Source organism: Hermetia illucens, chromosome 2 (assembly GCF_905115235.1).
Source record: "Hermetia illucens chromosome 2, iHerIll2.2.curated.20191125, whole genome shotgun sequence".
Classification (NCBI taxonomy): Eukaryota; Metazoa; Arthropoda; class Insecta; order Diptera; family Stratiomyidae; genus Hermetia; species Hermetia illucens.
The window spans coordinates 111,623,272-111,767,450 of record NC_051850.1 but is presented as its reverse complement, the minus strand read 5'-3'; the positions used below and the strand labels follow the sequence as shown (position 1 = coordinate 111,767,450).

General features: G+C 42.4%; 4 protein-coding genes across 6 annotated transcripts; 2 read left to right on the top strand and 2 right to left on the bottom strand.

Annotated features, from left to right (window-relative positions):
• Positions 1-5,532: 5,532 nt before the first annotated feature.
• On the top strand, positions 5,533-6,213 carry LOC119648773. Its single transcript, XM_038050606.1, has 2 exons — positions 5,533-5,688; positions 5,761-6,213. Exons 1-2 carry the CDS (start codon positions 5,676-5,678, stop codon positions 6,123-6,125), a joined length of 378 nt encoding a protein of 125 aa, XP_037906534.1. The 5' UTR covers positions 5,533-5,675; the 3' UTR covers positions 6,126-6,213.
• Positions 6,214-14,483: 8,270 nt separating this feature from the next.
• LOC119650144 lies at positions 14,484-15,358 on the bottom strand. Its single transcript, XM_038052680.1, has 2 exons — positions 15,200-15,358; positions 14,484-15,144 (listed from the first exon to the last, which is right to left on the bottom strand). Exons 1-2 carry the CDS (start codon positions 15,207-15,209, stop codon positions 14,741-14,743), a joined length of 414 nt encoding a protein of 137 aa, XP_037908608.1. The 5' UTR covers positions 15,210-15,358; the 3' UTR covers positions 14,484-14,740.
• Positions 15,359-32,220: 16,862 nt separating this feature from the next.
• Positions 32,221-99,133, bottom strand: LOC119650325 (opsin Rh3). 3 transcript variants are annotated; one of them, XM_038052981.1, is made up of 5 exons: positions 98,849-99,133; positions 33,621-33,806; positions 33,380-33,577; positions 33,198-33,328; positions 32,221-33,139 (listed from the first exon to the last, which is right to left on the bottom strand). In XM_038052981.1, the coding sequence occupies exons 2-5, from the start codon at positions 33,758-33,760 to the stop codon at positions 32,295-32,297; spliced, it is 1,314 nt and encodes a 437-aa protein (XP_037908909.1). In that variant the 5' UTR covers positions 33,761-33,806; positions 98,849-99,133; the 3' UTR covers positions 32,221-32,294. The 3 variants fall into 3 exon arrangements, with proteins under 3 accessions (XP_037908909.1, XP_037908910.1, XP_037908911.1); XM_038052982.1 differs by having other exon boundaries at positions 33,380-33,565; XM_038052983.1 differs by lacking the exon at positions 98,849-99,133 and having other exon boundaries at positions 33,380-33,561; positions 33,621-33,755.
• A 35,033-nt stretch (positions 99,134-134,166) lies between these two features.
• Positions 134,167-134,714, top strand: LOC119648650. The gene is made up of 2 exons (XM_038050423.1): positions 134,167-134,278; positions 134,339-134,714. Exons 1-2 carry the CDS (start codon positions 134,269-134,271, stop codon positions 134,620-134,622), a joined length of 294 nt encoding a protein of 97 aa, XP_037906351.1. The 5' UTR covers positions 134,167-134,268; the 3' UTR covers positions 134,623-134,714.
• Positions 134,715-144,179: the final 9,465 nt, after the last annotated feature.

Below are 144,179 nucleotides of genomic sequence, written 5' to 3'. Positions count from 1 at the left end.
TGCAAGCCTCATTAACGTTCACGCCCCTACAGAGGAGACAGTCGAGTCGGAGAAGGATAACTTCTAGGAGGCAGTTGAACGAACCCTCGAAGCCTGCCTCAGATATGATATTAAAATCGTACTTGGGGACTTTAACAGCCAAGTAGGCAAGGAGCCCGTATTCAGGCGATACGTTGACTTCCATAGCTTACACGAAAAAACAAATGATAACGGGCTGCGGATTATTCAATTAGCAGTGTCACACGAAATGGTTGTTGGAAGCACCTGGTTTGCGCGGAAAGTGGTCTACAAACATACATGGGCCTCTCCAGACGGGACCACTTTCAACCAAATTGACCACGTGTTGATCGAACGCCGCCACCTCTCAGCCTTGATGAATGTCAGAGCATATAGGGGGGGCCAATATAGACTCGGATCACTATCTCGTTGGCATGGTGCTCCGAACTCGAATAACAATACTACCTAGAATCCCCTCTGACAATCAGGTGAGAATGAACACTGAAGCCATCCACAGCACAACCCTCCGCGACAGCTATAAGAGGAAAATGGATGACGCAATAACCGCAGTCAACAGAGGACCTGGAGATGAAGCATCAACAAATGATCTTCACAACCACTTGAAGAACGTCATCATGGATACGGGCACAAGCATACTTGGCCCCAGTCGCAAAAAGAGTCGGAACGGCTGGTTTGACGATGAATGTAAGCTAGCAACAGAACGGAAGAATGCCGCATACCGAGTAATGTTGCATTCTCAAAGAACGCGGGCACGCGCAGAGACTTATCACGAACTCCGTCGAGCAGAGAAGCGACTTCACAGACGGAAAAAGGAAGCCTGGGAGAACCAACAAGTCTGTGAGCTAGAAAAGTACAGGGAGCAACCGCACCGGACGTGGAAGTTTTACCAACAAGTCAGCAGGATGAAGCCTTATACACCTCGATGCTCATCCTGCCGAGACAAAGAGGAAAATCTGATTTCCGTCAGAATGGGCATATTGGAGCGATGGGTTGAGTACTTTGATGAGCTACTGAACAACCAGAACCTCGGTGAGTTGGAGGTCCCGCCAACTGAAGACGACGGACAAATACCGCCACCACCAAGTTTAGGAGAAACAGTCCGTGCAATTCATCGGCTAAAAAATCATAAGTCACCAGGAGCCGATGGAATTACAGCCGAATTGGTTAAATATGGAGGCGACCAGTTACACCAAGTGGTCCATCAACTTGTGCTCAAGGTATGGGACTGCGAATCAATGCCTGACGATTGGCAACGAGGCATTATCTGTCTCATACATAAAAAGGGAGATATCACACAGTGCGCAATTATAGAGGTATCACGTTGCTGAGTACCATCTATAAGATATTCTGCGCTATTTTACTAGGCCGGATAGTCCCATACGCCCAGAACATCATTGGCCCATACCAAAGAGGCTTCACTCCAGGCAAATCAGCAACAGATCAGATTTTCTCTGTGCTGCAAGCGATGAAAAAACTGTTTGGAATATGGACAACAGTTGCACCATCTATTCATCGACTTTAAAGCCGCCTATGATAGTATAGCCAGGGTAATTCGGTATCCCCACGAAATTAATAAGACCGACTAGGCTGACCCTGACCAATGTGCGAGGCCAGATAAAAGCAGCAGGATCACTCTCAAGATCTTTCGACATCAACAACGGTTTACGACAAGGGGATGCCCTATCATGCGTCCTCTTTAACCTGGCTCTCGAGAAAGTGATCCGTGATGCTCGGGTAAATGCAAGAGGTACGATCCTCTTTAAGTCCACCCAACTACTGGCCTATGCGTACGATATCGACATCATGGGAAGAACGATCCGAGACGTACAAACTGCCTTCATCCAGATCGAGCAGGCGGCGCGAGATCTTGGGCTGCACATCAATGAAGGCAAGACAAAATACATGGTGGCAACGTCAGCACCGAAGACGAATCAACCAACAACATCAAACCACACTGGTCAAACACGAAGAAGAATAAGGATAGGAGAATACAACTTTGAGACCGTTGACAATTTCTCCTATACAGGGTCGAAAATCACAACCGATAACAGCTACGATGATGAAATCAGCGCACGGTTGTTGTCAGCCAACAGAGCCTACTTCAGCATACAAAAACTATTCCGCTCGAAACGTCTCACCATAGGGTCAAAGCTCTTATTGTACAAGGCCATGATCTTGCCAGTCCTCATGTATTCCTAGGACACTTGAATTCATAGCAAGAAAAATTGCGAACTCTTGGCCGCGTTCGAGAGAAGAATCCTCCGAAGAATTTTTGGCCCCCTACATGAGGATGGACGATTCCGTAGCCTAGACAATGACGAAATCTATGAGCGATATCGTGACCGTTCGGTTGTGGATAAAATCCGACTCAATAGGTTACGGTGGGCCGGTCACTTAATCCGTATGGATGAGGATGATCCCGACCGGCTGCCAAAAGGTTATGTAGTCAAAAAAAAAACAAGTCGGAATACCGGAAGCTCGCGCTTCGGATATAAAGGTTTTGTGTTCGTCTTATGTAAGAAATTTCAACGCACATTTTTCTACCCCTATATAGCTACAAATCCAACATAATCCTTCATATTTTTCCAAACTACGAGACATACGTACATATTACAGCCATAGATATTACGCTCATCCTAAACAAAAAACTGTCTATTTCCGAATACTGTACACATATATGCACCTATATAAATTGATCGTAACCATATTTTCGATTTATTTTGTGCACAAAAGCATTCATATGTACCTATATATAATAGTACGTATATTAAATACCGCTGGTTTAATGTACAAATATCAGAATTAGATACTACCCGCAAACTCCATTAGCACGCATATACTATATACTTACATACATACATCTCTGTTTGAAGTAATTGTGACTAAAAAACTAAAACAAAATAATTCTTTGCGACCCCATTCATAAGATGAAATGATATGTAATGATGACGTCATAGAGGTTGTAGAGTGCACGAAATTCACCAAAAATGGCACAGTTTCACACCCTACAACTTTGTTAATAATAGTTTGATTTTCTTCAAACTTGACGAACTTGTGCATTATGGTCTTCGTTATACTCATGCTAAATTTTGTAATTCTAAGATGAACATAAGGGGGGTTGCCGAGTAAATTTCTAAAATGAAGAAATATACTATTATTATCTTTATTTGTGCAGATATCGGAACCGGATATATTTTGGGGCCATGATTTTGTGGAGATGCGCCACTGTGATTTTTTTCAGATTTTTCGGTTGGATAGGTTCTGAGAACGAGACCTGTTTCACTTTTCGGGGGTCATATTTTGAACCCTCACTCCCCAATGTTTCGCCTAATATCAAATATGGGACCAGTTTCGAAAAGTACTAATTGAGCCCTTTAATTTGATACCGCACATGCCCATATTTTATGAAAAAAAATTTTGCACCCTCCATTCACATCTATGGGGAGCCCCCCTTAAACTAAACACAAAATAGCGCCAGTTGCTGCATGCAAAAGGAACAACAGATTACACACACTTACTAATTTTCGTGATAATCGATCTAGCCGTTTCCGAATAAATTGGCTGTGACAGACAGACAGACAGGCGGACAGACAGACAGACAGATAGACAAACTGTGGAAAACTAGGAATGGCGTATCGACTAAGTGCACTCCGGGTATGCAGTGCTTATCGAACGACATCAGGAGAAGCAGCATATGTACTGGCAGGGACAATCCCCATAGACATCTTGGCGGATGAAGGTCGGCGTCTCTACGACAATATGTATGCAATCGGTGAGTCTATTGTATTTCGACGGCAACTAGCACGGCGAGAATCCATAGCAAAATGGCAAAAGAGATGGAACGAGGCACAAACTGGCCGTTGGACCTACCGTATCATTCCACACATTCGAAGATGGATGGAGAGGAATCACTGGGAACTAAGCTACGAGCTAACGCAATTTTTAAGTGGACATGGAGGTTATCGGGCTTATCTTTATCGATTTGGTAACGTGGCTGAGAATGCGGAGCATATTGTGTTTGAGTGCCCAAGGTTCACAGCACACCGAACTAGGCTTGAGGCGATCGCAGACAGGCGCTTAACACCTGGAAATATAGTGGAGTTTATTTTGGAATCAACGGAGGCTTGGAATCAAGTGGTAATTGAGCTGAAAATGATTCATGAACAGCTAAGGCATGAAGAACTGCGAATAAAGCAAGAAAGAGAGCGAACAATAATGCGCCGCAGTTAAGAACTGATCCAGCCCCACGATGCAATGCTTATAGCAGTCCCGTGGGGAGAGTGGAAGAAGAAGGAGGTGGTTTTAGTGGGTGGAAGTCTCACATAACTGTTTGGCAGGAGCCAGCAGTAGGTTTTGAACCTTTCCAGGTTCCAACGATGAAAAAAAAAAAGACAGATAGACAGACAGACGGACAGACAGACATCGAATCGATTCTAATAAGGTTTTGTTTCACAAAAAACCTTAAAAATCAGGGAATATTTTCGGTTAGAATTGCATAAGGAATCGTCTGGCATCCAGTTTGTATACGTGAAGGATATAAACGCAAATTGTCAAAGTATTTTTTAATATGCAAATTTTACGTGTTTTTTGCAACTTTGCAAATTTAAGTTTATATTCCACCTTGCCGTCCGACAATATTTGTTCTGTATTTGTGGGTATATGTGTGGTAAAAGAGTCAGTTTGTTTTGATGACAATTTGACAGGTTTGACGGCTTGCTCTCGCTTTAGTCTTCCAGTAGTTCTTCTGACTGTTTAAGAGTTGTACACTGACAACAATTCCAGCACTTCCAGGTAAAATTTGTCGTGCAACGAATCATGTAAATTTTGAGCCAGCTCTTAGACTATTAGCATCGAGAGGATGTTATTTCACTAAAAGCGGCTCATGCGAATAGCATCATTTATCTCTAGCCAAATTACGAGGCTACCGACAAATACCTGTTGCTGAAGATTTCTGAAGTAAGTTGGTTCTTCAGCGAGCTCTGCAAGCAAAATATAACAATCGATAAAGGGTAATTAGCAATATGCGAAAGTTATAATGGCAATGAGAATGCGAATGAACCTAAGAATGAAAGCTGCAGCTAAAATAAACTCATCGGCCTGCATTTTAAGTAACACGACAGCAGTCTTATATGCTTATCCAAGTATATCTTTCGGAAGTAGATTTAATGCTTCTCGGCTTTCAATATAAAGGTAGATTTCCTCAAATTTACAGCATCCCAAACTGGAGCATTCGCTTGTAGAATGTTTCAAACCTGATCACAAAAGACAATGCAGATAATTTAGTAATTACTGAGGACACATGTGTACGCTTGCGGCAAACACTTTCTTTTTCTTCCAATCCAATCATTCTAAGTTGACACAGCGTACATTTGTACCGTCCTCATGTTTCCGCAGGCTGTTCTGCTCGTTATCAGTGACATCTGAATAGGAAAGCAGCTACGCTTTCAAGGTTCCAGTGTTCTATCAGCATGTTCAGAACCAATTGACATCCAACCAACTTTCTTTTTCGAAGAGCTGATTACCCGCGACATGTGTCTGTTGATCTTATCTGCACAGTCTCTACCGCCCACGAGTTTCCTGGCGAATTGGTATAAAAGGTGCATCTGGCGGCAGTTGAAGTCATTCTGAACCTGATTCAAATTCATTTCAGTGCAAACATGAAGATAATCAGTAAGAACACTTTCAAACGCAGTCCTTTTAAGTGAGTTAATTGACTAATATGTTATTTTTTGTCCACTTCAGTTGCCTCTGCCGTGATCCTGTGCTTGGTTGCAGTCGTAAGAGGCGCTTGTACTTGCTCGAGTGGATGTGAAAAACCAGCAGCTTATACACCTGGAAGTAGCGGTCGCCCTGATTGCTCTAAATATGCGGAGGGCAAACAATTCCCTAACAACAACGACCCAACCAAATACTGGAAATGTCAAAGTAAGGAGGCCGTTTCCCTATCATGCGAAACTAGCTATTTATACCAGAGTTCTACTGGAGAGTGCGTATGCTATGCTAATTGGGTATGGGAACCACTATCCGATCCAGAGTACCTACTTCCCGAACCAGAAGGATGCGACGAAACTGCTGGAAACTGCAACTGCGCTTGCAATAGCAAATAAGATGCAATGCACCAACATCATCAGCCACCTCCTGTAGGGCAATGATTTTTCAATAAATAATGCATTAGCTTGAGCATGAGCAAAAAAATGTGTTTCCATTTTCAATTGCGGTTTCTATCAGTGCACGTACTCGGAAAGAAATTGCTAGGCAAGGAGGTTTATACTCGACTAGATTTTAGTCTCCAGGAACCGATGTGAATCTGGGGAAAGGCATTTTTTTCGAAGCTCCCGATTTGTTAGTTTTCAAAATTAGCTAACTGAAAAATTCTTACTTGTGAATCCAAGATGGTCGCAACAGGAATCCCCTTTAAAAGAATTCGTTATTCAGAAGACTAACATCATCATTTTCAAAGTCTTGAAAGTGATTTCCGCACAGGCAACTGACCTTATTCTGAAATTTTCACGTCCTTCATTCTTTTCGTTTTGCTTCCACCGTAAATTGTTTAGATTGCTTAAGATTAAACAATTAGTTTTCTGCTGCCTGCATATACCCTTCGCTGGACTTCATTGTGCTCCTAAAGATTCCCCTCTTATCGATTTATGAGGTAGGGACCGGACTGCCAATAGTCTGTATATCGCTGAGCAGGATGAAATCGTATGTAGCTGCCGAGACAAAAGGGGAAATCTGATTTCCGACAGCATGGAGAAATTGGAACGGTGGGTTGAACCTTTTGATGAATTGCCCTTTTTGAAATTCAAACAAGACGACGGATAAATCCTGTCAGGGTCAAGCATGCAAAAACTGTTCATGTAATTTAGACTTAAGATTCAGAAGTTGCCAGGAATCGAAATATTATAATTATAGCCGAATTGGGGAATATGATGATAGCCAACTACAAAAGGGTTCATAAACTTATGCCCAAGGCTAGGGACAGGAATTCAATGCAACAAGATATTATGTATCTGCCCCATCCATAAATGTTGCGAGCGAGAGCGAGAATGCGATATGCTTGGGAGTGACAATAGCGGAATGCATGCGCTTGTATTCGCACTTGATTGAGCATAGGTCGTGTCTACCTAAATTGGTATGTATGGTGAGGCGTGTGATAATGTGTGAATGGGGGCTAAGAATATATGTAGAACTCTTTCTTGCAAGTTTTGCGTGCATGGCTTCCTCTATTTTGAACGGTTTCGACCGATGGCATGTAGGTAAGTATTGTTGGGTGTTCTTCCACTCGATCTAGAGGTAGTTCGATGTGTCAGATTTCGCCGTTTGCCGTGTCGGGCTGATTCCAGTCTAGCTGTTGAGTTGCGCCCTCCACACGTGCTTGAGGAGGGCGACCAGACCCGAGTCTGCCAGGGGCTCACCTGGTGGGGGACACCGGGATGACCCCCTGAGCCCATATCCTCCAGAAGAATTTCTCTGCAAAGTATTCCCGACCCAGTAGGGGTGTTAGTTGACTGTGTCAGTCACGTGGGAGGACCATAGGATCATACCTACACGACAGGTATTCAGTTTCAAAGCTCCGGGAAATTCATATTTCATGCATAAAAAGGGGGATATTCCTCAGTGCAATAATTATATATGTATCACGTTGCAGAGTGTGATCTAGAAGATATTTTCTACTGTTTTGTTACACCGAAGAACCCCATGCGCTCAGAACATCATTAGCCCATACCAAAGAGGATTCACTCCTGGCAAATCCGCAGCAGATTAGATTTTCGCTGTGCGGCTAGCGATAGAAAAACCCTTGGAATATGGCCATCTATTTATTTACTTCAAGGCTGCCCATGATAGCATAGCCAGAGTAAAACAGTACAGAGCCATGAGAGAATTCGGTATCTTGACTATCTTAGGATGAGCAAAGTTCGAGGTCGTATAAAAGAAACAAAGTCATTAATGTGACATTTGGCATATCTACAACGGTCTTAGACACGAGGATGTCATATCATGAATCCTTTTTAGATTGACCTTGGAAAAGTGATCCGCGATGCTGCTCTAAATGCGAGACTCATCATTCTCTTCTACCAAACTGCCCAAGTCGCCTATGCTGACGATATTGACATAAAAGGAAGAACAATCAGAGATAAACAATCCGCCTTCATCCAGATCGAGCAGGCGGCTATTGGTACGAGATTTTGGGCTACCTATTAATGAAAACAAGATGGTGGCCAAAGGGTTGTATAGGTCCCAGGGCGAAACGCGAATTGGGACACACGATGGAGCATAAAACCTGGGAAATGCCCGCTGAACCAACACCAACAGCTCTACGACCAAACCCTATCTCCACCTCCACGTGGTGACCGCTGGGAGCTCTTTCTTAACGAAAAGTTGCAGACGGAGAAGGATGAAGGGGAGTCTCCCGCGCCTAAAAACAGGACAAACTGTACCAACTGGTCCTTCAAGTTGGGGGTTGGGTAGAGCTGACGGAACAGACCCTGCCTAAGATGGAGCGATGGCGTTGGTCAGGACGCCAGACAGCTTTTAGGGATATCGAATTGGTTGACTTCGGCGCAAAACCGGGATGCCTGGAGTTTCTTATAAGTCAGGCCTAGATCGGACACCGGTTATTGCGCCGTTGATGATGATGATGAAGACGAAATATGTCTCATTCTTCGCTCTCACCGCTCCAAGAAACTAAACCTGAAACCAATGTTTATTTTAGCACCTTCAACGATTTTCTCTCTTCGGAGGGCTTTTGACTCTCAATGCTTATCTACTTATTATCTCCCCAGGTATCGCTTGGTATTTCACGAAGATAGAGCCAGTATCCGAGATTAGATGCACAAAACATGCTTATGTTGTGCAATCGTCGTCAGGCTGTATAGCCCCTTTTAAGCCATATTCGCCCTCTACTCATTTCGGTCTTTCGACATCGTTTCCTATTTCCTCAACCCGACCAATTATGTGTTGTTTGCGTCGATTAAATCTGTCCAATGTTTTGTGATGTGTGTGCAAATTATATCCAACTTAAAACTGCCAGTACTTTGAGCCCAAGCAAGCCCAAAGCTAAATTTGAAGAACGTCACCGATAACAAAAAGAACTAATATCAGTGGCAGGGTGCCACCCTGGCGGACTTCGCTTTGGACCTCAGATTCCTCCGAGATTTTACCTCAGTGCAGTACGTGACATTTTCCGTCATCAAATAGCCCGGATAACTGATTGATTAGAGCACAAGGCTGTCGTACGGAAGACCGCATTTTAAATTTTACTTGTGGCAGTGGGATTTGTATTGGGATTTGACGTCGGATACCAGTCGAATCAGCTACGAATGAGTATCTGAGTCAAATCAGGGTAATTATCTCGGGGCGGACGCAATGCTGACCACATTGCCTCCTATACGGGACTGTAATTCTGTAGTGTACCGTTACGGTCTTGAATGAAGTGCTGTAACATGCTTCAAGGCTCTGATCAATTGGATTGTTGCGTCAACGATTACGCTCCTGCGTAGAGCACTCCAGATACACTCCCTGTTCACGATATCGAAAGCTTTCTTGGAATTGATGAAGAGCATGTGCAGCGAAGATCCAAACTCTGTCCATTGTTACAAAATGATCCGTAGGGTGTTGATGTGGTCAATACAGGTGGATCCGGAGCGGAAACCAGTCTGCTTTCTGTCGATGAGACTTTCGAAATGTTCTTTGATGCGTTCCAGGGTTATTTTAATTATCTTCTTTCCGAAGGCAGGATGCACGCAGATACCACTCCAATTGCCACAAACGAACTGGTGTCCTTCATTCATTCCCTTCTTCAGATCTTCCAGAAAAGTCATGGATTCCCTAGATTCTCGTACGAGTGGAGGCAGCAAAACTGCAGTAACCGCAGATGTAGCGGTAAATAACTCTGCCGGGAGACCGTCAAGCCCAACAGCTTTAGTCCGTTTGAATGCATTGATGGTTGAAATGATTTCTCTTCTGCTTGGAGGAGTAATCCGTATCCGCATGTTACAGTGACAAGCTATTTCATCTACAAGAGCAGGAACTTCACCGGATGTGATACGGTTGAGAAGCGTGGTGAAGTGTTCTTTCCACCTCTCCAGTTGTTCATGCTCGTGGAAGAGAATTCGAACATTGACGTCTATAACAGGACCATCGAAAGATTCGCGATGCGATATACATTCTTGAAATCATTGCGATCTGCGGCAACTTCCGCTAACCGGGCCAGCGCGATAGCAAAGTCTCTCCTGTCACGGCGTACATTACACTGAACTCCTTGGGTTTCCTTTGATATCGGAGTTCGAGTGCGTCACGTTCGTTTCCACTGACAGCGGTTAGTAGAGCCTTCAACTCCTTCCGTTATTCGATCCGCTTCAATGATTCTCCGTCAGCATGACGCCCTTTCGACGTGGGATGACCTGTGTAGCATCTGAGAAAAGAGCATTTTTGATGGCGGCCTACTGTTTATCGATATTCTCAGGCGGGTTACTGAGTAAATCTGCCGTCTGATCAGCGAAATAACTCTCCCATTGTCGAGCGATAGGTTAGTCATTCAAGCGATCAATGTTGTAGTTAGGGGGTAGTAGCTCCGCAACACTGCGAGAAGTGGCGGATGCAACACGCAAGCAAACATAAGCGATGCTCGATCTGATTGCTCGTACAATGTCGGTCAGTTGAAACCCAACTGAGCATATGGCAGGCTCTGTGTTCGAACGATGTGCCAGCAATGACGAAGTGGTGGAAGTTGCAGAAATCTACGAACCTCCTTCTATAACCGCTGCGGTCACCCAGACCTCGGACGTTTCCTCCACATGTCCGAGCAAGGTTTTCAGATCATCCATCACGATCACAACATCACTTTTAGGAAGCCTACCCTGGACTGCATTTAATTGCTCGAAGAGAGCATTATATCGGAAGTCTCCTTTGGTGCGTGGCATTACGCAATTGTGATACTTCTTAGCCTGGATCGAGACCTTTCACTTAGAAATCTGCCAGAAACCATCCCCTAGTTCTAGAGAGCGCGCCTTGCGGTAGCCATCAGAAGCAACCCGATACCATATTCGCGTCTGCTCCCATTTGGCTTTCCAGAGCACAAAAGCATATTGCTGAGGGAGAAAAATACTCTCCAAAGTCTCACCATCTTACTTCACCTATGTCCAGAATGTCCAGTTTATATCGCTGGAATTCTTGCTCAAGTTGGAGAAAGCGAGCATTCTGAGGACCCTCGCTACCGTTATCGAGGAGTGTGCACACATTCCAGAAAACAACCATAGTCATCAATCATCAAGGTCATTACCATTAGGTTGCCCCCTATCCGAGGCGTTGATGATGATTGGGTAGCAGTGAAGTTTCAAAATGCGCAGATTGCTATCCCACAAATTTGTATCCCTTTTAGTCGCCTCTTACGGATACTTTGAGTGTATCTCAAGCCCCAAATCACAGGGCTAACTTCAAAATTATAATTAGCGTCAGGTCATCCGCAATATCAGTCAATGTTGTCTCCCACGGTATCATACATGACGTTCCACAGCAAGGCCCCCAATACGGAACCTTGAATAACACTGTAACAATGTATTCTTTCGACTCGTCGCCGATAAGTAGAAAGGAGCACACAACGTTACCACAACGTGCAGCACTTACCAATGGCTATCGTATCTACGACCATTGCCATTGCATTCCATACTAATAGACCACTAGTTAGCTCGATGGATGGAAGCAGTAACATCTGCCCAATAATGTCTAAATAACAATGAGGAAGACATACTACGATATAACATAGACCACGAAGCTGGGGTATTGGGGGCTTTGGTGGCAACCAACTTCTGCCTCTTACAGTGGGCGGGAAACATTCCGTGCATAATTTACCAATCAAATGTGCTTATGCTCCACTGGCATCTGAGGTTAGCAGCAAATTTGAGTGTTTTGTTTGGAATCCAATAATAATTGGAAAAGAAGACGAGGCAGACCCTGCCTAAGATGGAGCGATGGCGTAGGTCAGGACGCCAGACAACTTTTAGGGACATTGAATTGGTGGACCTTGGCGCAAAACCGAAATGTCTGGAGTTCCTTATTAAGGCAGGCCTAGACCGGATACCGGTTGTTGCGTCGTTGATGATGATGATGATGAATGCAAACATTGTTATCTACAACATTTCGAGAAATGTCTCGTAAATCCTACTTGTTTGTCCCGGCTGTTTTCAATACCTATGTCCTATTGCAATAATTTTGTCTGCCTTTTCAGTTAGAATTTTAAGCCCTTGGTGTATCGTAAGCATCTCGGAAATCACGGTACTGTTCTTCCAGTTTCGACCTTCCCCTTGCCCTTTAGCAAAGTCTCCTCCCTCACAAATAAGACAATTTGCCACAGGGATTAGGTGGTTATATCAGTAGTTTAATTACCGGCTGTCCATTGAGCTTACATTATGATTAGGCTATGGTGTTCCAGTTGTACATAGTTGAAAATTCAATTGTAGTTTACGCGCTGTACCATGTTTGCACACGACGCGTGCGAGTACCAGCACTTATTAGGAAATACACCCCAGTCATGGAGCAGCCTTGCCCCAGGAAAATATCAGTAAAGACGTGAAAAATGGGCTTATGAAATTGGAAGATCTCCTGAATGGCATTTGTTCTTCAGGCGCAAACGCCAAATGGACCACAGACAGTGCGTTGTAGGGCGATCTGGAAAAAAATCGGGAAGAGGAGCACATGTATGAAAGAGACGTCATCCAAGTAGTCTCCAGGGCTCAACAAGAACAAATGGAAAAAAAGCTCCGTGTCGTTACAAAATCGTCTGCCTAAACGGCAAAGCGGATACGAATGGTGAAACACAAAAGGAAAAGATGATGAAACAAAGGACGAGTTGATCGTCAGCTTTGCTCATTTAATCGATCCAAGGCAAGACATTTGCAGAAGTTCTCAGCGCGATTCGCTATAAGTCCAAAGACAATGGAGCCGAAATATCTTCGATACAGAAATGAGAGGGTGACGAAGTCCTCGTTGAATTGGGCCTGAAGACAGAGTACATTTTGCGAAATAGTCAAGGGATTACTTTGAGAGGAGGCTAGAGCCTATGCGCTCTTTGGAAAGCCGAGATCTTGAGGAAGCCTTCAAGTGTAAATGTCCAGAGGTAACGAATGCCCTGGTAGATACCACCTCTGCGAATTCTGGAGGTCAAAGGCTATGGTAGATGTTGGCAAGCAATACCTCGTTAAGAGCGGAACAATTAGAGCACGAATGCAGACAGGCTAAGTGTTACAGGCGCTTACACAATGAACAACGTTTTCATTCTGACTGGAACCTGACAGGAGAACAGTGAGCCACAGATGCGGTCAGGATGGTTACACTAACGAAAAAAAGTTGCATTCTCTACAAGGACCGTGGCGCATCTGGTGGGAGCGTTTTGCATACTGCGGGCTTAGGAAAGTGTCCTGTTTTCTTCGTGCACCAAAGTACAACCACTGACTTATTGCTGCTTGTCCTGCGAACAGCGAACAGCTTTATGGCATCGGGTACCTCTGCCGTTTGCTTCTGGAAAAGGACCCGATTTTAGATTGTTGAGCAAGGCCTGGGGATGGCTCACCGAATGAGATAATGTCAGCCTTTTGATTGAGGATTGATAAGATTGATAATCAACGACGGCCCGGATAGGTGACTGCTTATGAAACCATACCTTATGCTGGTGAAAACCGAAGTGCTTATCTTGGAGAAAGAACCCCTACTCTACGTCAATATCTGTGAGCGTGTTGATTATAGAGTCAAAACTAATGGTCAAGTACTTTGGGTTATCGTTAGAATAGAAGATGAGTTTTTTTGACGAAATTAAAATAGCAGCGGACAAGGCTGCAGTCTGAGGTTTGGCCTTAACTTAGCTAATTACGAATGTTGGGGGTCCAACATCTACCAGGAGAAGCCTTCCTATGAGTGCAATGCGGTCTATTCTGCTACTACCAGTCCTTGACTCTTGTAAAGGTGTGTCGTAAGCGCCTTGAACAAGGATATCATCGCACGGGGTTCCTTGAACTATTAATTCCCTTCCTCTGTATTAGACAGTAAAATGCGCGGCTTCGCGGGATGTTTGTGTGGTGTCTCTTACAGGCAAGCTAAGAATTGACCCAAACGCGAGAAGGTTCTTAACTCCTTTGGTTTTGAGTCGAAAACTTTGGAAACCACTCCATGATTTTTTGTTTATTTATTTAATTTATTTAATGACGACAATATAAAGAAATTCCTTGTTATATATTGTCCCCAGAGAGAGGAGCAAGTAAATGTCTTGCCTTACGCTTAAAACTAAAGAAAGTTGTTATGTTGATATGCTGTTAGAGGTATATTGTTGATATGTTCTGCCTCACTAGTACCTTTGCTTTGCCACTATAACAATACCCTCAGTCGCATAAAACGTTGTATCAGTCATAGGTATAGCAGCAATGGTTCAATACGACCCCACTGTTATTCGATGTATCCCAATGAAAGAAAGTGCGTTGGTTTAGTCTCTTACACGTTATATTTGGTTCTAATTTTTGAAGAAGGGAAGAAGTAAAGTATGGAGAAAATTTTTTATCAGGAAGTTATTTGCACTCGATACTTTTGGAGAAACTATAAGTTGGATATTGGCTCCATTGGGGGAAACTTTAAATTAAAACTCATGTTTACTGTAGATGCGATTTAATTACGATTAGGCGAAGTCATTTACTGTGTAGAATTTCTGGTAAGATAAGGGTAGTTTTTAGAGTAGCAATCAATTATTACAAGAAGTACAGGAAGCACAACCTGCTCCGCCGCTGGTGGCGCTGCCGTCGGAGCCACTGCCCCCGCAGGAAGTATCATCGAGGACCATGTGTTCTGGATCGCATTCAGGCGTCCAGAACCATTCGTTGTAGCAGACGCAGTCTTTTTTGCTCTCTAGGTACAAGAATCCATTTGGACACCTTACAGAAACAGCCGTATTTTCGTTACATTCCCAGTAGTGAACTGGGTCGTTTAAATTCCTGAATTTTCCTTCGCCGTTGTATTTGGAGCAATCTGGCTTTCCACTTTGGCCGTCCTTTCGGCCAAATTTACATGGGTTTTCGCAGCCACCGGCACAGGAGGCGGCCAAAACGACTGAAATGCAGCCCAAGAAGGCAAGGAGAAGGACTAAAACTGGAAGAAGCCACCATTAGAAACTTTCAACTTACCAAAAAATAGGGAAACTCACCAGTTTTCATCTTTAAGCTGAAGTGAAATCGGATTTGATTTGGATGGTATCCAGAGGCAGCTTATATAGCTGCCGCAGGAAAAATCGAGCCTTAGCGCTTCACTGATAAGATTACCATACGCTGGTCTAATCAATTCGCTGGAAAATTCAGTAGAATTCAGAAGGCAGTAGAATAGTAATTAAGTCGGGACGTGTAAAATCATATCCGGCGAACTGATTATTCCTCCAAACAATAGTCAAGTGTGTCCATTCCACATACATTTTTTTTAATTATTGTCGTTTTAGTTTTTAGCTCTGGGTAACAGCTATTTTTGGGAGCGAAACGCTTTTTGATTAAAAGTGATTTGCTGGTCTGTGTTTAGTTAACATGGCCTTATTTTACCTATGTAAATCCGATTATGGGGACAACTTTTAATCTTGCTTATTTTGAAGTTTGATTAACATGACCTAGACTCTAGTAATCTTATCAGAAATGACAAAATATCTGGGGAATAAGCCCAACTATTGAAGAACTGGTTTAAATCAGCATTTAGGTATAAACCAGTTACGTAGTTTCCGAAAGGTTAAATGATGATTGTCAGGGAGTGGATTGTTTCGACTGGCGATCTTGGAACAGCCTTTTGATATGTCGAGTAATACCGTGTCTTACGAGAACTTTTCCCAGCTCAAATGTTCTGAGGTACTATAGATAGCTGAATTAGACAGTAAAATACTTGCAATCTGGACTAAGCCTTTGTAGCAGTTAAGCTAAATACATACACTATGCAAAATCCGTATTTGTACACTACATATTTTACGAATTTTTCGGATATTATTCGAAATTGTCAAATTAAATACACAAATTTTATTGCTTACAGAATCTGCAATTGTCTAATAATGCGAAATATTAGCTGCGATCACTATTGCATTAACAGGAATTGCATTGTTGGCTTAAGGGGGTCATCCCGTGTGAAGGCCGTTTTTTTCGCTTTTTTTAGAATTTTTTTGTGAAGAGGTGCATAAAGATACAAATACGAATTTTTCACCATAGATTTATGAATATCTTGAGCGTGCATAGTAATTTTTTCAGTCCGATCGCATAGTTCGTTATTGAAATACAGATCAATTTATACACCCATCTCCAAAAAAAAGGTGTTTTCTGCTGCCACGCTAGAGGGCGCTGTGACCATCTTAAAGAAAAAAGTAAACGGTGTTTTAATGTACAGACTTAACTACAGTCTGCAAACTACGATTATTAAAAAATATTAAAAGCTCAATTTTTGGCGCCTTGTTAAACTTTTTTTTTGTGAATTTTGGTGTTTTTTTACGGTTTCTTCACTGAAAAAAAAACTGCTGAATGAATCGCAATTATCCTAGTTTGCGGACCGTAGACATATGTTCTGAATAAGTCGTGAAAATTTTAAAGAATTTCGTTGGATAGAGTTTGGGCTATGGTGACAGCCGATTTTCAACATGCTGTTTCGAGGTGGTCAAAGGGTAGTATAGGTCCCGGGGCGAAACGTGGATTGGTACCCACGATGGAGCATAAAACCTGGGAAATGCCTGCTGAACCAACACCAACAGCTCTACTACCAAACCCTATCTCCACCTCCACGTGGTGACCGCTGGGAGCTCTTTCTTGACGAAAAGCTGCAGACGGAGAAGGATGAAGGCGAGTCTCCCGCGCCTAAAAACGGGACAAATTGTACCAACTGGTCCTCCAGGTTGGGGGTTGGGTAGGGCTGACAACCCTACACGGAAAACAACCGTTACGAAGCCACAACAGGAGCCTCGGATAGGACGGATATTAAAACGACGGACCCGGCAACGACAAAGGAACAACGATTTGCGCATTTTCTCATGGAACGTGCGCTCCCTGTACAGAGATGAAGCTGATAAGCAGCTAGCCGATACCCTGTCCCAATATAGGGCTGATGTAACAGCGTTGAAAGAGATGCGATGGACAGGGACCGGTTTCCTGGAGAAGAGCCACTACACCCTATATTATAGCGGCCATCCAGTAAACCATGTGCTCGGAGTAGGTTTCTTAGTCAGCCAAAAAATGAAACCTGTTGTTATCAGCTTTGAAAGTATAAGCGAACGGCTATGCACCCTGCGCTTGCGAGGCAAGTTTAGAAATATAAGCCTCATAAACGTTCACGCCCCTACAGAGGAGACTGCAGAGTCGGAGAAGGATACCTTCTACGAGGCAGTAGAAAGAACCCTCGCAGCCTGTCCCAGATATGATATCAAAATCATACTTGGGGATTTTAACAGCCAAGTAGGGAAGGAGCCCGTATTCAGGCGATACGTTGGCCCCCATAGCTTACACGAAAAAACAAATTATAACGGACTGCGGACTATTCAATTAGCAGGGTCACACGAAATGGTTGTTGGAAGTACCTGGTTTGCGCGGAAAGCGGTCCACAAACATACGTGGGCCTCTCCAGACGGGACCACTTTCAACCAAATTGACCACGTGTTGATCGAACGCCGCCACCTCTCAGCCTTGATGAATGTCAGAACATATAGGGGGGCCAATATAGACTCGGATCACTATCTCGTTGGCATGGTGCTCCGAGCTCGAATAACAATACCACCTAGAATCCCCTCTGACAATCAGGTGAGAGTGAACACTGAAGCCATCCACAACACAACCCTCCGCGACACCTATAAGAGGGAAATGGATGCCGCAATAACCGCAGTCAATAGAGGACCTGGAGATGAAGCAACAACTAATGATCTTCACAACCACCTGAAGAACGTTATCATGGATACGGCCACAAATATACTTGGCCCCAGCCGCAAAAGGAGTCGGAACGGCTGGTTTGACGATGAATGTAAGCTAGCAACGGAACGGAAGAATGCCGCATACCGAGTAATGTTGCATTCTCAAAGAACGCGGGCATGCGCAGAGACTTATCACGAACTCCGTCGAGCAGAGAAGCGACTTCACAGACGGAAAAAGGAAGCCTGGGAGAACCAACAAGTCTGTGAACTAGAAAAGTACAGGGAGCAACCGCACCAGGCGCGGAAGTTTTACCAACAAGTCAGCAGGATGAAGCCTTATACACCTCGATGCTCATCCTGCCGAGACAAAGAGGGAAATATGATTTCCGACAGAATGGGCATATTGGAGCGATGGGTTGAGTACTTTGATGAGCTACTGAACAACCAGAACATCGGCGAGTTGGAGGTCCCGCCAACTGAAGACGACGGACAAATACTGCCACCACCAAGTTTAGGAGAAACAGTCCGTGCAATTCATCGGCTAAAAAATCATAAGTCACCAGGAGCCGATGGAATTACAGCCGAATTGGTTAAATATGGAGGCGACCAGTTACACCAAGTGGTTCATCAACTTGTGCTCAAGATATGGGACAGCGAATCAATGCCTGACGATTGGCAGCGAAGCATAATCTGTCTCATACATAAAAAGGGAGATATCACACAGTGCAGCAATTATAGAGGTATCACGTTGCTGAGTACCATCTATAAGATATTCTCCACTATCTTGCTAGGCCGGATAGCCCCATACGCCCAGAACATCATTGGCCCATACCAAAGAGGCTTCACTCCAGGCAAATCAGCAACAGATCAGATTTTCTCTGTGCGGCAGGCGATGAAAAAACTGTTGGAATATGGACAACAGTTGCACCATCTGTTCATCGACTTTAAAGCCGCCTATGATAGCATAGCCAGGGTGAAACTGTACACGGCCATGAGGGAATTCGGTATCCCGACGAAATTAATAAGACTGACTAGGCTGACCCTGACCAATGTGCGAGGCCAGATAAAAGCAGCGGGATCACTCTCAAGACCATTCGACATCAACAACGGTCTACGACAAGGGGATGCGCTCTCATGCGTCCTCTTTAACCTGGCCCTCGAGAAGGTGATCCGTGATGCTGAGGTGAATGCAAGAGGTACGATCCTCTTCAAGTCCACCCAACTACTGGCCTATGCTGACGATATCGACATCATGGGAAGAACCACCCGAGACGTTCAAACTGCCTTCATCCAGATCGAGCAGGCGGCGCGAAATCTTGGTGCTGCACATCAATGAAGGCAAGACAAAATACATGGTGGCAACGTCAGCACCGAAGACGAATCAACCAACAACATCAAACCGCACTGGTCAAACACAAACACGAACAAGAATAAAGATAGGGGCATACAACTTTGAGACCGTTGACAATTTCTCCTATCTAGGGTCGAAAATCACAACCGATAACAACTACGATGATGAAATCCGCGCACGGTTGTTGTCAGCCAACAGAGCCTACTTCAGCTTACAAAGACTGTTCCGCTCGAAACGTCTCACCATAGGGTCAAAGCTCTTACTGTACAAGACTATGATCTTGCCAGTCCTCATGTATTCCTCGGAAACTTGGGTTCTTAGCAAGAAAAATTACGAACTCTTGGCCGCGTTCGAGAGAAGAATCCTCCGAAGAATTTTTGGCCCCCTACATGAGGATGGACGATTCCGTAGCCTACACAATGACGAAATCTATGAGCGATACCATGACCGTCAGGTTATGGATAAAATCCGGCTCAATAGGTTACGGTGGGCGGGTCACTTAATCCGTATGGATGAAGATGATCCCACCCGGAAAGTCTATAAGGGCAATATCTATGGCAGGAAAAGAAGACGAGGCAGACCCTGCCTAAGATGGAGCGATGGCGTGGGCGAGGACGCCTGACAGCTTTTAGGGATATCGAATTGGTGGACCTCGGCGCAAAACCGGGATGTCTGGAGTTCCTTATTAAGGCAGGCCTAGACCGGATACCGGTTGTTGCGCCGTTGATGATTATGATGATGTTTCGAGAAAAACGCATTTAAAAAGGAGAATGCGATTTTAACTATAAAAACTTAACTGGCCATTAATCTGCTATACCTAGTCAATAAAACTGAGGTCTCTTCAATTAACACATGTACAGCCTTGGCTTCAATTCTTGTCCTTTAGAGAAGTCATTCGAACGTCATTCGGACCGATAAATTCGAGCTTTATTACGGCGACCAACATAAATCTGGCATGTGACTTGTTACGTGTTTAACACTATAATTTCCGAACGACTCCGAATATCAAAAAATCACTTTGCCCATATATTCTACACTATATCTAGATACAATTGATGCCAGAACAAAAATTCGATTCCCCGGATCCGACACTCGGGATGACCCCCTTAAGTCAAAACAAAATTCGTATTTGTACACCCTGGCGATCGGTTAAAATCTGCTTTTAGTACGATACTTGTGCCACACTGTAAAATTGTAGTTGTTAACTTCAAGTAAAGTGTGATAAGCAATTTCGAGCAAAGCATAGTTAAAAAGCGCCCGGCAAATCCTTAAGGGAAATAGGAAAAATTTTCCGTAGAAGTCATTCTACTATCCAAAGTGTCGCTGCGATTTACAAGAGACCCTCAGAATCCAAAAGACAATACGAAACCGAAATAGACTGGTTTTAACAAGACGACAGCAATCCTTTATTTGACGCATAATTGTACAAGATAACACTGTTATTGGAGTGAAATTAGCGGCACTTATCGACGATCGATTCGGGATCAAATTACCTCCTCAGAGTGTTCGGAATTGCTTGCGGAAACTTGGCTTCCCCAGTTGCATTGCTGCTCGCAAACCATTTTTTAGTAACGTCAATAGAAAACAAGTCGGAATACCGGAAGCTCGCGCTTCTGGTATAAAGGTTTTGTGTTCATCTTATATAAGACACTTCAGCGCACATTTTTCTATCCGTATATAGCTACAAATCCAACCCATTCCTTCATATTTCTCCAAACTACAAAAGATACGTACATATTACAGCCATAAATAAACAAACTGCAGATTTCTGAATACTGTACATTTATATGCACGTATATAAACTCGTACCCATATTTCCGATTTACTTCGTGCACAAAAGCATACATATGTACATATATAGTACGTATATTAAATACGGGTGGTTTAATGTACAAATATATCTATCTGAATTAGACCCTACCCGCAAACTTCATTAGCACGCGAATACAATATACTTACATACATACATGTATGTAAAAGAAAATAATTATTTACGACCCCATTCATAAGAACTGTTCCGCTCGAAACGTCTCACCATAGGGTCAAAGCTCTTTCTGTACAAAACTATGATCACGGCAGTCATCATGTATTCCTCGGAGACTTGGGTTCTTAGCAAAAAAAAAAACCTGCGAACTCTGGGCCGCGTTCGAGAAAAGATGGACGATTCCGTAGCCTACATAACGAAATCTATGAGCGATATCATGACCGTCCGGTTGTGGATAAAATCCGGCTCAATAGGTTAGGGTGGGCGACTCACTTAGTCAGTATGGATGAGGATGATCTAGCCCGGAAGGTCTATAAGGGATATTTATGGTAGAAAAGAAGACGAGGCAGACCCTGTCTAAGATGGCGTAGGTCAAGATGGTAGACAGGTTTTAGGGATATCGAATTGGTGGACCTCGGCGCAAAACCGGGATGTATGGAGTTCCTTATTAAGGCAGGCCTAGACCGGATACTGGTTGTTGCGCCGTTGATGATGATGATGATGATTCATAAGAACTCATTTCGTTGTGGTATTGACAAATTGATATGTGATGATGACGTCATACAGGTTGTAGCTACATACTATTATTAACTTTATTTGTACAGATATCCGAACCGGATGTATTTTGATACCTAGATTTCCTAGAGATGCACCACTGTGATTTTTTTCAGATTTTTCGGTTGGGTAAGTTCTGAGAATGAGACCTGTTACACTTTTTTGCACCCTCCATTCACATGCATGGGAAGCCCCCCTTAAACTTAAGACAAAATGGCGCATGTAAAGGGAACAGCAGATCACACACACCAATTTTCGTGACAGTCGGTCTAACCGTTTCCGAATAAATCGGGTGTGACAGATAGACATCCTGTGAGGAGTGGCCATATCTCCCATCGGGCGCGACCCTAGCTGGCGGATTGGGGCATACCTATTGCTGTGTGTTCATGCATTTTTCGTTTCTGACTGTGCATGGGCTAGTGTTTGCTTATTTCTGGTGCGTGGACCAAAATGGCTATGGGACGGATACCCAGGACATAAAACCACAATAGAAGACGAGAGAAGGAGGAAACTTACGGTGTAGGGGCTCGGAACCCCAGTACCGGCGGCTTTTGGGAGTGAGAAAGTGGGCTCCCGATCGTCGATATCCCTCGACCGCAGTGCCTCGGTGGTGGGCAACTTGGCCACCTTGGCATATAATGTTCTCCAGGAACAAGGAAGAGATCCATTCAAAAGAAGCTCGTCAACTTTGAGATCTCCACCAATGCCAAAGACGATGAAGGATACAGTACAGGCAAGGTCAATAAATGCCAAAAGTGAAGGAGCGTATAAAAAGAGTAACCCTGCCGGGGCTTATAGGGAGCAGAGTCCTGATCCGGAGGAAAAACCCTTCACCCAGCTTGGGGAAAAAATAGTTGAGCTCTCCGAGTTTATCAAGGACAAGCACAACGTGTACCAAGCCATAAAGAATATGGTTAGGGCTATCAGAGTCCTCTATAATAGATCGCAGATTCAGGAAAAGAATATTAAGGATACGCCAAACCCCGCTGTGTGAACAGTATTACAAGTGATCCAAGTGACGCGTAACCGCACTATTATCGAATCACCGCGAAATAAACGAGTATGTGAAAAAGAGGGGGATCCTATAAATAATCAACAGGCGCCTGAGAGAAAAAAAAGCGGGCAGGACATTCGGAAAACCAGCACGAATAGCTCAGAAGGAGGAAAGCGTACAGCGAATGTAGGAAGCACGACCAGCGTTGCGAAGCCCAAGACAAACGAAAACGATGGATGGACTAAAGTTACCAACAAAAAAGCGAAACGAATAGCAAAAGTGCGAACTCGTCCAGATGCGATTATTATCTCCAGTAAGGGCAATCTGTCCTACGCGGAGATACTCAAAAAGGTCAAAGCTGATTCCGACGTAAACCGACGTGAACAGATTCCGAAGAAACCAGAAAGGGGATCTCATGTTCGAGCTGGAAAGATCCAGCGTGGGCAAAACTGATGACTTTCGCACTCAAGTGAAAACTCACTTAGGGAGAATGTCGCAGTGCATGCCCAAAAGCATGAGATCTATATACAATGTAAGGATTTCGATAAAGTGACATGGAAAGGAGAAATTTGTACTGCCCTGAAGGAGCAATTCAAGTATGGTGGCACTCAAACGGCCACAATACTAGTACCAGCAGAGGCAGCGCAGATGTTGTTAGCTGCCGGAAAGGTTCGGATTGGATGGGTTGTCTGCCGTTTAAGAGAACAAACTTCACTAAAACGGTGCTTTAAATGCCTCATGCTTGGACACTTCGTGAAGCAGCATTGATCGATCCGATCGATACAGAAGGTGTGGGGAGAAAGGCCATATTGCTAGAGAGTGCAATAGGAACCCCAAATGCCTATTGTGTGAAGTAAAATAGGGACGGGATAACCGGCACATTGCCGGAAGTAGCAAATGTCCGGAATTTAGGAAGGCGCTCACTGCAATGAGAAAATGAGGTTTATTCAAATATACCTGAATCATTGCAGGGTCGCTCAGGATTTACTTGAGCAGACCATGTTTGAATCTGAGATGGAAATTGCCATCATAAGTGAACCGTATAGAAACCGTCACGGTGGCATATGGGTCACAGATTCGACTGGTGGAGCAGCGATATGGGCTTGTGGTCGACGGGCCATACAATGTACTGCAAGTCAGGTAGCCAGTGACTTTGTTTGGGCGAGAATAAGTGGTGTATATGTAGACAGCTGCTGCGCCCCACCAAGTTTGAAACTGTCTGAATTCGAGCAATTACTTGATAATCTTGTTCTTGACGCAAGGAGAGGAAGTCCGAAGATGATTGCTGGTGATTTTAAGGCTTGGGCCCTAGAGTGGGGTAGCAGAGAATCAAATACCGGGGGGCGCAGTTTATTAGAAGCTTTTCCGCAGATGGACTTATTTTTGGCTAACGGAGGTGCTGTAAACACCTTTCAGAAAGGGGGGTCATGTTCGGTTGTAGACCTGACCCTTGTCAGCCCTACACTGGCGCGTGGTATGTGCTGGTGCGTCAGCGAACGCTACACCCACAGCGATCAACAGGCAATCTTCTTTGAGACACGTATCCAGCCACAGGGCAAAGAGCTATCATGCCCGCAACCGAAAAAGATTTCAGGCAGGTCTGCAAAATCTTTGGATGAGCAGACCTTCATAGAGGTGTGGTTAGATCAACCTGATAAAGCAGGCGTCTCTACAGAAAGAGCCATCCATCTGGCTCAATGCATCGCCAAAGTATGTGACGCGTCCATTCCTAGGAGGTGCGCATCCTCTAGTAGAAGACCAAACTACTGGTGGAATGATGAACTGACCGGCCTTCAATCAGCCTGCCATCGAGCCAAAAGAGCGGCTCAGAGGGCGGTAGGTAGAGTCAATCAGGAGCAAAAAAAGTGCGTCTTTAAAACTCTCACGCCAGCAATCCAGCGAGCAAGAGGAAATGCGTTAAGGAGGTCTGCTCCGCAACGGACGTAAACCCGTGGGGGAGTGCTTATAGAATCGTGATTGGACGATTCAGAGGCCGTTCATCTCCGCAGATCACGTGTTCCACCCTCTTGCTGAAAATCATGCAGGAGTTATTCCCACAGCAAGAGGAAAGCACCAACACATTCCAACCACCTGTGAATGTGACGGCAATTCCCCTAGTCACCAGAGACGAGCTGCTGGTGATCTGCGGCAGAATAGGAGACAATAAAACACCGGGCCTGGACGGGGTACCGAATAAGGCCCTTGAACTTGCAGTGAAATCCAGGCCGGACATGTTCGCTGAGTTGTTTGAAGCGTGCATGTCCGAAGGAATATTTCCAGCGGCATGGAAGCGACAGAAGTCGGTACTTTTGCCTAAGCCTAGTAAACCTCTAGGTGAACCATACCGACCCATGTCTTCTGGACACGGTGGGGAAAATGTTAGAGGGGGTAATTTATAATAGATTACTCGCGGTTTTTGAGAGCCAAGGCGGCCTATCAGATCGGCAGTATGGGTTCCGTAAAGCCAGATCAACCATTGATACCATCAAATTGGTTACTGATTTGGCCGAAGATGCAATTCACGAAAAGGGTAGTACCAGCAAATATTGCGTGGTTGTAACCCTGGAAGTGAAAAATACTGTGGAACATCATATACGACGATGTACTTAATCTTCCCCTTCCGGAGGAAGCCACAGTGGTGGGTTACGCTGACGACATAGCACTGGTTATTGTCGCAAAGCATCTCGAAGATGTTGAGCTATACTCAAGCGAGGCAATCAGTGCTGTTCAAAGTTGGCTGCAGAGCTCTGTTCTGACACTGGAGGAAAAAACAGACGCGGTCCCCATCACTAAGCGCTGGAAGAAAAATTACGTCTGTATTAGAGTTGGGAATCATATCGTCACTTCCAAGCCGACTAGCAAATACTTAGGGGTGGTGACACACAGGAAGCTCAGCTATAAGCAACACATACAGTATGTCTGCAATAAATAATCCACTGCTAGTATGGCCCTGGCGGGGATGATGCCAAACGTGGGAGGGCCACGGTATACCTCAAGGTTGCTTACAGCCAGGGTGGTGACGTCAATCATGCTCTATGCGACTCCAGTTTTGAGCGAGGCGTTGCGGATCTCAGCTAATACTAACAAACTGAGTGCAGTCTATAGGAGGACAGCCCCCTTGGTATGCTTTGCCTTCAGGACTGCCTCAGATGATGCAATATTCGTCATCTCTGAAATAATGCGGATTGACATCTTGGCAGATGAGAGAAGCCAATCTCTTCCTTATTGCAGACGAAGAACGCTGAGAGGGAGAGATCCATAAATAGATGGCAAGAGCGTTGGGAATGCTCGGGAAAGGGTCGGAGGACTCACAGGCTCATTTCTGCCATGAAGGAGTGGTTGGAGAGATGACACGGTGAGATTAATTATAATCGGCGATTTTAAACCTCCGTGGAGCTGGACATCGCACTACGCAACGTTGGATGCGTACGCACCTTCCGAGGCAAAGGGCTAGGGTCGATCGTTAATCTGACGTAGCTCGTTGATGAGAGAGATGTTTTGGCAATAGTCACCAGCAAGCCACGTTTCGTGACATCAGAAACGAGAAGGCGGTTATCGAATGAGCAACAGAAGTGGAAAAACCAGGATAGCTGGCTTTCCCATTGGAGCATTTGAGGGAGAGACATTCCTGGCGGATTTGGAAGGAGGTTACGATCCGAAGGAAATGGTGCTAGAAAAAGTAAGCCAGCTATGTCTGCCGTGGCGGGGGTTCCACCACAGTAGGAAACCAAACTACTCACTGTTGAGAGCATCGTGTTTGCGAACGGGGAACGTTTGCCAAAATAGAAGAGGGAAGCCACAACATCGGTAGTAGGAAAAAGAATGACGTGATTTTCGAAGTGGCATTAAGAAGACTATACAGACAAGAAAGCGGAATTCCTATAAGCAGTTGAGTCTTGAGGCAAATGCGAACCTGTGGATTGCTGCTTACAAGATTGGAATGAACAAGACTCGTGGACAACCCCAAGCGATGTGCCCACGACTCTTGTTCAAAATATTCACAAACCTTCTCCCACCACAGGGCGAAAGTGGACCTCAGCCAGCGATTCAACAAGACGTCTTCTCAATCCTCGAAGTGACCGAGGGAAAACTATGAGAGGCCTGTGGGCGAATTGGGGATAACAAGGCTCCAGGAGTAGACGGGATTCCGAACAACGTCCTGAAGTTGAAAGAGTACATGATTGAAGGAGTGTTTCCTGTCCAACGGAATAGGCAGAGGTTGTTTCTACTACCGAAGCCCCGAAAACCATCTGGCACACCCTCTTCATATCGCCCTATCTGTCTTTCTAGGGGTGATATACAACAGGCTGCTTCCGTGACATACAACAGGCTGCTTCCGTTATATACAACAAACTGCTTCCGTCCGTCGAGTTACCGGATGGTCTATTGGAGCGGCGGTATGGGATAATCCAATCTGACCTCGGAGGTAGTTAACCAACCAGGGTTGCGAGTAGTGAGATATCCTAAAGTTATGCTATTTCTGCGGTGCTCTGGTTGATAGTGATGGATGAAATGTATGCATATGTGTATTTGGCATAACAAACTACTCACTTTTGTGTGGTATTCATATTTAGTATTTTGGGTTGAAGTAAATTTACACGGAGAAGACAATTTTGAACTACTGCTACTTTATTAGCAATTGTGCGAATTTGATTGGATATATCCTACTTCACATTATACTACAAATGTATATACATAAGTCTATGATAAACTTTAGGGGGTTTCTAGTCAATTTATTAATTTATAATTATTAAATTGATTTTTGGTAGATTTCAGTATGAGAGAATTTTAAAGTCTGGAGACCATATAGAGGCAGGCATGATTTTTTTTTAATTTTTCGATTGGGTAGTTTCTGAAAATGGGTCCATTAAAAAAGTGATCAATTTCTAGCCGTCGCATTCCCAGGCTTTCCAACTAACATCAAAACTAAAATCGGCTTCCGAAAATGCTGGTCGAGACCTTTCATTTGATACCAAACATGACTATACTCCGTGAGAAAAGATGTTACACCTCCTTTTGCATGTATGTAGTTCACTGCCTGCGTGGGCGTTCACAGTTCCCACCTTCTCACCAAATGTAAAATTACTCTCTGATTGAACGGAGCTCTGGATGAGGAATTTAAAGTATTTTTAGGACATTTTCTATTACTTATTATTGGCTCATTTGTAATGATCTTCATTTATTTTATTTTTATTTATGGTTGTCTTTTCAGTATTATGAATTATTTTTTTGTTTCCTTTCATTCATTTTCTCCATTATAGTTAATATTTTTCTTATTTCATATTATTTCTGTTATTTCCACTTTATTTTATTTCATAGGATTTCTATTATTTTGATTTTTCGAGTTCTCACAATCTCGGCAGATGCCGGATTTTACCTAATATTAGCACTAAGTGCCAAGTATTTAGGCTCGAACGATCCTACCTACTTAAAAACTAAACGGGCGCTGGTGGTGGTGACCGGTGGTACGTTAGTGGGGGAATCCGTCGAGAACTCCTGACAACATCGAGCACGTATGCAGAATGGTATATTTCTGCACGATTTGAACCAGACTGTGTGAGAGTCCCAGGATATCAAAGGAAGCCGTGAGGGATTTAGGTACAATGCCTGTAGTCGACAATATTATGGGAAACACAAGCACCCGCCTGAGATGCTAAATTTCTTTGATTTCTCCGTTCAATATTGCTGTTATGGGGAATAGCAACATCAATAATATACGCGGAGCGACCCGTCTTGTCAACTAACAGTACGTCAAGCTTGTTGTGCGGTATGTGGCGATCAGTTAGAACTTGCCGGTCCCAATACATGCTGTAAGCAGAACTATCAAGTACTGCTTGCGGCTCATATCAATAAACTGGACATGGTCCCGTGATTAGCCAATGCTTGTATGCAAGGCTTTGATGGATCACCTTACATACAGCATTATGCCTGGTGATGTATTGCACCGGTGACATAACAGTACAGCCAGAAATGAGATGGTCCAAAGTTTCTAACGCTGACCCACACATTCTGCATTGGTCGTTTTTCACCCGTTGATTCATAATGAGTTTCTTATAAGTTCGGGTGGCGACCACCCCGTCCTGAATGGCACACACGAAGAACTTCATCTCAGCAAAAAGCTCCACAGTACACACCCATCTGTTCGACAAATGCAAATCGACAAACGGCTGTCAAAGACAATTCACGTGTCTACCGTGCATTGCTTTCGCCTTTCATTCATCGATCCGTTCTTGGTCCGATTTCACTCCACTCACAGTCAGTTAGCTCATAGTCTGCCTTACAGACAGCCGCATGCAAGGGGCTCGTCTGCTTTTTGCTGTAAAAATAAGCGCGCAGCGAGTCGACTTGGCGATGATGTTGTGCCGTCACGTCAATTACGCCCCTACCTCCGATGTCACGGGCAGGTTCATCCGCCCCACGGCAGAGTTTGGATGATGCATTTGGAATTTAGACATAGTAGTCGGTATCCGCCGCTGGACATTTTCCAAATCGGTTTTCGTCTATGACTATTTTCCGAATGCATAAGCCAGTGAAGGGATAGCGTATACATTCAATGTACTTATTTTATTCTTCCCCGAGAGATGTGATTTTAGCACCAGCTTTAGCAGAGCATCTTTCAGATCACCAATTCGAGCATGGGTTCCTTGCAGAATTCCTAGGTATTTGTAGAAGCTTGTCTCGGTCATAGCTTCGATGTGGAGGTCACCAATGTTATGTCGGGCATGCGGCTCGTGATGACCATTGCAGATGGCTTGGATTCTGCACTTGTCTAATCCAGACTCCATCCGAATATCACGCAATTCACAACAAACTTCAAGTTGGCCGTCATATTTAATTTCAAAACGATGCCCTCTAGCATCATTCAGTAGCTATCAAAGAGGTCAAATTCCCCTGGAATGGATGCGTCTCCGTATACGGATGGGCTCTGAGATAATAGTGCCCTCAGATGTACGCCTTCCACGACTGTTGCCAAAAACTTGATTATTTTCGGATCAATGCGATTCAGATGTGGGACATCGATTAGGTATGTGGGACGCTGTCGAAAGCCTTGGCATAATCGATATAGCAACTAAAGAGGTTTCCTTTACCTCTAATTGTTTGTCCTACAACTACCGAGTCGATAATGAGTTGCTCTTTGCAACCCCTTGAACCAACTCGGCGCCCTTTCTGCTCCTGTCCTTCTTTCTTATGGATAAGGTAGGTAACCCCGTAGTGAGGAAGGGTGGAATTCATGCCAGATGTTGTGGTATGGCGGGTGCCTTCGGCGGTGATCCACTCAGTATGCTGGGCATACCGTCGTAACCGACTGCATACTACAGAAGGTGTCTGCTTTAGTGTGTTCCGAATTTCAACTATGCGTGTCTCATTGGGAATGGCATAGTTTCTGTAAAACCTCTGCACTTAATTTCTCACCCGTCTGCTGGCATTGCCAGTGCTGATCTGAATCAGTCTAGCAATGTCCTGCCTTAGTGAAGTGAAGAAGCCGAAGTTCCAGACGTCATTTATTATTAGTTCATTTTCATTTCACTCCATTTGATGTTATTTATGTTTTATTTCAAATAATTTTCATTTTAATTTTCATTTATCCTCTTGAATTTTAGTTACACCGTTTTAATTTGATGGCTTCCTTTTTCCGCCGCAAAAGTTTCTTTAGAAAGGGACATCCTCCTATAGAATGGCCTTTAAGGCCGTCTGAGGCAGGAGGAATGATCCATATGATTCATCGGGGATCCTCCCTTTCAATTGCGGCACTCTGGACTGGAGTTTTACCGCTTCACGCTCGCGGTCTAGGCATTCTTTTTTTAATTTACATTCCAGTTTAGCTCGCATCATATTGTTTCGGTAGGCTAGTGCGAATCCCCCTCTTTGTTTATTTCCTAGGATCTGGTGCGGATTACGATAGTTCTTCACTCAAATATACTTACATAGAAACAAACAAAGCCTGTCATACCTGAAGCGCCGAGCTTCCGGTTTCCCACTTGTTGGTACTTTTCCTCCCAGGCAAATCTAAAGACGAGCGACTAAGGTCGGTAGCTCAGTGTAAGAGCAAGCAACTATTATCTTCGGCCAAAGCAACTGAGTTGCTGATTTGCATAACAAATATTGGACACTTAATGCTTCAGTTAGCAATCCCTTTATTTAATTAATAAAATTTTAATGACTTTGTATGGATTTGATGAATGAATTATTTTATTATTATTTCAAATAAATAAATCCTCAATTAACTATTTTCTTAGAAAATTTTATAAAAACAAAATAATTATCAAGTTTCAGTCCAAGTTTCCTTGCAAGAGAATTTCAACCATTGCGTTAGTGAAGGTACGCTGAGGGTAGGCTCTTCGTCTACAATGATGAGCAATTGGCAAGGTGGGACGACCACCTCACCATGATTCTAGGTCGTAAAATCCCGGTGCATTTTTACCTTTTGCGAATGAAACCATCATATGTGAATATGTAGCATTTCTCCAAGTAAAGGCGAAATTATATTTATTAGCAACGCGCTTAAACGGGGTAAAGCCGCCGATCCTGACAATTTCAGTGAGTGCAGCGCCTACAGCTTTTGCAGAGGTGCTACTTCTACCCTTTCGTAAATGCTGGTAATCTGAGATCCTCCTCAATCTTCTTCTTCTTCAACCTTTGTCCCGTTCAGAGGCGGGGTCGACTCGTCTTGATTGCCATTTTACGCGGTTGAAGACCTGACGCGGATAGATTTGCGAAGCTTTCAAATCACCCGGCATATCAGGCCGACATTGGTTTGGTCAGCCTTTTCTTCGATGTTCAGACCAATCTTGCTAAATGAATTTTCATCAGTGCGAATTACATGCCTACATTATCGAAGACGCCTCCCTCGCAATTTCTCTATGGATTTGAGACGTTCGTTGATATACCGATCACAAGCAATTAAATAACGCAGGTCACCATTGGCTGATAGCATTGATCCGAGATATTTAAATCACCCAGTTCTCGGCAGATCATTACCACCCAGTGATAGAGCCTATTTCATTAGGGTCGGTGGTCAAAAATTTTAAACATCGATTTGAACCCATTGAATCGCAAGTTCAAGATTGCACCTGTGCGTCCGTATCCTTGATTAATTTTCTAGCCGCTTATATAATATTTGGCTTCGAAGTCTATGTTTATTCTTTTTTATGTTACTTTTCTTCAAGTCCCTCATATTGCAAGTTAGGTTAATTACGTGTTTACTATTGATACTTTCACGGACGCATTACATTTCCTGCCTGACTGCAATTTATACTACACCACCATTAATTGCATCTAGCGGGTTTGACATGGGTCATGCCTATATTCAGCCCCCCCTGCCTAATATGAAACCTTTTTATATCTGAACCCAAAACTGATAACACGTAGAATGAAATGCAAATTTTCGATGATATGCAAGTGCATCTACTACCGTAAATTGATCACAATAAATGTGCTTTATTTTTTCGAAACACCAATTTGGTACAAGTACAATGTGGTCGTGGACATTGAAAGCTCTACTTTATGTCAAAGTAGTTTTTATAGTTCCTTCTATGGTACTGCTTCGCTCCAGTGCATCTCCTGAAAATGAGGACATTTCTTCCCCTTGGCCCAACACTCGAGGTTCATCTTTCACATCAGGAGCGATACGTCGCCGAGTTGAAGTCTTTGTATAAACCGACGACTGATATGTCGAAGCCCTTTTTAATGTTGATGGTACTCGTCCGCAGAATATCCTGCCCAACTCCATACGAAACCGGGGATGTGTTACCGCATATACGTAAGGATCAATAGCTGCAGCCGATTTACAAAAGAGTGCTGGTATCATTGACCCCAGTGGCGTAATAGCAGTCTCATTCCCTGATATGCCTAGCAGGGCTACAACGGAGTACGGCGTCCAAGCAAGGAACCACAGTCCAATAATTCCAATGATTACAATAGCTAACTTGAATTCCGTTTTGTTTTTATCCTTGCTTGACTGGATACTATTCGCCGATATCACCACTCGAAGAATATACACGTAGCAATATGTTATTATGGAGAAAGGAATGCACCAGGCTGCAATCCAGTAGGCAAACATGAAAATCCTCGCATCACGAGATTTGGAGAGATAGTCGAAACTGCATGTAGTCAGGTACCCCTCAGGAACATAGTGACTTAGGCCAATATCTAACGCGGGAATTATGGCGAAAATAAATGAATAACACCAAACGAAAAGCACCATGAGTCGTGATCGTCGTTTCGTGGTAGACTTCAGTGGATCCAATGGGTACACCACCACATGATATCGGTCAATAGATATTGCAGTAAGTGTAGTTATGGATAAGGTTCCGGTTAGACCGCCAGCAAATCCGTAGAATTTACACCCTGAAAAGAAACAAATCTCTGATTATTTGGGAATCTAGTTGTTGGCTATTCGACCTACATGAATCGCCCAGAGCTGGCCCGCAGTGAAAGCAATTATAAATAGCAATCGGGATTTTGGACATCATGAGGAAGTCACTCACAGCTAAATTTAACACGAGAGTATTCGCGGGAGTTCGAAGAGATTTGCATCTAGCACAAATGAAAAATTATGCAGCCATAAAAAGCCAACTTCTCACTTACCTTAAAAACATGAAAATTACAAATGCATTCCCAGAAAATCCTATTACAAGAAGCAATATGTAAAGTGCGCCTAGAGTATAGTGGGCCCGTTGGCTAGGTGGGTCGAATTTCAGCCAAAAAGGATTGATGAGTTTGATGTATTCCATATCTAAATCGCCTTGAAAGTCCCGAAGGGCTGGATACTGACTATTGAAAAAACTACAACTTTTTCATGAATTTTCTAAAAGAAAAGGTGGGTTACCTAAAGTTAAGGCCTATTGGATCGTCGATTGAAGTGTTGTTAGTGATTATCGGTGTTGACACATTGTCCATTAACGGAATTGTAGCTGTAGGTGTTAGATTTGTCCAGTGATCCATTGTTACTCGTTCATTGTCATGCATTTTACCTGGATATTCCTCCGATTATTTCCAGGACTTTATTTAATGTCTGGAAATAAAACTTCAGTTAATGTCTGGGAATAAAACATGAAAACTATATTTCAATAAGTTTGAGTTCTGTCTAGATAAAGTTATTGCTAATAAGCTAAACGTCACTTCGTTCATTGGACCATTCTGTACATTCTCCATTGCGGAGAAGACTTGAAGTTTCTAACTTTAGCATTTCCTCAACTACATTCTGTAGACACAAGTTCACCTTAATCACATGGCTCAGACCAACTTTTCCTTGAATGTCGGAGTGTCCTGGCGGTCTGTCTTTTCAAATCTGACAGTCATAGTATCACAGTAATGAGAGGTTTTGCAAGAGATCATAGATCATAGGGCTGTGGGCCCATGTCATATCCATTTATGAGTAACTATGTTTATGAGGTCACCATTGATATCGTGCGGGAGTTTCGGCCTTAGAGTTGGAACCGAAGCATAGCGGCGTTTCTTTTTTTTGGCCGAGCTCATTGCATATGTGTTTGTTTGAGGTAAGGGAGAGCAGCAAACGGTCAATCGAATTTAGTTCCTTCGGTTCTACGAGCTCATCAGTACTTCTGGCTGCAGTAACACAAATGGTAGCGCTTCGCTATGTGAAAATTTCGTTGAAAGTGTGTATTTTAAGGCCTTAAAATTTGCCATAGCTAATTCCCTCTACTATTTGCTGGTAGTTTTTCGTCTAAATGGATATAACATATATTTATGCCTTCAATATGTACATTTATCTGAAAGTTAGGAAACACCTATTTGTAGGAATATTTTGAAACGCGCATAGGAAGTTCCACACATAAAATGATCACAAAGCCTTTATACCTGGAGCGCCTAGCTTCCCGTATTCCGACTTATTTCTATGATAACATGGTGTACATTAAACCGCTCTAAGGTTGAGGTTGAACCTCAGAAACAATTAATTTATCTTCCTCTTCCACTAACAATTCGTTGTTTCCAAACTCACTTGGCCTTGCAGAACGTAGTTGTTTTTCGGTCTGTCTTTAGACACACTCATTCGGTTACAGCAATGTCGCCGTAAACAGTACACAAAATTTCGAATTTCGAGCAAGATTAGCATTGTTTCTAGGGAGTACCCCAAACTGCTGGTACAAAGAGACAGCATGGCAATGAAGTTTCATTGCGACAAGTTTTTCACAATGAGAAAGCGGGCGTAGGAATCATTGGTTTAAGGAAAACGTGTTTTCAACCAATGGGTAAGCATATTAGCTTATTCAACCCCCAAAGGAGTTGTGGGGCAGAATATTGCGATTCTAACTGAGGCAAGTGAGCTACACGAACCAGAACCTTTCTGTGTGATTGAAAAGGGGTTTGTGGCTACTACGCTAACGAATGAAGAGGAACGGCTGAGAGAGCTATACTGGGGAATGCGAACTCAAGCGCTCAAAGGATTCCTTAGACGTCACCAATAGAAACCTCAGGATTATAGCATAAATGGTCGTTAGTTATTGAAGGTTAAATTATCGCCTGGCGAATCTAGCGATATTTAGGGACACTGTCTGTAGACTCTGTTTGGAGTGCCATGAAACCTCCATACCTTTCTGGTCTAGTCTCGTCTTCCTAGCGTTCATAGTGAATCCTTTATACCAACTGTTGATCAGTTGCCGCATACTCTGTTGGTAAATTTACCGATAATCGTTTACAAGAACACACTGTCCTCCAAGAATGATGTCAAGGGAAGTTACACTGCGCAGGCTGCATGAAGAATGTCACCGGTAACAACGCGCTTTAAATCTCAAATTTTCGCGTTCCAGCTTAGAGCACGCGAAATACACGCCTTGTTCACCCTGTCGACAGACCTGTCGGAATTGACGAAGCGAAGATAAAGCAAAAATCTAAACTCTGCGCGCTGTCTCACAATGATCCGTAGGGTGTGAATGTATTCAACGCAGGAAGATTCAAAGCGGAAAGTAGCCTGTTGAACAAGTTTCTTGTGTTCTTTGATACGATCCAGGATTATTTTAGCTATTATCTTTAAGACGGAAGAAAGCACACAAATACCCCTCCAAGTGCCACACTCAAGACAGGTGCCTTTCCGATAACAATCATTCTCTTCTTCCGTTACCTGGGAAATATCTTGGATTCTCAGGATTTCCGTACGAATGGAATTAGCAGATCTGCAGAAGCTACAGGTGTAGCGATAACTTACTCCATCTGCATACTCGCCAGTTCAGCGTCTTTGCTGCAGTAGATGGCCGGGATTGTTCCGAACTAGTCATTTCATCCACAAGGGACAGAACTTCACCGTGTGCAATACGGTCCATAACGTGGTGAAGTGTTTTTTATTCGCCTGTTGCTACAAATAGGGAAGACCTTAAGTGTAGTTTTAAGTCCAAATTCACAGGGCACAAGTGCCAGAAACTGTCTCAGAAGATGAATGGCGAATTAGTCACTCTGCCCACAGTATTTGTAGACAGTATGCATATACCACTAGTTTCCGCAAGTAATAATTGACCTTGCAATGACGGGTAAGTATTCTACTATGATCCTAAGATTTTCTCGATAAGGTTTAATTCATCCAGCGAGTGCTTCAATTTATACTTCCTTAAGCCTTCTGAATTGATCCATTCTTGGTGAGTTCACCCATTATAGTTTTCCCAATTGTTTGCCTCCATTATTTATGGCCATAAACCCCTTTCGATTTCACAAAGGAGCTCTGGTCTGTTTAACGCGTTTTTGCTTCTTTGCTGTCCAGCTCATTAGCTGCCTTATTGCGTTATAACCAAAGCGTGCACAGCTTATTGTCTGCCTCTCTGTCTGTCTATTTGTCTTTAACACACATTTTTTCCAAAACGGGTAAAAAGATTCCATTGAAATTTGGTGAACATGAAATTGCACGCATACAGTGGGTTTCATAAATTTACGAGTGGGGCTCCCCAAACATGCAAAGGGGGCATGTAACAATTTTCTTTATCTAATGTCATGTAGGGTATCAAATCAAAGGACTTGATTAGTACTTTCAGAAACTGATATAAGTTTTAACATCAATTACAAAATGCGCGAGTAAGGAGTCAAAATGTGCACACTTAAAGTGAGACAGGATTCAGTTTCGAAAACTTCCCAACCCAAAAATCTCGCAAAATTCAAGGTTGAGGCGGCTATATGAAATCTAGGCCTCAAAATGTGTCCCATTCCAATATCTGCTTAAATAAACTTACTAACAGTATATTATCAACATTTTGAAATTGACTGAAAACCTCCTTAAGTGCATCCTAGAAGTTCCATTGTAGTCGCATAGAGGACAATATTGCGCATAATACTGCCAAGTTCAGTGAGAATCCAGCTGTTTGTATCAAAGTTATAGCAATTCAAACTTATCAATTTCGCGCAAATATATATTTGTGTGTCTGTCACACCCGGTTTATTCGAAAACGGCTGAACCGATTGTCATGAAATTTGATGAGAATGTGTGGTTTGTGAATCTCTTTACATATAGCTAGTTGTGCCGTATTGGGTTGAATTTAAGGGGGGTTCCCAATACACGAGAAGGTACAACACTTTTTTTCACAGTATATAGTCATGTGTGGAATCGAATGAAAGGGTTCAATTAGTACTTTTCTGCAAGAGTCGACGTGACAGTGGGTGGCCGGATTCTAAAAGCTGGTTCTGGCCCCACCATTGTAGATCCAGACCCTTGCCGAGCCAGTCTGTCAGCCTCCTCGTTACCAGCGATGCTTGAGTGCCTCGGCACCCACATCATGAATGTTTCCTTTAGTCGAGTAAGTTTCAGCAGCACCTAATGACAACTCCACACCAACTTGCTTGATATGTCGTTGCCGTTTAGTGCTGATAATGTCGCCTGACTGTCGGAACAGATTCGAATGGTGCGACCCCTCCATTTTTTTCGGAGACATTGTTCTGCTGCCAATGAAATGGTATCTCCGCCTGTAATATATAGTCGTAATTTTTCAAAATTGACAACGTGTTGATCAAGCTCCACCAGCTCCACCTACGGGGAAGGATCACTATCTCGTTAGCATGGTGCTCCGGGCTCGAATAACAACACCGCCCAAAATCCCCTCTGACAATCAGGAGAAAGTTAACACTGAAGCCATCCACAACACAGCAGTCAACAGACATCCTGGAGATGAAGCATCAACAAATGATCTTCACAATCACCTGGAGAACGTTATCATAAATATGGCCACAAACATACTTGAGCATAATGTTGCATTCTCAAAGGACGAGGCACGCGCGGAGACTTATCACGAACCACGCCAAGCGGAGAAGCAACTTCACAGACAGAAAAAGGAAGCCTGGGAGAACATACAGATCTGTGAACTGAAAAGTACAGGGAGCAAAGGCTCTAGGCGCAGAAGTTTTACCAACAAGTCAGCATGATGTAGCCTTACACATCTCGATGCTCATCCTGCCAAAACAAAGAAAGGAATCTGATTTCCGACAGAATGGGCACATTGGAGCGATGAACTTCTCAACAACCAGGACCGGCGAGTTGGAGTTCCGGCCAACTGATCACGATGGATAACATAGTCAGGGTAACACTGTACACGGCCATGGAAGAATTCGGTATCCTGTCGAAATTGATAAGAGTGACTAGACTATTTTGATATGGTAACATAGGGACGCTGCATGTCCTTGTTCGTGGTTCCTGGGTGTACAAAGCAACCGATGAGACCGGTTCTGACTGCTAAATGATTTTTAAAAAAGAATTAAAGAAATATTATTGTACTTCTTTTCCTTCTCAACCCACGCCATTGGTCTAGCTTTCCGTTTTCCGGCTTGTATAAGTAACCAAATCAGTTTTCGGCATTTCTCTCAAAACCATCGTTTTCATTACATATTCACTTATTTCATCAATTTTCATGCTAATATCATATATATGTATATAAACCCAAAACAAATTTAATAAGTCTGGAAATCGGAAGCTGGGCGCTTTAGGTATTAAAGGTTTTCCTATGTGAGGAACGATGAATGCATGGCAGTTCCTCTTGGACATAGTTCAAAATTCAATTGGGCTATATTTTTTTGAAGAACTATTTGTACAAACAATTTGATCTGGAAACCACTGTACTGATAACAGTCAATCTCATTTGCTTCACGTTCGGACTACAGATACAAAGAAGCCGGAATACCGGCGCAGTAAACTCTAGAAATTTGAATTGCAATAATTTTGACGTTAATAACCGGATTTCTATGAAACTAGGCAGTATTATGCGCGATACTGTTCTCTACGCTGCTGCAAAGTTTAGTACTCGTACGGAGGGGGGTTTCAGTCAATTTCCAAAAGTTGATAATATACTATTAGTAAATTTGCTTGAAGCATGAAACGTATTATGAGGCCTAATTTTTTTGAGATTTTCGAGTTGGGTAGTTTCCGAAAATGACTCCTGTCTCATTTTAAGTCTGCACATTTTGACTCTATTGTCACACATTTTGTAATTTACGTCGAAGCACATATCAGTTCCTGAAAATCGGGACTATATTAGGTCAAGAGACATTTTACAGTTCTCCTGGCATATATAGGGAGGTCTGTGACCTCGAAAAGTACAGGAAGCAACCGCACCAGGCGCGGAAGTTTTACCACCAAGTCAGCAGGATGAAGCCTGACAAACTTCAATGCTCATCCTGCCAAGATAAATAGGGAAATCTGATTTCCGACAGAATGGGAGCAATGGGTTGAGTCCTTTGATAAACTGCTTAACAGCCAGAACATCGGCGAGTTGTAGGTCCCGCCAACCGAAGACGACGGACAAATACTGCCACCACCAGGTATAGAAGAAACAGTCTGTGTAATTCATCGGCTTAAAAATCATAAGTCGCCAGAAGCCGATGGAATTACAGCCGAATTGGTTAAATATGGAGGCGGCCAATTACACCAAGTGGTTCATCAACTTGTGCTCAAAGTGTGGGACAGCGAATCAACACCTGACAACTGGCAACGAGGCATTATCTGTCTCATACATAAAAAGGGAGATATCACACAGTCCAGCAATTATAGAGGTGTCACGTTACTGAGTACCATCTAGAAGACATACTGCGCTATCTTGCTAGGCCGGATAGGCCCGTATGCTCAGAACATCATCGGCCCATACCAAAGAGGCTTCATTCCAGGCAAATCAACAACTGATCAGATTTTCTCTTTGCGGCAAGCGATGCAAAATCTGTTGGAATATGGACAACAGTTGCACCATCTATTCATCGACTTTAAAGCCGCCTATGATAGCATAGCCAGGGTAAAACTGTACACGACCATGAGAGAATTCGGTATTCCGATGAAATTGATAAGACTGACAAGGCTGACCCTGACCAATGTGCCAGATAAAAGCAGCAGGGTCACTCTCAAGACCATTCGACATCAAAAACGGTCTGCGACAAGGGGATGCTCTATCATGCGTCCTCTTTAATCTGGCCCTCGAGAAAGTGATCCGTGATGCTGAGGTAAATGCAAGAGGTACGATCCTCTTTAAGTCCACCAAACTACTGGCCTATGCTGATGATATCGACATCATCGGAAGAACCACCCGAGATGTACAAACTGCCTTCATCCAGATCGAGTAGGCGGCAATTGAGGCGAAATCTTGGGCTGCACATCAATGAAGGCAAGACAAAATATATGGTGGCAACGTCAGCACCGAAAACCAACTAATCAACAGCACCTAAGGGGAAGAATAAATATAGGAGACTACAACTTTGAGACCGTTGATAATTTCTCTTATCTAGGGTTGAAAATCACAACCTACATACAGCCTACATAAGGACGAAATCTATGAGCGATACCATGACCGTCAAGTTGTGGATAAAATCCGACTCAATAGGTTGCGGTGGGAGGGTCACTTAATCCGTATGGGTGAGGATAATCCAGCCCGGAAAGTCTATAAGGGCAATATCTATGGTAGAAAAAGAAGACGAGGCAGACCCTGCCTAAAATGGAGCGATGGCGTAAGTCAGGACGCCAGACAGCTTTTAGGGATATCGAATTGGTGGACCTCGGCGCAAAACCGGGATACCTGGAGTTCCTTATTAAGGCAGGTCTAGACCGGATACCGGTTGTTGCGCCGTTGATGATGATGATGATAAGCAAGAAGCGACAATTAACGAAGGATTCTACTCTTCTTTACCCTATGCATACGAGCACATATTTCTTACGCTTCGACTTTAACGCACTTTCTGGAACCGATTAACGTGATAAGTCGAGGTATGCTTGTAATTATATGTAAAGTTCTGTTATCAGGTGTAAAGACAACATTTTTATCTTATGAGAGAGTAAACAAAACAAACAGATCAATTCACAATATCCAGATGCAATAAATTGATGAACTAGTTAACAATCATTTTTTATATTTTATATTCAATTTCCTCCGGATGCCATTGATAGGATTTCAACTATTCTCCAGTAAACGTCGCAAATATAAATTTATTATATTCTTTACTTCGCAAACCTCTTTCAGGGATAACAAATTTAATATAAATTCTCAAGTCATCAGCCCCATGTTTGTTAGCTTGACATATGTTCCAGCAATATGGACGTGGATGCTATAATATTTCACTTCGTAAAAGCCTGCATATATCAGGGTGAAACATTCTGAAGCCGATCCCCCCTCCGAGTTTTTAAACGCGAAAATCCCCGCATTTTTCAGTTGCAGTAGATTGACCCGCATTCAACCGTATGAAATCCTCATGAAGCATAGCATGCCATGAATGAATCTTTGTATCTTCATGTAGGAGGGAAGCATTCAGGACTACCGGAAACTCTTATCATAACAAGTTCAAATCTTATTGAGGAAATTTAGCACAAATAACACAATAGCCAGGAAGGATGAAACTTTTGATTAACGGATGGTAGGGTGGGAAAGTATTGAATATAATGTCTGAGTTAGAAATGGAGGGTGTTTTATGAATTATACATTTATACGTTTTGGTTCCCTGGGAATGTGCACATGTGAATAGCATTGGTACGTCTTATTCTCGTGAATTTTGCAACACTTTTCTAAAGACTTACAATCCTGCTTGCTACGAAAAGGTAATTCTTATCTGACAATATTATGAACGGAATTTTCATGCTGCGTTAACATTCTTCAAAAAATATTCGGGAGTTCTCTTTAGGAGGCTGGAATCTTGGGGGTGCCAGATTCCTTGCTAATTACAGCTGTTTCTTGACATGAATAATAATCATGTTTAGAAGTGTCCAAAAAATAAACGAGGAACCTTGATTCATCTGGAAAACTTTAGGCGACCGTGACAGCTTGTGGTAATTGAAAGTACATACAACATCGAAATCGCAATTCGTAAGGAAACTTGACGAGCATTGCTCCGCTTACTGCGACCATCTACTTTGTTGGAATCTAGGGAGACCATTTATGCAGGTTTGCGCAGGCAACGCATTAAGAAAGTAAATCGCTAAGTCACTCCTTCGGAGGAGTCGGCAGGTGGAATATCGTACCACCCCTGGTTGAACTCTATTCATCGAGTGTTTCCCATATATGTAGGAGTACGTGACTGTATAGTGTGCAGCGCACGTAACAAAATCGCGTCACACTGCAAGCAACAGGTTGGGCACAATAGTTCTTTAAGGACGCGGTGCGACTTTCCTTTAACAGAGCAACAGGTTCAATACTCTTCACTGACAGGCTGAATCCCCCAATGAGACTTGGAATGAATTCCAAAACGCATTTGTGGAATTTTCAAAAATCTGCCCTTTGCCTAGATCGGCTATTCCCCGATTTTATAAATTTTAATGAATCGTGGAATCTGAGAATAGCTCGTATGGCCATCCCGATTGACTATGACTAATCACGAAAGTTTCTGTTTTTGTTGTAAAATTCTACATCTCTTAGATGTTACATAATTCAGGTATAGATTAACCTTACAAGTTGAAGTAACATCGAAAAATGACTTCATAAAAATGTCGTCTGCATTGTCAAACGAAGGTCAATAAAGGAACAAGTCGGAATACCAAAAGCTGGTCCTTCGGGTATGAAGGTTTTGTGTTCATCTTGTGTGAGAAAATTTCTGCGCACATTGTTCCATTCATATATGGTTAAAAATAGATATTATGCGCACCCTAAACAAAGTAACATTGCCTTTTACCGAATACTGTACATATACATGCATTTATATAAATTAATCATTTCCATGTTTCCGATATACTTCGTACGCAAAAGCATTCATATGTATGTACATATTAATTACGAATATTCAATATCGCTCCTTGATTGTACAAATATATTTATCTAAATTAGACACTATGCCGAAGCTTCATTAGCATATATATATAAAGATATACATATGCATGTTTCGAGTAATTGATATTGAAATATAAGTGATTAGGAAACTAAAACGAAATGTTTGCCTGAGACCCCTTATTCGTATGAGTTCATTTTGCTTTGGAATTAACCTATACCCTCTATAACTTTGTTAAGAATAGTTGGATTTCCTCCAAACTTCTCAAATGCTAGCCTTTATGTGCTAAATTTTGTACTTCTAGTATGATCTTAAGCGGGGTTTCCGGCTAAATTTGTAAAGTATGGAAATATACGATTATTAATTTTATTTGTGTCCGGATAGCTGGTGCGGTTAGAGCACAAGGCTGCCGTATGGATGCGGTTCAAATCTCACTGGTGGCAGTGGGGTTTGTATCGTGATTTGACGTTGGATACCAGTCGACTCAGCTATGAATGAGTACCTGAGTCAAATCAGGGTAATTATCTTGGGTGCAATGCTGACCACGTTGCCTTCTATAGGGTACTGTAATCATATGGTGTACTGTTACGGTCTTGAATGAAGTGCTCTAAAATACGCCAATGATTATTATTTCCGAGTTATCACAATCTCGGCAGATGCCGGATTTTACCTAACACTAGCACTAAGTGCCAAGCATTTAGGCTCGGACGATCCTACCTACTTAAAAACTAAAGGGGCACTGGTGGTGGTGGCCGGTGGTAGGTCAGTGGGAGAATCCGTCGAGTACTCCCCGCAACATCGAGCACGTATGCAGAATGGTGTACTTCTGCAAGGTTTGAACCAGACTGTGCGAAAGTCCCAGGACATCAAGGGAAGCCGTGAGGGATTTAGGTACAATACCTGTAGCTGACAATATTATGGGAACTACAACCACCCGCTCGAGACGCCAAATTTCTTTGATTTCCCGAGCCATTGGCTCATAGTGCACCTTCTTCTCCACGTATTTCCTTTCAATGTTGCTATTATGGGGGATAGCAACATCAATAATATACGCGGAGCGACCCGTCTTGTCAACTAACAGTACGTCAGGCTTGTTGTGTGCTGTATGGCGATCAGTCAGAACTTGCCGGTCCCAATACATGCTGTAAGCAGAACTATCAAGTACTGCTTGCGGCTCATATCGGTAAACCGGACATGTCCCCGTGATCAGCCCATGCTTATATGCAAGGTTTTGATGGATAACCTTACATACAGCATTATGCCTGGTGATGTATTGCACCGGTGCCATAACAGTACAGCCAGAAATGAGATGGTCCAACGTCTCTAACGCCGAACCACACATTCTGCACTGGTCGTTCTCCACCCGTTCTTTCATGATGAGCTTTTTATAAGCTCGGGTGGCGACCACGCCCTCCTGAATGGCACACATGAACCCCTCCGTCTCAGCAAAGAGCTCCCCAGCACACAGCCATCTGTTCGACAGATGCAAATCGACAAATGGCTGCCAAAGACAATTCAGGTGTTTACCGTGCATTGCCTTCGACTTCCATTCCTCGATCCGCTCCTGGTCCGACTTCACCCCACTCAGAGGATTGAAGGATCGATCCTTCAAGTTAAGTGGAGTCAGTCCACAGTCTGCCTTACAGACAGCCGCATGCAAGGGACTCGCCTGCTCTTTGCTGTAAAAATAAGCGCGCAGCGAGTCGACTTGGCGATGATGTTGTGCCGCCACGTCAACCACGCCTCTACCTCCGATGTCACGAGGCAGGTTCATCCGCTCCACGGCAGACTTTGGGTGATGCATTCGGAATTTGGACATAGTTGTCCGTATCCGCCGCTGGACGTTTTCCAGGTCGGTCTTCGTCCACGGCAATATTCCGAATGCATAAGCCAGTGAAGGGATGGCGAATACATTCAACGCGCTTATTTTATTCTTCCCCGAGAGATGCGATTTCAGCACCAGCTTTACACGTCGCAGGAATTCGGACAGCAGAGCTTCCTTCAGATCACCAACTCGAGCATGGGTTCCTTGCAGAATTCCTAGGTACTTGTAGAAGTCTGTCTCGGTCATAGCTTCGATGTGGAGGTCACCAATGCTATGTCCGGCATGCGGCTCGTGATGACCTTTGCGAACGGCTTGGATTCGACATTTGTCTAATCCAAACTCCATCCGAATATCACGGCTGAACATGTCTATTATTCGCAACAGACTTCTAAGATGGTTGTCAGTACCAGCATACAGCTTGATGTCATCTAGGTACATCAAGTGTGTCAGTTCGCACTTAGCACGTAGGCCATATTTTATTGCAAAACCATGCCCTCTAGCATCATTCAGTAGCCATGAAAGGGGGTTCAGTGCCATACAAAACCAAAGAGGACTCAATGAATCCCCCTGGAAGATGCCCCTCCGAATACGGATGGGCTCTGAGGTATTAGCACCCTCAGATGTACGGACTGACAAGGTGGTATGCCACCCTTCCATGACTGTCGCCAAAAACTTTATTAGTTTCGGATCAGTGCGATACAGATGTAGGATGTCGATTAGCCAGGTATGCGGAACGCTATCAAAAGCCTTGGCATAATCGATATAGCAACTGAAGAGGTTTCTTTGGCCTCTAGTTGCTTGTCCTACAACTACCGAGTCGATAATGAGTTGCTCTTTGCAACCTCTTGACCCAACTCGGCAGCCCTTCTGCTCCTCGGACAGAATGTTGTTGGTCTCGAGGTGCGCATTGATCCTTCCACTAATAATGGACGTGATGAATTTGTAGAGGGTTGGTAAGCAAGTGATCGGTCTTGTGTCTGCGGGGTCCTGCACCGTGTCCTTCTTAGGGATAAGGTAGGTAATCCCCGCAGTGAGGAAAGGTGGAAATTCCTCCGGCCGACTCATGACCTCATTTATACTGCGTGCCAACCGACTGTGTACGCTGGTAAATTTCTTATACCAGAAATTCTGCACCCGATCCAGACCTGGGCCCCTCCAGTTCTTCGAGCTGTTTATGGCTCGTCGAACTTCCTCTTCGGTAACATCCGCGAAATTCATGCCAGGTGTATTGACATGGCGGGTGCCTTCGGCGGTGATCCACTCAGCATGCTCAGCATGCTGGGCAGGTAACCCCCAAAGTCCACCCCAATACTCTTTCGCTTCCGTCACCGAGAACTGTATTGTCTGGGCGCTCTGTTGGGATTCGTTGAGAGATCTGAAAAAGCTCCGCTGGTTCCTCGCGTATGTTGCATTCTGGACACGTCTGGAATAACTTTCGCCATACCGCCGTAACCGACTGCATATGACAGAAAGTTTCTGTTTTAGTGTGTCCAGAATTTCAACAACGGGTGTCTCACAGGGGATGGCATAGTTCCGGTAAACCCTCTGCACTTTGTTTCTCACCCGTCGGCTGGCACTGCCAGTGCTGATCTGAATCAGTCTAGCAATGTCCTGCCTTAGTGAGTCCCGCCGACGTTCCAGACGAATTTTCCATGGTGGATCTCTTTTGTCACTCAAACCAATAACACGAAAGCGAATCTTCTGACCGTGCAATCTGATAGCCGCAACTGCACCACAATACACAAGTGATTGTAGTTGCAGCAGCGACATATCAGCACACAGTCGAGATGCAATCTCATCATTGATTTGAGATAGAATTCCCGGAGTTGCTGGAGATGCATAGAGCCTGGGAATGCCTGGTCTATGCAAAGGATCCATATCCGAGAATTCTATACACGCTCTTTGGAATTCGTCCCGAACCTCAGCGGAAACCTCAGCTGGACGGTGGAGAAGAGTGCTTCGGCGAGTACTGAACCTGTTGCCAGCAGTGCGGCGTGGTGTTGTTGATGCCGCCCCCTCTGCCCCCATCGACTCTCGGTCACCAGTTTCCCCGATGACTTCAAGTCGAACACGTTCCCTGATGGTGGCCGGGATTGTGTCGCTGCGAGTGATGAAGCGGTACTGGTCTGCGACTCGCTGCACAGTCACGTGCGCGAATTGCGGGAAACGCTCGACGAATCTCTGGTGCAAAAAGGGGCGGTAAGATGTTGTACCCGCCCCCGCCGTTATTTCGTAGTAGGAGCGGATGATGAAGAGGTTCATTTCTTCAGTCCATTTCATCCGCTTCCTACGCGAACCTGCTGAAGTGGTCGCCACAGGTTGTGGCGAAACAGCTGCAGCAGGCGGAACTGTGCTCCTGGTCGTCGTGGCGCCTAGACGTCGAACCGCCCCACGACTAGCGGTTTCGACGCCGTGCTGTCCATTACGAGAGCCCGACCCAGTCACCAAGTCAGACGACTCCCGCCGGTTATCCGTACCGGACCTTAAATTTCTCCTTCTTCTCATTTTTGGTGGTGCATTTTATCCCTAGCTGCCAGGTGTGTAGATAGCTTCCTTAGTGAGTAATCTGCAAGACTGCAAAGTTCCTGCACTTTCCTCACCTACCCCCTGAGACGCTGCGGTGGCGTACAGCCATTCAGACTGAAGCTATCCATCCCTGCTCCTTTCACAACCGGGCTTGGGACCGGCTTCGGCGGCGCCAATGATTATTATTATTATAATTTTGTTTGTGCACATTTCGGAACAGGATGTATTTTGAGACCTAGATTTCGTTTAGATACACCACAACGATTTTTTTTGTTGATATTTTGAGCCCTCACTCCTCTACGTTTCACTCGATATCAAATATGGGACCACTTTCGAAAAGTATTATACTAATTGAGCCCTTTCATTGGATACCCCACATGGCCATATTCCATGAAAAAAAATGTACACCCCTCTTTCGCATATATGGGGAGTCTCCCTCCTTGAACTCAGCACACAATGGCGTCACTAACTATATCTTCTTCTTCTTTTTCTTCGCCTTTGTCCCGTTAACAAGTGCGGTCGACTCAGTGCCACTATATGTAAAAGGGTTCACAGACTACACGATCTCACCAAATTTAGTAACAATCCGTCTAGCTGTTTCCGAATAAATTGGGTGTAACAGACAGACAGACGAATGCCGAATCGATTCTAATAAGGTTTTGTTTCGCACAAAACCTTAAAAATGCAGTGATTTGCCATGTCACAAAACTTCAAGTCTCTGTATGCAAGGCTATATAGGAACCCACTCAGTGCGTATTTGGCGAACTCGAAACTATTCAAAAACATCATCGGGAGAAAGGGAGGCATGAAATTAACAGAAGAGAAATAAGAAAAAGAAGCAGCTTAAAAGAGAAGAATTAGAGGCTCTCAGGAGTTCACTATGGGACAAAGACTTTATGTAGAAATTTTTAAATTGGACTTGAAGAAAGGAAACATTTATCAAAAAATGAATACCAAAAAAATGTCAGTAAATATGAAAGTAGGTATGAATAATAGAAAGGCTTGAGTTGTTAACGCTATTCAAAGAAAGGAACAAAGGACTAAATAAGTTGATCGGTTTATAGCTAATCTCTGGAGTGTGTTCACATTCACACATAGAATGCGCGCTTTCTTAAACTTGAGCCTAAGTAAAGTGAATCCCACTTTAAGGAGAAATTCTCTGTCTTCCCCTTTTTTGCACTTCGGGGCGTAACTTTTATCGGACTGTTACTGGCAGTTACAGCAAGCCACAACCTTATGAGCTGAGAGCCGGTTTCTGTTCGAATTTTGACTGGCAAATTCTAGTTCAGGCTTAGGAGTGCGGATTGCTGCATACTAACACAACTTACAGAAATAGAAGAGAAGAAGGCAGTTGTGGACTTTCTTCCTTAGATGGCATTATGATCGTGATGGATGATCTGAAAGCTAAGAAAGTTTGTGCCGACACCGGCTCGGGCATGTACTGGGGAGGCATGATTTGGGAACATTATCATCAGTGTTACAACTTTCGGCCACACGTGAAGAATATCCAATCAGATCAACCATACCAGAATCAACAAGGCATTTTGAGCGTAACGAAAAAGTGTTGATGTCGGCCTCAAATCCGATCACCGTCTGATGGTCGCGTATATTTGCCTGTACCCCACACCGCACTGTTTCCGTGGCTTGGCTATCGAAAGCTTTCTTACTGCGCAGACGACACTACCTCTAAACATCTTTACATCTGGTGCGGATGAAGTTGTCGGCCATATTCCGAGGGGACGCCCCAAGGCCTGGCTGATTACAGGCGAATCGATGAACGTAAGGGGCTGAGAGTTGTGCTGATCATTATGAGCGGTGGTAAAAATAATGGTGAATATAAATGAAAAACGCATCTAAGCGTAAGCCGTGACAGCAGAAAGCTGCGCAAAACAGTAACTATGTCGAAAACGTTTATCGAATAATGAAAGAGTGTGAGTGGTTGAAATATATATGGCTGCCACTTACCCCTGGTGGGGTACAACGCGTCATCCACACCTACGCGCCATCATTCGAGGTTACCTAAAATGCTCTCCAGGTCCTCCACGGCATCCCGAGATTGCCCCATTTCTCCTCCATTGTTCTGCGTCAAGTGCTCTTAGGACGACCCAACTGCTGGAGATCGGATTTGACTAAATGGCGTAACCAGCAATGCAATTGTCCCTCCTGCATCTCTCCTTAAAGTGTGACCTTTGCACTGCGTATCAGTGCCAAGCCTGTGCACTGATCGAGTTCTACGATAGATGATAGTACCAGGTCAGGGGAACGCCGATGGTATAATGCAGACAGGTATTGACGAAGGCTTGTAGATTTTGAGTAACAGTGGATTTCACTTTCCACGTGCTACTCCGATACAGCAACACACAAAAAACGCAAACACCGAAAAGTCTCAACTTGCTCTTGATGAGGTAACTGCATTTTCAAATTTCAGACAAAGCAGCGCATCGAGCAACATCCCGTTCGGTGCCACCATGGGCAGAAACCAGGCTTCCCAGATAGACAAATTGATCAACGCTTTACATGCTCTACCCTATAATGCATATAGGCAGGGTGCGAGACCCGTTAAACTGAGAACCTCGCTTTTGTTGGTGTTTATCCTCAGTTCAACCCTACTTGCCTCTCTTTTTAAATCCAGAGCCATTTAGCCAAGGTCCATGACCGAGTGACAAGAGTGAAAAAGCGAACAGATGTCATCAGCGTACTCGAGGTGTTTGAGGAAATATGTTATCGCAGCGCGTGACGTTTTCATCATCATATGTCGCAATAATAATAGCTTTAGTTTCTCCGGAATGCCCCCTGAACAGAGCACCGCAGATACACTCCCTGTTCACCCTATTGAAAGCTTTCTCGAAATCGATGAAGAGTAGGTACCATGCAAAAATGAGTGTTGATGTGGGATTCCCAAGATTTCCGTACACGTGGAAGCAGCAGATTTGCAATAACTGCATTTGCAGAGATAAACAACTTCGCGGGGAGACCGTCAAGCCCAGTCGCTATACTTTGTTTGAGTGCGTTGATGGCCGAAATGATCTCTCTTCTGCTTGGAGGATGGTCCGTATCCACATGTTACGGTGACTAGTTATTAAATTCACTTCATTGGATGTGATACGATTAAGAGCCATGTTGAAGTGTCCTTTTCCCCTCTTCGGTTGCTCGTCATCGTGAATGAGAAGTCAACCGTTAACGTCCTTCACAGAACCATCGAAAGCTTTGCGGTCACATGCAAGTTCATTTCGATTTGCGCCATATTCTGCTTCTCTAATCAGCGCGATAGCAAACTCGCTCTTGTCCCTTGTCGGGATTTCGAACGGTACCAGATTTCGAACGCGCCCTGCTCGCTATCACTTGGAGTGGCCAACAGAGCCTTCAACCCATTTTGTTCATCGATCCGTTTCCACGATTCCGCGGTCAGCCAGATCTTATGACTCCCTTTGGGACGTGGCCGACGACCTGTGTAGCGCCCGGGAAAAGAACATTTTTTATGGTGGCCCAATGCTCTTCTATATTCTCAAGTGGGTTACTCAGTATGTCTGCCATCCGTCAAAAAATTGCTCTGTCACTCTGGAACTACAGCTGAATCATATAACCGGCCGATGTTGAACTTATAGGGAGGCACCTTCCCAACCCTGCGAGAAGTGGCGAACGCAACACGCAAGCGAAGGTAGGCGACCATCAGATGGTAATCCTTTCGAGACCAATCTTAGCGCCGCTGTTATTACGCACACCCAGAAGACAACTCTTAAATCTACTGCTGATCGCGAAGTGGTCGATTTGATTGCTCATACGGCGTGGGTCAGTTTAAATCCAACTAATTTTGTAGTAGAATTTGTGTTAAGCGGTGGAAGTTGCAACCTACCATTATCAGTACGGTCGCCAAGACCGTGTTTCCCCATCACATGTCCAAATATGATTTTGTCAAAGCAAAACTGGGCATTTACGACCTCACCTTTAGGAAACCTCTCCTGAATTGCATATAATTGCTCGTATATCGGAAGTTTCCGTTGATGCTTAGCACGGTACAATTGCGATGCTCTTTAACCTCGACCGAAAAATTTCATTGAGACATCTGTTAACCGGTTTCCATGTCAAGAGAGCGCGCTTTGCGGTAGCAGTCGGAAGCAGTGGATTCATGTCTGTTACCACTTCACTTTGCACGGTAAAAAAGCGCATTGCCGCAAATGGGAGTAGAGTATTTTCCAGAGTCTCACCATCTCACTTCGCTTAGGCCCAAAATGTCCAGCTCCAGGAGGCTCAAGTTGGAGAAAGCGAGCATTATAAAGACTTTTTTCCATTCTCTATCCGAGTTGTTGACATTTCGGTAGCAATGAAGCTTCAAAATTTGCAGATTGTTAACTCACAAATTTCTTTCACTTTTAGTCGCCTCTGACTAGAAGCAAGGAAGACTTTGAGTGTATTCATAAGCCCCAACTCACAGGGCATAAAGCGTTCGAAAGTTTCGAAAGTCTTTCAATGATTCTGAAAATCACGTTAATGTTAGGCTTCTCATCGATGATGACATACAGCTGAGTAGGTGGAAGTAGCGCACCACTACGTTCCTCAATCGTATAATAACCGGTGATCCGGTCATCTATCTTCGAACCGCTTGATAATGCTAATGATATCTCTTTACTCTTTCACAGGGGAATAGCCCTTGGCCATTAACAAATAAAGTCCATCCGTGAAAGGACGGGCTACAACCCATCGCCGTGGGTATAGGGAAGTGACAGTGGATAGGTTACACATTGAGAAAGGAAATTCATCCCGGGTTTTGCCATACAGTGAAAGCCACTTTCTCAATATGGTGGACGAATGAGTCACTCTAGAATAGGCATAGAATAATGGAGGAGTGCAAGCTTCGTGGAAAGTTAGGTGGGGACAGTTATGAGGCGCTTTTCAAGAACGGACTGCAATGTCGCCCAGCATGTCAACTACTATATACCACCTAACGCAAAACCGAAGAGTTTATGGCAACTGTATATACTCAAATCTGTTCGACACTTTCTACCCATAGTAGACGAAATCCACTGGTCATCGAGATAACGTTAAGTTGAAAGCCGTAAGTTCAGTGTTTCAGGTAGGAAAGGTTTCTTCTTATATAAGAATATTTGATGTTACAAACTCAATGTCTTTGTCTGCAGTAACTTTACATGAAAGAGACATTTATAACTTTGTCAGTGATGGTGGAATTTTAACCCATCTTCTTATTATTATACCATGACTTATTATAGTCTATATTACTTTTACGATTTTAGGAAGAACTTAAGGGTCTAAGTTCTAGACATGGTTTAGATATAGTTTTGTGATTTTCTTTCAGCAGATGTTAAAACTAATACCGTCTTCGGGAACTACTAATCAAGACCTTTCATTTGATATACTACAAAAACCTATATTCAAATAAAATAAAATGTTCACCCCCAGTGGGCACCCTCCTTAAGCTTCACGTAGAACAATGCTGTTGGCTGCATCCGTGTGGAGTTCCTCACAGTTACAATCTTCCGACCAAATTTCCTGTCAATAGCAATAACCTTTTCTGAGAAAAGTACATACGACACACAGTCAAGTAATGAACCGATTTGAATAAGATTTTGTTTTACACAAAACGGGAAAAAGCGATAAAATGCATATTCTATATCCCACAAAATGGTGAAGAGAAAATTAAGAATTTTGAATGCAGGATTAGGTTAAAAAGTCCTCATTGAATGAATTTTCATTACAAAAGGCGGCTGTTTTTCACTTTTTTTAATATTATTTTGTGGGATTTCAAATATTCCAAATTTCCAATTTAGGTAAGTACGGTTGGCATTCATTTATAGACAATACATTTAGCCAACTATAAAACCTTATTTAGTCGAATACATAACTTTGAATTTCAATGAAGATGCTCGATATAAACCAAACTGAATGCCATCAAATTTCTATAAGATGTTTCCACGTGGATCTGTAGATTATCTCAAAAATAGAAATAAATTGACTCAGGAACGAAGCAGAACCATCGATGGTAAAGGACACATTTTTATGGACTGGAAGTCGTAAAAACATTCTCGTGTCCATTAATACAAATGTCTCAATTCACTAGTGATGGATATCCTTGTCTGATAAATATGCAATTGTGGTAGTTATTCCTTGAATGGCTGGAGCACTCTGATTGAATTAATCACTGTATAATCCAGAGATGAATGCACAAATATACTTTCTGAAATATATAAGATTATTTAAATCAATTTCTTTTTTCTCATTATAAAAATATCATTTTTTAAGGTTTTGTGTAAACACAAAACCTTATTAAAATCGGTTTACTGTCTCTCTGTCTGTCTGTCCGTCTGTGTCTCTCTGTCTGTCTATCTGCCCTTCACACGCATTTTTCTCGGAGATGGTTGCAACGATTGACACCAACTTTGGTAGAAAGCTGGGAACTGTGAACGCTCACGCATATAGTGAGTTACATCCTGTTACGACGAATTTAAGGTGGGGGTTCCCATACATGCAAAAGGGGGTGTACATTTTTTTTGCATCAAATATAGTCATGTGGGGTATCAAATTAAAGGTCTCGGTTAGTACTTCGAAGACGGTCTTAGTTTTGACATTTGTTGGAAAGATGAGGAATGCGGGGGGTTGAGAGTGATCATTTCTCTAAGGGGGCCATTCTCAGAAACTACCCAACCGAAAAATCTAAAGAAAATCAGAAGCCTACCACTATATGGTGCCTCGGCTCCGAAATACCTTCCACACTGATATCTGTACAAATAAAGTTAATAATAGTATATTACTATTATATAATTTTTAGTAATTGGCTGCAAAACCCCCTTAAGTTCATGCTAAATTTCGTAACAATATAGGGTATAACATAGAGCATGATCTCACCAAGTTTGGTGAAAATTGCACTGTTACTAACAAAGTTATAATACGCCAAAGTTGTCGCTTCTTTGCAAATTCAAGGCTATGAATGTCAATATTATCCGAAAGTGGATATTATATGCATATATAATGTGCTATGTACTAAGAAATACACAAAACCTTTCGTACCTGAAGCGTCCAGTTTCCGGTTTCCCGACTTGTTTATCATTTCTCACGTTTATGGACTCCTAACTTTGAATTTAGAAAACCTGAACATATTCGCTAACAAATATCGAACTGCAAAGAGGTTTTCTGTACATTTATTCTTTTGAAAAAATATTGTAAATTTAAACAGGCAGCTCTTGCAAATGGATTAAAAGGGTTTTGCACCGCGCCCTACGGCCGACTATATATGTATGTATACATACAATAAAGGAGGAAATTAAAAAGGCTTTCCATCTCTTTGTAGCACGGACAGATAATTGCACGTAGTAAATCTATGCAATGTTCGAAAATTTTCTTTCTAAAGGGACTTTGCGATGATGTTCTTAAAGATAAAGGATAGAAATTTAAATACACGACAGGAGCCTACAGAAAAATTTTGTGGTTATATCAAACGCGAAAACTTCTTGGGCTTTAATACCATCTAAGTTCATTATCAATAGCGCATATTCTGGTACTCATCAGAATATTCTACTTCTGCCTGTAACTTTTCCAACAAGGAATTTAAAAATATTAAATTAGAGACGCTGTTTCCGCCGCAGGTAAAATTTTACGTTACAGCAATAAGTTAAAAATATATATTATATGGGGAATACTATACCACCCTTGACCAGCCCTAAACACAAGGGATTAAACACAACTCTTGCAAATACCCTGATGAACGGGCCGGTCAAGAAGGGGAAGAGAGGGTGTCAGAGGAGCCCTCTAGGTCCAATCACAGGATAATCAGATTTGACATTGAGGGCAAATCCGGAATAAACAGAATACTAAGAAATCCCAGGTGCCCTACATTGAGATTCCTATGTATGGCACCTGAGCAACAACATCGCTCATCTCCAAAGAGGCGGTAATGTCAAGAGCAAACTCGAACTGGAAACAGTCTTGGAAGACCTGAACAAAGTCGTCATTGAGATCAGCTGTGGGGCTGAAACGGTAAAGTCACCAAGTGATATACCATGGTGGAGTAGAATCCTAGCCAGAATAAGATCTGAAGTCGGAAAACTCTTCAATCGGGCATAATAAACCAGAGACTGGCCGAGGTACAAAAATGCACTGACAGTGTATAGCAACGCGATCAGGGTTAGGAAATGAACCAGCTTCAGGAAGTTCTGTGAAGAGATAGAACAAACCATAAAAGCAACCAATTTATAGAAAGCTATTGCTAAGGATAGGGCAATATCTTCTGTCTGTCTGAAGAAGGCAGATGGGACAATTACCGAGATTAGAGGGGAAAAAGTACTTCTGCTTATCAGAGCTCATCTTCCGGCATCCTATTCCAGAGGGGAAGACGATAATATTCTGCCAGACGCCACCTCAACGAATAGAAGGGGGAAAAGGGAATTGTAAACTAGCAAAAGAGTATGCTCGGAACCTGGGCAGTGGGAACTTTTAAGCCACTGAAATCACCCGGAGTAAATGGAATCTTGCCTCCCTCCATAGAAGCCTAGAAATAATCTTAGCATTTCTTCTAAAGGCGGTAAGAGACACCATAGCCTTGGGATATATACTAAGGGCATGGAGGCGGGTAAAAGTACTCTTTATTTTGAAAGCGGGTAAAATGAATTGTTTTTACTCTAAATCTTTCAAACTAATTTTTCTATTATCGCTTGTACTTAAAATGGTGGAGAAGGTCATAGACGACTATATTAGAACTAATGTGCTAATGCACAATCCTCTACGCCAGTGTCAACACGCTTACCGGTCAGGATGGTCAACCAAAACTGCCCTGTACCAGTTGATGGATCTATAATGGAAATACCAACAACCAAAGAAATAGCACAGTGAGCGTTTTTGAACATGGAAGGCCGTTCGATAACACATCGTACACAGAGGTACAGGGCATCTTGTACCGCATCGGCAAGAGAGTGAGAAACACACTACCTTTCTGGATAAGCAGAATGTTAGAGAAAAGGCGAATAGAAGTTCCGACAGATGAAAATTCCATTGTCGTGAACACTACTCAAGATTGTCCACAGGGTTGGGTACAATCACCGCTTATGTGGAATATGGTAGTGGATGAACTCCTAGGAGGGTTTCACAAACTTGACAGACTGGCTTGCATGAGCATCAGTGGGACAATGAGGACATACCTGAGATTAGCTTCTCTCGATTTGCAAATACAGATGCAGACAAGGTGGGCGATCTTCAGAATAGTCGAGAGTATCAGTGAGGCGGAAAGGGAGCAGACAACGCAGTCATTTTTCCAGGGGGAACGTACTTGGAGCCAATGGGTAAGCACACAAGAATATTCCAAACGGAAATATACATTATAGACAGAAAACTATATGGGGCAGAATATTGTTATTCTGGCTGACAGTCAAGAGGAGATCAAGGCGCTTTCGTCCAACCAGGTACTTTTCTGATTAATGGGTTCGAAATACTAGTTTGGCAATAATTTAAATTCGTACATTTAAAACACAAAAAATTAACTTTATTTAACTTTATCACAAGATGCGCGTACAGTACTTGATCACTCTCCGAATTTGGGCATTCCAACTGGATCTTTGCACATTCGTGTGAACACCACCGCGGTTGGAAACAGAAGAGACCGGCTTATTTCCATGCGGTCCTTACTGTCCCAACCAACGGCATTTTTCCACCGCTAATTCTCCACTCCCTTGGCGCGTTCTAAAATGAGTGAGTAGAGAGTTCCGCGCCATCCATCCGTCCGCATCCGCAACATTCGAAATAAATTTCGAATGCTGCAGATCCTGCCGCGCCACACTAGTATGGTTGCGATGTACTGCTGTATGCTAAAGGTGTTGTCTATGCAAAATAAAAACCTTTCAGTGAAAAAATGGGAAGCATTTTTTTTATTATATCTAAACCTCCGAAAAGCTCGGAAACAAATGAAAAGGTGTTATGGCCGATCTGCGATCTGTTTCACATGGCGAGAACCCTTGGTTTTCGTTTATTTAATTTACCCAAATGATAGGTATTTCGAGAAAACTATCACGGCAGGCTTCATTCCTCCAGAAGCGTTCGTGTATGTTGACAGGAATGGTCTAATTCTTGATTCTGCCGGTGATCCGGTTATGTATACATAGGCGGGCCACGGACAAAAGGATAGAATATCTCCCGAACTTGACTGTGGGGGCTCCGGAATTCGACTGGAGATAATCCAGAGCGAGAGCAATTGATATTAAGCGGGATGAAAAAGAGAAATTCTGGTACTGGTGGTTGCGGGATGCCGGTTAGCGGCGGTCGTGCTCAGTTCTGTCATTTGTTTCTTGGTGAGGCTTTGTAAATATGTGCATACTGAAGGGGTGCTGCTTTTCCCTCCAGTTATAAATACATATGTTATTATTCTTTGTCTCTTTGTAAATATTAGAACTGTTATTATTACTTTTTCTCCCCAAGGATGTTATTGTAAAAAAAGAAAAAAACATAAACCGAAAAGTAGTAGTTTTATTATTACTTTCATATTTCTTTATTTGCCACTAAGGCCAAGAGAATTCTGTGGGGTTTTTTGACCATTGCCCGACAACTTATTGTAAATTAGATTTTTTTCTTACTGTTTCAATTCTCTGCCTGTAAATCGCTATCTAAAAATTTTGAGAGCCCACAGTGGCCATTAGATTTAAATTTCTTTTGTTAGTTTCAAAGATTGTTTTTTTGTTCATTTTTCCAATTTATATATTATTGTTACCTATTCCTTAAAAATAAAAAATGATTTAAAAATAAATGTCAGATAAAAGGCTGGGACACTATGTTGACTTGTATATGGAATTTAAAGATGAAAGAAACAACGCATATTTGTGTTCGGAAAGACAAAACTTGGGACAGTTGATGTAGAATACTCTTCAAGCTTTTCAAATATGTTAATATGAAGGCAAGAATCTGATGACACATGAAATATTAAGGGATCTCTTTCTACCGAATTACGTCTTTACCTTCCCAACAACACTTTTATGAAATTCGTCTTTGAGGAATGTGTCTTCAGTTACATAACAAAGTATCACCTCCTCTCTTGTAGCCAAGTCACGTTAGATGAACTCACTTCGAGAATTTCATGGTCGAAAAGTTGGGGTATTCCTAGTTATTATCAGAACAAAGCAAACTTCAACAAGAATAAGTGCTTTTCCATTTGAAGTGAAGATAATATAAATTGCTACCGTTCAGCTCCTTTATGTTGCGTGAGCTTCCTTCTTCCCAGGGACAAGGAAATATGAAATTATGACTAAATTGAAAGAAAGAAATGTAGGCCTGAAGGCTAGAAAAGATATTTTTAGGAAGGGTATAAGCTATGCTTTTTTAACATTCGACCCCAAGCGTGCGTATTTTTTAGGGTGTCCTGCACAATCAAACCCACTTGGACAGATACGTGGGAGCCGAATCCTGTAGTACTCTAATGAAATCAGAAGAAAAAACAGCTGCTCTATAAATGTGGGAAGTGATAAAACACAGAACAGAACACTTTTTCTCGACGATAGTTATTAACAACGTGATTGTATTGGAGATTGTCAGAAATTATTACTCTAGGGTTTCTAAATGATGTTCAATCCAGGTTAACGTTTGGATATATCGGTTCGGACCTGCACTTTTTTCAGAATCTTTGTACTGCAACCCCTATTAATTTATAAGCTACTATTTATTTATTACATTACTTATGTTGTTATGTTGCTATTTATCGCTGCTCATGAAATATCCTTCAAGTTATCCTTTTTAGGGAAGTTTGGAGTGATGCAAGCAGTAGCATTCCTCCGAAGCTCATTGTTACTCAATTCGATCATTTTGTTTTTAACGACATTGAATACATTTTCCTGGTTAGCCTGTCGTCGGACCTGTCTCCAAGAGAGGTCAGGTAGGATTTACGACAGTGGAATAACTATAACTATACTTTATTTATCTCTTTTCCTGATCTCTGCACTTTATTTTTGTTTGGCTGAGAATAGTACAAAGTACGTTACTCAAACCGTCCTCCTTCGCCTGGGCTTGGGACCAGCATGCTCTGTAAATAACGTGGCAGAGTCAGTGAGTAGTCTAACGTAATAAATGCATATGAACTACGAGCTACCGTGATGCACTCAAATACTTTTAACTAACTACACAAAATTTTTCCACTTATATAAGTGGAGGGGAAAATCTTAAAAAGACTCTGATTCAGTGTGTCAAGTTCTCACCCACTAAAACTACCTCCACTTTCTCCCCCTGTCTTCTGCTCAGAACCGTCGCGGAGAATTACTTTGCACTTCAAACATCGAAACTTTCGGCTCCTTGTGCTTCCTTTGTGAGCTCCACCCTCCCAAAAGTCGCTAGAATCCACCTCATTAAGAAGTTCTCCGCCCAGCACTTTCTTTGTAGGTAAGCATCTCCCTGATGTGGACGGATAGCTGAGTGGTGAGAGCACAAGGCTGCCATACGGAAGGTCGCGGTTCAAATCTCACTGGCGGCAGTGGGATTTGTATCGTGATTTGACGTCGGATACCAGTCGACTCAGCTGTGAATGCGTACCTGAGTCAAATTAAGGTAATAATTTCGGGCGACCGCTAGTACAAATGTTAGTATAGGTCCCAGGACGAAATGTGGATTGGTACCCACGATGAAGCATAAAACCTGGGAAACGTCCGCTAAACCAATACCAACTCTACTACCAAACCCTATCTTCACCTCCACGTGGTGATCGCTGGGATTTCTTTCTTCATAAAAAACTGCAGATTGAGAAGGGTGAAGGCGAGTCTCACGCGCTTAAAAACGGAACAAAATGTACCAACTCCCAACTCCAGGTTGGGGGTTGGGTAGAGCTGACAACCCTACACGGGAAACAACTTGTTACGAGGCCACAACAGGAGCTTCGGACTGGACTGATAACACAACGACGAACCCAGCAACGACAACGGATTAACGATTTACGCATTTTCTCATAGAACATGCGCTCCCTGTACAGACCGAATGCTGCTGAGCAACTAACCGATACCCTGTTCCAACAGGGTTGCAAGAGATGCGATGTACAGGGACCGGTTTCCTGGAGATGAGGCGCTACACCATATCTTATAGCGGCCATGTGCTCGGAGCAAGTTTCTGTTATCGTCTTTGAAAATTTAAGCGAAAGATTATGCACTCTGCGTTTGCGAGGCAAGTTTACAAATATAAGCCTCATAAACGTTCACGCCCCTACAGAGGAGATTGCAGAGTCGGAGAAGGATACCTTCTACGAGGCAGTTGAGCGAACCCTCGAAGCCTGTCCCGAGTATGATATCAAAATCATACTTGGAGATTTCAACAGTCAAGTAGGGACGGAGCCCGTATTCAGGCGACACGTTGGCTCCCACAGCTTACATAAGGATACCACTGGACTGGACCGGGGATTATTAAATTAGCAGTATCGCAGGAAATGGTTGTTGGAAGTACCCCGCCACTTCCCAGCCTTGATGTCAGAACCTATAGGGAACCAATATAGACTCGGACCACTATCTGGTTTTCATAGTGTTCCGAGCTCGAATTACGACACCACCCACAATCTCCTCTGACAATCAGGTGAGAGTGAATACCGGAATCATCCACAGAACAGCCCTCCGCAACAATTATAAGGAGGAAATGGATGCCGCAATAACCGCAGTCAACAGAGATCCTGAAGATGAAGCATCAACAAATGATTTTCACAACCATCTGAAGAACGTTATCATTGATACGGCCACAAAGATACTTGGCCCCAACCGCAAGAAAAGTCGCAACGGCTGGTTTGACGATGAATGTAAGCTAGCAACAGAGCGGAAGAATGCTGCATACCGAGTAATGTTGCATTCTCCAAGAACGCGGGCACGCACAAAGACTTATCACGAACTCCATCGAGCGGAGAAGCAACTTCACAGACGGAAAAAGGAAGCCTGGGAGAACCAACAAGTTTGTGAACTCGAAAAGTACGGCGAGCAACCGCGCCAGGCGCGAAAGTTTTACCAACAAGTCAGCAGAATGAAGCCTTATACGATGTTCATCCTGCCGAGACAAAGATAGAAATTTGATTTGTGACAGAATGGGCATATTGTAACGATGGGTTGAGTATTTTAATGAATTGCTCAACATCCAAAATATCGACGAATTGGAAGTACCGCCAACTGAAGATGAAGGACAAATGCTGCCACCACCAAGAATAGAAGAAATAGTCCGTGCAATTCATGGGCTTAAAAACCAGAAGTCGCCAGGAGCCAATGGAATTACAGCCGAATTGGTAAAATTGTGGAGGTGATCAGTTACACCAAGTGGTTCATCAACTGATGCTTAAGGTATGGGACAGGGAATCAATCCGTGACGGCTGGTAACGAGGCGTTATCCATTTCGTACATAAAAAGGGGGATATCACGCATTGCCGAAATTTTAGAGGTATCACGTTGCTGAGTACTATCTATAAGATATTCTCCTCTATCTTGCTAGGCCAGATAGTCCCATACGCCCAGAACGTCATTGGCTCATACCAAAGAGGCTTCACTCCAGGCAAATCAAGAAGAGATTAGATTTTCTCTGTGTGGCAAGCGACGGAAGAACTGTTGGAATATGGACATCAGTCGCACCATCTTTTCATCGACTTTAAAGTCAAGCCAAATCACAACCGATAACAGCTATGACGATGAAATCCGTACACGGTTGTTGGCAGCCAACAGAGCCATTTTTAGCTAACAAAAACTGCTCCGCTCGAAACGTCATACCATAGGGTCAAAGCTCTCACTGTACAATACTATGATCATGGCAGTCATCATGTATTCCTCGGAGACTTGGGTTCTTAGCAAAAAAAAACCTGCGAACTCTTGGCCGCGTTCGAGAAAAGAATCCCCCGAAGAATTTTTGGTCCCTTACATGAGGATGGACGATTCCGTAGTCTACATAACGACGAAATCTATGAGCGATACTAAGACCGTCAGGTTGTGGATAAAATCCGGCTCAATAGGTTACGGTGGGCGACTCACTTAGTCAGTATGGATGAGGATGATCTAGCCCGGAAGGTCTATAAGGGTAATATTTATGGTAGAAAAAGAAGACGAGGCAGACCCTGTCTCAGATGGCGTAGGTCAGGATGGTAGACAGGTTTTAGGGATATCGAATTGGTGGACCTCGGCGCAAAACCGGGATGTTTGGAGTTCCTTATTAAGCAGGCCTAGACCGGATACCGGTTGTTGCGCCGTTGATGATGATGGTGACTTAAGTACAAGAGCTAACTAGCTATCAAAAACTGTAAATAAGCTACCCAAAAGACATGTGGCAGACCGTTAATTGCTAAACCCACCAAACTCTATCTGATTGAATTGAGCAGACTCCTGTCGAAACGCAGAAAAATTGTGGTCATATCAACTGATCGAAATTCACTAAAATAGGGATTTTGTAAAATGATAAGGGGCCATCATGTAGTGGGAAAAAGAAATCCATTGAACATTCTCTATGTGATATTCCATTGGAAGAGGGGATACCATAGACCACCAGGTTCCGATTGCTCAGAGGCTTTGCCTCTTCCAGATCTCGTACACAGACCCACAGAAGACTCTACAAAATATATGTTTCTTAGTCACATAAGAAAACCTTATAAAAATCGGTTTACTGTCGGTCTATCCGTCTGTCAGTCACATCAATTTCCTCTGAAACGATCACTTCTGTTGATATGAAATTTGATGAATAGATGGGAACTGTGAATCCCTTCGTATGCAGTCAGTAACGATGTTATACGTTGGGAAAAGGGGGTTGCAAATTTGCACCGAATGTAGTCAGGCGGAGTATCAAATGAAAGCTTTGACATTGGTTGGAAAGCGAAGGTAGGTCAATTACTTCAAAGACCCTTTCTTAGAAACTATTTAAATCATAGTGATCCAGGCACATGGTACCTAAGTCAAATTTGTTGCTCTTGTGCAAATTTGCTGCAATGTAAGACATTGAATGTTAATATGACACTAAAATGAATGGTACTAAACGCTTAAACATTACCTGCTATGTATAAATGTCCACTAAAATATTCTTACATAAGAAGAAAAACCGTCCATACTTAAGGAGGATCGTTTGCCTTAGGTCTCTGAAAATGTGTCCTTTTTTAAAGTTTCGTTTGTAAAACAAAACCTTACTAAATGGAGAAAAATTTCCAATTCGAGCCTCTGGGGATCTTCCTTCCTATTCAAAATTTTATTGTACGCTACTCTTCTAGACCCATCCAGCAATTATGTAAGTGTGTACAGCTTTGATCGTATTACCATCTAGTTTCAACTTGATAATGGAGCATTATCCAGTAGCAGTTTACTGAAAATATTTACGATGTATTTTTTATTTTGGAGCAAATATGCTGGCATTCCCGCAAGAGTCATCGGGGACGAGGAATCATAAAATACTGTCATACTTGTGGTACCACATATTGAGAATACACGCTTCCTCTCCTCTGCCCTAGAAGCTACATGAACGAAACGATTCCCAGTGATCAAAACTCCCTGATATACATTCGAAAGCACGATGTTAGTGCTAAGCTAGGCCGATGCTACACTTTGATTGAGGAATCCGAAAATTCGGATCTTCTTGATATTACCCTGGACCGATCGGAGAGCTACCACTTTTCTTTGGGCTTAGCACCGAAGTATTTAAGAAAACATGCAGATGGCTTATGATTTTGCGCAGGGCAGAGGATATTGTGTTAATTTATGATCCTTGGCTGATGGATCGGAGAGTACTAGACTTGGGGAGGTTGGAAGTAAGTTTATATATGACATATTATAAAACATTATGTTATACGTACTTATTTTCAAGAATAATAACAACATAATATCTACTACATAAAAGGAGAATAGGTGAGCGGGAAGAACACAATTGAACACTCACTCAGTACTATAAAGAGGTCTGCAAAATAAAGGGAGAGGACATTAAAGAACAAATGAAGATATTGTCCCTTTGGGTGACACTAGCTAAATATTGAGTCAATAATGTAGTGGCGCTGCAGAAACACAGGTCACTCACAAAAGCCAGGGAAGAAACTGTGGGAAACCTTTTAGAAGCCCACCTCACTGGTTTTGAAAAAAAGAGTGATAAAATCCAGTTGAATGAATCGCCTGGTTTAAATGGAGTCTTCCCTGTTCTGTTATTACAAAGAGCAGTAACTACTGAACATATATGGTATAAGGTCAGTATTGAATATGGTTACATACAGATGGAATTGAGGCAGGTTAGGGTGGCCTTCCTAGCAATGCCAAGGACCAGGCCAAAGAATGCAAGCCGATGAATCTGACTTCCTACCTTGTCAAAAGATTAACAAAGTTATCTGAAGAACACATGAGGGAAAGCCTTTCCAACCATCATGCTTATCAACGGGGAAATCTTGTCAAACAATTTTTCATCATGGATATATTTGCTTAGTAACCGACATCAGCAGGTGACTAGCCTTCCTATCTGACAGGAATATTACACCTACCAATCTTATGTGTAAAGAGTGCTTCCATTAAACCCAAACCTAAAGCAAATTATTCCACTCATTACTTGCAAGAAGTTTCGCATGCCCCATAATACCATTAAGTTTCATAATACCTGATTCAGCCAGTTCCGGGGAAATAGCATGTGACAAACAGACAATCAATCAGATTTGGTTTTACGATTAAAGTGAATTTATTTCCAATGCGAAGTAAAATAGAACCTCAAATTATTGGAAACCAATCACTTCTTCGTCCTTGTTGATGATTCCCTTTGCGTTTATTTTGGGTCTCTTTCCGCAATACGAACAATGGGTGGTCATACATACATACCTATGTATCTGGCTGTGCGTATGTGGATATGTTGTATGTACATATGTTTATAAGAGTTAAACTCTGAAGGCAAAGTTAACCATTTGAAAAATAGATTGTACGGTTAGGTGAATATGAGATATTCTCGTGATGAAATTATTCGTAGACAAGATAGTTTCAGGATAAATCATAATGATTCGAATTTCTTCGCTTCCTTGAAGTCTTTGGAGATAAAATTGAAGAATTTCTGAAACTATTTTAATTTAAAACCGACAAATTGTTTTTCATTATCCCATTAACATATATATATAGCCCAACATAAGTGTTGCATTTAAAGAAAGCGATAGTTTGCTAGGCGTGCGGCGGAATTAACACGGGCTATATATGTGTGTCCCCATACATTTCACCGAGTACAGCCATATAGGGTATCAAATAAAAGACTTCGACTAGTACTTTCCAAAGCACCTCAGTTTTGATATTTGTTCCAAATGGGGGAGGCGGGGGACTGCAAAATTATCATTTCTTTCATTGATTAATTCACCGAAACTACTCAACCCAATAATCTGAAAAAATCACGAAACTGCCACCATATGATGTCTATGTCCTTCATATAGATATCTGTTTAAATAAAATTAATAGTGCTGTACATATTATTACTGTATTTATAAATATGATAAATATGATTGCAAATTCCCCTTAGTGAATGAATGAAAGCTATAGTATAGAGCATGAGACTACCAAGCGGTGGAAATCGCTCAATTACTACCAAGTTATAAACGGTTAAAATTACCTCTTTTGTCTAAATTTACTCCAATCTAAATCCTTGAACGTCAGTATTAAACTGAAGTAGTCTGACACATTAAGTGCGCAAGGATTACGAGCTAGGTGCAAATAGTGCAAATATACATTCAAGTATTCTTACATAAGAAATACTCAAAACCTTCCATACCTGAACCGCATCTCAGGCGAAATCTCCTGATCATCCACTTTCAAGTGTTCCCATTTCCTCGTCAAAATTTTCTTTGCTTGTTTGCCTTAGTTTATTAAAAGTGATCTGGGAAAATGCGGCGAAAGGAAAAAAAGAAAAGCGACAGTTTCAGCGGAGAATTTTTCGAGAGAAGAATTTAGGTGTTTACTGGTCTCGTTTTCAACCAGCGTGGAGTTCAGCTTGAGTGCTGGACAATTGCCACCCGAAAGTATAATAAAATACGGAGCCGGATTCTTCCACGTCCTCAGAGGTTGCCTCACTTCCACCCTGGGAGCGACGTGATCGACGATGGTTACAGGTGAAAGTCGCTCGATTTTATATAATTGGAGACACGACATGAGTCTGGTTTATACTTCAAGATTCCAGAGAAGGGCACAAGTCTTCGATAAGAGGGGTATTTGCTCCACAAGTCGAATATCGGCGAGTTAGGTATCCCGTAGAATTACAGCCGAATTGGTTAAATATGGAGGTGACCGATTACACCAAATGGTTCATCAACTTATGCTCAAAGTATGGGATAGCGAATCAATGCCTGATGACTGGCAAAGAGGCATTATCTGCCTCATACATAAAATGGGAGGTATCACACAGTGCAGCAATTATAGAGGTATCACGTTGCTGAGTACCATCTATAAGGTATACTCCGCTATCTTGCTAAGTTGGATAACCCCATACGCCCAAAACATCTTTGGTCCATACCAAAGAGTCTTCATTCCAGGCAAATCAACAACAGATCAGATTTTCTCTCTGTGGCAAGCGACGGCAAAACTGTTAGAATATGGACATCAGTTGCACTATTTTTTCATCGACTTTAAAACTGCCTATGATAGCATAGTGTCCGGATAGCTCAGTGGTTAGAGCACAAGGCTGTCGTACGGAAGGTCGGGGTTCAAATCTCGCTGGTGGCAGAGGGATTTGTATCGTGATTTGACGTCGGATACCAGTCGACTCAGCTGTGAATGAGTACCTGAATCAAATCAGGGTAATAATCTCGGACGAGCGCAATGCTGACCACATTGTCTCCTACAGTCTACTGTAGTGTACCGTTACGGTCTTGAATGAAGTGCTCTAACACACTTCAAGGCCCTGATCCAATATGGATTGTTGTGCCAACGATTATTATTATTATGATAGCATAGCCAGGGCAAAACTATACACGAATTCGGTATCCCGACGAAATTCATAAGACTGACTAGGCTAACCCTGACCAATATGCGGGGCCAGATAAAAGCAGGAGGATTACTCTCAAGACCATTCGACATTAACAATGGTCTTCGACACGGGGATGCCGTGATGCTGAGGTAAATGCAAGGGGTACGATTCTCTTTAAGCCCACCCAACTACTGGCTTATGCAGACGATATCGATATCATGGCAAGAACGACCCGAGACTTACAAATAGCGTTCGTCCAAATCGAGCAGGCGGCGCGAGATGCTAGGCTGCACATCCATGAGCGCAGAACAAAGTATATGGTGCCAACGTCAACACCGAAAAACAACCAATCAACAACATCAAACCGCACTAGTCAAACGGAAACAATAAAGATAGGAGATTACAGCCTTGCGACCGTTGATAATTTCTCCTGTCTAGGGTCGAAAATCACAACCGATAACAGCTACAGCAACAAAGCCTAAACAATGATCTTGCCAGAAGAAATCGACTGAATCGACTGAAAACATTTCATCCTAGGAATATAAAGTTGCAAAAACATAGTGGACAATATGGAAATTTGAACATTAGCGGCAAGGTTATAGTAGTTCCAATTTAGCGATACAAATAAGATGCTGACGTTATAATTAATAATTAATTGACATTCGTACGAACTATTAAAGTCGCATTTGTGAGAAATCTGCTTCTCCCCAGCCCTCTTCAAGGTATTGTGTAAAAGACTTATATGAAATCTAAGGGTCGAAAGATACCCCATTCTGCCCCATTGCGCAAATAAACATACTAATAGTAAATTACTAACTTTTATAAGTTGACTGAAAACCCCCCTTAAGTTCATCCTAGGAGTACTAAATTTTGGACCGGCGTAGAGGACAGTATCGTGCATACGCATGTCACTCAGTTTCTTGAGAATCCGGTTATTAGTGTCAAAGTTATAGCAGTTCAAATTTATCAATTTTGTGCGAATTAACTGCATCCTAAGCCATGCAAATAAGATGCTGACATCATAATTAACATTCCATTGAAATATTAAAATTTCATTCCTGAAGAATCCGTTTATATGCAGCAGTGGCGCCATTTTATGTTAAGTTTAAATGTGAATGGAGGGTGCAACATTTTTTTTCATAAAATGTGTCCATGTGGAGTATCAAATGAAACAGCTCAATTAGTACTTTTCGAAACTAATTTCATATTTGATATCGGGTGAAAGGTAGGGAATTGACGGCTCAAAATATGACCATCAAAAACGTACAGATCTCGTTTCCAGAACCTATCCAACCGAAAAATCTGAGAAAAATCATAGTAGTGTACCTCTATGAAATCTAGGCCTCAAAATGCATTTCGTTCCGATATCTGCACAAATAAAGTTAATAACAGTATATTTCCACATATTGGAAATTTACCCGGCAACCCCCCATCCCAGAAGTACAAAATTTGGCATGGGGTTTAAGGGATAACATAAGGCAAATGTTGAAGAAAATTCAACTAAACAAAGTTATGGAGGGTGAAACTTTGCCTTTTTTGTGAATTTCGTACGTTCTGCAACGTGTATGATGTCATCACCGCACATCACAACGAAGTGAGTTCATATGAATGGGGTTGCAAAGAATTATTTTGTTTTAGTTTTTTAGTTATTTGCATATGAATATCAATTGCTCCAAACAGACATGTGTGTATGTAGGTATATAGTATATGCGTTCTAATGAAGTTTGCGGCTAGTCTCTAATTCAGAGAGATATATGTATTTGTACATTAAACCAGCCGTATTTAATATACACACTATATATGTACATATGTGTGCTTTTGTGCACGAAGCAAATCGGAAATATGGGTACGATCTATTTATATATATGCATAATATGTACAGTTTTCGGTAATGGACAGTTGGTTTGTTTAAGGTGAGTAATATCTATGGCTGTAATATGTACGTATGTCTTGTAGTTTGGAAGAAATTTAAATCGCTCAGTTCTGGGCTGGTCACTACCGCTGACAGAACCGAGTGATTTAAATATCTCGAGACAATGACTTTTTTTAAAATAAGAAAAATTTTTTGTCAAATTGTTTCATAATTGGAAACATTTAATCGGAATTGGGAGTCTCTGTACTCCGGAATACGCTGCAAAAAGTTCAAAGCGAAATATGTGTTTCTATAGATTTCATGAGCGTAGAACCGAGCGATTATCGCTTTATGTTCTAACGTAATCTTTTAGCATAAATGGCATATTTAAAAAATCCCTTTTTTCACATTTGCGGGAATGCTTACTCAAAAACCTGCGAGATGGCATTTTTTAAGGGTCCTTTTTAGAATAATTAGTAAAAGTAAACGGTGAAAATTGAAATATTTTTTTCCAGCAACTGCAAAATTTGATTATTTTCACCTGCACAACGCAGGTGGTGAACTCAACGTTCATATTCCTAGAAAATATGCTATTAATGTGATATTAAAACTTTTCCGGTTTAAAACCTTTAACGGATTAACGCCGGGTAACGTTGTTATTTTTGGCTTAAATTATTAAAAAAGCATCTCAGATGTTGTCTGAGATATAACTGACATACGAGTAATTTGATTGCATTCAAATTAATTACTCCAACTAAAAAAATCTCGAAATAGTTTCTGAAAATAAGGTTTCTAATGTGGGTTCCTCCCTTCCCTCCCCTCCTCTTGTAGAGATGTTGAAATCAGCGACACTTAGCCGCAAACGCGGTTGTCATTAAAAAGTACAAATCCATACTTCACAGTGTTCCTCTGAAGTATAACCAAGGGAATGAGAGTAGTTCTGCCCGCGTGAATTTAAAACAACACTGCAATTTGAGTATATCCATCTTTCAAAAAATACAGATTTAAGGGTGAAGATTAACTCAATAAAATACAAAATTCAGAAGTTTCAACTTTTATGTAAGCTATGTATGGCATTAGATTTCTATTGTGATATCAAACAATTTCATTCAACGCATATAACAATAACGTCAATTTAGAATCTATTCAAAAATTCGCAAGGCCCAAGCCCATCATTTAAATATATTACAAAAGGGATAATCGATAATTTCGTATATGCAAACCATTCTATCCTATTCAGTGATACAGTTCAATGATAAAGTCACAATAAAAGATGAAGGTGAGTTATGTATCTAAGCAGAATCCCGATAAGACGATATATACATATATATGGTATAAATGCTCTGCTTTTTTCGCTACATTTGGATACCAAATTACATATTGATGGAGCAAATTTATGACTAGGGGAGTCGAGTACAATGGACCAATACCGTGTGACTCCTCATGGGCTTTGCTTTTCTACAACTTGTTACTAATGTTCGCATACATTCCCGCTCCAAAAACCTTTAGCATTCAAACCAATTTTACATTTCTGCGAAATATTTACACAGCTTCAACAATTTTTCCCTCTACATCTTCAAATTCCTTCGACCTATCTACAAGCATACACGGAAGCCATAGTTACCGACATGAGAATGTTCTGTAATTTCACCCACTAAGCAAAGTTTATTCAAGTCTGTATACAACTAGGGATACACTGTGTAAAGTAAAATAATGCTCGCACGTACAGGATCAAAGAGATGCGATGGTCCGCTTGGTGGACACCATCTTGCACCCCAAATTAAATTGCCGTCTTTTCATGCACACATATGTTAGCTTCATATTGGCATTCATGCTTCTGCAAATATCATTGCTACAACGGACGAAGTTATACTGATTAAGCGAAGTTCAGATTTCAACGAATACCAAACTAAAAGCATAATATCTACGTACTATCATATTATAGAATATGTTATATATAATTGCATGGTAGGTTCTTATCTGTGGCTTCTCTGGTCCTATTCCAACTGGTCCCGAGCCACTGATTTCATCTTTGAGTATTTTCAAGTCGCTCATTCGTTGAACCGCATATATATCGCACAGTTCCCTAATAAACCTCATCTATCATGCATCATCTTCTGGAACTGTTCGAAGGACTTTTCCTAACACCTTCCTTCCAAAAGCAGTTACCAGTTTTTCAGAAGCCGGGAGCCAAAGTCTTAGTTCCGGATCCATAAATAACGCAGGAATAAGAGTTGTTGTGCAGACACCGAAGTACGTCGTCCAGTGTATGTATTTCAACTTTATGATAAGGAGAACTGTGTGTGTGCATGAGGTGAGGGATAGGCAAAGCCGTTCAGCACTCAGACCCCAGTGGCCCATTGTACATAATTCCCCCTGTCTGACGGAACATCCCGGATTCTTTTATGTATCGCAGGATTTCCGTTTGTGGAGGTAGCACCAAACATCAGATATGTGATATGGCCATAGGCGGGGCACTTACATAGAAAATTTTGCGTGGATTAAATTAGGATGGGAACATATCACCTTGGAGAATTCCTGTTTTGCACATATGCCCAGATAGTGAATTACGACCTGTTAGAATGCCAAAAGTACTTCTTTTTATTTCTGCCTGCTTTTTGAAAGGATATTCTTTTCAGTACGTTTGTTTGGTTCCGGCAGGAAAATTTTGAACATTAAGAAGTACCCAGATTAGTTCCACCGTATTGAATCTTGAAACATAGTTCAGGTTTTTACATTCCTCAATGCAGCTTGATTATTGCTACAGATTCCGCTGTGTCTGCCTTTTAACCGCTCGTCAATCATCCAGGTTGTTACCCTCAGAATGCATACACTTCAATCTGAAAGACCGTTGTACATTGTCCCATAGGAAAGGCCTACTTCTCGTTTTTATTCAAGAAGTACATTCCAGCTCCAGAACCCGGTTCCGAGTTCCCGGTTTTGAGCTATCAGTTTTTCAGTTGGCCGAACTCGCAACTCGAAGAAATCATGACCGATTGGCTTGAAATTTTAATGATAATCCTACAGTGTACCATTGAGGCTTTGAATGAAGTGCTCTAGCACACTTCAAGACCTAGATCCAATTGGGTGTCGCGCAAACAATTACCATTTCTATTCTTTGTAAAGGGAATTTCTGTTCATGATTGTTTTGAAGCATAGAAAGGCATACAAATAAGTGACCTGCATGTACACTTTTCACTTTTCAAAACAATACTTTCAAGCGAACCGCCTCTGGGCAAATAGCTTTCGAATTGTGCCGGTATTGACTAAAAGGGTCATCCGAGGTATAAGCGGCTATGTACAAACCAAAGTATCAGTGGTCTTCTCACGATCACAACTCTTCACCAACAACTAAGCCTTCATTTGTAGCTCAAGATATCAATGCCGTTTGGATTTGTATGGTAATAACAGACCATCTGGTTCCGATACCAAGCACTGCGAACAACTTAGGAGACAACTCTTCCCAGTTGTAAGGACTACATCCTCACAAGGCATTAACCTTCGATTTGAGTTGGCATATACCATAAAATGTTGCGGCTAAATTTTGCCATCAAAAGCAAAAATTAGCCGTTCAACAATGTGTGGGACTCAGGCCCTGAAAAGGTTTTCCGAGCTGCTTTAAAAAGTGCTTTCTCTGGCTTCCAGAACCGAAAAAACTCATTGTTCAGAATAACCTCAACACCTCTACCTCCAGATTGGGAGCGTCCCTTCACCGATAGACTGGGAATTTTCCTCATTATCGGCGTTCCTAAACTGGATATTTAGAAGGTTCGGGAAGAAACGGGATGCGGGCTTGAGACCATCACATGATAAGTGTCGGCTTCTAAAGACATTGAAGGGGGCCTAGAGCCCACGCATCTTAATCTGAAGCGTGGATGAGGTGCCATATTTCTCAAATAAATTTGTAGCGTTGTGTAGGGTCGACTATACTTATCAGTTGACGGATCAATATGTGCAATATATTTATGTAGCTCATACAAGAACCATTCACCAAAACTATCCAACATGCCAAAAATTAAAGGCATGTGGAACATGAACGAAAGAAAATGGCACATATTACAGTATCTGGAATGAACCAATCTGCAAATTCTCTATTTGGGTAATGAACCCACTTTCTTCAACGTGGTCAGGCAAGAAGCCATCGACAACACGATGGAATCCCTTGATATTGTAGCTCTTGTCAGAGAGTGGACAGTATCCCATAATATCAGGCTCAAGCGTATTGATTTCGTAAGGGGCGTTGATTCACCTTCAACCACTCTATTTCGGGCAGATTGGGCGACGTAAAAAAAGTAGGACTGAGCGTCCGAATTATGGACCCCGAAAGATGCATCAAATCCACTGCTGGAATTGAAAAAACAACAATCCTGATGATCATAACTAATATGAGAGACGCTTTCGAAGACACTTGGCTACTCGAGATGACAAAGGAGGGAAAACCACCATAGTGGAACTCGGATTTAATAAAACGAAGGAGCACAACAAGAATGTTGTTCAAGCATAATTGAATTAAACAACTTGAAAAGACCCGCTTGAATTATCATCCAACAAATTGGTTCAAGAAATATGCGGGGAGTGCCAAAAAAAGGCCGTTACGCTAGAGCAATGCAGCAGTAATGGTCCCAAAATCGCTCATCGACATGATTGCCAAGTTGTTTCCGTAAACAATGCGAGCGTTCTGCCGCACATGTAAAATGCGATATACGCAATTTAGGGCAAAATAATAATAATCGTTGGCGCAACAATTCATATTGGATCAGGGCCTTGAAGTGTGTTAGAGCATTTCATTCAAGACCATAACGGTACACCACAGTACATTGTAGGAGGCAATGTGGTCAGCATTGCGCTCGCACGAGATTTGACTAAGGTACTCATTCACAGCTGAGTCGACTGGTATCCGACGTCAAGTCACGATACAAATCCCACTACCACCAGCGAGATTTGAACCGCGGCCTTTCGTATTATAACCCAGTGCTCTTACTACTGAGATATTCGGACACCTCTAGGTTCTAGGATATAATAACACGCACAATCTAAGGCATAAGAATTAGCTCAAGTCCAATATAAGAAGGTGTTGAGCACGTTAGCAGCCGGTTGATCTGAAAGGTGAAGGCAGCATGGGAAGTCACGACGTCGAAGAAGAAGTTGAAACAGTATCAGGTGTAAAAGGTTAAGCTGGTAGCAGTACAGCAGCAGCTCGAGCGCCGAGTACGTTCTGGTGAGGCAATCAATTAAGCTAAGGAACTTACTAATATGTAAAATATATAAATATAAAAACATTATACTTAAATTAAATCTAGAGCCGTAGTTTTATTCCTCCCCCAAGTCTTTAGGAACCTTTCAGCCACCCTTTAAAAGAAGTTCCGTCGAAACGTCACAAGTGACCTGCAACAAGCAAGCCGGAGTAACATTTCGGTGGGTGTATCCGGGAATCGCCACGTCGGTGACGAGTCTTTCAAATATCGGATCGCTCCGTCGGTGACGAATCTTTTAAACAGTGTTTCTCACACCAGCTCTAAAGTTTGATTCGGAATCAGTACAAAGAAATTCCGAAAGGTCTAAAGAAAACCATATGTCGCCCAAACGATAATCATGGAAACGCTCTTGCGAAGAAACTAACTCTCTGGAATCAACCTAAAGGCTGAACCGGATCCTTGTCAAAGAACGAATGTTATCTACATTTACAAAACAGGAGATACACAGAAAGCGATGAAGAAACGGTAAATGCTTCAAAGTTCACTTGCCAGGTAACACTTAGAACCTCATCTCAGAGCCAGCAAGTTCATAGAGCTCTCAACCGAAAGACTGGATTCTGACATGCAAAGTAGTATTAATCGAAAGAGTAAAAAAAGCCTGTAACCTGTTTTATAGATACAAGTTTTTGGACCCGAATGGCATTCAACGTGAAATCATTTGCTGCTACAACCAGCCAAATATTGAGGAGTACATTTCGACTCCAAGCAACCGCGGAAGCACAATATCTAGGAACAATATCAGGAATTCTTGCTCTAGTGTTATAGGTAAGACCTGAAGACTTCATTAAAATGGATTTATTAGATGTATACATCCATAATAAAACTCATTTCAATGCATTCGCGTATCTAGTGGCCGAGACTAAACTTTGCTAACAACAGGAAACTGTTGGCGCAGATTCAGAAGTTCATTTGCCTAAGTATTACTGGTGCAATGAGTACTACGTCGACCGCGCACTCGAAGCTATCCTGAATCTACCCCCTAATATGTGAAACGTAAAGCTGACGAAGCATACAGGGTTGATATCAATGGCGCGGTCATGTGTCCATCTGGGAATTCCTTGACAAAGGTGATCCTGATGTCTGTCAATTAATTGGGTTTTCAAATTCGTCTTTGAAAAGACATACTTCGTCGTAATTACTTGAAAGAAAAAGGGGCAAAGCCAACAGCACTGTCAAGTACTTCAAAGTACTTTAAAGGGTGAAATTGCAAAAATTCACACAGCCGAATGAAGAAATTTGAACTGCTGCCAGCAGGTGAAATTTTTTGTGAAAGAACCTGGGGCTGCTAAAGTGGGATTTTTGTTGTCTCTTAAGAAATAGGACATGCGAAATCTAGTAGGGACTTGAAAAAATTGCTGCAGTGATCTCGGTTGTATGCAGCTAATGTGAGAACGGGGATTAGACGGCCCTGTACATCATATGAGACCTTACTGCCTGTAGCCGCAGGTCCCCCACTAAACTAAACTAACTAAATTAGTTCTCATAAGCCTAGCGGAAGTGTATCGGGAAACAGACCCGTCAGTCACTCTTGAACAGTCCAAAGTCCATCCGGCCACCGATTGGATTGAAAACACCATATACGCACCAGTAAGCCGAACGCCACCATTACTTCAACTCTGGCCGCATTCGACGTCGAGCTACAAAGTTGAGATATTTTTGTAAGTGAGCATTTAGAACAGAACTCTCACTGCCTAGATGGCCTGTCTGATAACCGTCGCCTGGGCACCTCAACCCGCATATATACTGGATGGTCGAATCCAATCCAATCGAATCGATTCGGTTCGATGGTTTAATGGTTGCCCATACAGTCCAAACTAAGAGGCCAGGCGGATGTCACACGCAATCCGGCGCCCGGTTAAAGCCCGTTACAGGCTGGTGTCCGTTTTGCATCTTCCTCTTTTGACCACATGAAAATCCTTTAGAACATTGTGTAGCAATGCATTAAGTTCAGCTTACTGCCTATAAGGTTTTGTGTAAACAAAACCGTATTAAAGTCGATTCAATGTGTGTTTGTCTGTTTATCATAGCCACTTTACTCGGAAACGGTTAAACCTATTGCTACGAATTTTTTTGGAAAGGCGTGGTCTATGATTTCCTTTACAGATAGCAAGTGGTGCTATTTTCCGTTGAATTTAAGGGGGCTCCCCATACATGCGAAAGAGGGGTGCATTGTTTTTTACTGACACAATACACGCCGCGCGGTTACTCATGGAGAAACACCGTGAGAAGCATCGCCATCTTTCGATTGCCTTTCTGGATCTAGAGAAAGCGTTTGACCGTGTACCACACGAACTCATCTGGTATGCTTTACGACAACACTTCGTGCCAGAAGAACGCGTGCGCTGGGTTCAATTGCTCTACCACGATCCGAAATGTAAAGTTCGAAGTATGGCGGGTTTATCAAACCTACTTTGTTCATCAAGGAAGCGCCCTCTCACCACTCCTCCTTGTTCTTGTTATGGACACCGTCACACGGGATATCCAACGTCCAGCGCCCTACACACTGCTTTATGCAGATGATGTTTCCTAGCATCTGATAGCAAAAATGATCTCGAGCAATTTGTTCAAAAATGGAATGATCGCCTCATGCATGCAACACGGCCTCAGATTGAATTTAAACAAAACTGAATTTTTGACGACCGATCCCCATGAAACAGGCACAATGACTGTCAGCGGCAGTGATCTGCCCAGAAATGAGCAATTTAAATACCTCGGGTCAACGCTATCAGTCAATGGAGAACTGCGTTATGAAATTGCTTCACACATTAACGCAACCTGGATGAAGTGGCGTTCCACAACTGGTGTTCTTTGTGATCGACGTATCAACGAACATCTCAAATCTAAAATTTACCGCAATGTCGTCCGTCCAGTCGCTCTCTATGGTTCTGAGTGTTGGCCGAATATAAAAGACAATGAACGTCGTCTTGCGGTAATGGAGACGAAGATGCTACGTTGGACTAGTGGCGTCACACGTTTAGATCACATCCGAAATGAGGATATTCGTGATCGTTATGGGGTTGCACCGATCGTGGAAAAGTTGCGAGAGAGGAGCCTTCGATGGCATGGTCACGCAATTCGTGCAAACGAGAATTCACTTGCCAAGATTGGTCTGAACATCGAAATCGGTGGTAAACGACCAAAAGGCAGACCTAAACAACGGTGACTTGATACGCTAGATGGGGATTTGAAAGCCTCGAGATTGCACCCAGATCAGGCATTCGATAGAGCCAAATGGCGAAGCCGATCACGACGAGCCGACGCCGCTTGTGAACGGGACAAAGGCTGAAGAAAAAAAAGAAGATGTGGGGGGACAAATAAAAGAGCTTGATTAATAATTTTTTAAACTGACCTTATTTCTAATAATGGGTGAAACACAAGGGAGGCCTCGAAAAGTGCAACGAGTCATCCAAGCAAGAAATTTTACAAAATTCACAATAGTGCACCCATACACAATTTCGGCGTCACAATACATCCCATTGCGATACCTATTCAAATAAAGATAATAATAGTACATTACCACATTTTATAATTTTTTAAGAATAAGGGGAAGTCCTGAGTTCGCCATCTACTTTATGGCGGACCGGACCATATTGTAATAAAGAAGTAATTAGTAATAGTGTCGTCTAAAAAAATTAGTAGGATTTTAGGACTTATTGTAGGCCGTAGAAAAATGGTGAAAGGAAAATTTCGAAAAAAAAGGATAAGATATTACTCAATCTACATTTGTTAATTGGTAATTAATGACCCAATCCCCCAATCAAGTGGTAATATACATGCAATGCGAAAATATACGCAAAACCAGCCTAACTTTGAGTTTAATTTGCGATTAATTTTGTACCTGGCGCGTTTATTACAGATTAACAAAGTCTAACAATCGCCATTTTCATAAAAAACATTTAGAATTGTTAGTGGAAATCAGAGAACTTGACGTTAATACTCGTTCCATTATTCATAAGAAAATTTTCTTTTACCTCTGGAAAGCATTTAATCAAAAAGCTGGACGAGGGAGTTCCTTTTATGACTGAATCCACACTATAATAGAAGCTATAACAATTCATTTTGCCCAGTTCACAAAACGCAGCTTAATAAAAGATTGTTACCGTAGGACGGTGGCAAAAGTGGATTCACCTTTTACAGTTTCTTGCAAAATATACTTAAGAGTTTGTGATGTGAATTTATACGACCATATTAGATTCTAACAAAAATTATTCAAATAAATTTTTAAAATTAAGGCTTTTGGCTATCAGGGGATGATATAAGTGTTCAAAAATAACTCAGAAAGTATATTACAAATACAAATGCTCATTTTCAAACCCTTTGGATGGTTAGTGGCTGAATACAAGACTTGTGCTACGCCATAACGAATTCCCCTTTCCCGGGATCCCAACCTGCAACCGTACTCGTACCCGTACAATTCCAGGATAAAATGGAAAATCGACATTCTACTGGGCGAGATAATTGTAATTTAACTTATCGATGTATGTAAAGTGTCATATGCCAAGAACCGCTGAACCTTAAGCTTTTTCGTAAATTTATTTCTGTTACGTGCTTTCGTGTAAATTCCCTAATAGCACCCCTAATTGCTCACTCTAGAAATGCTATACATACGTGCATATATTCAATATATGTATTAACTTCAAAACACAGATGTCTTCGCCTTGAGTAGAATTCAAAAGAAAGTAAGACGATTTTCTTGTGAATTGAGGAAATCACCCATACAAGGCGAAAATCAACCAGCAGAAAATTGATTGCTAACATGAAAGCCTTGAAATCTGTGTCGAATCAGTGCAGATGATGGGGGATGTATATTTTTTCGCATATAAAAGGCAGAATCTCATATCGGACCCCAGTCTAGTTACAGCAATGCAATTAAAACATAATATCGTAAAAAGAAGATTTTAGTCTGTATTTTGGGGGTAGGAGAAAGGTGTCAGACGTTGTACTTGTTAGAATTAAGCCAAGTAATTAACGCAGGTCGTCCTATCGGCAGCACTTTTATTCAAAAGGGTAATTGGTGTGGAAATGATTAGAAGCACATCTTTTGACTATTGTATATTAGAGCTAAAGAGTAGATTACAGATGTAGCACTATAGTCCCTCATAAAAGCCTGATTGTGGTCAAATTTTTATAACTAAGAAAGAGAAAGCGAATCGTTTAGCAAGTACATTTGCTAAAAATTTTAGCGAAAATGAGGAACTGCATGATGCAGCAACAGAAGTCGAGGTTGAACGGACAATTAGAGAGTGGAACACACTTTCCATGACCGGAAGCTTCCCAACGATTAAACCAAAGATTATATGGGATATAATCAAATCGTCTAAACCGAAGTTATACACGGGCTTTGATAATATCCCCAACATTTGCTTAATGAAGTTGCCAAGGAAAGCAATCGTATTTCTTATGCACATTTTCAATGCATGCATCAAATGTGGTTATTATCCAACTGTTTGGAAATCCGCAAAAATCATCCCGATTTTGAAGCCACAAAAACCTGCTCATGTAGCTAGCAGTTATAGACCTATAAGTCTTCTGAGCAATCTTGCAAAAGTGTTTGAGAAGATCATCAAACAACATCTTTCTGTCCACGTGGAATGTCAAAAAATGATACCGGACGAGCAATTTGGATTTAGGAAAAGGCATTCAACAAACCATCAGTTAATGCGTGTAAAAAATGCTGTTGAATTAGCTTTCAGTTCAAAACAATCTATGGCCTTAGTGTCCCTAGATATAGAAAAAGCTTTTGATAGAGTTTGGCACAATGGTTTACTCTACAAGCTCATAAAGGCGAACTTTCCGGCTTACCTTATTAATCTGGTGAATAGTTTCCTTAGTGGCAGGTCATTTAAGGTGCACATTTATAATAACCTTTCGGAGCCCCAGAATATTAGGGCAGGAGTTCCACAAGGCTCAGTGCTGGCCCCACTATTGTACCTTATTTACACACATGATTTTCCTCAGGCAGACAGTGTACAAATTGCAATATTTGCAGACGATACTGCAATTTATACAGCAGACACTCTCTATTCTAAAATCCAAACAACAGTGGAACATGCAATAGGTGTTATATTAGAATATTTCCAAAAATGGAAAATTAAAATTAACGAACAAAAAACTCAAGCCATATTTTTTACTAAACGTAGATCAATTCCTTACATACCTACCTCAGATTTATCCATAAATGGATGTAAAGTAAAGTGGACTAAGCAGCTTAAGTATTTGGGGTTTACGTTCGACAAATCTTTAATTTATAAAGATCACATTACTCAGACGATAAATAGGGTTAATAGTCTGATTAAAGTTCTGTACCCACTAATTAATAGAAAGTCCCAACTAAGCATAGAAAATAAGCTGTTAATTTTTAAAATGATTTTCCAGCCTGTAATGTCCTATGCAGCTCCAATCTTCGCTACTTGTGCTAAATCACATACCACAAAACTTCAAATTGCACAAAATAAAGTGCTGAAAATAATCTTAAATCGTTCGAAATTTTTCAGAACGAAAGCACTGCACTCTTTAGCTAAAGTTGACTTAATTGATTCAGTAATTAGTGTATTGAATAAGAAATTTTATGATAGGATTGCACTTGTGGATAATCCGTTAATAAATTCTTTAACGTAAAAAAAAATTAGCTTATAAAGTTTAATTAGGTTAAGTTAGAATAAGTTTTAGTTTTACTTCAAGTTCTAGAGGTTTTTAATTTCCATTTTCCTCTAAATAACGCATAATGTATAAAGTACAAATTGCGCGCATGCAACACTTGTATCATAATTGTAAGATGTAAAGTTAGTTTAACTGGACTCTGAATTTCAAATTTTGTTATATAAAAAAAACAACTTTGTAACACATTATTGGCAATAAATTATATATATTTATATATATATATATATATAAAAGCCTGAACGAAGCGCGTGGATTTCATAGTTAGATTAACAAATCCTACTTACCCTCTACGCGATTGGTAATTTCTAAGCAATGTAAATTTCAGCTTGGAAGGTGCGTTCTTTGTTCAAGATTGAGGGTCTCAGAGATCTTATCGAACATGTTGAAGAATACAACATCTATGTAGATCAATATCTTAGCCATCTAGGTAGAGCATAACAGTTGGGGGAACATTATCTACCCTCCGATATTTGATAACAGGTTACTCGAACGTTTCCATATATTTCTGATACAAAAGTGATAAGTTCGTTTTAATAAAATCGGTGCTATTGGATCAATAACGGGAGCTAGGATCTGCTTCGCAAGCACCCTGATGTCAAGATTGTTAGAGGCAACAATGCTGAGGCATTACCTTAGTTAGTTAGTTAGTTTAGTTGGGGGGGGGGGCGCAGCTCCAAGCACTCAGGCCATTGTTAGGTTCATTGTACTATCCCCATAGATCGCTTTAGCGATTCTGAGAATATTCTCCAGAAGTCGAGAGTGTGCAGATTCTTCATTGAAGAAAACCTTACCCGGTGTCTTCGTTTGACATCTGAGGAGGCCGGGAAACTGCATTAAAAGTGCAGGGCAGTCGCCTCCTCCACCTCACATTGGCTGCACATGACCGAAACCACGATCCCAATCTTTCCCATATGGTAGTTTAAGGAATAGTGTCCCGATAAAAGCCCTATTAGGGTTCTCATGTCCCGCTTCTTATGGGACAATAAAAATGCGGCTTGGCGACCCCAGGCTCTTTCACAATGATTTTCGCCTGCGGGCAGGAATTCAAATTACTCCACTCGGCTGCGCGAATCCTTACAATTTTACTCTTCAGAGTGGCCATCCACTATCAAGGATGGCCGGATTCCAAAGGCTGGTTCTGGCCCCACCATTGTGAATCCAGACCCTCGCGAGCCACTCTGTCAGCCTCCTCATTACCAGCGAAGTTTCAATGCTCCGGCACTCACATGATGAATGTTTTGTTCAGTTGGCCAAGTTTCAGCAGCACCTGATGACAACTCAACACCAACTCGCTTGATATGTCGTTGTTATTTAGTGCTGATAATGCTGCCCGACTGCCGGAACAGATTCGAATGATGCCCCTAAGAGTGTGCTCGGCATTCAGGACTGTCTCAGATGATACAGCATACGTCATTTCTGGAATGATGCCCATTGACATCTTGGCAGATGAGATGACGAATATATATAATGCGAAGTCTATCTCTCCTTTATCGCAGACGAAGAACGCCGAAAGGGAGAGATCGCTAAATAGATGGCAAGAGCGTTGGGAGCGCTCGGGAAAGGGTCGGTAGGCACACAGGCTCACCCCTTCCATCAAGGAGTGGTTGGAGAGACGGCACGGTGAGATTAATTATAATCTCACCCAGTTTCTCACGGGACATGAGGATATCGCCAGTACCTGTTCAGGTTTAAACTGGATACCTCACCCGACTGTCCAAACTGCGATGGAGTCCCAGAGGACCCAGAGCATGTATTCTTCCACTGTCCAAGGTTTGTGAAGGAAAGGAAGAACCTAGATGAGACTCTAGGAGAGGTGCTTGTACCAGAGAGAAGTGGGTAAGAATCCCACACGCTGGCGTGTCCAGGCCAGTGTCTTTTGAAGATTTCCACCTCCTCAACAAAAAAAAACACAAAGATTCGAATGATGCGACCCCTCTATTTTTGTCATAGACATTCTTCTGCTGCCAATGAAATGGCATATATCTCCGCCTGGAATATAGTCGTTATTTTTCCAAGGGGTCGAGCCAGTTCCCCGAGAACACCCGTGCGCCCGATCCGCCTTCCATGATTGAGCCGTCGGTGAAGGCTATTAAGTCTGTAATCTGAATTGACACATTGCCATTTATCGACCATTCTTCTCTTTTCGTGATTACGACAACGTATGTCTTTTCAAAGGCGAATCTGGAAACCATATGATCGGCTGGCATCAGAGCTACCGGATGTTTATCGAGAAATTTCCAGATAGAAGATATGATATGATATCGAGTCTACATGCGTCATTGGTTGCTTTCCGTTTCACCTCCAAGCGAAAGGGGGTAAATTTAGGATAATTTCAAATGCCACAGTCGGCGGAGTACTCATTGCCCTAGTAATAGTTCAGTCTTGGCCACCGTACGATGCATGCATACATCAAAATGGGTTTTATTAGGGATGTATACATCCAATCCATCCGTTTTGGTGAAAGTCCCCAGGTCTTACTTATCGCATTCCTACAGCAACGGAGCAATCTGCCAGATTTCTGATATTGTTCCTGGATATGGTTCTTCCACGTTAACTTGGAGCTGAAATGTAGTCCTAAATACTTGCCTGTTTGTGCCAGCTGGATTTTCGCCCCTACGTTCCTAGCGAATATAACTAGTTCAGTCTCCCTAGCGTTCACCGTGAGTCGATTGTGGAGGCACCAACTGTGGACTTCATGCAGAGTTGCATTCAAGCAGTCACATGCTGTGTCCGCAAATTTGCTGCTAATTATTACGGCTAGATCGTCCGCAAATGCTTGCCCGAAAACTTGTTTGTCCTCCGAGAGTCATAGCAAGGTATCCATTACCAGGAGCCATAAAAGCGGAGAGAGAATCCCTAAGACATCCTGCTTCAATAGGCTTCTTGCCGACCAATATGTGGTTTTGCTCCACTCTAGCATGTGAAGGATCCAACTGTTTAACAGGAATTCGATTCTATGCTGTCTTGTCGGATAACAAATTGCCGCGAATGAGGCATAATTGAAGGCACCTTCGATGACCATGAATACGTCTAAGGCGTATTTTTTTTTTCGGAAATCGCCTTTTCAATTGTTGTTGTGAGTTTATGGAGTGCTGCCTCCGTGAATTTGCCTTTCAGGTAGGCGTATTGCCAATAGTAAACCCAGGGGATCAATTTCCTCTATTTCTAGTGCAGGGATGATACCATCTGGATCTGCAGACTTGTATCTATGGAACGAGTTAAATGCCCATTTCACTCGCTCCAGTGATACTCTCTCTCTCTGCATGTCACACTCCAGTCCAGGATGCTGCCTCGGAAGTGCACTTCAAGCAAATGGTTTGCCGTTTCGTCATCGCTTTCGGTGTACCTCCCCTTTAGTAAACGTGAATAACCCAGCTTCTGGCTACGTTCTTTAACAAGAATGCGCTTCAGTTTTGAGGTTTCCTCAAGAGAGTTAGTCTCTTCGAAAAAGCATCTCCATGATGATCATTTAGCCGATCTTGTGTTGAGCAGAAGGCTCTAATTATGTGCCTCTTTATAGCCGTTCTAGTCAGCGGCTGAATCATGCTTCGAAGCACGATTGAGGAGCAACCTTGTCGTTCTCCTCTGTTTTGCCAAATTCGAGTTTCCCCATGGTGTTTTACCCTTCTTAGCATCTTGAGTAGACAACTTCCTTTGAAAGCTTTTCTCATGCTAGGTATGATCACCCGGGTTGTCTTCTCAGTTTCAGCAATGTTTTTTAATGCGCTTCCCAGGGATAGTGACTCGGGCGCTCAGTTGTATTTTATAGAATGCCCAATCTGTCTTCCGCGGATTCTGAAATGAAGTGAGTGGAGGTGCATCTGTGCCCACTACGACATCAATGTGTCTGTGATCTGAGAGTATGATATCGTTTGATACTCTCCACTCTCTGACCAGAGCCGCCTATTACCTAGTTGGGGTCAACTTTTAATACCAGATTAATGGCAAAAAGGGAAACGTCATAGTTGCCACCGCCTAGTTACCCTATGATTCTGACGCAAGAACTAAAAGTTCTGGTGGTGTATGCAGAATCAAATGGGCTTAAACGAACGAAGGGTGCACCCCTAAGTTCGTGGGACCAAGAAAAAATGAAGTAATTGAACTAACAATTTATACTGCAGTTAAAGTTGATTAGAGACTGGCAAGTGCGAGATGAAGTCTCACTCTCAGGTCATCGTTGCTTAGAATTTAGGCTGACTATTGCAAGCGAGCAGTCTGCAACAAAAAAAAATAAAATCCTTAAAAAACGGATTGGACAAATTTAAATGAACTTTTTGGCAACAAAAAGCAGCTCCCTAGGCAACTAATGACCCTTTAACGAGAACTGCGAAGACTCATCTAACCAATGATACGAATTTTCAATCGTGCTTTTTGAAGCAACAGACTGACATGAAAACTGTTTAAACTGGCGGAGTTCACAGGGTGAATACAAGAGGCTCGAAAAACCTTCGTCAACGTCAAAAACGAGGTGCTACATTCATAATCCGAAAGAATTTAACAGTTTGAACATCAAAAGGGATATGGACGTGAAAGCAGTTTCTTTTCGATTATCTACTTTGTACGCCAGAATTCGTCTATATTTGAGAGAATATTGCATAGAAACTCACAGTGGAAGGTAATATCTGCTAATGCCAACATTATTATGTATCTGTGGCATTCTGTGACACCTACGATGCCCCGGATTCTTTTTTTGCCGATGGAAGACGGAAAGCTTCAAAAACTACTGCAGGCTTCTATCACACGGTTATGTGGGACTCTTACCCACGAAAACCACTTCCTTCTCCTTCCCCATTTGGTATTACGTCGTGGGCTTGGATCAGAATTTATTTTGCGCTCATGTTAATATTCCTGTTTCTCTCCGGTTTATTCTTTCGGATGCCTGAGCTTCTTTCCGATGGCTGCAATCACTTTTTCGACTTCGGTCCGTATCCCCTTTGCGTCCACCTTAAGTTCCATTATATTTTCGGGTGTAAAGTGCTCCCCGGTTGTAGCTTCTAATGTAGCCCTTTGGGCTTTAAATCTGGGGCAATGAAAAAAGACGTGTTCGGCGTCCTCTGCAATATTTGGGCACTTTGGGCGATATGGCGAATCATCACGTTCAAATTGATACAGATAGTCTCCGTGTCCGCCCAAGAATTGAGTTAGGTCGAAACCTACTTCGCCGTGGGGTCGCTCGATCCATTTCCGGATATTTTGTGAGTCCAGCGGCCTTTTTCTGATCCGTCCCATTTCTCTTGCCATTTCACAACAGTTTCAGTTCGTGCGAACTGTCGCCGACGGGAGGAGATTCTCCGGTCAGATACGTTCGATCGTAAAGTCGTTGTATTTCTTTCGTCAGAATCTCAATCAGAACCATTTCTGCTATCACGAAAGCTGCTTGATTTGATATTGTTCTGTAGGCGCAACATGTTCGGAGTACACTTATGCGATACGCAACTTCAATCTTTCTCTTATTTTCTATATTTTTCAGTGCGTCTGCCCATACTGGGGCTGCATGCAGTAGGATCAAACTGACCACCTTCGATATAAGGAGTCGACGGCTCGGCGTTGGGCTACATGTATTTAGTAGCATTGTCGCAACTAGTGCTCCGATGTTATATGCCTTGGTTTCTGCACCCACCACATGCGATCTGAAATTTAACCTCTGGTCAATCATTATACCTAGGTACTTAAGTGCAGGCTTGGAATGAATTGTTTGCGTTCCAACTTTGATCTTCATGGAAGTGCACTTTCTCCGCTTGGTAATAAGTACTATTTCCGTCTTATGCTCTGCGAGCATTCTCTAACCAGGGTTTAATCTCATAGACTGCTTAATTTTGCATTAAGCTCGACTTCTTCGAGAAAGCGTGCAACAACCGTCTCACCAAAATCGTCCGCGAAACCAATGAAAGCCACACCAGTAGGAAGATCTAGGGTCAGTACTTCGTTATAAATAATAATCCACAAGAGTGGCCCTAGGACAGACCCTTGTGGAAATCCGCATGTCGTTTGGTATGATTTCATTTCTTCATCTGATTCGCAGCACAGAATCGTATCGCTTAGGAAGTCGGCAACGATACGCACCAGGTGCTTCGCCACGCCTAAGTTGATTAGGAACACAATTATCTTGCTCCATCTAGCGGAATTGAAGGCATTTTTCACATCAAATGTAATCACTGTACAACATTTGCCCTCGTCAAGTGCGGTCTTAACTGTATAGCTACTAGGGCAAGTGCATCCATTGTAGACCTCCTCTTTCGAAAACCGAACTGATTTTCGGTGAGACCGCCGTCCTTTTGGCATATCCAATTAATCTATTATAGATTACTCTTTCGAATTTGCCAGTATTATTTAGAAGGCATATTGGCCTGTAGGACGAAGCTTCACCCAAAGGCTTGGGGCTTGGGGACTAGTATTAATTTCTGCTTCTTCCACAGATTCTAGCGCATGGTGCGACTATCTTAGATAAGACATTGTTACCGATTGGGCATTGGCACTATCGGAAGAAGCCGTTTACGCACGAAAGAATCATCTTCGATCCTACAGGCAGAATTTCGCAAGAAAAATTATCAAGGGCTAAGTATAATATGGATATTATTAATACGTTAAGCTTTTATTGATTATTACATGAGACCAACTCCTAAAAAACACACGGCCATTTACGATGGATGCATTTGATTTCATGATTCCCGTTGTACTTGACTCGGAAAGTGATTTCGATTTGGAAGAGGCCTTTGGAGACACAAATAGTGATTAGGGCCATGAGCAGCCATCGCACTCATCATCATCTCAAAGCACATCGACTCTATTTCGGAGAAGTCATAGAAGTGTAATTTTATTACATTTTCTTAGCAACATTGTAAGTCATTATTCATTGAAAAACAATTTCATCGATATAGTAAATCAAGGAGTTGTCGGAAGTAATATAAACTAATTAAATAATTTTGTTTGGCTAAATTGGCAAAGTACTCCTATGTGCGACGTAGCGTGCCCTAATGGAAAGCGGCTCATGTTGTTGAGACGCTTCGGCGGTTCTTAAAGTAGAAGCTGCAACTTGCAGGTTGTGAAACCCTGAATCTCGATTTTCTGTTGTTGTTTCAATACCTTTTGAAGTAAAAATTCAAAACCGGTTATATTCAAAATTTAAATTTCATAATGATCACAGCACCATCTAAGGGCGAGCTACAATAACGTGGCTGAGTATTTCCCATGGAAAGATACACATACATGACAATTTTCATAGCGATCGGGTGAACGGTATGGAAGTTAATCCTTTTCAGCGCCATCTACTGACAAGCTGTATACTGTAGAAACTTTCTCCAACAAAGAATATATTTGTATACCAATTTTCATCGCGATTGTGTGGACATTTTTGGAGTCTATCAATCACAGACGGATGTATATATATATCAGCCACTTCCATTTTTATATGACGCGAAAATTCCTTTAAAGCTCAACCTTGAAGCGTGTTAGAATACACTATAGCATAGTCCCAGTTTCTTCATCTACACGTAATGTTAACCAAATTTTCATTAACTTTAAAGTCTAGACAGAATTAACCTCAAGCTATTTTTAGGTCTGGAAAGGTCAAAGGAACGGCAATGAGCGTCCTAAAATACAAGTATTGATTAAATAATTCAAGGTTTGTGTTAAAGGTTACTAACGAGGAGGTCTGCTTATTCATCGATGCTTATATTGTAGCACGCTTTATGGCTTTTGAAGCAGACATGAGTGGAAAATCATAGATATCGTGCCCTACTTTAAAGAATTAGATTAGCTTTTCCTGTCTAGGCTCCGAATTCAAATGTTGCCACTCGTGCTTATCCTAAATGTGCTTTTCTGTCTGGAGCAGCACAGGATGTAAACGTTAAATTTTTACCATGTGATTCCCTGCGGAAAATTTGCGCAAGATACATGCTCAATGTAAAACCTAACTTTGTATTTAACATATGAGCATTATTTATCTCCTGCTGCATGGTGCTGCTGGATTGAAAAAGGATCACGTAGAAGGGTGGTTTCAAAACTGAAATCACGCATTTCGCCGTCTTAGGATCCATCCTTTGTATAAATTCCACTGTAGCGTAAAACAGAATATAGATGAAATGAAAGTGTTACACCGAGTTCAGGGATTTAGAACCCTGTCTTGTATTTATAGCCTAAGAGCTGGCTACATGAACATTTACATGACTCGATGCACGAAAAGTTTTAACTAGAAATGGTTAGAATATTGTCCGTGAAGCAACAGTCGGACACTCAGAAGGCCTATTGGAAGTCTAGCTGTCAAAGCTGTCAAATTTTGGTCAGAAAAAAACTGACTCCTGCTGGGCTAAATTTTTGCATACATACAGAGTGACGACCGACAAATAAAGGCCCAATATTTTGAGAAGGCTAGGTGGAAGATAAAAAGCTGTCAGCAAAAAAACACTTGTAAAAAAACACTTAAAATTTGCACCCTAAAAAGTACTTTGACAAGTCGCATTTACATATATCTTTCACGTATACATGGTGTTTTCCAGCTGATTCCTCATGCAATTCTACGCAAAAAAATACAGATTTTTTTTTTGATTTCTTAACGCTTTAATTTCCACAGGTATTTTTATTTCTAAACAAATCGCCATCTTTACACCATCAAAATCATTACTACTTAAGAGCTATGGTAGTCAGAGCATTGGAATAGACGTTGAATTGCAGCTAAGACAATATTCTAGGAGATGAATGATGTGCTTGTGAAAATAGAGCAAGTTGTGTAAAAATGATAACTTTGCAAAGGCAAAAATTGGGTTTTTGTCCCCACAAATTTTGCCGTTTAATGCTATTTTCCTCGAATTTTAACATACACATTGTACCAATTTTCATACAAAAAATAATAAATGTGATGAAAAAATGCACAAACAAAATTTTCATTGATAATCATACCCATTTCATGAAGTGTAGGGAGATTGCAATTTATTTTGCCATAATATAATATAAATATGGTCTTTAGTGATCCCTCCTTTGTAGAGGATCTGGAGAGTCACTTCTCGCTGTTATTTTTCCCAATACTTTATTTTCACTGAGGTTGCACTACGGTTTTATCATCGGGCTTAATGTTGGATAATTGAACAGCCGCACACTCGAGAAGATAACCGCATGGCGATCAACAAGCTGAACCATCGCTCGGCTTTTATGCAAAATAGTATAACGATTTTCAAACGGAAAGTTCGGCTTTATGTATTTCTTATGTAAAAACATCTGAAAGTACAATGGCGCATTAGGTGGAAGGAGTAACTTACTCCTCAAAATCCCGTCATGAAGTAGATAGCGTACTCAAGATCGCTTTACCCTCAAACTAAATAAGTTGAAAGTTCAGCTTCAAGAACGAAAGATTTTGCTTATTTCTTGTATAAGAATATTTGAGTGGACATTCGTCCCATTTGTATCTACGTAACTTGTGATGTCGATGGATGACATTCTTTAGTAAATTTGCACAGAAACGACAGCTTTGACCTATTACAACTATCTGCAAAAAAATGTTAGATCCTTTTTTTGCATGTATGAGGACGCCCCCTTAAATTTAATATATATAGAACAATGTTACTCGCTGCATGCGTAAGGGTTTAGAGTTTCCACCTACCTAACCAATTTCGTGTTAATAGGAGTCACCGTTTCTGAGAAAGATCCGTATGACAGAAAGACAGGCAGCGAATCGATTTTAATAAGGCTTTGGTTTATCTAAAACCTTGAAAAATTTTGTTCTCTGGGCTCAGCAAACCAAAGTTTATTTCGACAAATTCTGTCATATAATTCCCACTTATGTCGGGAAACAACATCTGCAGGCAACTAAATTTTTTCCCCCAAAATTTGGTCACTTGGGATACCAAATTAAAGGGCACAATTAGTATTTTTCTAAAATGTAAAAGGAAAAAGGTGAAACAGGACTCGTTTTAAGAACATATCCAACCAAAAAATTGATAAAAAAACACAATGATGCATACAAAATCTTGGTCTTAAAATACATCCCATTACTATATCAACTGAGATAAAGTTAATAATAGCATATGACTATATTTTAAAAAATTTAGTTGCAGTAAATTTACACGGTAAAGTCAACTTTGAGCTACTTTAACTTTGTTAGTAATATTATGATTTTGATCAAATTTAGTAAAGAGATCTATAATAGATTACTCCCGATTGTTGAGAGCCCGGAAGGTCTTTCAGATCGACAGTATGGGTTCCGTAAAGCCAGATCAACCACTGATGCCATCAAAATGGTTACTAACTTGGTCGAAGATGCAATCCACGGAAAGGGCAGTACTAGCAAATAATACCTGTTAGTGACCCTGGATGTGAGAATTGCATTCAATTCAGCCAATTGGAATCTAATACACAAATCCCTGGAGAAGATTAGTACTCCCATCTATCTCGCTGCTATCGTCGATAGTTATTTAACTGAAAGGAGGCTCGAGAATGACACTGATGACGAACCCCAGGAGTAAGTTATCTCCGCAGGTATCCCACAGGGCAGGCAAATTTTGCCCGTATTCAAATTGAGAATCATATCATCACTTCGAAGCCTGCTATCAAATACTTGCGAGTGATAATACACGGGAAGCTTAGCTATAAGCAACGCGTGCAGTATGCTTATGACAAAGCATCTACTGCAAGTGTGGCCCTGGTGAGGATCATGCCGAACGTGGGAGGACCACGGCATGCTTCCAGGTTGCTTATAGCTAGGGTCATGAGTTCGATCCTGCTCTATGTAGCTTAAGTTTGGGGAAAGGTATTGCAAGTTACATTTAGCGCTAACAAAATGAGTTCAGTCAACAACCTAAGAACCCTGAGGGTGTGCTCAGCATTTAGGACTGTCTCAGAGAATGTAGCATTTGTCATCTCTGGAGTGATGCAGATGAGATGAGATGACGAATATATATAATGCGAAATCTATCTCTCTTTTATCGCAGACGAAGAACGCCGAAAGGAGGAGATCTCTAAATAGATGGCAAGAGGATTGGGAATGCTCGGTGGACATACAGGCTCATCCCTGCCATCAAGGAGTGGTTGGAGAGACGGCACAGTGAGATTATTTATAATTTTACCTAGTTTCTCACAGGGCATGGAGGATATCGCCAGATAACTCACCCGATTGGACAAGCTGGAATTGACTCCCATAGGGCCCAGAGCATGTATTCTTCCACTGTCCAAGGTTTGTGGAGGATAGGGAGAACCTAGAGGAGTCTCTAGGAGAGGTGCTCGTACCAGAGAATCTGGTGCGAAGAATGTTGGCATGTCAGGAAGACTGAGATGTGATCAACTCCATGGTCCCATCTGTCCAGAGCAAACTGCGAAAGGCAGAGGAAACTAGAAAAGCGCGGTTACGCCCGCCGCGTGGAGACGAAAGGGGCCAAGCTAAAATGAGCTAACTCCGCCCCGTAGTGGTGGTGGTGGTTTCACGGGGTTTGGGAGAAATCGGGGATGGTTTTAGTGGGTGAGAATCTCACACTCATTTCTGGTATAAAAAACCAAAAATTCTGCACCCGATTCAGACCAGGAGCCCTCCAGTTCTTCGAGCTGTTTATGACTAGTTGTGCGGTGCAGGTGCCTTCGGCGGTGATCTACCCCGCATGCTGGGCGGGTAACCCCCAAAGCCCAACGCAATATTCTTTCGTTTCCGTCACCGAAAACTATACTGTATGTACGCTCCGTGATCTGAAAAAACGCCGTAAGTTGCATTCTGGAGATGCATATGACAGAACATTTCGGTTTTAGAGTGTCCAGAATAATAGGTGTTTCACAGGGGTTGGCATAGTTCCAGTAAAACCTCTTCTCTTTATTTCTCATCCGTCTGCTAGCATTGGCAGTGCTGATCTGAATCGGTCTAGCAAAGTCCTGTCTTAGTGAGCCCCGCCGTTCCAAACGAATTTTCCATGGTGGATCTCTTTGGTCACTCAAACCAATAACGTGAAAATGAATCTTCTAACCGTGCAATCTGACAGCCGTAACTGTATCACAATACAAAAATGATTGCAGCTGCAGCAGCCACCTACCAGCACACAGTCGAGATGCAATCTTATCATTGATTTGAGATAGAATTCTCGAAGTTGCTGGAGATGCATAGAGCCTAGAAATACCTGGTCTATGCAAAGGATTCACCTTCCAGAAATCTATACATACTGTCTGGAATTCGTCCCGAACCTCAGCGGAGACCTTAGCTGGACGGTGGAGAAAAGTGCTTCGGCGGGTTCCGAAATTGTTGCCTGGAATTCGGCGTAGTGTCGTTGATTCCGCCGCATCTGCCTCCATCGACACTTGGTCACCAGTTTCCCCGATAACTTCAAGGGGTTTCCCTGACGGTGGCCGGATTTGTGCCGCTGCGAGTAATAAAGCGGTACTTATCTGCGAGTCGCTGCACAGTCACGTGCGCGAGTTGCGGGAAATGCTAGACGAATCTTTGCTGCCGTTAGGGGGCGGTAAGATGTTGTACCCGCCCTCGCCGTTATTTCGTAGTAGGAGTGGATGATGAAGAGCTTCATTTCCTCAGTCCACTTCATCCGCTGCCTACGCAAACCTCCGGAAACAGTTGCAGCAGGCGGAGCAATGCCCCTGGTGATCATGGCGCCTAGACGTCTAACCGCCCCCGGAATGGCGGTTTCGACTCCGTGCTGTCCAAAGATCGAGGTATGTTAGAAGCTAGGAGGACATTATGTTTTCATCAAATATTATTATATTAATATTATAGAATCTTTCTTTCAAATATTTGAAGGCAGATCCTTTGCCAAGCTGTTAGATGTGATGTCAGTTTGTACATATATTTGCTGGTATACGCCTGTCTCTGCTTTTAGACCATTTGTTAGCTCGAACTGTTGTCTGCAAGGTTTAGATGAATCACCTTATATACGGCATGACTGCCCGTGTATTGCACCAATGACGTGCAACCACAAATGAGATGGTCCAATGTTTGTTACGGTAAACTACATATTCTAAACTGGTCATTCTTCACGTCATCTTTCATTATGAGTTTTCTATAACCATGGCGTAACACCACGCGGTCCTAAAGCGCATATATAAATAATTCCTTCTCAGCAAAGAGTTCCTCAGAAAACAGCCATTTGTCCGAAAAATGGAGGTCGACAAATGGTTGTCAGAGACAATTCACTTAGCGTGCATTGCATTCGACTTTTATTAACTTATCTTTTCCTCGCCCGACCTCAACAACTCAAAGGATTGAAAGTTCCATTCTTCAAATTAGGTGGAATCAGTCTGCAACGATTACGATTTCAAGAGCAGTTACATACACCGTAGGAATTCGGACAGCAGAGCATCCTTCAAATCACTAACTTGAGCAAGGGCTTCTTGCAGAAACCCTATGTACTTGTAGAAAATCTCTCATGCTATATCCGGCATGCGGATCTCAATGTATATTACGGCTGACCTTGTCAACTATCAACAATAAATATATAAATATACATTATAGACTTCTAAGATGATTATCAGCACTAGCATATAATTCGACGTCATTTAAGCATATCAAATGAGCTCTAAAGTGCGGATACCCTCAGATGAGTGCCCTGACAAGATGGCACGCCACCTTCCGTAACTAATGTCAAAACTTTACTAGTTTTGAATCAATCTGACTTATCTTAGATTGGTATGCGGAATGTTCTCAAAAGCCTTGGCGTATTCGATGCAGAAACTAAAGAGTTCCCTTTAGTTTCTAATTTTTTATTCTACAGAGGCCGAGCTAATAATTACTTGATCCTTGAAACTTCTTTTCCACCTTAGAAGCCCTTCTGTTCCTCGGATAGAATATTGCTGGTATCGAGGTGCGCAGTTTTTAGAGGGTTGGAAAGTAATCGATCTTTTGTCTGCGGGTTCCAGTATCCTTTTTAGGGATAATCCCTGCAGTGACGGGGGATTAATGCCTGATTTATACCATGTGCCAACCAACTGTGTATATTGTTGAACTTTTGGTATCAGAAATTCTGCATCCTATTCAGATCAGGATCCTTTCACTTTCTCGAGCTATTTGCAGTTCGTCGAACTGCCTCTTCGATAACATCCACAAAATGCTTGCCCAGCATTGTGACATGGCGGGTGCTTACTGCGATAATCCACTCAGGATCATCAGCATGCTGGGTAGGATAACCCCCAAAGTTCACTCCAATATTATTTTGCTTCCGTTACCAAAAATTACATTGTCTGGACACTCTGCTGGGATTCGTTCAATGATCTGAAGAAGCTCCACTGGTTCCTTCCATACATTTCATTCTGAACAGTCTGGAGAGATTTTCGCTAAACCATCGCAATCCACTTCTTATAGCACAAGTTTCTGCTTGAGAGTGCCCCGAATTTTAACCATAGCTGATTCATTTCCTATTTTTAAGGTTTTGTGTAAACACGAAACCTTATTAGAATCGAGTCGATGTCTGTCTGTCCGTCACACCCGATTTATTCGGAAACGGGTAGACCGATTGTCACCAAAATTGGTAAAAGCGTGTGATCTATTGTTCTCTTTACATTCAGCAAGTGGTGCCATTTTGTGTTAAGTATAAGCGGGGCTCCCGATGTGACTGGGGGGTGCAATATTATTTTTCAGAAAACGTGGCCATGTGGGGTATCAAATGAAAGGGTTCAATTAGTACTTTTTGAAACTGGCTCCATATTTGATGTCGGGTTATACATAGGAGAGTGAGGACTCAAAATATGACCATCAGAAAGGGTAACAGGTCTCATTCTCAGAACCTATCCAACCAAAAATCTGAAAAAAATACATTAGTGAATCTTTACGAAACCTAGGCCTCAAAATATATCCGGTTCCGATATCTGCACAAATAAAGTTAATAACAGTATATTTCCACATTTTAGAAATTTACCCGGGAACCCCCTCTTATGTCCATCCCAGAGGTACAGAAAATGGGTATGGGGCTAAGGGATAACATAATGCACAATTTGACCAAGTTTGAAGAAAATCCAACCATTATTAACAAAGTTATAGGGGATGAAGCTTTGCCATTTTTTGTGAATTTCGTGCATTCTACAACGTGTATAACGTCATCATCAGATATCAATTCGTCAATACCACAACGAAGTGCGTTCATATGAATGGGGTCGGAAAGAATTATTTTGCTTTTGTTTTTTAGTCATTTGTGTATGAATATCAATTGTTCTAAACAGACATGTGTGTATGTAGGTATATAGTATATACGTGCTAAAGAAGTTTCCAGGAAGTGTCTAATTCAAATATATATATTTGTACATTAAACCAGCCGCATTTAATATATGTACCATGTAAGCACGTATGTATGCTTTTGCGCACGAAGTAAATCGGAAATATGGGTACGATCAATTTATACACGTGCATATATATGTACAGTATCCGGAAATAGGCAGTTTAATTGATTAGGGTGAGGATAATATCTATGGCTGTAATATGTACGTATGTCTTGTAGTTTGGAAAAATATGAAGGATTATGTTAGATTTGTAGCTATATAGGGATAGGAAAATGTGCATTGAAGTTTCTTTCATAAGATGAACACAAAACCTTTAATCCGAAACGCGAGTTTCCGGTATTCTGACTTGTTTTCTTTAACTTTTGTCCCGGATCGGACTCGTCGTGATCGGTTGCACCATTTTCTTTAGCGCAAGTCGTGTGACCGTTCCACCTCCCTCGCATTGTCTTCACAATCGGTACAGTCCCATATCGATCGCGGATATCATCATTTCAGTGACGCCACTAGCCCAACGCAACATCTTCATCTCCATCACCCCAGGACGCCGTTCATTGTCTTTTATATTAGGGCAATACTCAGAACCATAGAGGACAACAGGACAGACGAGTATACGAAAAATTTTAGATTTGAGGCGTCAATTGATCGGTCAATCACAAAGAACGCCAGTTGTGGACCGCCAGTTCATCCAGGTTGCTCTAATGCGGAAAGCAATTTCATAACGCGATTCTCCGTTGGCTGATAGCATTGACCCGAGATATTTAAATCGTTCAGTTTTGGGCAGGCTACTTCGTGGGGGCGTTTCTTTGATGAACTCCGTTCGTGTGGCACACAGTAAAATGCGCACCAGATCCAGAAATGCAACATAATTAGGGGCGATGTTTCTTCATGAGTAACCACGCAGCGTGTATTGCGTTAGTAGGACGATAATTTGAACATTCTGCTGGAACACCTTTCTTTTTCCATATAAGAATTGGAGTACTTTCTTGCCAGTCAGATAGTGTTCCATCTTTCTCAACAAGGCGATTGAAGAATTCACTGAACCACAGAGCTCAGATGCAATGTCGTCAGACCCAGTTGCTATTTTATTGCTTCCTCGGCTTCAGTTGCGCTGACAGTTGAAATGGCCCCAAAAGTTGCCAATGCTGAAGTGGAGGATGAACAAATTTGCTCGCCGCCATGTAATGCGCGGCGGACCAGTGCGTTCCTCACACGATTTTATCGGTAACTTAATTCGGAAAACAGTGATCAATGGCCGATGTTGAGGTGCGATGGTCACATAGGGAACGGCTTTGCAGTCAGCGACGGTGGTGAAATGTCGGCGTCTTATGAGAATGTAGTCGAATTAAATCTAGGAAGATGAAACAATCGTTTTATGAACAATGTATTCATAAGTACAAGGTCATGGATATCCGCGAAATCGACTATATGCTCAATACCCTCATTACGCGCTCCAAACCCTTTTCCCCCATGCCACCTGTTGCCGTCTACCTTTTCACCCACACTACCATTTAAGTTACCTGCAATGATTACATAGTCATCATCAGGCACGTTACAGGTCTTTTTTATCCATAACGTGCTAGAAAGCATCCTTTCTTGTAGAGAGCAGATATTAATACGCCTTTTCCGAAGGGATCTTGCAAGTCCCTCGGTCTCTCCAGTGCGGGTGACAATATTTAACTTATCTGATTTGTTTTGACTAATTTGCTCACGTCTTACGCCGTCCATGCATCGACTGAGGTGAACGGCCTATCATTTTCCCAAGGCTTGTGACAAAATCCGAGTACTGTGTTTTTGACGGTACTGTATGCATTTGCTTGGTTGACCTGCCGCGGGACCTATCACCAAGAGAGATCAGGTAGGGTTTAGCATAGTGAAATATGGGGGATTCACTGAAGATGTCATATTTTCAGAAAACTCTCGTCCATTTTCTGGCGTTGCTAGTGCTACTTTGAGCTGCTGGTGTTGTTGGGTGCTTGCTGGTTTATTAATTTATTTCAAATCGAGTATTATTCAAAAAAAAGTCAAGCGACGACGGCTTTACGGTTTCTTACCATTATTATTTGCCATGAGCCATTGGAGAACACTCACCCGCTGGTATGGAGGAGGAGAGTTCCCTGAAGTATCGGCGTAAGTCACTTTATTTTATAGCAAACTATTACTAAAAGAAGTCAACATTTGAACCCATTGATAATATATATGTATACATACATAAGTATATTGTAAGAAGTTTGAACTCGCTGCCTACATGGGCCATCTTTCTGTGTGTCTTGTATGAATAAATATAATACATACCTCTAATCGTTTCTCTCCCCAGAAAGCATATGATACACGTTTTTAATATATGTTCTGTGTAGTTTTGTTCATTTACTACTACTATATTTGGTGTTGAGATTAGGGAATATTTTGGAGTCTAGGCATTGAAAAATATTTACAAGGTTGTATAGATACAAAACGAAAATGAATGGAAGTGAAAATTTAATTCCTTGGTAAAAATTATCTCTGGAATTTCTCATTTAGAACAAACTCGCGCTATGGAACCAAGATATCAGTTTTAGACAATAGTAAAAGTCTACAGCCCAGATAAGACTTTTTAATTTTCAGCACAACATCGACTTAAAACTTTCGAGTTTCGATAGCTTCATTAATTTTAAACTAAATCTGTTCAAGTACATCCACTACTCCATTGTGCGAAACAAGGGTTTTCATTGGAAATTTTACAAACTCACCGGAAAAGTGGAAAGCACTTCACGAACTACACCATGGATTGGATAAGTCTAAAACTTTCCTTTAGTTTTTGTTCCTTTCATTGAAAGATGTCAAACAACCGTCTCGAGGTGAAGGGTCATTTTTAAATTTGTATTATATATAATGTCACTAACGACCGCCTGTTTAACTAACAACATAAATATTGATATATTCAAAAAACTCATATATAACACACGAAACATCTTCAACGAAACAGGTATTCACTCCGTTTGAACCGCACGTTCTTAAATTGCATCTTTATTCCTTCTGAGCCACTTCGCCTACTGAACTTCAGCCACGGTTATATCCTTTGAGGACAGGTTTCTGTAATAGACTGAATGGAAGGATTCCTCGCGCATGTATTTTATAAAATTCTACCGTAGCGTCCACAGAATAAAACCCATATTCCCCTTTCTCACTCAACAAGTAAGTTAACGTGTTGATAGCTCCAAACCTCAATCAATAAAGTGCCCACTTGATTCGAATGCATCCATGTAATACGACATAAAGATTCCCACAGGAATCCCTTAAGCCACTAGGAGCAAATGAAAATCGTTTAGATGGAGATTGTGCATGAACATCAATTTAGGAGGAGTAGTGAACATGTAACCATTGTGCGAATATTCACCCAACAATTCTACTTGATTAATTGAGACAAAAGTAGTTTTCGGTTTTAATAACTGCAATCACTGTGAAAGCATGCGTTCATCAAATGAGGGGCACATTGGTTTACATGATTCTGGTGTTTTACCAATTCTATTTCATTCCAGGGTCTCAAGGGCAGAATGCACCAAATTTGATTTCATCTTCAGTCGAACTAATTGCACCTTTGCTCACAGAAATGTAGGTGCTTACGTTGTACTTTGTTTGTCCAATCAAAGCTTGATAAATACAATATTGATGTCCTTACATGAATATGATTGCATGGATTGGGCAAATGCAATGCTTACACATGCAAATAAGTTAGCAGAAACTTCTGCTCATAAAAATACTATAGTTCAAAGCGGTCGAATTGCCATCACTCAGTTTAAACATAATTAAGAAATTTGTGGGCTAGCAACCTGCAAAATTTTTTACTGCTACTGAAACGTCAACGACGCCTCGGATAGGGGCTGACCTCATACCCATGACCTTTGGCTATCGAAAAAGGACTTTGATTGGTGCTCCTTGACTCGAGCGAGAATTCCAACGTTGTAAGCTGGACATCGAGGGAATCTGGGAAGCACTCCTCCCCTTCTTCCACACTTGCAACAATGTAATTTTGTACTCTGGAAAGTCGAGCGGTAGACACGAATCCGGTGCCGGGTTGTTTCTGACGGTTAATGCGAGGCTCGCTCTTTTGACCTCCCGCTCGCAGGGTTGGAGAATTGCGATCCCTCAAGTTTAACAACTACCGCTTGTACCATCCAGCTGCCGCTCGACGCCATCTCGTCCAATTATATTGATGAAGATTGGGTCGCCATCAAAAATGTTTTTTTCTCTGGTGCTACACAGGTCGTCGGCCATGTCTCAATGGGGTGTCATAAGAAGAGAATAGCAGGCGTTGAAGGCTCTATTGGCCGTTGCAAGTGGTGGTGAACGTGACGCGCTCGAACTCGTTCACCGGCTCCAATGAGGTAAAATCTTAGAAGATTTTGAGAACCAAAGCGAAATCCGGCGATAGGTTCACACGAACTAAAACCACCAGCGTGGAAAGTACTAGGGGCTGTTCTTCTTTCCTTAGTTCGTAAGACAGAAGAGATATCTCTGAAAGGTGAGTACGCGATAGGGGTGTTCGTGAACATTGAAGAAACTTTCTATTGTGCACCACAGCTTACGAGCAATGTTGGCGGGCTTTTGCCTAGACATGGTGACTTAGGTCCCATATGCTGTAATGCGGATGTATGTTACTATCATTAGGCAAATGTCTACTTAACAGTGCCACAAACAAGACAACCCATCCAGCTCTAAATGCGCTACTCAATTTACAGTCCTTGAATGGATGTATGTATAAATTCAGAGCGCTACAATTAGAACAGCTCACTGATTAATTTATTTAGGTCAAGGGGAAACAAAGCATTGGAAGGGATATTGGAAGAATGAAATCCAGCTCCTGTAAGTCCTTCTGATTCTCAGATCCATATACATTAGTTTGATAAAAGATATGAAGCTATCCTGAAATGTTGAGAAAACTGGTACGAACCAGAATAATGCGTAGCAGGATATTGAAGTCTTCTATTTGGAGGAGAGTAAGCGTCTACCTTCTGGATGAAAACGAGGATTGTGCTTTTTCCTTGAGACAATAGTGATTTTTCATACTGAAGGGTAGCCTGAAGTAATCTCCCCACAATAACGCGATTGAAGAACCTACTTGCCAAAATATTGGTTCCAAGCTCTGCACTTTTAAATCTCAATTGCGTGCCATCAGGCTATATTACTTTGTCCAATTGCCTGCCTCTTCCATTTCTTAACTGCTAACAGATGGAATCTGTTTTTACGAAATAACAACTTCCGATTTTGATGTTGAGATGTGATGGCCTGGGTAACGGCTTTCCTTTCAGTAGCAATGACAAAATGAAAACGTCTGCCAGAATTCAATCAGTTTTCGCCTTACTATTCCCACTATAATAATATCATATCTACTATTAAACCAGAAATTGCCCCCCCCCCCCCCATTGATGTAGTATAAGGTCAGCCATAAACAATAATGATTGCAGTATTGCATGCCATATCACGAAAGGGTGGTTACAAGATCTTTGGTTATGATGTGGAAAATTATCGGTAGGCTCCTCATCCATGACGATGAACACCTCAATAGCTTGATAGACCAATAGCAGGATTATTTCATCCCTACGACCACATGCGCTGACTACATGAACACCTCACGGTTCAATTTGAAGCAGTGTGCAGAGTGTAGATTACTGCTCTACCTAATCTTCGCCGATTTCAAGAACTCTTTTGACAGCGTAAACAAAAAGTGTAGCTCGAATGCTCTATGATAAAGTGTCATTCCAGAGAAACTAAATTAAAATGAAACTTAGTGCCTTAAAATAAACAAGTCGGGAAACCGAATAGCTTTGTGTATGTCTTATATAAATACATTTGAGTGTGCATTTGCCCTATTAGTACGCAGCAGGTAATATATGCATATATTATGTGAAAGTATCCACTTTCAAGGGATACTGACATTCGAAGTCTTGAACAGAAGCGAAAACTTTGACCTATTATAGCTTTTTTATTCATCATCATCATCAACGGCGCAACAACCGGTATCCGGACTAGGCCTACCTTAATAAGGAACTCCAGACATCCCGGTTTTGCGCCGAGGTCCACCAATTCGATATCCTTAAAAGCTATCTGGGGTCCTGACCTACGCCATCGCTTCATCTTAGGCAGGGTCTGCCTCGTCTTCTTTTCTACCATAGATATTGCCCTTATAGACTTTCCGAGTGGGATCATCTTCATCCATACGGATTAAGTGACCCGCCCACTGTAACCTATTGAGCCGGATTTTATCCACAACCGGACGGTCATGGTATCGCTCATAGGTTTCGTCATTGTGTAGGCTACGGAATCGTCTATCCTCATGTAGGGGGCTAAAAATTCTTCGGAGGATTCTTCTCTCGAACGCGGCCAAGAGTTCGTAATTCTTCTTGCTAAGAACCCAAGTTTCCGAGGAATACATGAGGACTGGCAAGATCATAGTCTTGTACAGTAAAAGCTTTGACCCTATGGTGAGACGTTTTGAGCGGAGCAGCCTTTGTAACCTTAAATAGGCTCTGTTGGCTGACAACAACCGTGCGCGGATTTCATCATCGTAGTTGTTATCGGTTGTGATTTTTGACCCTAGATAGGAGAAATCAAGGTCTCAAAGTTGTATTCTCCTATCCTTATTCTTCTTCGTGTTTGACTAGTGCGGTTTGATGTTGTTGGTTGATTCGTCTTCGGTGCTGACGTTACCACCATATATTTTGTCTTGCCTTCATTGATGTGCAGCCCAAGATCTCGCGCTAATCGCCGCCTGCTCGATCTGGATGAAGGTAGTTTGTACGTCTCGGGTGGTTCTTCCCATGATGTCGATATCGTCAACATAGGCCAGTAGTTGGGTGGACTTGAAGACGATCGTACCTCTTGAATTTTCCTCAGCATCACGGATCACTTTCTTGAGGGCCAGGTTAAAGAGGACGCATGATAGGGCATCCCCTTGTCGTAGACCGTTGTTGATGTCGAATGGTCTTGAGAGTGATCCTGCTGCTTTTATCTGGCCTCACACATTGGTCAGGGTCTAGTCAGTCTTATTGATTTCGTCGGGATACTGACTTCTCTCATGGCAGTGTAGAGTTTTACCCTGGCTATGTTATCATATGCGGCTTTAAAGTCGATGAATAGATGGTGCAACTGTTGTTCATATTCCAATAGCTTTTCCATCGCTTGCCGCAGAGAGAAAATCTGATCTGTTGGTGATTTTCCTGGAGTGAAGCCTCTTTGGTATGGGCCAATGATGTTCTGGGCGTATGGGGCTATCCGGCCTAGCAAGGTAATGCCTCTTTGCCAATCGTCAGGCATTGATTCGCTGTCCCATACCTTTAGCACAAGTTGATGAACCACTTGGTGTAACTGGCCGCCTCCATATTTAACCGATTCGGCTGTAATTCCATCGGCTCCTGGCGACTTATGATTTTTTAGCTGATGAGTTGCATAGACTGTTTCTCCTAAACTTGGTGGGGGCAGTATTTGTCATATAAGGCTTCATCCTGCTGACTTGTTGGTAAAACTTGCGCGCCTGGTGCGGTTGCTTCCTGTACTCATCTAGTTCACAGACTTGTTGGTTCTCCCAGGCTTCTTTTTTCCGTCTGTGAAGTCGCTTCTCCGCTCGATGGAGTTCGTGATAAGTCTCTGCGCCAGCCCGCGTTCTTTGAGAATGCAACATTACTCGGCATGCGGCATTCTTCCGTTCCATTGCTAGCTTACATTCATCGTTAAACCAGCCGTTCCGACTCCATTCGCGGCTGGGGCCTAGTATGTTTGTGGCCGTAACCATGATAACGTTCTTCAGGTGATTGTGAAGATGCTTCATCTCCAGGTCCTGTACCAAATTTGGTAGGATTATGGTTCTACGATGAACTTAAGGGGGTTTTTCCTCCCAATTGGTAAGAATGACAGTAATACACTCTTATTAACTTCATTTCGAAAGATATCGGTATGGGGTATTTCGAAGCCTAGGCATCATATAGCGACAGCCACTTGATTTTTTTCAGATTTTTCGGTTGGACAGTTTCTGAGAATGGGTCACCCTCCATACTCCCTACCGTTCCTATAAAAGCAAGAACTAAGACCGTCTTAGGAAAATACTAATCGAGACCTTTCATTTGATACCCCACATGATTATATTTGGTGAAAAAAAATATTACACCCCCCTTTTGCATGCATATTTTATTGGACCTAAAAGGAAGTAGCTCAATGTATAATATGTGTGAGCGTTTACAGTTCCCACCTTTCCACCAAATTAGGTGTGAATCGCTATAATCGCCTCCGAGGAAAATGCGTGTGACGGACAGACAGACAGAAAACCGATTTTAATAGGGTTTTGTTTTACACAAAATCTTACGTTCTCCCTAGGACGATATGTTCCGCTACCTTCGATGTGGAGTCCCCCGCCTCTTTCTTTCCGTTAACTTTGCTTCCTTCAGGTACTGCCCAACACGTGTCTCCACTTCGCTTTTGGTTTGTCCTATCTATGCTTTTTTTCAATCCTTAGTCGATCCCAGAAGAATTTTGAGCTGCCTGTTCTTATTGCTGAAAACGACATCCAAATCATGTCTCCGCAGTTTCCGCTTCAATGAAAAGGAAATTTTGTCGAATTCCAAAGATATTCTCCGTCTGGTCGGTCGATCCGGAGTCACCTTGATGAGCTCTTGTGGTTGAAGCGCCCCTTTTGTTTGCTGATCAGGCTCCTTATCGTCTCGGTATATTCATTAAGTCTAGCGTCCTCAAAAAGTGCTTCGTCTTTTTCATCATGCTCTCCGAGCAAAATTGGAGGGTTTTATAATCAACTTGGTATAAGTACAGGATGGATAAAGACTCTAGGGAGTACATTGTCGCAGGTGGGGGTACCAACACGCCGAATCTTCTACAGTAGGATATGATGCATAAAGGCGCGCTGTCCCTCAGAAGACGCTTCCCCAAATATTGCTTGCGTTGGTGAACCAAAACATTACCGAAGGGGTTAGATCAATACTGTTGGATAAGACGCTAAGCAACTAGCAGAAACGAAAAAATATAAATATGAGTGTGTCTTCTGTTTCTGATAATTTGCAGCGCGTTTGGCACAGCCGCATACGAGGAAGCGTTGGTGGTCCTAATTAACCTTCATTCTTGGGAAATGCGAAAGTGTGCGACTAGAGTGGACTCGTATAAATGTGTGTTCCAAAAATACAACAGGTCTCGTTCTGAGAATCTGCCCAAGAGAAAAATCTCAAATCTTGACGTCAAAATGCATTCCATCTGCTCAAATAAAGCTAATAATGGTATATTACTACATTTTATAAATTAACCTAAGAACCTTCGAAAAGTACTAATCGAGACCTTTAATTCGATACCCTACATGACTATCTTCGGTGAAAAAAATTTTTACAACCCTCTTTTACATGTATGGGGACCCCCCTAAATCTCAACGTAGGAGGATATTACTCATTGCATGTCTGGGGGTACACAGTTCCCACTTTCTCACCAAATTTCGTGTCAATCGGTATAACCGTTTCTGAGAAAAGTGCCTGTGACAGACAGACAGACAGACGGACAGACAGAAAGACATTGAGCCGATTTTAGGTTTTGTTTCACAAACAAAACCTTAAAAATTGGCTATGGAAAGGGTACCCCGAAACCAAACCAAATAAGGAGGAGGAAGAAGGAAGTTTAGTTACCGTGCAGGAGTTTGGAAAACTCAGTACCGGCGGTTTTTGGGAGTGGACAAGCAGGCTCCCAGCCTTCAATATCCAGGGACCGCAATGGATCAGTAGTGGCGATTCAGCTACTTTGGTCTATAATGCTACAAGAGATTTTAATGGAGAGGAAATGAGATCCACATCGGATCGCAATAGCTCTAAACGTAACAGGTCACCACCGAGGGCAGTTGAGATTCATCGTGGTACTTGAAAAGGAACGTAGATAGTCCCCGGATCGACATAATTATTGCTGTTGTAAGAGACGAGCGTAGAAGGTAGAAAAGTGTAATAGAGTTTCTTCCGCTGGGATAACGCATAAATCAACTCTATGAGATCATCAAATAGAGGCGGAATATCCACCAAAATAGCAGGGTTCTGATATAGGGCATTAAGTTATCCTATATTGAGACGGCAGAGGAGAAAAACACCCAAGCGCCATATGGCAAAGGCATGCGGAAGACACAGGTGACGCCAGGTAACCTTCGTCATATCGCCCCATCTGTCTTTTAGACACTACGAGGAAGATGTTGGAGAGGATGGTATACAAAAGACTGCTTCCTTTTGTCAAGCTAGCGGGCGGTCAATCGGAGCGGCAGTACGGATTCGTAGAGCGCGGTCCACAGTCGATGCCATTGCGACGGTCGTACTGGCCCTGGTAATTGCTTCGTCCGAGTGACGCTGGATGTCTCGAATGCCTCTAACTCGACCACCTGCCGTTGAATTAAGGGTACTCTGGCAAAACTGGGTGTCCCTGGTTACTTAGCTCGGATAAGTGAGAGTTTCGTTTCGGACAGACTTCTTTGGTACGAGATCCAAACCATGGTTACAAATGGTTAAACTAAACCGACTATCCTTATTACCAATGGCAATAAAAACAATACTATTTTAGACCAAGTTCCTAGTTCATCTCCAACAAGGATGATTCCTAATATTGGACGGCCAAAATCTAGTCCCGGACTGCTCATCAGATGTAAAATACAGCCTGCTATATACGGCTTCTGTTTGGGCGGACAACACGATGAACCAGAGAAGGGTAAGTTCGACATACCGGCCAATTGCCCTGGGATGATTCCCTTGGGTCTTCTTGTAAATGAGGCACACTGTCTCGGAGAAAAAGGGCAAATTCAGCCGAACTGGCTGTGGGCTTCCAAAAAACGATTAGAAGGGAGCTGTACAGGACATGGCAGCAACGGTGGGGTAATTTAAAATAATGCTGCTGGATCCATACACTGATCCCGTGTATTGAGAGATGGGTTGAGTGAAAATAGGGAGAATTGAATTACCTTCTAACATAGTTGCTTACGGGACACGTCCCCAGACTGCCCCGAGAATCCGAAACATGTTATGTTTTATTACCCGAGATTTGCGATTGAAAGAGACAGTTAAAACGAAGCCTTCAACGTAGTTAACGGTCCGCGTAATCTTGTAGAGGAGATGCTAAAGTTGGAAGCAAACTATACTGCAATAAATGCAACAGTAAGTGCGATACAGGAAAAGCTGTAGGTACTGAATCGAGGCCGAATAACGCGACGGACGCGAGACTTAATTGTGCTGGTATAAGCCAGAGCCTTTCTCGCGAAGTAATATTTCACGCTGGTCCCGCGGTGATGTGGACGGAGAAGTGGGGCTGGTTTTAGTGGGTGAGAAACCCACACACTGCTGCAATCAGACGCATCAGTATCTTTTTAAGATTTCCATTTTTACCCATAAATAAACACAAAACCTTAAAAGGAAATATGTACGAATGTATATCTTCAAGTTTAGTAATATATGAAGGAGTATTTTGAATTTTTAGCTAAGCAACAATAAAACAGTCCGGATGTGTCCGGATAGTTGAGTGGTTACAGCATAAGACTGCCGTACGGAAGGCCGCGGTTCAAATCTTACTGGTCGCAGTGGGGTTTGTATCGTGATTTGACTTCGGATGTCAGTCGACTCAGCTATGAATGAGTACCTGAGTCAAATCAGGGTAATAATCTCGGGCGAGCGCAATGCTGACCACATTGCCTCCTACAGGGTACTATAATCCTGTAGTGTACCATTACGCTCTTGAATGAAATGCTCTAATACACATCAAGGCCCTGATCCAATATTAATTGTTGCGCCAATTATTATTATTATTATTAGACGGACAGACAGACATCCACTCGAACGTGCATAAGATAAACAAAAAACCTTTATCCCCCAAGAGTGCAGCTTCCGGTGTTAAGACTTGTTTTTTTCTAATCAACAGTTGATTGAATTTACACCTTCAAGTTGTCAAGTAATGGTAATCGCTGAAGCATGATAGGATACTTCATTTCGAGATGGTGGTCAACATTACACACTTCCGAGGGTATTACCCTGATCTGCAGCTGAGTCAACTGGTTTCGATATCCAGGCGGAATATAAATCCTCTTACTAATAGAGGACATTGACACGGAGTAATATAAATTTATGGAACTCATCTTTTCCGTGTGATTCCTTTACGAATGTTGCTACGGAATTTTCATAATAGATAACCTGCGCAAAGCGGTCGATTGTATGCTTATTCAATCAATTATGCTACAAATTATTATATAACCAAATCCTGTTACTAGATGAATTTATGTATTGCTTGCCAATTTCGGGCGTGTACCGTCTCATGGGACTTCTCGCAGCCTCCTATGCGAACCTCCAAGTAGTATTCAAACATTTTTCGAAGGAGTAAACCCACAGTAAGATAAAAACAAGAATTATCAATTACCTTGCTAATTAAGATTGGTTGCGAACATGTTGTTTTCCATGCCCTAGTTTCTTGCCGGCGAATAGTGTGAACATTTTACCTATCAATCCAATTAGTTTCTCTCAAAAAACGGACAATCTGGAAAATCCACTGACCTAACTCAATCCACTAATTTACTTTTCTGAAATAATTTATTTCTTTAAAGCAGAAATCTTATAAAGTTCCAAATTGAACTATTTAATGTATTTGGTAGCCATCTTAAAGGACTTGAATATTCGAAATTCAATGTCGAAAAATGGCATTCATGAAAGCGTACAATTATTCCTATACCTATTTGTCCCTCTGCGTGTTTACAAAAACAAATTGATTATGACTGTGAACGTTTCATTGGATAATCGACAGATTTTATAGCCATAAGGGATGTCCCGAACGCTGAGTCTATTGAATCATCGATTCAATGTTGATGAAGTAAGTCTAATTCTGTGGGGATTCCAACATATTAATGAGATACAAAGTATGGCGAAGTAATTGAATTAGGCGAATGATTAAAGCAAATATTTGTTGAAATTATATTATGTCATGAGGAGATCAAATTATTTTACATAATACGGCATAAAGTTGGTAAAGGTGGTTGACGAATTAAGATATCTAGTAACTGCTTTAAATAGTTTCATAGTTTAATATTAATGTAAATAAGTAACTAAGCCAGCTCTAAGACCTTTTAAACAAGTCGGGAAACCGGAAGCAAGACGCTTCAGGTATGAAAGGTTTTGTGTATTTCTTTTATAAAGAATTTTGAGTGTGTATTTATCCCATTAGTATGTAGCACGTAATATATGCATATATTATGTGAGAATATCCACTTTCAAGTGATATTGACATTCAAAGTCTTGAATTTGTAAAGTGACAGCTTTAACCTATTATAACTTTGTTAGTAATAGTGTGATTTTCACCAAATTTGGTAGGATCATGCTCTATGCTGTAGCCTACATTGCTGGAGCATGATTTTCTGAGGAACTTAAGGGGGGTTTCCTGTCAATTACTCAAAAATCTAATAATAATGTACTGTTATTAACTTTATTTGAACAGGTATCGGAATGGAGGGTATTTGGGGCCTAGGAACCATGCAGTGGCAGCCGCTTGACTTTTTTCAGATTTTTCCGTTAAGTAGTTTCTGAGAATGGGTCCGTTAAAGAAATGATCACTTTCAACCCCCGGCACTCCCCACATTTCCAACAAATGTCAAAACTAAGACCGGCTTCGAAAAGTAATAACCGATTTCTTTAATCTGATACCCCACATGACTATATTTGATGAAAAGAAAATTTACACTTCCCTTTTGCATGTATGGATTCGACGTAAAAGGATGTAACTCGCTGTATACGTGAGCGTTCACAGTTCCCACCGTTCTAACAAATTTGGTGTCAATGGCTACAACCGTCTCCGAGAAAAATGCGTGTGACGGACAGACAGACAGACAGGCACGAACAATCCTCATAGACATCTTGGCGGATGAAGGTCGGCGTTTCTACGACAAAATATATGCAATCGAGGAGTCTATTGTACTTCGGCGGCAACTAGCACGGCGGGAATCTATCGCAGGATGACAAAAAAGATGGAACGGGGAACAAACTGACCGTTGGATCTACCTTATCATTCCACACATTCGGAGATGAATTGAGAGTAGCCACGGTGAACTAAGCTACGAGCTAACACAGTTTTTAAGTGGACATGGAGGTTATCGGGCTTATCTACATCGATTTGGATACGACGAGTCAGCATGCTGCCCAAGATGCGTTAACGTGGCTGAGAACGCGGAGCATGTTGTATTTGATTTCCCAAAGTTTACAGCACCCCAAACTAGGCTGAAAGTGATCGCAAACAGGCGTTTAACACCCGAAAATATAGTGGAGCTTATGTTGGAATCAACGCAGGCTTAGAATCAAGTGGTAATTGAGCTGAAAATGATTCATCAACAGCTACGGCATGAAGAACTGCGAAAAAAGCAAGAAAGGAAGCAAGCAATAATGAGCCGCAGTTAAGAACTGATCCAGACCCGCGATGCAATGCTTATAGCAGTCCCGTGGGGAGAGTGGAAGAAGAAGGAGGTGGTTTTAGTGAGTAGGAGTCTCACATAACTGCATGGCAGAAGCCAGCAGTAGACTTTGAACTTTTCCTCCTTCCAACGATGAAAAAAAGAGACAGACAGACAGGCAGATAGTAAACCGATTTTAATAAGGTTTTGTGTTTACACAAGATAAGGAGAAGATGCGACTATTGCTTAAATGGCTGTGGAGCATTTAATCGCCGCGAAATGAAGGTCTGAAACTTTGCTGCCTCCTTAATGGAAACCATTTCTAATTCAACACACCTTATGCCGCTAACATTTCCCCAAAATAATCCTCACTTATCATAAGGGGCGAAATGACGGACTTCTCGCGAACTTCATCTCTCATACTAGAACAACATTTATTTTCTTGAATTTGTGCGCGCTCATCGCAAATGGTATCACAGCTTGCCAGAATGTCAGTTTTGTTTAATTTGAGTTAGAGGTATATTTTCCCTTTTGCAGCACTGTTTTCTGGAAAATCAGGGGGAAGCATGCTTGAATTAGTGTCGAAATAATGCTTATAATAGGAGCAAAGCTAGTCCATATTATGAGCACCTGGTACAGAGTGAGGAATATGTCAATAACTCAGTACCACCAATCACCAATAGATAAGTATAAAAGAGAAGGATACATTCCATATGCATTTAAATTAAATATAAGACAGGCTTCCAAGAATGAATATTACGATTGTGGTGCGTGGGTATCCATGATGTACCACAAAAATCGGAAAACCTCTGTCGAGTCAGCACCAGCTATTGAATCCCATTTCCCCTCTAGAGGGTCTCCGCCTGCTCCCCTCCCCCCGCTCCCAAAATAAGACTGACACGGTCCCATTTCAAACAAGCCGGAAAACCGGAAGCTCGACGCTTCAGGTATGAAAGGTTTTATATATATCTTATATATTTGAATACCATGCGGTCCTGTCTAGAAATGAGCAAGGGTCCTAGACGCATGCACGGCGTCAGGAAGTAAGTAAGTGAGACCGAGCAAAGCAAATACCTTTCTGCACGCTAAATATTGGCACTCTCACTAGAAAGACTTTTCGCAAAAGGCGCATAATATCTGCGCTCTGCAAGAAACCCGATTGGTGCTAAAAGCTCCGACATTGAACGCGAATGTGGTAAAAATGGCAATAAGCTTCACTATTCACTTGTTCACTGGGAAAGCACCACATGCAGGTCGACCTAATGGTGAGAAAGATACCTTCTGGCCACTTTCCGATGCGAAGACCTTCAATGCGTCAGTCATCATTGGAAGAGACGTTAATGGTCATGTGGATGAAAAGGCAGACGGCAACAGGTGCCATGGAGGGAAGGGGTTTTTAGAATTTACGAGGTGGCGAGCATATAGTCGATTTTGTGGACATCCATAACCTTGTACTTATCACTTCCTACATTTGAAAGTGGGAATAGTAAAACGCAAATCAACTATATTCTCATAAATTGCCAACAATTTGCTACCGTCACTGATTGCAAATCTGTTCCTTATGAGACCATCGTACCTCAGCGTCGGCCGTTGATTGCTGTCTTGGCCGGCCGCCCATTAAGTGGTGACGATTTCGTGAGAAGAAAGAAGAAATGAAGTCACTTACGCGATTACCAACCATTACGAATCTGGGAGAATCGAGGAACCAAATTAAAGACACGATCCACAAAACGGCCTATGCATCCTTCGGGGTCACCAAGCCAGGAAAGGGATTCATCAACCGACATACCTAACTTTGGAATGCCGATGTTGAAATGAGGGAATGCAGATGATGTTTTCCTGCCGTCTCATAGCAAAAATGATCACGAACAACTTGTCCAAAAATGAAATGATCGCCTCATGCAAAACGTTCTAAGATCGAATCTGAATAAAACTGAATGTTGGACAACCAATCCCCATGAAACCGGAATAAGGACCTGTCCAGAACTGAGTGATCTAAATGTCTCGGGTCAATGCTGTTGCATTCTGAAATTGCTTCACGCATTTACGCAACCTGGATGAAGTGACTTTCCACAACTGGCGTTCTTTGTAATCGACGTACCAATGAAGGTCGCGATTTCCACCGAACTTGGCAGTGTCATTCTTTATATTATAGCCGATATTACTTATGACTCTAGATAAATTTAGGAGGGGGGCCGGGGTTCCAACTCAATTTCTAAAAAATGTAGTAATATACTAGTATTAACTTTTTTTAACAGAAATCGGCATGTAGAGTATTTTAAATCTTAACCCTGATTTTTTTCAGAACTTTCGGTTGGTTAGCTTCTGAGGACTGCGCCTTTAAATAAATGTTTACTTCCCAGCCCGCGCAATGTCCCTGCTTTACAATCAATATCAAAACTAATACCGGCTTTGGAAATTACTAACTAAGATACTTCTATATTCGGTGAAAATAATGTATACCCCCTCTTTTGCATATACGGAGCCCCCCTTTAAACCAACGTAGAACGATGGACGATAGACTGCCAGACAGACAGACAGATAATTATTGAAGCGCTTTTAACAAGGATTTATTTTACATAAAACCTTAAAAATGTTCTGGGTCAAGAAAAGAGCGATTTCCCAAATACAAACCTCATAAATGCGCATGCCCCTATAGACTGCAAGGTCGGAGAAGGACACCTTGTAGATGACAGTAGAACGAATGCTCAAAGTGTGCCCAGATAAGATATCAAAATCATACTGAGAGATTTTATCAACAAATAGAGAAGAAAATGCCATATTAAGGCGATAAGCTGGCTGCAACAGCTTGCGTAATATTACCAATGACAACCGACTCTGGATTATTCAATTAGCAGTGTCACACGAAATGGTTCGATGTCGTTTCCGCGTGCCACCTTTCGAGGTTACACGTTTTGATACGAGCAAGTTTGTTCGCCAGATAATAATTTGTAGGCACTACATTTACCAAATATCAAATTGACGCGGGATGTAATAGAAAATAGTACAAACTTTCATGTATAAACACGTATCTAGTATATATAGATGTGGAAAGGGGGAGCACAGCGGTAAAACATAATGAAGCGAAGAAATAATGAGCAGTTTAGATCCACCAAATAAGGAGTATATTCGCCGCAAAAACTACCAATAAATAGGGCCGACTACCAGGCCGCATAGCAGATAGCAGAGTAAACCATTATAACTTTAACACAAGAAAATTGCCAAATATTTTCTAAGGAAGTCGATGAAACCCCAGAGTGAATACTGACTGCTTATAAAAAGACGAAGCATCGACACGACGAAAACCTACTCCGTCGAGCAGAGAAGCGGCTCCATAGACAGAAAAAGGCAGACTGTGAGAATCGACAGGTCTGTGAATTCAGGAAGTACAGGGAACAACCACACCAGGTTCGAAAGTTTCACCAACAAAGTTGATAAGCTTAAGCCGGTGCTGATCCTGTCGAGACAACGAGGAAAATCTTATTTTCGATCACGTAGGAATATTGGAGCGATGGACTGAATGCTTTGATGAACTGTCCAACAATCAGAATTAACGGATATGAATGAAACCGATCGATATGTACATATGGCGTTACAAGGTAGGTGGGTGACCGCTGAAGTTCGAGATTCTTCGTTACTGCAGCAAACTTAGGAGAATTTCAGGTCTTGCTAGGTTAATAATGTCAAATACCTTGGGATGAATCTCGATCGATAGGAGAAGTACATAGATGTGGAAACATTTCAATTAATCTCAAAACGGAAGGCTTCTACTGGCTCCTTCACAAAGGGTCCAAGTTGCAACTATAATAGAATGAAATGGAGCAGCATGCAACTTGCATTCTCCACAGAATTCTTCCATCTGCGCCAAGATTTTACAGTTCGTCGTTTACATTACACCTTGTCTTTGGTCAGGTTTCCTGGAAATTACCTGGCTTGTTCTGCACGAGGTCCCCATTGAAACTCTCCAGTCTCAATAAAGATGGCTGGTTCGTCGTATGTAAGTACAACCCCCTATTCTGTATCATTCCCCATTCCCCGTCTGCTTTCATTGAGCCTAAGATTCTCAAGCATTGATTTTTTGCCCTCTAGCCTGGTTTACCATCCATATCTCGCCGCCGAAATATAAGCCAAGACAAATCGAAATTTTATATATGCATTGAGAACGTTATTTGCCTGTGCATGTTTTTATTTTTATTTTTAAAATTGGCAGTGCCAGGTAAAATACTTTCGTAGTAAATATGATCCCCTTGTTTGTTTGCACTTAAGTATACAAAAATGTTGGCTTGTTGCAAGTTGTGGTCGCTTAGTAGTTCCTCTGGTTTGTGCCACGATTTTGTTCTTTTCTTAGTTTATTTGAAGGCTATCTACTGCATCAAACTTCACCAAGGTCTCCTTCGAGCTCTCTTTTAATCGTGTCAGGATATTTTTACCATCCACATAGGTTACTATTTGAGGTACTTTATACAGTAGCATACCGTTTAAATCCACTAGCATATTTTGTATCTTAAGTAAAGGTCCTGCCTTATTACCATTCTGGTGAGTATATTAACGTCAACTTTGACTGCGTCGAATATACATATATATACATAATGTAGGCGATGAGACAATTTCCTGTATTTCCTCTTCTCCTCAAACGCGCCGAGATTCCGTTGTGACGTTGCTCCTCGCAATATTGGGTTCTCAATGAAAACGTGATCAGTCTGTGTGAACGCTATTTTATTTCGTGAAGTCCGCGTTCTTTTGTGGATCCCGTTATGGGGGAAACAAGTCGATGAGATTACCAATTTTTTGCTGCAACGAATTCTACGAGACTGCCTCAATTCTTATATGTAAGTTGTATCGCGCAGACTATGGCACCCGGTAGTTCCACGGTGGAGAAATTCTTTTCTGATGTTTGCGTTAAAGTCGCCGAGCACTATTTGCACGTCCTTCTGGGGCAGTGGATTAAATACTGATTCAAAGCGACTTTATAATTCGTTTTAACTGAATTATTCTTGTCTTCCTTTGGAACATATGCGTTGAGTAGTCAAACGAAGAAAAATGTAGTTTTCACTTGAAGCGCACCGAATTTTTTGTTTATTGGTCGGAAGTATTCCATGTTTCGTTCGAAATTCTTCTTCTACGTTCTGTTATGTTTATCGACCTTTTCAACGAGTACACTAGGAGCGTCATTCTGAACAGGGAGTATTATAGTAAGCGTCGTATTTCCCATCCAACTCAAGGCTCAATTTCGAATTTAAAAATATCCTATATTACTGCGAACAAGTTGTGCAGCCCCCAACTGACAAATAGAACACGCCTTTCACCCTCTCTCATCTACTACTAGGTTGTTGCAAATGAAATGCCCGTTTTGGTACTAAAATTTGAAACGACTGTAAAGTTTACAAAATTCTATTTATTTAATCAAAATAGGTGCCAGTCGATTCAAAACACTTCTCCCAGCGAGATTCAAGAGAATGTATGCCAATTTCGTGGAAGTCCAACTGTCGGGTGTTGATAAATTCGTTGAAGGCAGTTTTGACAGCCTCTTCGTTCCTAAATTGTTTTTCCGCCAAAAAATGATCCAAATGCTTAAAAAGTGGCAGTCGGTTAGCGAAAAGTCCGGTGAACATGGTGGATGAGGCAGAGTCTCATACTGCAATCCGTTCAACTTTTGAACCGTTGTTCTGGATACATGAGGTCGTGCATTGTCGTGAAGGAGTATCACACCATCTCTGTTGACCAATCTCGGAAGTTGAATACTCAATTTTTGGTGCATTTCCTCGAGTAGGGCACAGTATTTCTGTGCATTTATCGTTGCTCCGTTTTCTGCCAAAAAAAATAGTGGATAACTCCACCACCAAACAGTCACCATCAGTTTCTTCGGATGGAGGCTCGGTTTCGGCATATGCTTTGGTGGCTTATCAGCATCTAGCCATTACGCTGATCGGCGACGATTGTCGTATAATATCCACTTTTCATCACATGTCACTATTCTGTGCACAAAAGGGTTGCTTCTGTTACGGGAGAGTAAAGAGCTGCAAATTTGCATTCGAAGCGCCATTTTTTGCTCCGTAAGGGCTTCCGGAACCCTTTTGTCGAGCTTTTTTACCTTTCCAGGCAGAGAAGAATAGTGTACGCCCAGTTTCTCTGCAATGTCTCTCACAGACTAACGTGTGTCGAATTCGCCTAGCACACGTAGCTCGTCGTTATCAATCGACGGTCCTGGATGTCCATGTGGTTTACATCGCCTGATCGGAATTTTTCGAACCACCGCCGTGTGATTCGTTCGCTTACCGTATCAGCTCCAAATGCACTGTTAATGTTCCTGGCCGCCTCCGCTGTTTTATGACCGAGTTTGAACTCATACAGAAAAATTAAATGGCTCAAAAAATCAAAATGAAATGACTCCTTGATTAAATATAGGAGTATTTATACTTCATTATCCGACACAGCGCTGGTGGTGGTTTGATACAGCAAAATCGCAACTAACTTCCCTTGATTGCCAAATCGGCCATTTCATATGCAACAACCTAATGCTTACCATTGTCCCGGCGGTTACTAGTGTAGATATGTTGTAGGTGCTAAATTAACATACCTGACCTGAACATTTTTCGAAGATTGCGGTCCCGAATCTGCAAATCCCCCTAAGAAACATACGACCTTTCAATTTCCTGGAAAGTTAATTGGCACAACTAAAAATTCAACGTGTAAAGCGGTTTACATGAAACTATGATTTTGTCTACATTAAATCAGTATTAAAGATTCAATATAAAACACTCTTTTAACAACTTAACATTGAAATTGTTAAACAAGTCGGAAACCGGAAGCTGGACGCTTCAGGTATGAAGGGTTTTGTTTGTTTCTTATTGGAGAATTATCCCATTTGTACGTAGCCCGCAATGTAATGTCAAGCTACTCATTTAGTGTGATATTGATATTTAGTATTTTGGGTTGCAGTAAATTTACACGGAATAGACAATTTTGAACTACTGTAACTTTAGCAGTAATAGTACGATTTCGATCAAACTTGGGAATATTATTCTTAATACTGTAAATTTTTATAACTCTTCGATGAACTTAAGGGGGGTTTCCAGTCAATTTCCCAAAAACATAGTTATATACTAGACTTTTGTTTGCGAATCGAGGGAATCCAAGGTCCGCAATCCACTTGATGGCGCAATCATTTAGTTATATATATATATAGTTAAAAAGCCCACGGACCCTCTTCCCGCCCAACCGGACCGAGGAGCGACAAACCTAAGGATGGGCTGAAGGCAACATCCAAAGGCCCGCATCACGGCGATGATGCGTTTTAACGCAAAGTGTGTGCGACCATGCGAAAATGTATTACTACATCCCGATTGTCGCAAACACTTCAGCCAATGACGCGGAGGTTCTACACTACAGAGACATGGATCTTATATCGAAGACAGTGTGGATCAAGACTGAAACCCATTAGATCAGATTGTTACTGGACAGGACTCTTTGGACTATAGCACAGCTTGCAAGGATAACCGCTTTTTGCATCTCCATGTATAGTCCAGCCCTAAGATCGAGCGTTTTCAGCGCTTTATATAAGTTTTGCGGGACTAATCCCGTTGTTGAAATTACCACTGGGACTACTTCGATCTTTTGTAGTCTCCAAGTCTGCTTCATATCATCTGCCAAGGGGCCGTAGTTCCGGATTTTTTCGTGCTGTTTTTCAACAGTGTTCCGGTCCAACGGTACGGCTACATCGATTATAAAGCACGCTCGTTCTTCCTTCAGAAGCAGAACTAGATCGGGTCTGTTATGATTAACACTGTGGTCAGTGACAATAGTGTGATCCCACAGTAGTTTGACCCGATCATTTTCCAAGATTCTCTGCGGAGTATACTTATAGTAAGGATAGTAGGTTGCCACTAAGTTATACTTCAACGGAAGGTTTTGATGGAGAATCTTGCAGACGGAGTTATGACGATTGGTGTACTCGGTACTGCTTTACATCCTGCACGCAGATGTAATGTGCTGGATGGTCTCCTCTTCACAGTTGCATAACCTACTACTGGAGTTGGTGATTGAGGAGTCGTGAAGAATGTACCGTTTATAATTTTTTGTTGGGAGCGAAACATCCTGAATTGAAGTTAGGAATGCTTCGGTCTCATAGAAAAGTACACCATTTGTCAACCATTTGTTGTAGGCTTCGATGTCAATGCCTGACAACAACAAATTTTTGATATGACCTCCGTGAATGGGTGTCTTTTTCCACATGTCGATCTTCTGTTGGACTAAAGTAACATTCGACATGGGATCCCATTCTCTACTTCTCAAGTTCAAAGGAGATAATTTATTATCTGCCATGACGGTAGCCTTGATTGTTTCTCATAGAAAAACTCACGAAGAGAATGCACTTGATTGTAGTGCAATGTTTTTAAATCAAGTACCCCCCTTCCTCCCTGATGACGTGGGATAGTGATCCTCAATTTTTCGGCAACTCTATTGTGCATGTTGTTGTTTGCAAGAACTACCCTTACCCGTCTATTGACAGATTCTAAATCAGTATTGCTCCACTGTATCACACCGAAAGTGTATAGAAAGACGGGAATGGCGAAGGTGTTGATTGCCATGATTTTATTTTTCCCGTACAGCTCAGTTTTAAGGACTAGATCCAGACGCCGAACTTAAATTTGATTATTGCCACAGCAGGTGTTGTTGCTTGCAATATGCCGAGGTATTTGTAGACGTCATCCGAATCCATACCCTCAATTCGGATGTTATTTTGGCTGCATCCTTCGTTGTCGGTGTGTTTTCCCCGAACAATTGTTTTTATGCGACATTTTTCCAAACCCAACTACATGGATGGTGATGTCCAGCAAGGAGCGAAGTTGGTTCTCGTCTTTCGCATACAATTTGATGTTGTCAATATACATCAAATGACTTAATGTACATTTCGACAATATGCCATGCTTGACTTGGAACTCGTATTTGCTTTCATGCAAAAGATGGGATAGCGGATTCAAAGCCAAACAAAACCACAGTGGGCCTAGAGAGTCGCCTTGGAAAATGCCACGCCTGATTAGTATCTCTCCTGATGTTTGTGAGGATACCGATAGCTTCGTGCTCCAATTCTTCATTACTGTTCTCAGAAGAAGAACGACATTCGGGTTGATTTTATACAAGCGTAACACTGTGATATGGAGTCAAAGGCTGATTTATAATCGATGTAGGCTGCCGAGATATTTCGTTTCTGATGGACAGCCTGCTTTACAGCTACCGTATCGATTATAAGCTGTTCTTTGCAGCCTCGGGAGCCTTTTGCGCATCCTTTTTGCTCCTCAGCTATCAATTTATGAACACCAAGATGTTTTGAGATGTTCACGCACAGAACTGAAGTGAAGACCTTGTAGATGGTAGGAAGACAAGTAATTGGCCGACATTTTGAAGGTCAAGAGGCACCCTGTTCCTTGGGGATGAGGAAAGTTATCCCCTTGGTGAAAAATGGTGGAACTAAATCAGGATCGGCAATCATCTGATTAAATTGATTTGCCAATATCCTGTGAGTGCTCTTGAACCGCTTCAGCCAGAAGTTGTGAATCTTGTCAACTCCTGGCGCCTTCCAGTTACCTGCCTTGTCAAGGGCTGCTTCAACGCCGACTTCAGTTACGTCAGGCATGGTCATTTCGGGGAAGGCCCCACATGAACGCATAAGGTGTGGGAGCCACGCTGCTTCTAAATTGCAACGGCTGGATCCGCTCCAAACACTTCTCCAGAAGTCTTCTGCCTGATCCAGATCGAGGTTACTTTCCCTATCTGAACTGGTGTTGTCTGTCCTTCGCTGAAAGCTTTTCTGATACCTACGGATGCGATTGGAGCATACCGCAAGTTTCTGCTTCAGCACCTCGAGGATTTCTTCGATTGGCATATCATTGGACAGATGGTAGTTTCCAATGATGTTCACAACGCATCTGTGCACTCTTGGTGATGGATTTCCAAGGAGTGCTTGCGTGGCACGACCAATCTCCTTTCTCAACTTTTCGACTCTTTTGTTGAGTCGAAACACCCAGAACGGTAAAGTCCCTCTGCGCATTCCTCTGTTATTCGCTCTAAGATGTTGATTATGGAGACGAGTAACCGTGGCAGCTGCAACGTAGATCAGGCTGTGAACCTCTGTAGCAGTAATCTCGCTAGCCAAACGATCAGCTAAAATTCTGTCAACGGCAGCAATGATGTTAGTAGTTGCCGAAGTAAACTTCAGTTTTGGGATCTTTGGCCTAGCGTCTGGGAGAATCTCAGCATACTCTGTGAATGCGCCCTGGAATGCGGTCAAAGCCTCATTATAAATTGGGTCGACATCCCCAGTTACTAAGCTTCTCCTGACTACTGGATTCATGGAGTGCCTTACAGGTGGAGTACTTGTGTTACTCCTTTGACTAGTCCGGTAATTTGATGACTCCACCCCGAGCTCAAGTGAAACCTCTTGGAAGATTTGTTGCCTAGTTGGTAAGGCAACTCGGTTGCTATTCATTATCACCCGGTATTGATTGACAACGTTCTGCTCCGGAACATGACTTAGTTCCGGGAAGCGGGTTATGAACGCGTCATGGGGTCGATGTCTGTACCCTGATGGATTCCGTTCCAAATCCGTGACACGGTAATAGGCGCGAACGATAAATTCGTTAAGTTGGTTCGTCCAAACCATACGACGCCTAGGTCTCCCGTCCCTGGTGGTTGACGGCATAACCGCCAAAACATCCAAGAGCGAAAAGCCGCTCTGGTGTTGTTGAACGACCCTTAACCGTGTTGGGTACTGTCTTCGTGTCCCTGGGGTCCCATTAAAAGAATTTGAAATATTTTCTGTTCCCACGAGTGTTGGGGAGGCAGTCAACCCTGCAACAGAGCCCCAATGTTGCAATGTCCCATGGTTACCTCCAAAGATAGGGAAGGTATTTGGAGGGGAGCCGCTGAAATACAGTGTAACGTCACTGCAATTCATCCGATAGGCGCGCCGATCCCTTCACCCCAGATTACGGATTTGTTAAGGAGGTTTACTCCCCCTGAACGGGAAGAATCTGTAAGGGAGGACGAACACAAAGGGAAACGTTCTGCTTCTCCGCGGCTACTTATTTACAAGATTAACTTGCAATATTCGTAGCTGACCCGGTGGGTCATGTCATTATCCGCAACCCATGACACGCGCCTGGTCGCATGCAGCTCTGCGTTTGCAACTCAGGTGAGGATAAACTCGGTACGCCAGGTATATATATATGATATATGAAGCAGACTTGGAGACTACAAAAGATCCAAGTAGTCCCAGTAGTAATTTTAGCGACGGGATTAGTCCTGCAGAACTTACATAAAGCGTTGAAAACGCTCGATCTTAGGGCTGGACTATACATGGAGATGCAAAAAGCGGTTATCCTTGCAAGCTGTGCTATAGTCCAAAGAGTCCTGTCCAGTAACAATCTGATCTAATGGGTTTCAGTTTTGATCCGCACTGTCTTCGATATAAGATCCATGTCTCTGTAGTGTAGAACCTCCGCGTCATTGGCTGAAGTGTTTGCGACAATCGGGATGTAGTAATACATTTTCGCATGATCGCACACACTTTGCGTTAAACCGCATCATCGCTGTGATGCGGGCCTTTGGATGTTGCCTTCAGCCCATCCTTAGGTTGGTCGCCCCTCGGTCCGGTTGGGCGGGAAGACGGTCCGTGGGCTTTTTTAACTATATATATATATGAAGGGTATTTTGAGGCCTAGAGGTATGATTTTTTTCGAATTCTTCGGGTGGTTAGTTTCTGAGAATGGGTCTATTAAAGAAATCACTACTTTCAGCCCACCCCACTTCTCGCTCTCTCTCTCTCTAGGATTTCTACCAAACTTTCCAGTATGATTCTGCATATTAAAACATGTACTACTACAACTTGGATCTAGTACTAGAGTAAAATTTCATAGCATACTAATATTATTTTCTTAATGAGGAGGTATTGTAGTAGAGAGTGTTTTGGGGCCTAAATGTACACCAATCATAGCATTTTTTTCAGATTTTTTAGTTGTGTAGTTTCTAAAAACAGGTCCTTAAAGTAATTTACCCTTTTCGAACCCCCGTGTTCATCGCATTTGCAGATAATCTCAAAACTAATCTCTGCTTTGGAAAGCATTAATCGGGACCTTTCATTTGATAAACCAAACGATGATATTCGTGAGCAAAATTGTGCACCCCTTTTTAAGGTTTTGTGTAAACACAAAACCTTATTAAAATCGGTTTACTGTCTGTCTGTCTGTCTGTCCGTCTGTCTGTCTGTCTGTCTGTCTGTCCGTCACACGCATTTTTCTCGGAGACGGTTATAGCGATTGACACCAAATTTGGTAGAAAGGTGGGAACTGTGAACGCTTACGCATACAGTGAATTACATCCTTTTACGTCGAATTTAAGGGGGGGTCCCCATACATGCAAAAGGGGGGTGTACAATTTTTTTTCATCAAATATAATCATGTGGGGTATCAGCTGATCTTAGTTTTGACATTCGTTGGAAGGGTGGGGAGCGCGGGGGGTTGAAAGTGATCACGTCTTTAAGGGGGCCATTCTTACAAACTACCGAACCGAAAAATCTGGAAAAAAATCAGGAGGCTGACACTATATGGTGCCTGGGCTCCGAAATACCTTCCATGCCGATATCTGTTTAAATAAAGTTAATAATAGTATATTACTACAATTTTTTGTAATTGGTTAAAAAACCCCCTTAAGTTTATCCTAGTACCATGAAATTGCAGTGATATAGGTTATAATGTAGAGCATGATCTTACTAAGTTTGGTGGAAATCGCACTATTACTAACAAAGTTATAATACCTCAAATTTGTTGTTTCTTTGAAAATTGAAGACTGTGAATGTCAATATCACCCGAAATTGGATACTCTCACATAATATATGGATATATTACGTGCTACGTACTAAGAAATACACAAAACCTTTCGTACCTGAAGCGTCCAGCTTCCGGTTTCCCGACTTGTTTATATGTATGGGACCGTCGAATTCTTGGCAATTCATAGTTCCAAACTTTCTACCGAATCCCTTGTGATAATGTTAGATATAACCGTTTCTGAGGAAAATGCGTGTGAGAGATAGACAGACAGATAGCAAACGAACTGTAATGAGGTTTTGTTTGCAACAAAGGTGAATTCCTTCTACAAATCCAGATCAAATTCTTAGCCGTCCAGACTACTGTTTTTCAATGCCATGACGAGTAGTTAACCTCATCAATATTATTATTGAGTTAAACTCCAAGGCTGAAAAGTAAGGATTGATAAGCTGTACTCCATTTAGAACTTTATAAGAAATATAGTCAGTGTACTGGTAAATTAAATATCTGAAATTCTACAAAAGCTTATACATCTCGTCCAACGCTCGGCAGCTATAAGTTGAGAACTGGCGATTACTTTATCACTTATCAATATTTACTTCACTAAATCACTCCTGATAATTTTATCATTTTTCCAGAGAAAACCATTCACGATTTACGATTGAGTAGCTTATTCCTATTTTTATCTCACAGGAAATTAGGTTCCCACGTTTTTCACCTGAAAAAATGTTATTGACATGAACGTATTTGCGCTAATATGGTCGGTACCGTAGCAACATACAAACTTTTGAAGTAATCACAGGCAGAATTAGATAAATCATTCATAAAATGAAAATTGTTATCATAAAATACTTCTTCCTAAAGGTCAATTTGATTGACGGAAGTGTGTGAATACTTTCCACTTATGCTTATCTAAATCAAAGTGAATTTGCAGTGCAGTGAATTCAACAAAAGCAGGAGGTAAATCTAATTTAATGGCATTGGCGACTGTTTATTTCTGTGCAGTGATCGCTTTCTACACATCTTTTTAATTTATTAAGATTATTTTTGCACTCACAACATAGCACGGAGTGAAAAAATGCATTCCGGTGATGTGCTCTAGGATATCTAGTTCTCTAGCCCGATATCTAGCCCGATATATATATGCATATCTTATTTTCTTTCACCTTCTGTCCCGTTCACAAACTGGGTCGGCTTGTCGTGATCGACAGGCTTGATCTGCATGCAACCCCCGAAGCTTTCAAACCACCATCCAGCTTATCAAGCCATCGTTGTTTCGACCGGCCTTTTGATCGCATACCATCGACTTTGATGCTCAGACCATAAACGGAGCATAACGCATCTACCACGTCCTCCTCCACTGTTCTTCGCGATATATTTTAAGGTAGACACATTAGTCGACATGCTTGATGCTCTGCAGGTTGATGTAGAAAGGAAGAGTCCCATCAAACTGAGAACTTTGGTTTTATTGGGGTTTATCTTCAGTCCGACTCCCTTTGCACCTCTCTCCGAGTGTAGCGACATTTGGCCAAGGTTAATGACTTGGACAGAGTGGGCTTAGTCGAGGTGTTTAAATAAAGATGTCATGGTCATTGAGCTCCTCCACATTCCCCAGATAAGGTAGCACAAAGAGCGCCACCGATAATAAAAAGGGATAACATCGATAACAGAATACAACCTTGCCAGATTCCTCTGAAATTTCGCGCAATATATCGCTCTGATAATAGCAATCAGTTTCTCCGGAATGCTCCTCCTGCGTAGAGTATTCCAGATATACTCGCTTTTCACGGTGTTGACTAGCAGCCTTACCCAGCTGGTGTGCGTTTATAGCCGAGATAGTTTCACTTTTGTTTAAAGTAATAGTCCGTATCGCATGTAACAGTGACTAACCATTTCCACCATAAGAGGTGGAACTTCTCCAAATGTTATACAGTCAGGAACCATGGTAAAAGGTTCCCCCCACCTCTTAAGCGCCTCGTCATCGTGGTTGAGAAGGGTCCTTCATAATATGATCGAGAAACTTTCGACCAAACGCAAGTTCTTTCATGGTGCAGTAACTAGGGGTAGATCGTTGTTTTACGGTAACTTCTGCCTCCTTTCGTAACGCGCACGCTACTCTTCACTTCCCAAGATTTTCGAGGTGCTATAGTTCAAAGGCATTGCCTTCCTTTCCAGTTGCACCGGCAAGAACAACCTTTCGTTTTTTTAAAATCCACAAATGGTTTTCATGTGCTGGCGGTCACCATAATCTTATTGCGCTCTTTCAGGACATCGCCAACAACCTCATTTGCGTTGACAAGAAGAACACTTTTGAATACGAGCCGAGTCGTTCAAGTTGTCTGGCGTTAAATCAGCAAGATGCTTTTCCCACTGCCGGGCAGGCAGCTGGGTCCGTGTTGAATTCGGCGGTGGAGACTCACACCCTACGAAAGAGTACAGAAGCAATAGGCAAATGAAGGTAGGCGACCATGAAGTGCTAATATCAGCGCCTCTCTTATTACAGATATCTAGATGGCCAGGGTGGCAACTCCATCTACTGCTAATCGCGCTGTGGTCGATCTGATTTGATGCACGTTACAGGTAAATTTGGAAGTCCCTGCGCTTGAACATCACCAATGACGAGGCGGTGGAAGCTGTGGAAGACGGCAAACCTCTCACCATTGTCGCCACAACCTCCAAGACTGTGTTCCCTGCCACATGTTCGAGCAAGGTGTTATCAGACCGCACCTTGACAATCAGATCTTCTGTTACGATCGCAATACCCCCTTTAGGAAACTTCTCGCGGGCTGCATTAAGTTACCTATAAAAATCTTCCTTCTCCTCTGCATCAGAAGTCTCCATTGCTGCATAACACTGTTGAATTGTTTCTCATAATACCGCTTCCTAGGACAAGAGCCTGTAATTTTGATCTGACACCAGATTAACGCTTACTTCCAACAGACTTTCTAGCTAAAATTGGACCAACCGAGCATTCTGGGCCACCTCAATACCGTTGTCGTGATGTGCCCGCACAATCAAAAGTTCAGTCATAAGCCGTTGGTAAAGGGAAAGATCTGTCCAATTTCTATTTGTAATAGTTGGTTCCGAAGCATAACTAATTTCATCATCATCATCATCATCATCAACGGCGCAACAACCGGTATCCGGTCTAGGCCTGCCTTAATGAGGAACTCCAGACATCCCGGTTTTGCGCCGAGGTTCACCAATTCGATATCCCTAAAAGCTGTCTGGCGTCCTGACCCACGCCATCGCTCCATCTTAGGCAGGGTCTCCCTCGTCTTCTTTTTCTACCATAGATATTGCCTTTATAGACTTTCCGAGTGGGATCATCTTCATCCATACGGATTAAGTGACCCGCCCACCGTAACCTATTGAGCCGGATTTTATCCACAACCGGACGGTCATGGTATCGCTCATAGATTTCGTCATTGTGTAGGCTACGGAATCATCCATCCTCATGTAGGGGGCCAAAAATTCTTCGGAGGATTCTTCTCTCGAACGCGGCCAAGAGTTCGCAATTTTTCTTGCTAAGAACCCAAGTTTCCGAGGAATACATGAGGACTGGCAAGATCATAGTCTTGTACAATAAGAGCTTTGACCCTATGGTGAGACGTTTCGAGCGGAACAGTCTTTGTAAGCTGAAATAGGCTCTGTTGGCTGACAACAACCGTGTGCGGATTTCATCATCGTAGTTGTTATCGGTTGTGATTTTCGACCTTACATAGGAGAAATTATCAACGGTCTCAAAGTTGTATTCTCCTATCCTTATTCTTCTTCGTGTTTGTGTTTGACCAGTGTGGTTTGATGTTGTTGGTTGATTCGTCTTCGGTGCTGACGTTGCCACCATATATTTTGTTCTGCCTTCATTGATGTGCAACCCAAGATCTCGCACCAATTGCCGGCTGCTCGATATGGATGAAGGCAGTTTGTACGTCTCTCTCTTGTGTCTAACTAATTTGCTAATTATTATCCCATAGATTTCCAGATCCAGGAAATACGTACACTTGACCTGAGTGAATTCCACAACCGCCAACTCACAGGGGTGTCATTAGCTCATCGGGATATCGGCTTGCCGTTTTAATAGGAAAGATTATTAGGCAGGGTGAGGTTGGCCCGCACCTAGTCCCTAAGACGGCAAGGTGCTACATAGGCGTTCAGCTTATAGTGTTCCTTATGAGGGAGCTGCCAGATCACCCATCAGACGCAACCCCAGGGGAATATCTATTGATGTGTAATTATTTTAAGACTGTGCAATGGGCAAGTATTGACTCATCTCTGGTACGTGGACCAAAATGGCTATGGGAAGGATGCCCAACCAATATGGAAGAAACGAGAAGTAATAAATTTACGGAGCAGGGACTCAGAACCTCAGTGACAACGGCTTTATTAAGTGAGCAAGCGGACCGTCGATATCCCTCGACAGCTGGCTCAGTGGTGGATAACTTGACCACCATTGCAACTAATGAAACAAGTGACTTAGATTTGGAGAAGGAGGTGGTTTCCCGAAGCAAGACCTTGCCAAGAACAACAGTTAAGAAGGCAAACAATTGTGGGTCCAAAGGAAATCGCTTGCCGACTAAAGCGGAACAAAAAATATGGAAGGAAGAAAGTATGTGTCCCAAATTTGAGCGTCGCCAATCGAAGGAACTTAAGGCGTGATGCAAATGATGGAAAGGCTAGAGTCGTTATCAAAAAGGGGAAAAGTAAACAAAAGTGCCAACTCGCCTAGAGGCAATTGTTATCTCCGGGAAGGACAATCTATCATACACGGAGATTCAAAAAAAGGTAAAAATTCGTCCCGATCTAAAAGATTTAGATGGAAATATGAGCAAGACTCGAAGTGAAGGTAGTGCAGAAATTGTTGTAATTGTAATTGGGTAAGTTTTTGCCGACTGGGAAAGTAGATTACATGAAAAAGTGATTCTAACGCCTCATGTTTGGACACATCGCAAAGGCATACATCAGCAGCATTAATTGATCTGATCGGTATAGGTGTGGGGAAAAGGTCATATTGCCAAGGAGTGGAATGGGGACCCCCAGTGCCTATTGTGCATACGAAAGAAAGGACGGGATAACTGACATATTGCTGGCAGTGGTAGGAAGTAAGCAAAGCGTTGACTGCAATGAAAAAAATTAGGTTTATTCAAATAAGCGGCACTCCACTCATAAGTGACACGTGAGCGCGTTCGACCAATAGAATGGCAATATGAGCGCTCGGTCAGCATCAGCAAGCTATATGGTGCACCATGAGCCGATCGGCTGGTAGCTTTGTGGGCAAAAATAAGTGGGTGCACATGTGCAGGTGCAACGCTACATTCAGATTTACATTATCTGAGTTTTAAAGCAACCTGACGGAGTGTTTGCTGGTGATTTCAATAAGTGTGACCTAGAATGGGGAAGCAAAGAGAATAACGCAAAGGAACGAAGTCTGCCAGATGCTTTTACACAGTTAATACACTCCTAGCCAACGAAAGTGATGTAAACACGTTTCGGAAGCTAAAACCTCAAGCAGGCATCCAGCGAGGCGGATGTACATCTATAGGGAAGCGCTTATAAAATTGTTATCGGGCAACTCAGAGGTCGGTCACCCTCACAGATCACATGCACTACTCTTGTGAAAAATTATCCAGGAGTTGTTCCCCGAGCAAGACAGAGCCGCGCAGAAGTTGATACTGCAGCTTAAGGCTGGCAAACCTCCTGGTGTGTCATCCTTCTACAGCATCACATATCTTCTAGACACTATCCGCAAAATGTTAGAGCGGGTAATCTATAATAGATCGCTTTAGGTTGTTGAGGGCAAGGAAGCCTTTCAGACTGCCAGTATGGATTCCGTAAAGCCAGATCAACCATTGATGCCATTTAACAGGTCGATCGGAAATGTAATTCAAAATAGCATAGTACTAGTAAATAGTGCATAGTGGTGACACTAAGCGTGAAGGATACATTCAATTCCGCTAATTGGAGGAGGCTCTGATATGATACCGATAACGGTGCAAGTGGAATATACTTGCGAAAAAGTATCCATCGCGAGCATGGCTCCATCAAGAATGATTCGGACAGGTACAGCCCTAACGGTATGTTCTGCTTTCAGGATCGTCTCAGATAATGCCGGGTTCCTCACCTCGGGAACGCTACCCACTAACATCTCAGCAGACGAGATGACAAAAGTATATAATGTGAAATCCACCCTATAAGTAGGTAGCACCAGCGATGGGACCACATATTCTTCCAGTGTTCGAGGTTCATCGAAGAAAGAAGGAACTTAGATTAGACTCTATGTGAAATACTCTCACCAGAAAATTCTATTCGAAGAATGTTAACATGCCAGGGGAATTGGAATGCGATCAACTCCATAATCGCAATGATCCAGGGTAAACTGCGGAGAGCGGTTATGAACGACACGCATATAAAAAAGACGGTTTCGCTAATTTTTTCCGTGATGTGATACCTAATATTTCGCTGGACAAGGAAGGTCAGAGGTGGTTGTACGGGTAAAAATCCCACACACCATAAAAAAGACAGAAAGGCAGTAAATCCTTTTTTAATGAATTTGAATAATGATTAATAATGAACCATAAATTAAGATTACCAAGATCACGCAAAGGTGCATAATACTTTTATCTGTAAGGAAGTCAAGAGCACACCTTATCCTCATGTGCGCCTTAGTCAGGCAAACCTAGTGGTAGTAGAACCGAATTCGTATGACCTGGGAACTGGTTTGTGCGGCACTACACACTTTGGAAACTTTGGAGATATTCCGACCGAAGTATAATAAAATAAAAAACCCTTTTTATTTTTATCTTCGACTTTATTTACTTTTAAACGTTACCCTTCTCCGAACTCTGGTATGTGACTCTTTTTCCGCCGACAGTCTACTCGAAAGTTTTCTTGTCATCCTGACAGCTGTTTCTGCGGCCGTTCAATGCGGCGGCATAGGCGAATTCACGGTGGCGTTCAGGTTCGCGCCCGCCATAGGAACATGGAGAGGCGCAGGCCGGGATAACTGGCGAGATGCGCAGTCATCTAGTGGGCCATCCCATCTTATGTTCAGTGTCTGTATCATTTTTGTTTACAGGAGAGATATTTCCCTTCTTTCTACAAGGCACCTTGAGAGTGTTGTGCTTCTGGAATCATCAAGGAAAGGTTAGAGTCATTCTCGGTCATACAAGGCTATATCTCTTCTCCCGACCTTTGGCAAGATCCTGGATAGGATTATAGCCCAGGGCTGGGAGTGAAAGCATCCCATCTGGTGTCAAACAGTCAGTATGGTCAGTATGGATCCACTGATGATGCTTCAAGGCATGTTAGAAACTTTGCTGGCCAGATACTTCCTTGGAAACTTTGTAGATTTCAAAGCCGCATTTGGTTACTTAATTTGGTTATCTATGTTGTTGAAACTTCGTGAGTGTGACTGCTAAGAATTAGCTCTGTGAAAGAACTACTTCCAATTTATGAAAGCATTCGTTTAAGATGTTAGCAAGCGTGTGCGAGTGAATATGAGGCACGGCTGCCTACAGGGATCTATTGCAAATCCATTTACATGGAACATGGAGATGGATGAGCTATTGGGTGAGTTTATCTCTATGATTGAATGCGCTGCTTACGCGAGTGACCTCCTCCTTCATATTGAGGGGAGCACAAGACTTAAGCCTCAAGGCTCAATGTTAATTCATAGTCTTAAATAGTCGGTATCACGGTACCAATGAAAAAACCGTCGTGATAATACTGAAAGGCTACCTACGTAGTCCGTCATCGTTTAAGTCAAACGGAGCATGATTGGAATTTCGGAAGAAAGTGACATATTTGAAAGTCACATTCGCTGAGCATAGGTACGTGCTTGTACGCACACCTGATTGAACTCCAGACGCGTGTTACTAAATTCATGTATATGCTGAGATGTGTTATGAGGTGTGAATTAGGTGTAAGCAGAAAAGCTGAAAGATGTTTAGAGTAAATACTATTTTCTGGGTAAATTCTCTACCTTTGTTATAGGCCGATAACGGCATAAATAAGTAAATTGGGACTTTGAGCTCCACAGAGTTTCCCTGGACCGCTAAAATATTTTTGGGTCGCTGACTCTTCTTATTTTTCTTTGCATGGAAACAAAATTTATGAAATTCCTTTAAAAAGTAAGAAACGCCGAATTAAATATCCACAGAATTGCTAGAAGGTTTTCCTTTTGAAAAGCTGTGGTTTTTGTGTGCACTTTCTTTTTATATATTTATTTATAAAGATAACAAAAATTATCAAGATGAGCAAAATACAGTTTGTTTATTCGTTATTACTTAAAATAATTTTTCAACATCAGAAAAGTAAAAAATTTAAAATTCTTGATTCATAAAGCAGAGGCGACTCATTCACAAACTCACTTCATATAAACTTTACTACGCGAGAGTGCGTGTGATCACGCCGGCGGTTGGAGCAGAAAAGAGATGCGGTCCCTCTGTCTCCAAACAACGGGACTCCCTCACCGCTGGCTCTCCATTCTCGTGGCGAATTCTATGATAGAAAAGCCGCGGAGAGCGGCGGCGGCGTCATCCATTCGCTCGTATCAACGCTGCGCCACAGATGCATATATGTGGAACCCTTTATTGCATGTTCTACTTACAAGCCCCCTATGTTGTATGCGTTTGCCATGGTAGTTCATGGCAGGAAACGGCGGAGTAGATGCGTACCTTTGCTGCAAACAGATCTAGTGACTGTTGATCAGATGGAGGGTCTAGGACCGCTTGCGATAAGAAAGTTGTTAGATGAGAGTGTAATGTTTAAACCACAGTAGATATACTATAGGCAGTACCCTTACAAAAATGACCCCACTTGCAAATGTGCTTGCAGAAGCTTATCTGTACACATCAGAGACGCTAAACAAGGAAAAGGCATAATTTTCGTCAAATCGTATTGGTAAGAGAGAGATCGGTGAGCTTTTGCTATTCTGGTACTACGGCGTGCTCACCCATATAGCAAAAAGTTGTTTCACGTATTCACTTATACATAAGCAAAAACTTGCCAATCTCACCAATACATTGGCAAGTCCGGGCGGTATGTCAAACACAGCTGATCGGGTTTTCGGTACATCTCGCTCATGCTCAAGGACAAAACAATTTGAAATCGTGAGTACTCGCACTGATTTCCCCCCTTGAGGGGCAAGGGGGAGTGAGGTAGCTGTCTAGTATCTAACTGTGGTTTAAACAGCAGCTTATATGGACGAAAGTGGGAAAGGTCGGATCGGATGTGAGTACGTGTAATGTATGTCTGCCAAAAAGAGCTCAATCGTGGTCTTTGAGCTTTTTCTCCTGACGAGGCATGGTAGCCTGAATGAGTTTCTTTTCTCGCGGAGCCTTGTGGGCCAGGCACAGACGACTGTTTTCATGTACTCTGTGTCTGTCCAGCGTACTGTGGTATCTACAACCTAGAGGGCATGGGTGTGGTAGTGTTGTTGTAGTGAACAGTATCAATGATTTTAGTATATGCCTTACAAGCAATGTTACGCTAATGAATATGCGAGCGCTGTCGTCCGGGACGGAGAGAGTTCCTCGGCGCTGGTTCGTCTGTAATATGATGACCGTGTAGTTTGTGTAGTTTCCTTGTGTGTGTTGTGTTGTACGTAGAGCGGAAGTTGACTGTTTCGAAAGTTTGGTTGCTGCTCTCCACACCGGGTTGATTCCAGGTAAGTCGGTGGCTAGTGTCGTCCTCACTTATTTTCGGAGGCCGGGCAGAATCCTTGTGGAACGTGAGTTACGCAATACAACTCGGAGGTGACACCCTTTAATTGTGGAAGGGTTGTTAGATAGGGATCCCATCCACTGGTATGAATACTGAGCGCGTACTCAGTATAAACCAGCACCGCTACGCCAGTTGATTGTGATTGTGGTCTCCCATCAGTCCTTGTCCGAAGAGAACCAAGACCTTCATGTTCGTTATAGGATTCATTGATTTACTACAATTGTCCCCATAAAACGGGCCCAATACTTCATCAGGACGTCATTTGAAAAGAAACGCAGCGAATTGATTTTTTTTTATACAAAGCCATGAAAATGGAATTGAATTAATATTATTCGAATTTCATCCTTCTCCCCCCTGCCTTAACTTGAGGTATGTATTTCCGCTGATACCTCTAAGGTATGTAGTCACATCGAATCACCTAAAACCAGCAATTCTTCTCGCATTTTAACGCAAACATTGGTAAGGAATAGCTTCTTTCCGGGTTCTGGGATTATTTTAACTTCCCAGCAGTTGCTTTCCAAACTTTGTTCACACATGCTATTGTAAGTTCTCAGATAAAATAAAATAAAATGATATTGATGACCTTGGAGAAAGAAGGTGATAAGAAACCACACATCCACACCATCTCAGACCAGGGGTATGCAATCGTGCATTAGCGATCAGTTTTGTGAAAATGCGCTTAACAATGTATGATCACTGCGTGCAACCTTTCTACAACAGTTGCCCCTGCGTCAAGACGGTTTCTTTCCTTGGACTTGAACTTCTTTAGGAACTGGAAATCTTGCCCACATGCAAATATGAGGTGCAAAGATAATAAGAATTACAAACCAGGTCGTCAAGAAAGTGCAACGGTTTTTAACTCTGAAATGGATGGCTTGTCAAATTCTAAACCCATTATAAAGAATTCGGTACACATCCCTAATAGAACAAAATAAATATTTTGCCATAATTTCTTAAGAAATACGTGCATAAAAAAATGGTCATGCACATTATGCTTATCTCATTGATATTTCTGTAGTCTGATTACTACAAGTATATTCAGAAAAGGTGAAATCATTCGATAATTTTAATTATCAAATCAGAATCAGATTATATTCCCCTTGATTAGATGATGTGATATACCATGCAAAACCACATATAAAAGGTGGACTCCGCCTGTTGGATTTAGTAAAAATATTTAAATATTTGCCTGAACATGAAGTTGGGTAAGTCCCGCGTTGCAATTGAAATGTTTCACCCTAGAATTCATATTTGCTTTCTTTTAGTTATCTTACTAGTTTTCCTGGGTGGATGCTGGGCTGCACCAGCTGACTGCGGATGCTCATATGATCACGGAAATGGACAACCAGGTTGTAAGACGGCGGAAGAATTAGGACGTTTGTGGAGAAATAATTGGGATCCTACTGCCTATTGGAAGTGTGAAGCAGCTGGTCAACCTGCTAAACTGGTTCGATGCTCAGGACAAGCTTTCTCGGACGCAGAACAAAAATGCGTCGATTGGTCTTGTTGGGTATGGACACCACCATGCGATCCGCCCTCAAAACCTTAATCGGCCATGATGTAAACATTGTATGAATATGTATTTATTGTCAATAATAGGTGAAAATAATAATGAAAAATATATTTTTTGTGAGCAAATAACTCAAAGAGGTACTAACTGACAAATGTGCAAAAACTGCTACCTGACACCTCACGCCAAGGGGAATCGAAGAATACTAGTCTTAGTAGCTACCTGGCGGCCTTGATTATGACATCCCTCCATGTGCGGCAGGTGTGCTACCTCTTGTTTTTCTACTTCAAATTTTGCCCTCATAGACACTTATTTTTGCATCATATTCATAACCAAACATTTCTATTGGAATCTATTCGCTCATAGATTTATTTTACAAAAAATTCTACCCCCCTATCCAGCTAGCAGCTCATTGGCTTGTACAGTAGGAGCTTTGAACCTATGAAGAGACTTTTCCAGCAAAGCATTTTTGTACCACGCCCGGATTTCGTCACTGCAGCTATTACCGAATATGATTTTCGAGGCGAGGGCGCAGGGCCTAAAAACGGGACAAAATGTATCAACTGGTCCTCCAGGTTGGGGGTTAAGTAGGGCTAACAGCCCTACATGGAAAACCAAAGTTGCGAAGCCACGGAAGGAGCCCCGGACCCGTCAACGACAACAGAATTACGATTTGCGCATTTTCTCATAGAACGTGCGCTCCCTGTACAAACCGAATGCTACTCATGAGCTAGCCGATACCCTGGCCTAATATAAAGCTGATGTGACAGCGTTGCAAGAGATGCGCTGGACAGGGACCGGTTTCCTGGAGAAGAGCCATTACACCATATATTATAGTGGCCATCCAGTAAACCATCTTAGTCAGCCAAAAAATTAAACCTGCTGTTATCGGCTTTGCTATGCACTACGCGTTTGGGAGGCAAATTTAGAAATATAAGCCTCATGTTCATGCCCCTACAATGCAGACTGAAGAGTTGGGGAAGAATACCTTCTACGAGGCCTACCTATTGACCACGTGTTGATCGAACGCCGCCACCTCTCAGCCTTGATGAATGTCAGAATATATTAGGGGGCCAATATAGACTCGGGTCATTATCTCGTTGGCATGGTGCTTCGAGCTCGAATTACAACACCACTTACAATCCCCTCTGACAATCAGGTGAGAGTGAATACTGAAGCCTTCCACAACACAACCCTCTGTAACACCTATAAGGGGAAACAGATGCCGCAATAACCGCAGTCAACACAGATGCTGAAGATGAAGCATCAACAAATGGTCTTCACAATCACCTGAAGTACGTTATCATAAATACGGCCACAAACATACTTGGCCCCAGCCGCAAAAGGAGGCAGAACGGCTGGTTTGACGATGAATGTAAGCTAGCAAGGGAATTGAAGAATGCTGCATACCGAGTAATGTGGCATTCTCAAAGACAGCGGGCACGTATAGAGACTCCGGCGAACTCCGGCGAGCGAGGGAGCGACTTCACAGATGGAAAAAGGAAGCCTGGGAGAATCAACAGGTCTGTGAACTCGAAAAATACCGGGCGCGCAAGTTTTACCAACAAATCAGCAGGATGAAGCCTTACACACCTCGATGTTCATCCTGACAAGACAAAGAGTGAAATCGGATTTTCGACAGAATGGGCATATTGGAGCGACGGTTTGAGTACTCTGATGAACTACTGAACAACCAGAACATCAGCGAGTTGGAGGTCCCGCCAAATAAAGACGACGGACAAATAATGCCACCACTAAGAAACTTAAGACTTAAAAATCACAAGTCGCCAGGGGGCGATGCAATTACAATCGAATTGGATGGAGGCGGTCGTTCATCAACTTGTGTGGGACATCCAATCAATGCCTGACGATTGGCAAAGAGGAATTATCTGTCTCATATATAAAAAGGAAGATATCACACAGGGCAGCAATTATCGAGGTATCACGTTGCTGAGTACTATCTATAAGATATTCGCCGTTGTCTTGCTAGGCCGGATAGCCCCATACGCCCAGAACATCATTGGTCCATAACAAAGAAGCTTCACCCCAGGCAAATCAGCAACAGATCAGATTTTCTCTGTGCAGCAAGCGATGGTAAAACTGTTGGAATATGGACATTAGTTGAACCATCTATTCATCGACTTTAAAGTCGCCTATGATAGCATAGCCAGGGTAAAACTGTACACGGCCATGAGAGAATTCAGTATCCCGACGAAATTGATAAGAGCGACTAAGCTGACCCTGACCAATGTGCGAGGCCAGATAAAAGCAACAACAACAACGGCCTACGACAAGGGGATGCCCTATCATGCGTCCTCTTTACCCCGGCCCTCGAGAAAGTGATCCGTGATGCTGAGGTAAATGCAAGAGGTACGATCCTCTTTAAGTCTATCCAACTACTGGCCTATGTTGACGATATCGATATCATGGGAAGAACAACCCGAGACGTACAAACTGCCTTCATCCAGTTCGAGCAGGCGGCGATCGGCGCGAGATCTTGGGCTGCACATCAATAAAGGCAAGACAAAGTATATGGTGGTAATGTCAGCACTAAAAACCAACCAACCAACAACATCAAACCGCACTGGTCAAACGGGAAGAATAAAAATAGGAGAATACAACTTTGAGACCGTTGATAATTTCTCCTACTAGGGTCGAAAATCACAACCGATAACAGCTACGATGATAAAATCCGCGCACGGTTGTTGGCAGCCAACAGAGTCTATTTCGCTCGAAACGTTCCACCATAGGGTCAAAGCTCTTACTGTACAAGACAATAATCTTGCCAGTCCTCATGTATTCCTCGGAGACTTGGGTTCTTAGCAAGAAAAATTGCGAACTCTTGGCCGCGTTCGAGAAAAGAATCCTCCGAAGAATTTTTGACCCCCTACATAAGGATGGATGATTCCGTAGCCTACATAACGACGAAATCTATGAGCGATACCATCTATGGTAGAAAAAGAAGACGAGGTAGACCCTGCCAAAGATGGAGCGATGGCGTAGGTTACGACGCCAGACAGCTTTTAAGGATGTCGAATTGGTGGACCTCGGCGCAAAACCGGGATGTCTGGAGTTCCTTATTAAGGCAGGTTTAGACCGGATACCCGTTGTTGTGCCGTTGATGATGACCCGTGTTGTCAACTAACAGTACGTCAGGCCTGTTATGTGGAATATGGTGATCAGTTAGAGCAGTTAGCCAGTCCTAATACATGATGTAAGCAGAACTGTCCAGTACTGCCCCGGCTCATATCAATAAACCAGACATGTTCCCGCGATGAGCCCATCCTTGTATGCAAGGTTTTGATGGATAACCTTACATACAGCATTATGTCTGTTCATGTATTGCACCGGTGCTACAACACTGCAGCCAAAAATGAGATGGTCCAACGTCTTTAACGCCGAACCACATATTCTGCACTGGTCGCTTTCCACCCCTTGTTTCATGATCAGCTTTTTATAAGCTCTGGTGGCGACCACGCCGTGCTGAACAACACCAACAAATGCCTCCGTTTCAGCAAAAAGATTCCTATCGCACAAACATCGAATACGAGAAATGCAAATCAACAAATGGTTGCCAAAGGCTATTCACGTGTTTACCGTGCATTGTCTTCGACTTTCATTCATCAATCCGCACTTGGTCCGACTACACCCTACTCAGAGGATTGAAAGATCGATCCTTCAAGTTAAGTCAGCCCACAGTCTACCTTACAAACAGCTGCATGCAAGGAACTCCCCGGCTTTTTCCTGTAAAAATAAGCGCGTAGCGAGTCGACTTGGCGATGATGTTGTGCAGGCACGTCAACCACACACCTTCCTCCGATGTCATGTGGCAGATTCATCCGCTCCATGGCAGAGTTTGGATGATGCATTCGGAATTTGGACATAGTAGTCGGTATCCGCCGCTGGACATTTTCCAGATCGGTCTTCGTCCACGGCAATGTAGAACCAAAGGGGACTCAACGAATCCTCCTGGAAGATACCTTTCCGTATATGGATGAGCTCTGAGGTATTGGCACCCCAATATTAACGCACTGATAAGGTGGTATGCCCCTTTGCTTGACTGTCGCCCAAAGCTTTAGTAATTTCAGATGAACGTGATACAGACGTTGGACATCGATTAGCCAAGTAGGCTGGACGCTGCCAAAAGCCTTGGCATAATCAATATAGCAACTAAAACGGTTTCTTTGACTTCTAGTTGCTTGTCCTACAACTACCGAGTCGATAATGAGTTGCTCTTTTCAACCCTTTGAATCAACTCGGCAGCCTCACTACCAAATCTCACTGGTGACAGTGGGATTTGTATTGTGATTTGACGTCGGATACCAGTCGACAATGCTGACCACATTGCCTCCTACAGGGTACTATTATCCTTTAGTGTACCGTTACGGTCTTAAATGAAGTGCTCTAACACAGTTCAAGGCTCTAGTCCAAAATGGATCGTTACGCTATTTTTATTATTATAATACCGATGAAGACGCGCAGAACGTAACTACGATATTGGCTGAAAAGTCTCGCCCACCGGACGCTATATTTTTTGTCCCGAAAAGCTTCAAGTCTTGCCTAGGCAGTTTCACCCCCTGTGTATAGTTTCCTTGCAGCAAACTTCATTGATATTAGAAGGTTAAATTTGTTAAAAAATATTATAAACCCTCCGCATCCCACATGTCTCTGAATATATGCGAGGAAGTTTACGGTTCCAATATTCAAATTTATGTCAGTTGGCTGACAGTTGGCTAATTTCAATAACGTTTAAATTTACCCAAAATCTAAAAAGTATCCAAAATTAGATCATCAATCGAGAAAAGTGGAAGGCGTATGCTGCCTCCACACGTTTGGCGCTGGCCCCAGACTTTAAAGCTCCATAAACGTTTGACTTGATTTTAGAATCATCCACACGTTCGCAAGTGCATTAGTATTTTCTAAGCAGGCAAGCAAATTCCCTTCCACTAGGGCTTGCTAGCCCACATTTGTGAAACACTCCATTCACATGTTGGAATTTGCGATGGGTTGTTGAGGTTTGGTAAACATATGGATCCGGCGTTAGGTTACTATTATATTTAGAGTCAAATGAAGGCTGGACTGTTTGTCCTACATGCGGCAAATAAGGTCACTGCAGTCGTGCTGGCAGGGGGAGGAAGATAGAACGTTTACTTACAAATTTCGTGAATCTTTATAATTCAATTAATTTATTGGTGCCTTCAAAAATTCAACAATAGAAGGCTGATTGCCAGAGATGAATATAAAATTAAAATTATCATCAAAAAACATAATACTGAAGGTTTTACTGAATTTTATTCATTAAATACCGCTCTCCCCTATTATACCATAAACTTCGTAAAGCTGTTGTACATTCTACATTACCTTCACTGTTGGAAGGGGAGAGCTTTCGATGCGAAACATGAAAGTGTTATTTTTTGAAGCTTTTCATAGAAAATATGGAAACCTTGGAATATGATGGGCAGTGACTATTTCAAACTTTTTCTGGCAGCTTTTTTTGTTCATCTGCTGATAAATAGCGAAACTACAATATACAGTAGAATCCCGATAATTCTTATGGCGAAGGGACTGGCAGCTTCGTGTGAATTATCGGGACACACCATAAAGCATTAGCCGGAAATACGAATAATCGGAATACGAATTATCGGGATTCATCTCTATCATGTGAACATATGAGGATTATTATACAAGGTTGGTATGTGTATTCAGTGTGTTTTTTAAGGTTTTGTGTAAAAACGCCATTTTGTATTAAGTTTAAGGGGGGCTCGCCGTACATGTGAATGGAGGGGTGCAACATGTTTTTCATAAAATGTAGCCATGTGGGGTATTAAATGAAAGGACTCAATTAGTACTTTTCGCAACTGGTCCCATATTTGATATTAGGTGTAATATAGGGGAGTGAGGAGTCAAAATATGACCATCAAAAAGTGTAACAGGTCTCGTTCTCAGAACTTAACCTACCGAAAAATCTGGAGAAAATTACCGTGATGCATATGTACGAAATCTGGGCCTCATAATACATCCGGTTTCGGTATCTGCACAAATAAAGTTAATAATAGTATATTTCCACATTTTATAAATTTATCCGGCAACCCTCAAGTACAAAACGGCGTGGCTCTAAGGGATAACATAATTCACAATTTGGTCAATTTTGAAGAAAATTCAACTATTATTAACAAAGTTATAGGGGGTGAAATTTTATCATTTTTTGTGAATTTCGTGCACTCTACAACATGTATGACGTCATCACATATCAATTCGTCAATACCGCGACGAAGTGAGTTCATTTGAATAGGGTGGCAAAGAATTATTTTGTTTTAGTTTTTTGGTCATATTCATATAGAATATCAATGGCCCCCAAACAGACATGTGTGTATGTAGGTATATAGTATATACGTACTAATGAAGTTTTCGGGTAATGTCTAATTCAGAAAGATATATTTGTACATTAAACACATGTACATATGTATGCTTTGCGTGCATATATATGTACAGTATTCGGAAATAGGCAGTTTGTTTGTTTAGGGTGAGGATAATATATATGACTGTAATAATAGAACAAGTCGGAATACCGGAAGCTCGCGCTTCGGGTATAAAGGTTTTGTGTTCATCTTATCTAAGAAATTTCAACGCACATTTTTCTATCCGTATTCAGCTACAAAACTACGAGACATACGTACATATTACAGCCGTAGATGTTACGTTCACCCTAAACAAACAAACTGCCTATTTTCGAATACTGTACACATATAGGCACGTATATAGATTGATCGTACCCATATTTCCGATTTACTTCTTATATCTATCTGAATTAGGCACTACCCACAAAGTCCATTAGCACGCATATACTATATACCTACATACACACATGTCCCGTTGGAATAATTGATATTCATATACAAATGATTAATAAACTAAAATAAAATAATTCTTTTCCACCCAATTCATAGGAACTTACTTCGTTGTGGTATTGACGAATTGATGATAACGTCATGCAGGTTGTAGAGTGCACGAAATTCACAAAAAATTGTAAAGTTTTACCCCCTATAACTTTGTTAATAATAGTTCAATTTTCTTCAAACTTCATCTAATTGTGCATTGTGTTCTTCGTTATACGCGTTGTACTTCTGGGATGAACACAAGGGGGGTGCCGGGTAAATTTCTAAAATGTGGAAATATACTATTATTAACTTTATTTGTGCAGGTATTGGAACCGGATATATTTTGAGGCCTAGATTTCGTAGAGATGCACTACTGCGAGTTTTTTCAGATTTTTCGACTGGATAGGTTCTGAGAACGAGACCTGTTACACTTTTTGATGGTCATATTTTGAGCCCTCACTCCCCTACGTTTCACCCAATATCAAATATTGAACCAGTTTCAAAAAGTACTACTTGAGACCTTTCATTTGATTTGCCACATGGCTACATTCTGTGACAAAAAAATTTTCACCCTCCTTTCACATGTATGGGGAGCCCCCCCTTAAACTTAACACAAAATGGCGTCAGTCGCTGCATGTAAAGGGAACGGCAGATCACATAATCCTGCCAATTTTCGTCACAATCGGTTTAGGCGTTTCCGAATAAATCGGCTGTGACAGACAGACAGACGGGCAGACGGACAGGCAGACATATAGCAGGCGCCTCTACGGAAAGAGCTGTCCATCTGGCTCAATGCATCGCCAAAGCATGTGACGCGTCCATGCCTAGGAGGTGCGCATTCCCCAGTAGAAGATCAAACTACTGGTGGAATGATGAACTGACCGGCCTTCGATCAGCCTGCCACCGAGCCAGAAGAGCGGCTCAGAGGGCGGTAGGTGGAGTCGATCAAGGGCAGAAAGAGTGCGCCTACAAGGCAGCCCGCAAAACCCTCAAGCTCGCCATCCAGCGAAGCAAGAGGAAATGCTTTAGGGAGCTCTGCTCAGAAGCGGACGCAAATCCGTGGGGGAGAGCTTATGGAATAGTGATGGGACGATTTAGAGGCCGTTCGCCTCCGCAGATCACGTGCCCCACCCTCTTGTTGAAAATCATCCAGGAGTTATTCCCCCAGCAAGAGGAGAACACCGACACATTCCAACCACCTCTGAATGTGACGGCAATTCCTCCAGTCACCAGAGACGAGCTCCTGGAGATCTACGGCAGAATAGGAGACAATAAAGCGCCGGGTCTGGACGGAGTGCCGAATAAGGCCCTTAAGCTTGCCGTGAAATCCAGGCCGGACATGATCGCTGAGTTGTTCGAAGCGTGCATGTCCGAAGGAATATTTCCGACGGCTTGGAAGCGACAGAAGTTGGTACTTCTGCCTAAGCCTGGTAAACCTCCAGGTGAACCATCGTCATACCGACCCATATGCCTTGGACACGGTGGGGAAAATGTTAGAGCGGGTAATCTATAATAGATTACTCCCGGTTGTTGAGGGCCAAGGCCAAGGCCAGTATGGGTTCCGAAAAGCCAGATCAACCATTGATGCCATCAAATTGGTTACTGGCTTGGCAGAAGATGCAATTCACGGAAAGGGTAGTACCAGCAAATATTGCGTGGTAGTAACCCTGGACGTGAAAAATGCATTCAATTCGGCCAATTGCAATCTAATACCCAAATCCCTAGCGAAGGTTGGTATTCCCGCCTATCTCGCTGCTATCGTCGATAGTTACTTAACTGAAAGGAGGCTATGGTATGATACTGATGACGGACCGCAGGAGTACGTTGTTTCCGCCGGTGTCCCACAGGACTCCGTATTGGGCCCACTACTGTGGAACATCATGTACAACGATGTACTTAATCTTCCCCTTCCGGAGGAAGCCACAGTGGTGGGTTACGCTGACGACATAGCACTGGTTGTTGTCGCAAAGCATCTTGAAGATGCTGAGTTATACTCAAGCGAGGAAATCAGTGCTGTCAAATGCTGGTTGGAGAGGTCTGGTTTGACGCTTGCGGAAGAGAAAACAGAAGCGGTCCTCATCACGAAGCGCCGGAAGAGAAATTACGCCTGTGTTAGAATTGGGAATCATATCATCACTTCCAAGCCGACCATCAAATACTTGGGGGTGGTGATAGACAGGAAGCTCAGCTATAAGCAACACGTACAGTATGTTTGTGATAAATCATCCACTGCTAGTATGGCCTTGGCGAGGATGATGCCGAACGTGGGAGGGCCACGGCATACCTCTAGGTTGCTTATACCCCGGGTGGTGACCTCGATCATGCTCTATGCGACCCCAGTTTGGAGGGAGGCGTTGTGGATGTCAGGGAATGCTACCAAACTGAGTTCAGCCTACAGGAGGATAGCCCTGAGGGTATGCTCTGCCTTCAGGACTGTCTCAGATGATGCAGCATTCGTCATCTCTGGAATGATGCCGATTGACATCTTGGCAGATGAGATGGCGAATATATACAATGCAAAGCCAACCTCTTCCTCATCGCGTACGAAGAACGCTGAGAGGAGAGATCCATAAATAGATGGCAAGAGCGGTGGGAACACTCGGGAAAGGGCCGGTGGACGCACAGGCTCATTCCTGCCATCAAGGAGTGGTTGGAGAGACGACACGGTGAGATTAATTATAATCTCACCCAGTTTCTCACGGGACATGGAGGATATCT

Excerpts from the sequence above, each read along its gene's own strand:
- LOC119650325 (XM_038052981.1), bottom strand. The coding sequence starts at position 33,760 with ATGCATGACAATGAACGAGTAACAATGGATCACTGGACAAATCTAACA. Across the intron at positions 33,578-33,620 it reads CCAATAGGCCTTAACTTTAG|TTTTTTCAATAGTCAGTATC; the intron begins GTAACCCACCTT and ends AAAAAGTTGTAG. Across the intron at positions 33,140-33,197 it reads GCCAGCTCTGGGCGATTCAT|GGTGTAAATTCTACGGATTT; the intron begins GTAGGTCGAATA and ends GTTTCTTTTCAG.